General features: G+C 37.6%; 5 protein-coding genes across 7 annotated transcripts; 3 read left to right on the top strand and 2 right to left on the bottom strand.

Moving 5' to 3' along the window:
- The first annotated feature begins 6,414 nt into the window (after positions 1-6,414).
- On the top strand, positions 6,415-12,480 carry asb6 (ankyrin repeat and SOCS box containing 6). 2 transcript variants are annotated; one of them, XM_036578914.1, is made up of 7 exons: positions 6,415-6,496; positions 6,991-7,128; positions 7,323-7,498; positions 8,729-8,835; positions 8,945-9,053; positions 10,038-10,124; positions 11,576-12,479. In XM_036578914.1, the coding sequence occupies exons 2-7, from the start codon at positions 7,022-7,024 to the stop codon at positions 12,304-12,306; spliced, it is 1,317 nt and encodes a 438-aa protein (XP_036434807.1). In that variant the 5' UTR covers positions 6,415-6,496; positions 6,991-7,021; the 3' UTR covers positions 12,307-12,479. The 2 variants fall into 2 exon arrangements, with proteins under 2 accessions (XP_036434807.1, XP_036434808.1); XM_036578915.1 differs by lacking the exon at positions 10,038-10,124 and having other exon boundaries at positions 11,576-12,480.
- A 1,184-nt stretch (positions 12,481-13,664) lies between these two features.
- On the top strand, positions 13,665-16,310 carry neflb (neurofilament, light polypeptide b). The gene is given in 9 exon segments (XM_036578911.1): positions 13,665-14,052; positions 14,055-14,599; positions 14,602-14,789; positions 14,791-14,812; positions 14,918-15,039; positions 15,213-15,319; positions 15,322-15,546; positions 15,936-16,053; positions 16,055-16,310. Coding segments are annotated over 9 exon segments (1,470 nt in total). The 5' UTR covers positions 13,665-13,982; the 3' UTR covers positions 16,128-16,310.
- Positions 16,311-18,878: 2,568 nt separating this feature from the next.
- Positions 18,879-22,304, bottom strand: nefmb (neurofilament, medium polypeptide b). The gene is made up of 3 exons (XM_036578910.1): positions 21,256-22,304; positions 20,691-20,815; positions 18,879-20,576 (listed from the first exon to the last, which is right to left on the bottom strand). Exons 1-3 carry the CDS (start codon positions 22,270-22,272, stop codon positions 19,466-19,468), a joined length of 2,253 nt encoding a protein of 750 aa, XP_036434803.1. The 5' UTR covers positions 22,273-22,304; the 3' UTR covers positions 18,879-19,465.
- A 15,361-nt stretch (positions 22,305-37,665) lies between these two features.
- dock5 (dedicator of cytokinesis 5) lies at positions 37,666-116,041 on the top strand. Of its 2 annotated transcripts, XM_036578909.1 has the most exons (51): positions 37,666-37,820; positions 40,910-40,993; positions 45,857-45,897; positions 46,017-46,072; positions 46,305-46,401; positions 46,582-46,730; positions 49,148-49,283; positions 50,129-50,286; positions 50,928-51,009; positions 51,263-51,392; positions 52,371-52,443; positions 52,648-52,790; positions 53,019-53,144; positions 57,629-57,753; positions 58,627-58,725; positions 59,197-59,269; positions 59,469-59,572; positions 59,813-59,993; positions 60,119-60,216; positions 60,311-60,400; positions 64,766-64,866; positions 65,021-65,155; positions 65,486-65,597; positions 65,890-65,960; positions 70,059-70,165; positions 72,892-73,028; positions 73,350-73,445; positions 73,631-73,729; positions 75,490-75,660; positions 77,720-77,820; positions 78,020-78,078; positions 82,474-82,628; positions 85,591-85,676; positions 90,284-90,440; positions 90,540-90,580; positions 90,664-90,754; positions 92,501-92,620; positions 93,232-93,321; positions 95,505-95,609; positions 97,210-97,351; positions 97,727-97,808; positions 97,927-98,011; positions 98,990-99,076; positions 100,216-100,392; positions 101,210-101,293; positions 101,457-101,594; positions 101,921-102,096; positions 112,369-112,513; positions 113,393-113,543; positions 113,629-113,747; positions 114,137-116,041. In XM_036578909.1, the coding sequence occupies exons 1-51, from the start codon at positions 37,778-37,780 to the stop codon at positions 114,236-114,238; spliced, it is 5,610 nt and encodes a 1,869-aa protein (XP_036434802.1). In that variant the 5' UTR covers positions 37,666-37,777; the 3' UTR covers positions 114,239-116,041. The 2 variants fall into 2 exon arrangements, 1 of the variants encoding a protein (XP_036434802.1); XR_005007649.1 differs by lacking the exons at positions 85,591-85,676; positions 90,664-90,754; positions 92,501-92,620; ... (12 more) ...; positions 113,629-113,747; positions 114,137-116,041 and having other exon boundaries at positions 90,540-90,553.
- Positions 116,042-117,059: 1,018 nt separating this feature from the next.
- Positions 117,060-118,211, bottom strand: LOC118814070. Its single transcript, XM_036579733.1, has 2 exons — positions 118,160-118,211; positions 117,060-118,058 (listed from the first exon to the last, which is right to left on the bottom strand). The coding sequence occupies exon 2, from the start codon at positions 118,032-118,034 to the stop codon at positions 117,060-117,062; it is 975 nt and encodes a 324-aa protein (XP_036435626.1). The 5' UTR covers positions 118,035-118,058; positions 118,160-118,211.
- Between the last annotated feature and the right edge of the window lie 25,968 nt (positions 118,212-144,179).

Here is a 144,179-nt window from a genome sequence, read left to right as displayed (position 1 = left end):
ATGGAGTTAAGTTGCGTTTTAGTCAATTACAGCCGCAGTGGCTAGCTAACTTTTGTTAGCTAAACCTTGTCTGCGAGATAGCTAGTTAGGTTAGCCAGATAAAAGTTACACGTTGAGATCACGTTGATATCTAACCTAGCTAGGTTACAAAGAATGCGCGCAACTGCAATCGAACTCGTGTCTCGTAGGCTCCTAGCTACAATAATGAATAAATATGGTTCTTTTTTGATAACAGCCAGCTAGTTTAATTCCTTCATTAGACGTGGTAGCTACAATGCTATTGCTAACAAAACTTCAGTTACACGCTAACAGGATAACGGTACTTGCAGAAAGAAAATTTCAAGGCTACCTACCTCGATTTCTCGTTCTTGAACTACGTAAACTCCTGTGAATATACCGGAATTTTTGGTTAGGTGTGTTAATAAACACTGGTTGCTCTCCCAGGTTTGGTACTCATGAGACATCCTTTCCCTCGTCTGTTTGTGTTAAACCAAAGATTATAAGGTAAACCAAGATGGTGCATGCCTATACAAGGGAAAGGGGCGAAAGGCGGTTCAGTTCCTGTCTGCTTCAACCGCTTCGCCCCGCCCCCGTCTCCTGGGGCCTTTGCAGAAAGAAAGGGCAGCGGGCTGAACAATCTCGAAACACTAAATTTCTTTTCTTAAAATCTGTTCATCAAAAAGCGTATTTAGGCTTCAAATACTCACAATGCTCACCACTTCACAGTAATCTTAAAAAAGGGGGAATATAGTCGCAAAAATTTGGTCAAATGTGCAGACTTTTCCTGCTTGTGTGTATGGGTCTCGAGTCTCTGTTGTCTGCTTAAGGGGGCGGGGGCGATCCAAAACCACGTGACTGCGTTCTCGGCTCTCGACTTTGCGTGTCCTCTCTGGTTAAACTCACCTCTTATTCTTGTGTTGGCAGCGTACAGGGCTTCACCGCTTTTGCACCTCAAAAAGTCTCGATTGAGGCCCAGCGCCCCCAGTTTCGTGACGTCAGCACAACTGATAAAACGGCTCATTCTGAGTATGCATATATTAATTCATTTGATTAGTTAATTAATTAATTTAAAAGAGTAAATCAATATCGGTGAATAAATTAGTATTCATCATCTGTACAACAAGGACTTAGCGGAAAACAGGTAATGTTAAATAAACGCATGCATTGTTTGGATCTCAAGAGTTACAGTTTTAGAATATTACACTGCATGTAAAATCAGCATTAGTCAACTTTCAGATGATACTACTCTTTCCCCCTAAAATATTGGAGGTGCCCAAAGCGTTACAGATGTTAGACCTTTCCTTGAAATCCTCAGGCTTCATTTGAATTTGAAGAAATGTGCTTTATTGCCTGTAGGCTACATAATTGCCATAGTGGCTGAAAAATTGTGTATTATTTTGTTTAAAAATATTACTAATTTTTAAATACTTTGTTTTCTCATTTGCATGGTGTAATCAACATGCAGAAATCTGTATTCTAACATACAAGATAACCTAGGGCTATGACCTTATATCATAAAACAGACGCCTGGAGATCTGCATAGTTGTGTGTGAAGTTCTGTAAGTGTTAATTACAGAAAACAAATATCTTTTTATTCAAGTTTCCTTTGGATTTCTGTGTCAAATAGTGTAACCTCAGGAAAAGTCTACTATTCAAACTTGAGTTTCAGGTCAAAGGTAAGAATAACTATCCATGATAATATCTGTCATATCTGAAATGGAAAAGTCAAGAGGTGTAATTAGTTACTATTTTTAGACTGTTCTAATTTCATGCCTCCATAGAGTCCTATTCATCCATTCATCCATCAATCATCCATTTTTCTGTCTCTCTGTTTTTCTCTATTTTAACACAAAATAGCCACCACCAGATATCTATATGGCTTCTCTAGCAAAAACTCTTTAAAGCATATATAGACTGTTGTTTAAAGTTTTTCAACACATACCTTATTTAAACAGTGTGGCAGTACTGTAAAAAGTTGTTTTTTTTGAAGGCCAAGTGGACACATAACTGTAAAAAATCCCAAAATCCCTGTACCACTCACAGTGCATGGCAATTATTACTTGCAATATGTCTTTGCACACTACACAAACACAGGTGGCTTTACAAAATTGAGCCTGAGTAACTTGCTGTTGTAGTTAATCTGCACTCATCTGTACATAAAAAAGGGCATGCTGTGATCATTTTTGGAGGTTGCATCGAAATGCATATTTGTACTCTTGGCAGAACTCTACTCGCCTCCCCACCATTTACTGGGGCCAAACTGTATGCAGGGTTAACTTCCCCATGTTTGTTGTTCTGGTTGTTTATATGTCACTCACTGAGAATTTCCTCTTGCAGTCCCACTGGCTGTTGTTCATTGCTGATAGTGCTTAGCGCTCACCACACAAGTACACATGCTACAGGATTTTCTGCTGATTCTTTTAAACATCAGGTGATACCTAGATTTCTTGAATTGGTATAACAAGAATTCCCCGCGACCTAGAAGTATAAGCGGCTTAGAAAATGTGTGTGTATGTGTGTGTGTAACAAGAATTTGTATTCAATACCACATATGAATGCGTCTCAAATCGGAATTGATGTGTTTTTTTGCTTTTCACACTGCCACACAGACGACACTTTTTACCTACTGTGTGAACGCCTTAGTCCACTGTCAGTTTTCAGCGTATGTGGGCTGACATCTTTGATGTTTTCAGGCACATAACACTCTCTCAGTAATGAATATAAGCCAAAATTCTGACAAGATTTTAGTAAACTCGATGAATAAAAATAAAAAAGCTAACATTAATTCCATGTGTATTTATCTCCTTAACAGCTCATAACGGTCATGTTTGGCTTAACGGTTATGTCTAATGCTGAGAGACAGCTCATGAAGCTAGCCAATAGCTGACTTCAGCTTCATGTCACCAAAAACTTGGGGTGGGCGAAAATTAATAACTGTCGATTCCCTTCTCTTTGAAGTCACATGATGCCCTAAATTTAACTAAAAACCATCAGCGAGGTTGCTGAACTTTACTGTTCCTCTGCTATCACTGCAGACTGGCAGGGTTGCCTACAGAGCACCGCTAGCAGTCTGTCAATGAAATAATGTTGTCATTTATTTGAAGGTTGTCCCGTTTCGTAGGGTAAGATTTTAGCCAATACAGCTTGTAACTCAGTTCCAAGGGGCAAGATGACACTCGAAAACAAGGGGCAGGGGTAAAATAAGAAATAGGACTGTGCCCACGGCTTTGAGGCGTTAAAGGGCCTCAGTGACATAGAATCTTCCTTTTGCTGTATTCATTGTTGTAACAAAATGCTGATACAGTGCAAAGATGACACAGAACTGCTTCAAATAGGCTCCTGAGTTGCGTTGGCCCTATCATCAGGAGATCACGAGTTTAAACTCTGGTGATGCTACAGCTGTCTGTGGCCAAGAGTCCAAGAGAACACAACTAGCCTTGCTTTCTCTGGGTGGGTAGGACGGCCCTGTCCCCTCATCACTCAGTGCGATGCTAGCCAGCACAGGCGTCTGTTAGCTGTCTGTTAACATACGTTGCCTTTTTTGTTACCCAACGCACTTTTCCCTATGCATCTTTGTAAACGGACGCCCTTGTTTCACTCACCACTTCTCCGAACTCCTGCAAGGCGGGACTAGACTGGACCCGGACATGCCTTCACTGACGACTCATCTTAAAGATACAGTGATTTTGTGTTTTTAACATTTTTCTGTCAACAGTCATCAGTGTATACGGTGCAATATATGTGAGAAATATTATATCGAAATTAATTTAGTATACACCTACATATCTAGTGTGACGTGAGGATGACTGCAATTCTACCGTTTTGATTGTGAATCTCAATTCTTGACGTTTGTCCCACAGAGTACGTAACTAAATGCCAACACCTCGATGAATGTAGTTAAAACTCCACCTAGCGCCAACAAAGCGTGAAAAGAAACTAACCACTAGCTTGAAACATGGTAAATTCACTAACAATCATTGGGGAACAAAGAGGAAAAACAGTTAATTAGTGGTGTGTAATTTGATCTGATTATTGAAAAAGATCAGGTCTAGTGCTGTAATGTATTATTGCTGTATTCAGTCATGTTCCTGGTTTCGTGTTTGTGATATGTCAGGAGAGATTGGGTGAATCTTGCTGTTCAGACCAAGACTCAAAAGGGGAACTCATCGTCCTCTGGTCAACACCAGATAGCAAAGCAATAATGCAACAGGAGTAATATGAATAAAGAAAAACCTGGCAATTGATATACAACAGTGAATATAGAAAAAAGAAAATAAATGAGACAGTTAGTGGACAGAGGTATTTAGGTTAATCAATGATAACCAGTGTCCACTGTGAGAGGCCTGTAAGTGTAACAAATAATAATAGATCTAACAAAAAACAGTGAGTACTTTTAGAAGCACATCACAGTGAAAATGAAAATTTAAGCCATGAAAACCAATTCCTATTGTTGGAAGAAAATCACAGCCTGTTAGAAGCCTGCCATGTCAACATATTAGTATGGATATATGAAGAACTCTGTATAGTATGAAGCAGGTGAACAATGTCTTTAATTGAATAGTTCCGGTTTCAGTCTGTTTAAATGTCATTATGAGGGTGAGTGGAGCAGTGGGACTTCAACACAAACTTAGGTGTTTTAAACTTCTATTTATTGGCCCAATAATTGGTATTTGTAGGTGTGAATTGACCAATTAAAGGGGCAATAGCACTGAAAACCAAAATTTCCTTGTTTTTTTAAAGAGTTATATATGATGTATAGAGTAAATATGTACTATAAAAATGTTAAAGTCTGAAATTGTACCTTCCACTGCTCCATCCATACAGTCCATATATAGAAACAAATCTGCATGGTTTTGATGTCACAACCATGAACAAATTTACACACAGCTGATTCAGTCCATTGCACTTCAGCCTGCACATTTACACTGAAACGAAGTGTTCCAGAGAGTTTGTAGCAGAGACATTGGTGTGTATCTCATGGGAAAAAAACAATAAAATGTGCTGTTCCTGGCTTTTGGGAAACAAATGTATCATTACAGCCTTTCAAAGGATCTAGACATCTGATATATGTGGCTGAAGTTTTTTTTTTCTCTTTTTTTTTCTTATATCTCGTAGGATTTCAGCATCTTAGCTTTTCAGTCTGAGGTTTTGTCTGTACATTTCAGCCTGGTCTGAACAAAAGTTTGGAAAATTGTTATGTAATAATAATTACAAGTGCTTTTACCACAATTTAGGTGAAGAAAGTAATAAAATACAAGAAATGTTTAGAATATAGCCATTTAAGAGTTCCTCAGGACTTATGAATGAGAATATATAAGCAAGAATACATGTCTTATCTTTTAATACGAATTTCAATTTACTTCACTGAAAGGCTCATATTGCCAATGTAAGATACAAGCTGATTTTTTTAGTTTGTATTATGTCTGTATTTTTCGAGGTTATTATATTACAGTAGGCATTGCTGATTGGAAAAAGGATTGACATATGAACAATAGATTAATAATCTGGATCAACTGAAATATAATAGGTTAAATTGACACACACTTGGGTTCTTTCCAGTTTCTGTGTCCTAGTGCAAATTTGTCTTTTTATTTTTGTCTATTACCATTTCTTAGTAATGGCTTCTTGACAGATACACATCCTTTCTGAGGATGTCCATAGTGTTGAGCTATCTCACAGTGGAAGAATGAACAGAAACACCTGTGAATTCTCTCAGTGCTGAAGCAAGAGTGGAGTGTCCTTGTGTAAATGGATTATTTTATGTATAATCTCCTCGGAAACATCTCCTTTTGCCATTTTAAGTGAACAAGACAAAGAAATGTGAAGGCAGCTAAGGTGTGTTTGGGTACTTGCTTTTGTTATCAGTGTTAAGTGATAATATAGTGTAAGCATTTGTTTATGGTAATATCTTTACTAATATCTAATAGTTATGTGACTGAGATTTAAAATCATGTTTCTTCCAATTGTTTTATATTCCAATATAAAACAAATCGAATAAATAAATCATTGCTTTGCATTATTAAAGAATGCAAATAGATTTAAGTACCATTTTGCCACCATTATTCCATAATCATAAACATTAATATGCAGTTCTGGAAGTACATTTTACTTTAAATAAAGCTACTTGGAAAGTGTCTAAATCTCTGTGTAAATGAAATGTCAATACTTGTGTACCAAATGGTAAAGGTAAAATTGAATTTGAAATTTTGAGTACAAAATTGTAAAAATGAATGGAAAATTTTAAACATACATTGCCATTTTACATAAAACAAGTTTTCATTATAATTTTGCTACTGACACGCTTCCATATGCAGCATGGTGGATCTGCAATGTTGAGTCGGTGTTTTGTTGGAGGTTACTTTGTGATAAAGGTATGTAGTTATTGTGACACAAGGTGGCACTATGCGCTTACAGCTAACCACCCGCCATATCCACGGAGGAAGAACTCGTCTGAAGAAGAAATGTGAGAAGACCTACTTCCGGTGTCCTGTTGTCTGTACGTTATTTCCAAAATTCTACAAATATTTGTTTTTTAATAAATGATGAGTATACTAACGAGGATGATATGATGGTAGTACTCAATTTAACAACGTGGAAGTCGTTTACGCTGTGTTTCTAGGACCGACTGTTTTTTAAAAGTACGCTTGCAATGCTTTGAAATAGCGAGCCTTGCTAACATTAAAGCTAACTTAGCACTGAATGATTAAAAACATAACGTTAGCTAGCAAGCAGTCTTCAACAATCTGAAACATGAATAGTTTGTTTTCATTCCCAAAGTTCGGTTAGCTGCGACAAAAGTGAATGTAATACAGTGACTCACCAATTTATCAGCTTGTAGTGCTAACCAACCAGGGCATTCACCGGCGTCTAGAGCGTTATAAAATAGCAACGTTAGTTTTATTTTGGAGGCACAACTGAAACGGCCTCATGAAGTAACTGAGGGAATGTAATGTTTCATTGTCATGTGGTTTATCGGATATAATATTTCAGGGTGAAGAAGAGGCTCCGTAGAGAAGAGAGTATGCCTTTCTTACACGGCTTCAGAAGAATAGTTTACGAATACCAGCCACTTGTGGATGCAGTGATGTGTGTTGTAGAGATGGAGAAAGGGGAAACTAAACCTCACAGGTAAGCATACGTTGGTAAGGACACTAGCTAATGTTTTGCAAGCATTTTGTATACAACTAAATTAGCTTACATTCAATATGCTCTCTCCAGTAAATCTTGTTGACTGAACTTCTCTTTTGGCTGGTTCCGTCAAGTTGTTAGCTACGTTCTTATAGTGCAGCAGAGTTTGCTATGTTTGTTTTAACCTTGTATAGGCCTGACATGGATGATGATGATATCTGTAAATCTCTCATGGAGCTACTTGAAAAAGAGTCCCAGTCGCCGGTGTTTATTGAGGGAATCAGCTACTCTTTGTTTAAAGTGGCAGAACTTGGGAAAATCAGTGCTGCCCAAGTGCTCTTACGCTATGGAGCTGACCTAAACTTTGAAGGTTAGTATTCTTCCAAAAGGTTTTTTTATTCTTCTAAGAGCTCTGCTATGTATATAAATTCAATACAATGGTCTACCAAGTTTTAATTTGTGTCCTGACAAGGCACATTAACCATATTATAACTAAGAATAAAGACTACTTTACTGCATTTTGATTAAAAGTGCATTGCATTGCTTTCTATAGGCACACATAAATTGTGCTAAAAAAGAAATGTATAAAATGTAAATTATAAAAATGTAAATTATTTTGCCTTTTTGTTTTCATTTTGTTTTAGTACAATTCGTGTGTGTCTGTGGAAAGCAATGCAATGCACTTCATGCAGACTCTAATCAAAATGCAGTTGGCAGCCTTTGTTTTTAGTCATGCTATGTTCAATGTGCCATGTCAGGACACACATTGAAATTCACTAAACCTTTGTTTACGTTAAATTGTGCTAAAGTGAAATTAAAATAAAATGGCCAAAATATTTAACACTTGTATGGCGTTTCATTTCAGCGTAGATTAAATCTGTAGCAGCGTTATCAAGTTCAGATGCAGAGTTAACAGAATTCAACTCATAAAAGCCTTGGCCATTAACCTGGCTGAATTAAATTTGGTGTGTCTAAGGTAGAATTCTGCAGCACTGTAGAGTCTGTCACCCCTGTTGGCTCCCTGGCTTATCCAGCAGAAACATTTTGTAAACTTGCATTGTGTAGATGTTTACATTTGTAGTTTAGTTTCCTTGGTGCGGACCAAAGCAGAAAGACTAATGCTAATTCTGGTTTGCTTAGCGTTTGCACAGACGTTTGACATCAAACAAAAACATATAAACAAAAAAAAAACTTGATTGGTTGATAGGTAGATTTTATGGGATTTGGTGACAATAAGTGGGGAATATCCAGTGAACCTTCTGGAATTTGCTGTACTTTGACTTAACTGAGCTTGTGGGTCTATCTATGTCTTGTGACGTTCTAGAGCAGTATGACAAAAGACCAAGTGTTACCACGTTTTTTCTGATGCTAATATAGATGAAATAAGTGAAAACACACAACCTTGAGTGTGTTAGTGCTTTTATAAAATGCAGCATAAATGCAGTATATTAAGACTGATGTGTGTGTATATCAAATGTCTTTGGAATGTGATTCATCCACATTTTAAAACTAGAACTATTCTATGATAACCCATTCAGATCACCAAGTCTGAACACGCTAAAGCATTTTTCAGCTTTATATTCTGATTCCTTCCTAATAGACCCAGTGTCCTACTACAACGCCTTGCACATTGCAGTGCTTAGGAATAAACCACAAATGGTACAATTGCTAGCTGGACATGGGGCAAAAATTGACAAGAGGGATAGGGTGAGTCTATTATTATATGTCAGAAGCTATCACTCATTGAAAAAAAATCTGACTGCTTTGATGTAAAGTGCCTTTCAGTCTGTGTTTTTTAAATGTTTTTTGCATGTAGATTCATGAGAGTAGCCCTCTGGACCTTGCCAGTGAGGAAGCAGATAGACTCTCCTGCCTCCGCATGCTTTTGGATCTTGGAGCCGATGTCAATGCCAAAGACAAGAATGGTGATGTATCTGCAGGAATATTATCTAACTGCAATATGTCATAAATGGCCAGCCATAGTTAGTTTCATCACATAGACCTCTCTAGGAAAAGTAGAATATGATCTTTCGATTGTGTGTCATAAAACACAAATCCATAAAAAAGACCTAAAGATCCATGTATCTTTTACCATACCTGGGGCCATATGTATGAAAGTATATGCAGAATTCACATTTAAGTCTTGTATACATGTATTTATAATGTTGTTTGTGAAGATGGTGTTCATTAGACATGAAAATTTGGCTAGACGAATGAAAAATGTGCATGTATGCACTCCCATATTTACTTAAAATAAAAAAAACAAGTTATTAGCCAATTAAAACATTAGCCAATTTAAAAAGCAAAATACAAAATCTATTTTGTACAAAAATAATTAAGAATTTGCCAATTAAAAAAATAAAATGAGCTATTTGTCCATTTTGCAAAAATAATACATGTGAAAGCATTCTCACATCAGATTAGATTTCTGTGCAGTAGCTGAAAAGCAGCCAATTATGCACAGTTATGAATGGCTGTAAACAGTAATTGAACTTTTAAGAAAGGTTTGATCATTTGGGAAAGTGGTCATATTGATGCATGTGAGAATTTTCATGTGAACTCAATTATATTTTGATTTGTGCTAGTGGCAAAAAAAACCTTGTAGATCTTTTTTTTTCAATGCACTATCATTCTATGTTTTGTATGTTTTGTTAATTCTGCTGTACCTATAATCAACACTTGTAAGTAATTTCCTTTCCCAATTCCCATCCCATGTGGAGGAGTACACATCATCTTGCATCAAGTTTCACTTTCATAAAAAAATTCTGTAGATAGTTGCTCAGAATTTTTATGTGTACACTGTTCATATATATATATATATATATATATATATATATATATATATATATATATATATCTGTGGCCTCTGGAATGCACAGCACACTAGCAAATGTTTATCCTTTTTTCAGGCAAGACTGCCTTGCTGCATGCTTTTGCCAGCAGTGATGGATTGACAGTCAATAACGCATGCAATATTCAGCTGCTCCTGGAGAGAGGTATTTAACTGGACAACTTATTGTCATTAAAAATTATGAATCCCTTTGAACATACAGGTCATTCCACCCCAACTCATGACAGGTCACATTATTTCCATTAAAAGTTTGAAGCACTGCAAGTTCAAGCAGTTTATTTCATATAACCTTGCAAATTTTGAAAACATTTTAGTCAACCCAAATCAGAAATCATAATGCATTTTCTATGTGTACTGTGACCAAAAATCTGCAGACGGCCAAAAAAATCATTTTGTGTGATGTGTCTTTTAAGTAATACATTGATTATGCTTAATATGACCTGGGACATTTAAGAAGGTGAAAAAAGGTCCATTTCAATTTCAGGTTGACTTTAAACATTGAGTTTTTTTGTTTGTAGAATGACTGAACTGAGCTGAACTATTAAGAAAGGATAAATATGACACTAAGAATAATTGGTTACTTTTCTATGTCTGAACATGAAATAATATATCTTTTATTTATTTATTTTTTTTTAAGAATTGATGAATTCTGTTATATAGTATCTACACACTTTTATCAAACACTCACCTATATTTTTCTCAAAAAAAAACTTAATCAGTTGTGTATTCAGGAAAAAAATCTTAGTGTAATCGTATTTGCTTCTTTTTCCTGAACACACAGTTGTAAGAATCTTTTAACTCACGTTTCCAGAGTTAAATCAAGCTATCATTTCCCAATTTGTTGACAGTCATTGTGCTCCCCTGGGAAGCACTGCTTCAAACTGATTTTTTGCGTCAGTAAATGCACCTGATTGAACTCATCAGCTAATTAGCAAAGCCTTAATAAACTGAATTCAGAGGATTGGAACAGGGAAACCTCAGATCTTTCCAGAGCTGTGGTTTTACATGCCTCAAGTATAGGGTTAAAAATACTTATAAAATGGATTTTTAGTTGTGCAAGCACATAGCATGTATAAATTAATAATTCATAGGCTTAGTAAATGCAGGAAAACAAAAGATTTCTTTTTAACTATGAAACATTTCTTGCACTCATGTAAAACTATATCTTCCAATAAATCAGTGTATTTCTCAATTATATTAAGTAAATATTCCTATTGTGGCATGTATTCTTGGTAGGTATTTCAGCTTTGTACAGCAGTTAAACTTAAAGATGCAGTTTAGAATCGACTGAGGCAAACTTTAAACATTCATAAAAACTATTTATTCAGTTTTGAAATTTTGCATGATTGGGTGAATTTAAGTTTTAGTTTGATTTTTGGTTCGAAATTCATCACCTGCTTAGCCTGGCTAGTGTTAGGCAGTATACCCTAGTGTTGAGGAGGGTTCAGTGGTTCAATCTTTTGCCATCTGTCTAGTTTGCTTTACATGGTTACCAAATTTACCAAATGGTTGTCAAGTAAAAGTATGTGTGCATTTTTGTGTGATCATATGGTACATTCCATTAATTTTCTCAATGTCTGTCTGCATACTCTGTAGGTGCTGATGTGAATGCCACAACTCATGATGGTGAGACCCCCATGTCTTCACTCATCTTCCTAGTTAAAGAGGTCCTGGATAGCAGCATAGAAGATGCAGAAGTGATTGGGTGCTTCTGTACCCGAGTTGCTGCCCTCCTCTTGGACCACGGTGCTGATCCTAGCTGTTGTTTGAGCACAATTGATGGAGAGGGGTGGGAGCCTTCTTTAACTTACACCAGCTTGGAGCACTTTGACATCCTTTACCCTATGGCTACTCTTCTCCTCCAGCGAGGTGCCTCATTTTTTTGCTCTTGTCATGGCACATCATGCTGGACTGGTTATAACCTGATTTTCACTCGGCTGAAAGAAGCTCTGCAAGAACCTCTAGATGCTGCTGAGGTGACTGACTTGCTGGCTAAAGCTGAGGTAATAGTAGAGCTTGCTCAGGTGTGCTCTCCAAACTTCCCCCCTTTGCCTGCTCATTCTGTGCTGTCTGTACAAGGGCATGAGCCAATTCCCCAGGCCCTACTGGAGCTTCAGAACCGGCTTAGAGAACAAGAAGCTCAGCCACTCCCCTTGCGTTGCCTCTGTCGCGCCTTTATCCGCGACTGTCTGCAGCCCTGGCCTCTGGAGGACAAGGTTAAGGCCTTGCCTCTACCAGACAGATTAAAGGACTATTTGATGCCAGAGCACAGTTTAACACATAGACCTGGGTGGGACAGCTTTAAGCCCCTCTCTACCATTCATTAGGAATGAGACAGAGAGCAGTGGTTTTAATGCTGTCCCTTCTACTTCTGATTACTTTACTTCCACAGGAATTTATCCTTAAGGAAGCAAGGTCAAAGTATTATTTTATTTATTTTTTATTTTTTATTTTTTTTTGGGGGTGGGGGACATGCTCAATACATAGTGAGATGCATGGTAAGTTTTGTGTGTGTGTGTTTGAACTATGCTTATATGATAATCATTTCAGCAGATGATCACAGTAGTGTGTCTATATTGTCACTTTTGATTTAAAAGAAGAAGAGTTTGTTCCTAGCATCTAAACAAGTCAGTGGAGATTTGGGGTGCATATTTTGCAAATGCTCATGAGTTGGTTAACTCACTATTTTTTTTATTTAATAATAGCTTAATACTTTTCCCGGTGTGTTTATTTGGGATTGCATACAAATGAAGGAATGAATATTGTGTGATATAGTGTTCAAATGTAACTGAAACTGTGGTTATTAATATTGTGAGGTAGACACCAGGTGAAACAGTGAGAAAGACAGAATATACAATGTGTATGTAAGAGCATTTGTGTTAACGTAATGTGTAACTCAACTCTGGTTTTTTGCCAAAATTGTGGTAATTGTGGTATGTCAAATCATCTGTACTTCACAAGACATGCATAAGCTGCAAAGTGATCAATTTTATGTACAAGAATATTCTAACACTTCCACAAGTGTATTGTACTACTTGGAATTTTTTTCATCTAAACAATTATGTTTTGCTATTGACAGAATATAGATAAATAAGCAGTGCCTTTGAAAGAACATATAATAAAAAAATTGGTGTAGTTGAGGGGGAAACATCTAAATAGGTAATTTCATGTGACCTTTCTGTTGTAAATAAGTAGAAATGCTCATATTTAAATATCTCATTGTGAATATATTTCAGTGTGATTGTTTTAAAAGTTGTTATATCAGGATTTTTATGTTTGAAACCAATCCACATACCCTTGGTAGTGCAGAATTACAGTCAAAGATTTGAAAAAGTGTCAGTAAGATATTTATATTGTGCACGTGAAGGAAATGTGATTGTGTATTTGGTGCCAAAGTCATAAAACAAATTAATTAAATCATAACACTTGCTAGTCTGAAATTTGATTTTTACATGAACTATAAAGTGCTTAGCTAAATTTATTTTACTGTAAAGTTACGGTATCTTTTATCACCACCAAACAGTCTGTGTAGCCCGTTGTAACACACAAGGCATTCCAGAGGACCTTTTTTGATATTTAGGAAATAAAATCAGCACTGCAGGTAAAGGCAATGCAGAAACATCCTTATATGAGTCATCCAGTACTATAAATCTTGCACTGGCACTCAGCAGCAGTGTCCCATAAGGTAGAAGTCTGCCCAAATGAAAAAGAAGCCTTACTGATGTTGGAAAATTATATTAATTAATTACTCCCTCTGCCCATTTTAGTGTGCCAGAGAAAAGCCTGGTTAGATAGTGTCTTAAATCACATGTCCTCATTGACCCTCCCTTCCGTTTTGCTTTTTCTCTTGCTGTATGCCAATGCTAGCCTGGTCTGGGGTGATATTGATTGGTGTACTCAGAAAAAATCCATGTGTCAGAGTCCTTCCTGATGCTATAAAAAGCCCTGTTTTGTAGAATTTCCATCCCACTGCACAAGTCTTCAGCTGTCCTTTGCAGCAACCATGAGCTCTATCGGTTACGAGTCATACTTCTCCACCCCCCGGCGACAGGCGGTGGTCCGTAGCAGCACTTCCACTCCATATACCCCATCTACTCATTCCCTCTGCCATCGTGGAGCCGTGGTCTCTCCTCCTCTGCAGTGATACAGATTTCTTTCAGCCAAGAGCTGGACCTAAGCCAGGCCTCACAGGTAAGCTCTGAGTTCATGACTGTTCGTACACAAGAGAAGGCTCAACTGCAAGAGCTGAACAACCGCTTCGCCAGCTTAATTGAGCGTGTGCATGGGCTGGAGCTTCAGAACCGAGCCCTGCAGACGGAACTGCTGCTGCTGCGCCAGAGACACAGTGAACCCTCCTGTCTTTAAGCACTGTACGAGCAGGAGGTCATGGAGCTCCATGCCACGGTGGACCAAGCCCGCAGTGAGCGCCAGGCTACCCAGGAGCAAAGTGACCAGTTAGAGGAGGTGTTGAGAGCCCTGCAGAGTCGCTATGAGGAGGAAATTGTCCAGCGTGAGATGGCAGAAGTGCAGGTGGGAGATGCAAGGAAAGAGGCAGATAAGGTGGGCATGGCCTGTGCCAAGCTGCATAAGAGGGCCGAGAATCTGCTGGATGAGGTGACATTTTTTTGAAGAGACTCCATGAGAGGGAGATTGCTGAACTGCAGGCCCATCTTCAGTACAACGCCCAAGTTTCTAAAGATAAGGCTGGAGAGTATAGACGCTTGCTGAAATCTCGAGACCTAGAGATTGAAGCATGCCAAGGGCTGAATAAAGCTCTTGAGAGACAACTACAAGAAGCTGAGCAGAAACAGTGCAGAGATAGCTGCCCATCAGGTGAGCATTTTAAATAAGAGCTATACTAATTAATTTGAAGACTTTATATTTTGAGCATTGCTTGTGCAATTAATTTTAATATAATGGTTTTAAATCTATGAGCAGGACACTATCGGGGCACTAGAGAAAGAACTCAGAACCATGAAGAATGAAATGGCTCGTGGTCTTAAGGAATATCAGGACCTCTTTAATGTTAAGATGGCTTTGGACATTGAGATAGCTGCTTATAGATTAGTGATGACCACAGTTTGAGAGAAAATTACCTTGGTTTTTTGGTTTTGCATTTATACCTTGTTCAGCATATGTGTATTACTGCCTGCGAACAACTTCATCACCAAACTGAACTGCATCTGGAATTATTTTCTATAGCATGATGTCTCTTATTTCCATTCTGCCTCTTTAGAAAACTTCTTGAGGGTGAAGAAATGCGATTCAGTGTAGGAGGGTTTGGTGGCATTTCCAATGTATTCTCTCCCTCAGTGGGTGCCACTCCATCTTTAGGCTATCCACTGTGCAATCAAGCCTGAGCTCTGCTGCACCCTATGTGCTGGCCACCAGATACTCCAGCTCCACTTATGAGGCCATAACAGCAAGCAAGGCTGAACAGACTGAGACCAGCCCTCCACAAAAAGAAGAAGAGGAAGAAGTTGAAGAAGACAAGGATGATGAGGAGGAGGAGGAAAAAGAGGGAGGAGAGAAGGAAGAGGAGGAGCTAAAAGGTCAGGAACATCAAAACCTCACAATTCTGAGAGTGGATAACTGATGAAAGAATAGTCATAACTTACACCTGATCAAGCTAATAAAGGACTTCATAGATTGATCAAAATTACTGCATAATTTAATCCATGAGACAAACTCATTCAGAAGGGTTTGATATTATTAAATGCTTGAGAAGATTGGTCCTATCACCTCCACCACGAACAATTCTGACTTGCATCTTAATGACTTAATTATACAGAAAATTTGAAAAATCAATGGAATTCTGCTTTAGTAATCAGTTGATGAGCTGGATTAGGTGTGTTGAAGCAGAGAATAGTTGTGTAGAGCAGTGGGTCACCAGGAACAGAATAAAGAAACATTACATGACAATTCCTGTGATCTTTGCTGCTTTCTGTGTTCTTATGTAAAGAAAATGGAGAAGAAGGTGAGGAAGCTGGAGAAAAAGATGCAGTGGGAGATGGCGGAGAAGAGGATGAAGAGGGAGGAGAGGAGTTTGAACCTGAAGAAACTGAGGAGGGACGGAGAAGGATAAGAGGAGGATGATGATGAAAGGAATGGAGATGAGGCAGAGGAAGCCAAGCCAAAAGACAAGTAATATCTCAGTATAACTAAGAATGATGAACTCAATTCGAATGCAGACGTGTGCTAGCAAATTATCTGTGTCATGGGATCTTAATTCATCCAAATAAAGTTAAATGAAATCAGCAATGTGGACATAAAATGTGATAATTGCAAATGTTACAGTATGCATGGCTACATGACTGATCTTTGGTCATTACTAATTTTAGCATATCCTGCCAGCCTTGGACATATATGGCACCTGTAGATGGCAACTTGTAGAACAGGAGAAGGGAGCAAACAGGGGCTCCACAGTTTTCAAATAGAGCATCTACACCTGTTACAACGGTGCTGAAAGGCATGTTAAAACAGTAATGAAATGGGGAATATGTGCCTAACAAGGGAGGTGTGATTGCAAGTATAATTTGACTGCTTATATATCTGTTAATATGCCTAAATGAACGTTTCACTGTGCCATCTAGCTTTTAGTGTTTATTTGTTTGATACTACAGACTGCCTATGATAACACGTGCTTTGTATATTAATGAAAATTCTTTAAACATGATTTTTGAGTTGAAATAAAAATTTGATAACCTTCCCTTCTGTATTATGATAGTGTATGTGTCACTTTGGAGCTTAAGATTTTGAATGGCACCAATACAGTAAGGCAGCTTAATGCGGTTGATTGTAATGTGGTACAGTATGGGCTTATGCTGCTTTCAAAAGGTCCTGTTTCAGAGTGAAAATTGATATAGTATGTCTTACATTGAAATGCTCTTGCTCAAACAAAGCTCAGACAAAATGTTTTTTCCTTTCAAAAAGCAACAAGCTGTTATGCAAATGTTTTTATTAAAGAGCCCATATTTTTTTTTACATGATTGTGATATATAAGTGTATGTGTGTGTGTGTGTGTGGTGCGCGTGTTTAGCCGACTGTGCTGCCATTCACATATTCACATTGAAATTATGAGTACGGCTGTTTGAATGTGGTAACACAGAGCAGCCAGTAACTGAAGGCCCCCTACCCTTAACATTTTCGTGCTTTCCATACTTTAATTTAACTCAGCAAGGGCTTATTAATTAGTTGGGTCAAGGGTGTTACGAGCAGGAAAAGCACTAAAATGTGAATTGTAGTGGGCCTACAGAACAATAACTGGGAAATGCTAACAAAATAGACTGTTTAATATTAAATGTGCCATAGAATGGAAAACTGTATTTACATTGGCATAGTTAAATAAGCAGAATTTGGTACATGGAACTGACATAATGTGAACTTTAAATGCTGTTGTCTCCTTCAAATACAAATCCTGCATTTGCAAAAGAGGGCGGTAAAATGGGCTAATACCAAAATTCTAAACTGTTATGTAACAGTCTTGAGTCATTACTAACAAATTTACATACACTAGCGCACATTCTAGTCATGCTGAAACAACAACAACAGCACAACAGCAATAAAAAAGGAAGCTATGTGCAGAAACACACCATTGCAGGCTGTGGAAGGGGATATTGTCAAGGAACCGAACTGTCAACAAGCATGGTCAACGAGCATGCCTTCCGCCCAATGGCTGCTGGGAAAGGCTCAAGTCCCCCGTGACCCAGAAGGATAAGCGGTTTAGAAAATTTGTGTGTGTGTGTATGTGTTACACCTTAAATGCTACAGCCTGTACAGGTGCCAGAATGTGGCACCATTTAAAGAGGAACAGAAATTTCTCAAAACAAGCTGGTGAACAGAAGGGCAAGTTCAGCTCCCACATCTTTGACAGAATCCTGGACAACTTTAATTCAAAGTTACTGGTTTGCTCTGCGCATTTCACTCTGGACAGTTTCTCAAACCTCAAACAATATAGATCAGGCTTCGTCCAGTGTTTGACGTTGAAAGGAGGGGCAGTTCCAATGTTATTAGCATCACAGTCCCAACAGCAATCTGTAAGAGTTATATAAAGAATAAAAAGAAAATAAAAGAAAAAAAGGAGTCCATGTATAGACGTAAGGAACTAAATCCGGGTCCAAGTCCCCCATGAGCAAGCCAGAGGTGACAGTGGCGAATAAAAACTCCCTAGGAGTGAGAGGAAAAAACCTCGAAAGGAACCTAGGCTCAAGGGAGGAACCCATCCTCCTCTGGTCGACCCCGGATGAAGAGAGAACGAGATCATTTACTTTCCTGCCTGTGTCTAGACCTCTAATGTATAAAACTATCAAAACACATATACTCTCTGCTATCACTTCAAATTTTACCAATTTTCCAAGGTCACAGTAAAAATGCTTGTTCAGGTACAATGGTGTCTTGCACTATTCTGAAGTGTTACAACTTTTTGTCTATTCAACAGTTTCAAGCAATTATTGCAAATTAGTTCACCAGAAAATAACAGTTTGAGTGTGAGTTTGCACTAACCAGGTTTTATTGCCATGACCACATTAAGCTGCCATTCATCAGTGTGTAACAAGTCACTGACATCAGCTTAAATAAAGTACATTGCATATCTAGACAGAATCATAGCAACCATCTCTCTGTTTAATTTCATAGTTAACAGTACGTCATACAGTGTCAGAAACCACAATAGCAAGCCTATTTGAGAATGCCAAATTTGAGGTGTGTATTGAAATGCAGTTATCACAGTGCTTGTGGCTATAAGCATTTATTCTTTGTTAGCCACAATGGCCTTATGGATTCAGTGCAAAACTAAAGAAGCAAATACAGACACCAAACATGTCTTGGCTGATTGAGCATTTTTAAAGAAAAATAAAAAATTACATATTGTAAAGAAAAATAAAACACATCCATCCATTTTGGTTACAGCGTTTCATGAAATTTTATTACTTCATTTTTTCATCAGGACGAAACAAAATGGTGAAGACTTGAACAGCTTTTATTGACTTTAGTCATTGTGAGAAAGCAAAGTGCACCACCTTAGTATGAATGAATTTAGATTACAGTTTCACAGTATTCTTGTATGTATGTAGATGCTGTGGCCATTTTTGTGGCATTGTTTCAAACAAAAACATTAAGTGGTTAGTGAATTGTGACATAAGGCAAGGTATTATCAGGATCATACTGTAAGGTTTTTCAGATTTGGCTTGAATGACATCTGCAGATATTATTAATGTAGTAGCACCAAACAACTGTTGAAAAACCTCACATCATTAGTCCAAATTTCCAATCAACAGTTTCAAAAGCAGTTTCATTTAAGCAAGCCAGGTGTGTTGTCTGGCTTGGTTATGCTTCTGGATTTTTACCTCACATGCAAACCTTTCATACAACACACATGCAAGAATTTTATCTAGCTGTATCTGCTGGCTTTTCACATTTTGCTGTATTATTATTTTGCTTAAGTTATTATGATTTGTGAGGCTGACTAGAATATATTTTCACCAATAATCAGTCTTTCACTTTAGCTTCCTTTGTTGCTTTCTCTACTTTTTTGATGGCTTTCTTATTTTCCTGAGGCTCTTTTTCTGCCTTGCTCTCTTGCTTGTTGGCTGGTTTTGTGGTCTCTTTGTCTCCATTGGTGATGGTCTCTACAGTTCTAGTAAGAATCTCTTCTTTGGGGCTGGGTTCCTCTTTGGAAGGGCTTATCTGGCTCTCATTTTCTGCCTTCTCTTCTTCTCCTCTTCCTGAAGCAGGACTCTTCTGTTTTTTTTCTCCCTCCTCCTCTCCATTACTCTTCTTATCGGCCTGGACTGACTCTTGTTTTTCCTTCTCCTTTACTTCTGAGTCATTTGTCTTCTCTCCTTCTCCCATTGATTGGTCATCCTCCCCTGTCTCTTTTTGTGCGTCTTCTTTTTCTTCTTCGTCTCGTTCAGACTGCTCTTCATTCTTCTCCTCTCCCTTTTCTTCATCATATTCTTTCCCTTCCTCTTCCTCCTCATTTCCCTCTTCTTCTGCTTTATCACTGTGCTTATCCTCTTCTTTTCCTTCTTTTTCTGGCTCACTTTTTGTTGTTTCAGCTTTTCTACTGCTCAGTTCTGTTTCCTCAATCACTTCAGCCTCCTCTACCTCCTCTTCACCCTCTGCCTCTTGCTCGTCTCCCTCTTCTTCTCGTCCCTCCTCTTCTTCTGCACCGTCTTCATCTCCACCTTCTTCTTCTCCTACCTCCTCTTCTTTCTCCATACCTTCCTCCTCCTCCTTTTCCTTTTCTGCCTCTACTGCCTCTTCCTTCTCACTCCCTTGCTCACCTTCATCTCCCACTTTCTCACCTTTGTCATCTCCCTGCTCAGCACCAAGTTTTGCTTCACTGGATAACACAATATCCCCCTCAACTGCTTCACCTTTATCCTCAGGTCCTTCTTCTCCACCTGCCTCAACTGACAGCTCTTTTGCTACATCTGCCAAATCGTCATCTAGGTCACTCTCCCCTTTAATTTCCTCAATGATTTCCACAACTTTATGCTGGACTTTTGGGGCCTTGGAATGGCTGTATGTAAATGCAGCACTTGGAACACTTCCAGAGAACGTTTTGAAGCGAGTTTCTTCACCCTCTAGGAGTTTCCTGCAGTGAAAATGAACAAGACAGAGGTAATTCTACAAGCTCTTATTGAAATATTTGATACAGTAAAGTTGATCAAATTGCTCTAGAAAATAAGTAATACAGGTCCTGACATACCTGTAGGCAGCAATTTCAGCATCTAGCGCCATCTTAACATTAAGCAGATCCTGATATTCCCGGAGATGGCGAGTCATCTCCCACTTTGTTGCCTTGAGATCATTTTCTAGCTGGTAAATCATCTCCTGATGATACAAGAAATTTTGCATTAGGCGTGTCCAAAACTGAGTTTGGCAGGGCGGGGATTGGGGGATTGTGGGGGTGAGAGTAAAACTCTCAATAATCTCACAGTGTATCTTATTTTCCTCCCTCAACCATGGTATAACACGTGGAAATATGTCACATAGCTACAACAACTTAATACATCCAAGTGATATATTGTAGTCACTGAATTGTAGATGACTACAGTGCATACTTAGGTGTGTGCAAAATGTAGTGATATTTTTCAAACATAGATTAAAGCTCAACATTCAAAGATAAAAGTTTGTAGCCTCTTTGTTGAAAAATCTCAAATAAATTACTCTGGGTGCATATGTAGTTTCAACACATAAAGAGAGATATCTTTCTGCCATTAAATGACAATGTTCAGCATGCATATGTAATGAAGAAAAGTGAGTGCATGAACCTGATAGCTGCCTATATCGTTACTGTGTCGGTCCTCGATATCGCTCAGCTGCCTCTCCAGTGACTCTTTGGTGCCTCGCAGCGCCTCTAGCTCAACGTTCTTGGCTTGCAGCTGGCGACGATAATCAGCGATCTCGTCCCGCACGGACTTTATCGCGTCCTTGTTCTGCTCGGCCGCATCGGTCAGCATGGCGTAGCGACACTTGAAGACGTCTTCAGCCTGCTTTAGGTTCTTCGTGGAGAGGCCGTCCAGCTGCGCGCGGATCTCTCTCAGCGCGGAGGTGATGTCAGTCTTCTGGAACTCTCTTCTCTCCAAAGGCACCTGGGCGGCTTGCAGCTGTGTCAGAAGCTCGTTGACCTCCTCTTCGTGGTTGTCGCGCAGGAAGTCCATCTCGTCCAAGAGAGTTTGGACTTTCTTCTCCAACTCCATCTTCGTCACCATAGAGCCGTCTTTGTCTTTTTTCATGCTGCGTATGGTGGATTCCAATTGCTCTCTTAAGCGCGCCTCTTCTTCGTATCGCTCCCTCAGCCGCTGAAGATCCTCATCGACGTGGTCTGTTTCCAGGAGAATCTGCGCCTTCTCCCTGCTCAGCTGCTCCAGCGTGGAGCGCAGCTCGCGGATTTCTTGCTCATACGTATCGCTCAGCTGAGACTGCGACAGCTTTTGCTGCCGTAGCGCCTGAATCTCCGCTTCCAGCTGTTTGTTCTGCTCCTCCAGGTAGCGCACCTTATCGATGTAACTGGCAAAGCGGTCGTTAAGCCCTTGCAGTTGCTCCTTCTCGTTGCTGCGCACATGGTCTCCGTTCAGCGCGGAGCTGAGCTCCAAACTGTCCGGAGGCGAGAGCGCAGCGAAGTTGTAAGCCCTGCTTACAGGCGCGTTTGTTGTTCTCTTGTATGAGATGGAGATAGCCGGCTTGGATTTAGACCACGAGTGCGATCTCATGGCAGTGGATGGAGAGGAGCGGACAGTGCGCGTTTCCAGCACTTTTCTGCGGGAAGGAGCCCCTATCATGTCCATTGCGGGGAGCGTGAGGGTGTCCCTGTGGCTCTGCTGAGTGTTGAGGCAATGGTGCATACGACTCGGTTGTATTTATAGGCAGGCTTACTTTGTCAACGAGGCAGCAGCAACCCGCGCCACTCCCCTCCATGCAGAATATCGATTTGTCCGAGGGAAGTCGAGAATGGCCAGAATGGAGACATTTACACAGCAGTAGTCACGCTTAGACGGAATACCTTAACATTTTGGTGTTCCCTGCACATTCACGTATGATTAAGTTTGTGCAATAAACGAAAAATTAATTAATGTAATTAATTGCAAGCTAAGTTTGATGACATTAAACATATGCATACCTTAAAAAACAATGGTCTTTCTACTATTCTTCAAGTAGTATACGTATTTACTGCCAAAGATACTGACCGGGCCAGTTGGGCCCGTTCAGGGCCTCTGACTTTTATGGGTATGGGGGTTCTCAGACTCCATGAGGCCGTTCAAACGCTCAAGATAATCCATTGCAGATGTAAAAGTTGGATGAATGAAAAGCACTTGAATATGTGCAAATAACTAAAAATATCGGTTCCCAGGTCCCTCAGCCCATACACTGGCCCCTGACCTCTGGACCAGAAGGTGCAGATGAACAGCAAGCCTCTCTGCCCCCTGACCTCCAGAGCCACTGGACCAGAAGATAAAATGAACAGCAAGCCTCTCTGTCTTCCAGAAATGTCTATACACAGGCACATATGCACATGTTCTTTGCATAAACTACACTGTAAAAAGTGGCTTGTCAGATCTACTTTAAAAAATTACTTCATGTGGTAACAAGTAAATGAACTAATTTTATTCAATTAAAAAAGTACTTTGATTGAAAGAATTGTTCATTCAAAGTATTTATTCAGGTTGAATAAAACTAGTTAATTTACTTGTTACCATATGAAGTAATTTTTTAAGTAGATCTGACGATCCACTTTTTACAGTGTATTTTGTATTAGTACGAATATTTAAAATTATTGTTATGATTATTTAAAAGCCTTCTAACACCAGACTATACAGAAATACAACTGTGCAGGAACATAAGCCAGTGGCTTGTGTAATTATATTTTTCAAGTAGCCAATAAAATAGCTAATGAGATTAAAGTGTAACGAAAATCAAAGAAAATTATTTGTGTTTGATATCCAGTCTTGTGTGCCAGTGCATGGCAGTGGTGAAGTCTAGTCTGAAATAATGAGAATACACTTAGGAAGACTAGCTTAACTAATACATAAAACATAATTAAAGCATTAAGCTAACTGCATAGGTACTTATCATATAAATTAAATCTTAAATCAAGGATGCTGAAAGGCCAGTTTTATAGGGACTTTTCAACTATGCCTCAAAATTTACAATATATGAAAATTGAAGAGCACCAGGACCTGGAGGAGGCTGCTGTTGCTCTGAGCCAGCATTCTGCTTTCGAGAGTAAAGCCTGTAAGGACAGTTGGCCCCTGAAGTTGTAACAGGATGTTCGGATGTTTGCTAAAAGGCTGAAAGCCTACAAAGATAATACAGCTATTAATCATAATTTTTTTATATTGTTAACCGACTGGTTAGCTAGCTAGCTAACCTAGCTAACATAACCCTAGCTAACTTTAGGTTTACATGAGGTAAAGAAAGTGGGATAGGATACATAACACTAACTTTAGCTAGCTTACAAGGACATATTTTAGTTCAAGCGGGACTTTTTAAGGAACTTTACAGATGGTACAAATGTGAACAAGGAAAAGAGAGATAAATTTATTGACAGCTTATTTGGTATTCTTTGATTTTGACATATCTCTTCACTTAAATAGTAGACATAGATTGGTGTTTACAATAAGTTAATGTCAGTGAAAACTTCATATAGTGTAGAGAATGCATTTTTTATTCCTCAGTTCCTCAATGTGTAGAGCAATGTATGGAATTTCTTTAAGATTTCTTTAAGGTTTTTCCAATTCAACTGATGATCAAACTGATTGAGGCCAAGGGGAAGGAGAGACATAAGCTGAAGGAGAAGGGCTAATGGAGCAGGTCTCATTGAGGTCAGTAATAAAAAAGAAAGTGAAAGCTTTCAGTTAAAATGAATACTGAATATATAGAAATATAGAAAACATCACTCTCTTCATATATCCGCATAGAGAAATTTACTAGAAAAAGTAAATATTTATGATGGCATATGATACTATGACCTTGAACTTGTCACATAGTGTACTAAACAAGTGAACACAACTACAGAACAAAACCACACTTCGTAATTAGCCATTCTGCTTTCATAATGTGCCTGCCAAAGGATATTTCATGCTATATTTTAACCTGCATGCACCAGATTAAAATTTTCTGTTATTAAATATTACTCATACACATGTTATGTCAGTTGCTCATATCATAATTTTTTCTCTCGCTTAAGCTTCAAAAAGGCTCTAGTGATAAGAGCTGCTTTAAAGTGCTGTTTGATAGCGTTATTAACATCAGTAAAAATAAGGATTCTTAGCCATCAAGTTTATGTACTAGATTGACAAACAACAAAATCCTCAATCTTGAATTAGCACCTACACAGTTGTATGCAAAAGCTAGGGTACCCCTGTCCAGTTACATATTTTATTGTTCTTAGTAAAACCAAGTTAGCACATTGTTTACAGGCAACACACACAAATTTAATTGTACATTTACTATTTATTTGCTGATTTTGACATACATATTGGGGATAAAAATGAAACTATAATAAAATGTAACATATGCAAGAATTGAGGCACATGCCACATTTAATGTTTTATAATAAATTAATCAAATACACGGAATGTGTGCACTAACAGTGGCAGAAAAATGTGTTACTTGATTGCTGTAGATGATTTGTTAGCATATTTGTAATTGCAAACTTTTGCATAAAACTGAAGTGTTAATTTATGTACAGCAACATACAAAACAACACTGTAATGACACTGCAGTCACGTCCACACAGGGCTGTCAAGTGTGTTTGCAGTGAACAATTGTGGACAATTGAGCTAGATGAAAGCTTCCAGAATAAATCTTTAATAAAAGTTCAAAGATGAAATGAAAAAGCCAAATATAAAAGGTAAAATTGTAAAACTTATAGGCAGCTATCAGGTTCATGCACTCACTTTTCTTCATTACATATGCATGCTGAACATTGTCATTTAATGGCAGAAAGATATCTCTCTTTATGTGTTGAAACTACATATGCACCCAGAGTAATTTATTTGAGATTTTTCAACAAAGAGGCTACAAACTTTTATCTTTGAAAGCTAGCTTTCTAAGTATGTGTATATTTCCAGCTTTGCCTCTGTTCTTCATGATGAAGTTTGGCCTCATTTCCTTCAACCTGTTAAACTCATCTCGGTGCATGCTGATTAGTTCCTTTGTCCAACTTGCATCAGTGCCACCAGCTCGTCTTCATGACATAGAGGTGGGAAATACGGCAAAAATATAATATCATGATACTTATCACAATATTTTGACAAAGAGACACAATGCAACAGTAGTGCCACATTTACAAACAGCAATCAAAAAGTGTGGGTACAATGTTGAGAGACAGATTGGTGACAACAGAGCTTAATCATCATTGGCTGGAAGCTAACTGTAGACACACATATCCTCCTAAATATATTATGTTTGTGGTTATTATTTTCATATGTGAAATTCAAATTATTATTTTTCAAAGAAATCTTATATCTGATAAGTGAGCTCTTGGCTCACATGGGGTGTTTCTGGTAAAACTGTCTGAGCGGTATAACAGCTCTCTTCTCGACACCTCTCCCAACTGCAACTGGCTACTCGAGTCATTTGCCAATGCCAGTCTCAGTTCTCGAACAAGGCCTTTGTCTCCTCCCTTTTCCTCTTCTGTTTGGTAAGAGGGAAGGAGCTGTGTCCAAAGCACAAGTCGGCCAGAACATTAGGCTTTTTCACTCCTTTGGTTAATTCCCTGCAATCACTATTCATACTTCAACTGACCTTTGAAAGTGTTGTCTGCGTTTGCAAACTGACAGTTATGCTTGTTATGGGGAAGGCAGTATTATAGATGGTAGATGCCTGGACTTAAAATAGGCTGCTCCTGGATAGACCACATCAGCAGGCAGTCTTAATATATAGAAGATAAAATCAGACTAAAAGAATCTGGGGTAATGTGGTGACAGGATAGAAATTGATGCATGGGTGACCTTAAAGTTACAGTCATATTTCAATGCCACATGTGAAGAGAGTGCCATAGGGTGGGGTTTCTGGTGGGTTCAGGCAAAATGCATACAAATGTATATCTTGATGTTCTTCAGCCTTTTGACAACAAACAATATGTACCTCTACTTATGGATTCTCTTTGAAATGTCTTAAAAGAGTGATTTTTAAATTAGAAGAACCATAATTTGCACTAAAAAGCCTTAGGTCTATTTTCTGTTGAGATCTTTTTTTCGCTAAATCAGAGGTCACCAATATTATCTAAATAGGGCCAGTGCAGATTTTCATTTCAGTCAAGCAACAAGTTGAGTCAGCTGTGCTTCTGCTTGATTGAGTTGAAAACCTGCAGTTCTAAACTAAACGAACGGAAGGAAGAATGGTGTGTTATCATGTTTGTTTTGTACGGCCCTTCCTCTTGAGACCGTCTTCCACAGTCTTCAAGAAATTGGCCTGTCTGCATAAAATATGCATTAACTTGAAAGGAATCAAATATTTCACAAATAGTTGATGCATGTCCTAGTCCTAGTTTCTGGGCACGGGTTAAACCTAATCTTGGACAAATGTAGTTTCTTAAAGACAGTTTACCAATTTTAAAGTGCTCCATAGTTTAGAGCTAGGCTTAATTTATTACAACGTCTTTGGTCAGTTAAACAACATACTTGTTTACCATGACACTCAATGAGAGTAATTCAAGAGTCTGGCAGTGTTTATTGCATAAATGTTAGTTTGCATTATTAATATTTTTTAAGGTCATATTTGACTGCTGCAGTATAAAACAGGACAGTGCGATGTACTTGTACAGCTCACACAGCATTACATTTAAGCATCAACTAAAACGTACACTTGTGTACTTTGCTGCTTAGACATTGTGTATCCAGCAGTGTGTGAGCTTGAGATGCAAGCCAATAAATCTACAGAACAGCAGAACTGCTGAGTCAGGCCCAGAGAGACTGACTATGGACACCCTTCAAGGTGTAAAGGCTCAGAACATAATCAACTCATTTGGTCTTAACTGACTCATCAGAACTGGTTAGAAACACAAAATTAATTCAATTTTTATGACAGAAATGTCCATTTTCACTTTTCCATTTGTTATAATGTTCTCTGTCCAGGGCTTGATAAAACTCTATGAGCATCATCTCCCTGTGCTTACTTCTCATTGCTGCAGAGCACTCAATTATTTTAAATAGTAATTCAGTTGAAGTTTCGGCAAATGGATCTGCAAGTCTGAGTGTAGCCTGTTCATTCCTGAACTGCCCAAATCTTGTAGTAAACGCCTGTTTCATGTCTTCAAGCACATAGCTGTGTCGACTCCAGTTATAGTCCTTATGAGTAAAGGCCTCTTGGCACATTGGGAAATGTGGCAAATTCCCTTTCTTTAACTGAGTTGCAAAAAGATTTAGTTTCAAATGCACAGGTAGCTCAAACAAGTGTCAAATCTGTCTTTCCCCTGCAGTTTAAAATCAGGATAATTTAGGTGTTGTTAGGTCTGTCATAAAAGCCAGATCAGCAATCAAGTCAGTGTTTTCCATGACTGAAGTGCCCTTTTCCTTCTGCTGTATGAACAGCTTAATTTCACCTTTGTGTGATGATACAGCCATTTCACCTTTTTGTGTTGAACAAAATCCCTATAGACTGCACTGATGTTTTTCAGAAAAGACTGAATTTTTTAGTTAAAGAGATTAAATAATTTTAACTAAAAATTAAAATGAACAGCAGATACAACAAAGTCCATTATATCTTTACATTGAAAATGTTTTCCACACAATGCCTCTTGGTGAATTATACAGTGATTAGTGTTTAGGTTGCACTGCAAAGTCTGGTTTTAGGTGCCTCTTCGATATGCAATGAAGCCATTCGTCTCACCAATCATGGAGGGAGTGCCATTGATTGCTACGGCTGATAGCTTGCTCCATGGGAATGTTGGTATTGATGAATTTTTATGAGGTAGGGTACGAGCAAACGAGCATGATATCTGACCGATAACCGATACCAGTATGGGTATTGATGCATCCCTATCCAGAACATGTCTAAAAATCCACCATGAAATAACACAAGAAATACAAATTGAAGTTAAAAATCTGGTTCTGCATGGAAGAGTTGGTGAAAGTTCCTAAAACAAGATGAAAAGATAGAAAGCTGTTTACAAATGTTGTTTGCAAGTTGTGATATCTGCCAAAGGGGGTCCTACTAAGTACTGACTCGGTAAAGTGTCCAGACTTTTGCATATGTAACAATTACTGTTGTATTTATACTCTTGTATATTTATTTTTCATATATAAAGTGCAAATAATTGTGCATTAATATTTGCATAAAAATGTTTTTTTCTGAAATAGTTTGCTGCAGAAGTTGTGTTTACATCTAAAATCTAAAAACATTTTTATGTGCTTTTACACAATTTCACACACTGTCCTTTTCACACATCTTAATAAAACATGGCTCCACCAGGCTGTCAGCATCTTCCCTTATAGGTCAGCATTTAGTCGTCCGAGCTTTAGTTCTGGCTGACATCCCTGTTTTTTCCTGCAGACTCACTGCTCCTCCCCACCCCTAATGTAAATCGAGGCCAGCAGAATCGTTTTACAACTCAGTCTTCTGCCAGCCTCTGCAGCAGAGGCACTTGGCTAAACGCTTAGTGATGGCACACAATGCAGGGCGATATCTCATTTAACGGCCAGCCTTGGCAGAGTGAACATACTGCATGCTCATGCTTCACTGCAGTTTGTGGTCAATAGGTATTTGATGTAGCAAGGTAGCAGATATCAGTTTGGTAACAGAGAAAAAAAAAGATTTCAGATAATGAACACAAATAGCTACTTTTACTTGAGGTTACCTGAGATACACACTTCAGCATATGTACACAACTGCTGAAAGGGAATAATTATTAGTAGTTTATCTAAACCGATGTCCCATGTATTTATAAGGATGACAAGATATTCACTTTTTTTACTTTCTAATCGAGCCCATGCACATCTCATTCATTTTAATGCAGTGCTGCAGTGTAATATTGTCATGTCAGAATTTTTCTTGGCATAAGTTCCTAGTGATGGACAGCATGTGGCTATATCTACTGGTAAAGAAGATGTCTCTTCGTTTTAAAAATGTTCTGGAGAAGAATCTAGAAGATTTATTATCTGAAACCACTCACTGTTGCAAGAATATAATAAATTAAATGTCTTCTAAATGGTCAAACACTTTCATTCAAATAGAAGAAACATGTACACTATGTCCAATTGTACCCAGACATCCCTTCTTATTAATGAATTCATCTACTAATTCACTTCCACACACATACAGCTTGTATGATCACTATGCCCACTGGTCCAGTAGCCAGCCCTTCACTGGCTAGAGTGCCAAAAGGTTTCTTTGAAGTGAACCTTGGATGGTTCTTTAATGGAATGTTACAGCATTTTAAACAAAATCTCTGTCTACCACATCTGTAGCATATGGCCACTTAACAAGAACAATCATTTTGCCATGCTGTACTTAAACAACAGAAAATGTACTGATTAAAAACACTACCCAATGGCTTTTATTGTAGTTACTAGAATGTTTTAAGTCAGCAGTTTTTCTGCTCAAAGAAAAGTACCTAAATTATTGTCTGGGGTAATTAATCTGTACACATATGGTGAAGAGAGATTAGGTTTAAAAAAAAACTGAAGTATTCCTTTACTGAACCATCCATTGAAGTGTTCCCAAGAGAACTAAATGTGATTCTTTTCTATAGCATCGTTTCAAAAAACTTTTGGTAGTGGAGCCTCATGCAGCTGGAGACTAGCCTGGAAATCAGGGCTACAGAGAGATGCTGTGCTACTTTCAAAATAACACATGGCTCAAAAAAATCTATACAAAGAACAATTATCAAAGTTTTGATTAAAAAGAAAGAGGTGATAGAGATGATAACAAATAAGGGAAAATGTAGATCTAGCTCATGCTGCAGTTCTCTCTTGGGGTGTTTTTTTAACATTACTGCCAAGAGCACGGGCAGTGTAATTACTGCAGTGGACATGAATCTTCTGAGGGAGTCGATGCACACTGTTCAAACTGTAGGTTGGTCTTTTGGCCTGAAAAGATGAATAACCTTCACATTAGTGCCAGTCTGTACTGCTGCCATACATTAGATATTATAAGACTTGGACATTTCATCTCTCTCTCTCTCTCTCTCTCTCTCTCTCTCTCTCTCTCTCTGAGGAGAGGTGGGCCTATCAGTGACGTGTGTCATTGCACCACTGCATTGCACCTAGATCACTTCAGCCTGGCTCCAAACCCAGGCTGCCATTATTCATCTGATTGCAATAGTGACAGAGAGTAATGAATTGGGTTACATACTCAAATATGCACTAATCAGACTGCAGTAATCGTAGCCAAACAAAGCTCATGAAGATTCTGCAGATTTTGTGGGGTAATGTTGCCTGCTAAGGGATAGTGTTTGGACTTTAGAAATGTATTAGAGTTAATATGCCCTATTTTTCAAAGTTCCACTTGTATTTTCCTTGTTGCAATATATTGTCCTGTCTCATTTGTCTTTAAATAATCTGTCATTCTACATGGAATACACAATTTTTAACAATTAAATTAATTACATAGCAATAGGCACTATGTGATATGAATATAATTCAATAAAAATAGATGTAACTTAAAATTCTAGCTGTTTTTGTATTCAATACTAGATGGTTGCCAGAGGTCCATTTAAAAAATGAGACAAAGGTGGTGGAACGTATAGATCTGTGTCACCTCCATCAGCAGTTCAGCCAGAGGAGTTCTGCATTTCTTTGACAAGATTTAAGGCTTGGCTGCTGAGCTTTTGGCTTCAGCAAAGATGTTTTAGCAAAAAAATGCTGTGCTCCAGCTAAGTGTGCTGGTCCAGGTTAGCTTAGCACTTACTGATTGGATGCAGTCTTGACTGCTGATTCTTCTGTTAAATGGTTCAAGAGGAAACAGCCTTCAGAAAGGAGTTTGTGGGACAGGCAAAAGCCACTTGTGCCTAAGGGCCTCATAAGAACACGATCTGTTCCTGAGTGCTGACCATGTCTGTTACAGGCTATAAAGATCTTCTCTACTTGGCTTGGCCTTCCTATCATACAAAGAGCATACCTTAACATTACATTGTATTCTCTTCTGTTTCTGTTCCCCCTTCCTACGCAGTGGACAATGGGTCAGCAGGAGGAGAACAGTTTTAAATGGACACTCAATTAACCATAGAAACTGAATTAAGTGGAATTAGATTTGAAACTAAACTTTGTAGGAGGGAAAATCACCAGGAATAGACACTACAACATGGCTGACATGCTATGGGCTGGTATTATGGACAGGGATTTAAGCCTAGTCCTGGACTAGCCTGCATTCTAAATGGAGATTCTCCTTTTAAAAGAAAGTGTAGTCCATGTGTAGGCTTAAGCCCTGTCCAGATACCCTACAGTGCACTGTTTCTGTTATATAGAGCAGTTTAGAATGTAGTGCTAGGGTAAATGTTTACATAAAGCAATGAACATATCACAGTAAAATATCATTTTTATTCCATGTCACATTTAATGTGGTATCAAATTAATCATCTTTTAAGATTTACCAGAATAGTAACATTAGTTGATTGACTGCTTGATTGATTGATTCGTTGATTGATCGGTGGGTTGATTAATCAGTGGGTTGATTAATTGGTGGGTTGATTGACTGACTGATTTATTGATTGACTGATACTCAGACACTTTCCACATATTTCTAATAGATCTTGTTATCATGAATTTGGTGACCATTCTAGGGTTTGGATTAACATGTCTTTTTCTAAACTCATCACTTGGGTTTAGCAGATTCTATGCTAGATAAGGCCTATTTAGTAAGCAGAGTGTTTAAGCTCATGTGTGTTCTTTTCACCCACTACTGCTGCAGTGCTGACATGGCAGTAGAGGACCTAGCTATGGTAATCTTGCTCTGCCTCCCCCCACTTCAGAAACTACTTGAATCCTCCATTTCCAAGGACCATCAACCATCACAAGATCCCACTTACAAAAACCTAGGTCTGTGGCAGTTCAGCTCCAGTCATTTACTTTGCAGACTGCTTTGAAGTGCAACACAGGGCAGCCAATCAGAACAGTGGTCATTTACATATATCAGTCTTAAAGGCACAGTAACAAGAACAGCCTGTTTTATTCCAAGTGATAAAAGGAGGTTGTAAAATGGTCATGTAAAAATGATTTACAGCTATTTTTGGTACCATCACCTACCATTATGGTCAGAAATTAATTTGTTTTTTTGTTTTATTAAAATTCATTTGTAAAAGTGCAATAATGGCAATGGAGATAGGACTACATCGGTATAGAAGTAAGGCTTGGATAGCAAAGAAAAAGGTGGACAAATACTGTCCTTCACAGATATTGGCAAACATTAGCACAATGAGCTGTAAAAAACATCGTTGATTCTTATCCTTTTGACCATTAACTCAAAATCTTAACAAAAAATCTAATCTTTATTTGAAGTACAATGACTGAAAAAAACCCTAAATCCTGCTATGAAATAAATACTTTTCTGAAATGTTTGTACCATAATTTTTGGCAGCCCTGGAAATTCTCATGAGCCAAATCCAACTGAAGTGTATTCCCATTCATATTTGATGTTTTAAAACAACAAGGAACACTTTTATTTCAGCCATGACTTTCTGTTTCACTGGGGTATTAATATGAGGTGTCACACAGCACAAATTCCCTTTGTCATCTCTCACTACAAAAAAGACCAGAGAAAATAGCAATGATGTGTGACAAAGGTTGTTGAGCTGTACAAATCAGGAAATGGCTACAAGTAATTGCACGCACTAGTTAGATCTTATGGTCAGAATGTTTCCCTAACTACAATAAGATTCAGTGTGGATCAGAGTGGATATGATATTTTAATATAAATAAGAGAAGGTTGATTACCTATATTGTATTTTTTTCAGTAAGGTCATTAGCTGTTATGCCAAAAATTATATGCCTGATATTTAGTTTAATCTAGTGTAAGTCTAGTGTAAGTATAGAAGTCTGCTTTGTGTGTATAAAGTCATTCAAGTCATTCTAGAAAATTAGTTTGTATTTACATTTTTAAAAAGATGTGGTAAAATTTATTATTTTCATATGATTATCGTTCATATTCTGCTGAATATTATAAATATTCACATAAACATACACATAACAACTGGTTATTTTGAGGTTGTATGGAGAGTATATTACAATTTTTCCACTTAGGACAGGGAATAGGAATCATCTAGCACCATTTGATATTTTAGCAAAGACAATAGAATTTTTTTTTAAAAAAAGCAAATGTATAGGTATTAAGAAATGATTTATCTTAATTTACCCCCATTATTAAGTAATTGACTAAATAATAGAAATTAATTATCAAACCATCTTTGTTTTTTCAAAGCTGTATTTTCATTTTATTTTTTCTCTGTTGTTCCAAATAAAATACTTGCTTGGAGAGAAATTGTGTTTATATAATAGTGATTGGTTTAATAACATTTTTTGTGAAAAAGAGAAAGTTTCAGTGATAGCTTGGATATGTCATAATTTAATCTTAGTAAAAAAAGGTAATCCACCTATACAGCTAAATATGTAAAGTGCTGTGCAATGGTCAGAGACACTCATTTGTTTATTTGTTTTGACACTCATTTGTTCATTTGTTTAATTTCCAGGTAAAATGGTCATTAAAGATGCACACTAGCATAGAACATGCAGACAAGATGGTAGCAGAATGTTTAGTTCTCAGTAATTTCTCACCATTACTGAGAACTGATTTATTTAGGTAACTAGCTCAGTCCAAGCTACCTGGGCTTCCAATGAAATCCCTAAAAAGCTTCTAAATTACGCCCAAACACCTGACAAAGTCGTATCTACATTACAACTGGTAAACTCAGGATCCTTTAGATGCATCAGTATAAGAGATGTGACGTATACTGCAACCATTAATCAGTTTTTAGTTGCAGCTTTACACTGGCGACAGTTGTACATCAAGCTTACTGCCTCTGGCCTCTGTGTGGATTGTACCTAGTGAACACTTGTGTCTGCACTTCAAGAAAAGGACGCTTATATAAATAATTCATAGGTTCATGTAGTCTTGTGAGGCTTAACCTGATCTAATAACACAGATGTCAGGACAACTATGAGAAATTTTATGGGATGGATGTACACTTATTAAGTTGAGAACAAACTAATCCAACACTTTGTGAAGCTGGAGCTCAAAGTAGGGGGTGATGGTGCACTCGTCAACATTGTCCAATGAACAACAAGCCTGGCAGTAGCCCAAGGAGATAACATAAGATAGATTGGCTGAAAATTTCCCTCCAAAACTACAATCAACCACTTAAAATCCCTTTGCTTATTATTCAATAACTACAGGGACTTCAGTGCAAACTGCTGTACTGGTTTACATAAAAAGCTGCATGGACAATGTCACAACAAAACAAATTTGTGTCTTTCCCAACAATAAGCCAAGGATGACAAGGAATGTTCGACTCCTGTTAGCCCGCAACAAGGCTTTTCATCTGGGTAACAAACAGCGATATAGTGCAGCCAGGTTGGACCTGAAGAGGGACATCAAAGATGCCAAAGCAGCCTACAAGCGGAAAATTGAGAGCCACTTTGACAACTCAGGCCCCGCTGTGCAAGGTATACGTCACATCACCAAACAAAACAATAATACCAACCCAGCCACCAAAAGCAGCAGTTTCTTACTGGTGGAGCAGCTTAACAGTTTCTTTGGTCAGAGTGGGACCAGAGGATGACAGAATAATTTGGTACATTTTCCCGCCTTGCTCAAGTGCCCTCTAGGCGATTGCCTAGTTCGCCTTTATGGTTGCACCAGCCCTCATTTGAATTCTTTACGCTGTGATGTCAACTCATCAGGAAAACACAAAATACCATTACTGACTATCAATTATATATATAATGTTTAATGCAGTTTGCTTTATGAGCTGCCTTACATTGTGTGATTAGCACATTATGGTGACAGTTTTGGTTTTTGGTTAAATATTATTTTCAACACCAGTTTTGGAAACACCTGTTTTTTCACTTATTTTCATTTGACTCTCCCCTTCTTTCTGCAGTTGGTTATCTTATATCTAATATCTTCAGAAATAATTCCTGAAAATGAATACATTGTAATTAATGACTGTTTTGACTAGTAATTAATTAAATAAGCACAATACTGTATGCGAGGATCCATGTAGAAGAAGGATTTTTGAGAATAGCTTTTATCCATTGAATGTGTGGTGTTCAGTGTAGAAATGTGTGACATTCTTCATAATATAATGTATTTTGTTCTTCCAGATCAACTGAAATAAAAGTTTGTCCATTTTATTTTAGCATTCTTCAGGAACATCTAAATGCAGTCCTTCCACTTTTGATATAAGGATTCATTCAGTTACAGAAAGTTCTCTGTTTAGCCAAAGGTTAAGTCTCTGTTCCACTGAAGTAATTATACCAAAAACCTTGCTCTAAGGTTTTACTTAGAACAAGGATGTTACATATCATGTGTCTGTTTAAGTTTTGGTTGATAGGGTTCACACTTTCAAATGTTGATGCCAAGAACGTTTATGCTGCATCATATTCATATTGATAGTTTGTTTCTTATATTATGCTGATGTGCTAATACTGGTCACGAACATTGATATTTCTATATGTCGTCCATTATGCATCGATATTTCCTCTGTATTATGCACTTGTTTATTTTCATCTTATCTAAATAAAGTGGAATATGAACTAACATGAAGCATGTCATCAACAAAATCAAGGGGAAAAACTAGCAACTCTCTTGGTAGAAAAAGGTCAGAGACCCATGATGTAAGGTAAAAACAAGCTAAAATCAAGTAAGGTAAAATGAAAAATATAAATAAAAACAAAAAAAAACAACACAGACAAGACCTTGAATCTTCTGTATATTTTAGTGCATGAAATTGAGTAGATCCAAGCAGTTTTGGTTCATTAAAAGTCTATAGATTTTTAAACCAACTCTGAATATTTATGTTACATTTCAATGTGAAAATACAACAGAAACATTTCACAAACAAAAAAAATGCCTAGACCAAAAAAAGCCTAGATTTATTTCAGGATTTAAAGCTAAAGGTGATTATAATCTTGTAAATGATTAACTCAAACAATTTGTGCTTCACTATATCGGGGAAGATGAAGGCCACTTCATATGATGTGACGTATACAGGATTTCAATTGCTACATACTTTTGTAGTCTATTGAATCATTCAAGTTTAATGACTGGACTTGAACACATGATGGCACTATAGGGGTACTGTAAACTCTGTACAGATAGAATCAGCAAGGAACCACCCATAAAAACAGGCATGGATAGTACAATTACCAATATGAATGACACCTTTTACATACTATCGCAAATGTAACCCCTTATATAATACATTTATCGTGTGATTTTACATATCCTGTACTTTCACCCCTGGAATAGTAACAGCCATTAAAGCATATTATAGCTACATATGTTTACCGCAACACATTTTTGGTGATTCCTGCTTAGGACTTCAGTGCAGTGTAGGACATATCTTATCTGCCTCAGAGCACATTATCCTGTTGTATTGGTCAAGAAATGCAATTTATAACCTAATCCAGATATCAATGTCATATGCCTGTAGCTTGAGATCAATATTTCATATTAATTTTTCAAGGCCATTGGCCAAACATTAAAAAAATGTTTATGGGGATGTAGCAATCCAATTATTTAAACTCAACAAGCCTTTTAGCTACAATTTAGAGAACTGTGTAGTGCCAGGCATTGCATCTTCTCGTTTCTGGTTTTAGGGCCCAGTTCTCTGGGTTCCTGGTTAGTAGTAGTGGTCCACGCTTTTGAAAGGCAAACAAATTGCAGCTGTGCACTGGGACAGTTGTTTTGTTTAAATATACTTCCACCATAAATAAGTGGCAAAAGGCTGAGATGGGTAATGCATGAACTCATTTTTGCATCTTTCTGGGCGTGGACAATCAGTCAATCAATAAATTAATAAATAACTGCTTCATATTGGAAAGAGATCAAATGTTTTACATGACACCTTTTGACTGTCTTTCAAGGTTTACCTTTTCTGTAATACCTTAGAATATGTTTTAGCAACCAGCCCATGATTTGATCCTAGTAAAAGTAAAACTATGAAAACAGTTTGATTACGAATGTAGCCTGTTAGCATGAAGGACGTAGACTAGGCCTGCGCCTGCACGCTTACACACTTTTCCCAGCAAACAGTTCTTCGTATAACACCGGAACTGTGATGTCCAGACAGGGAAAACCGTGCTATCTGCTCCTGGTGTATATATTTATTTATTTTGTTCCACAAAGTTCTCCGCAATGTCTCGCTGGATTCCAACCAAAAAGGAGAAATATGGAGTTGGTAAGTCTTGGTAAAACTGTTATTCTGTTGTTGTGTTGAGGTATGTTTGTGTTTTACACACCCCTCGCCAATTCGCACGGGACCTGCTCAACAGTTAAGCAAGAAAGTCTAACTACATATTAAGTCACTTCTCTCGTGTTTTCACCCCGTTGTGACACCTTGTTGAATTAGTTGGCGGCAACACAAATAAAAATACGGCGAAATTTGTAGCAGTGAAAGGACAGATGATTATAAAACAAAGTCTTGGCTGACAGAAGCTTTCCATTGGTCACCGGTCAGCATTTTAGACCATTATTGCTTTTGATCGATACAACCGCTGAAAGGATTTTAAAATTCTATAGGGTTTAGCTGAAGATAGAAACCGTTTGTCCGCTGTTGTCAATTATGGATCCAGGTCTACATAGGCTTAAATTATGTGACACAGAGACTACACTGACTATTACTTTTGATTTGTCCTGCACTTGTGTAAATCACCGTTATATAAAAAGCCTAAAAAGCAGTGGCATGCTAACGTGTGGCGGTATGCAAATAAAATGGCCAGCCTGTGTTGTACAGTTTAAACACCAAGAGTTATTAATCAAATCTTTAACTGATCTCGTTTGAAGAGTAATATTAAACACCCATTGGCCTGTAGGTCTAATTAAACTTGCTTGCTACACTGCAAGAACAACTCTGGGCAGTATAATCAGGTTGTGTCTTGTATATCATAAACATTAACATTTACAATACATTAAACTCCATCTGACAAAAATGCAGCTTCAATGATCATTCAGATGGTCAGTTTAAGCATTCAATAATCGTTCAATCGTTCAAATGGCCAGTTTAATCTCTCGCGTGTATGTTCTTTGCTGGAACGTCCTTAAAGGCATTGTAATCTGTTTATTTAAGTATCAAACATTATTCAGCCTTAGCTATTTCTGACGCCAAGTGTTAATACTATTTGAAGGTCTTTTGTTGTTGATGAGGTAATGTTGGGAAAAGTTTTCACATTTGAGTGTCAGTTTTAACATGTAGTGCCTCAAATATGTCGTGTGCACAATCTAGCAAAACACAGAACAAAACTTTGTTATACCTATGAAAGTTGCTCATTGTCTGTTGTTACAAAGTAGTCTAGGTGGCATGTCAGTGTTTGACAAATTATGTTGAACTAGCTCCAGATTTTTAAGTACAGTTATCTGTTTTTGGAAGCTGTCTGGAGCTTTTTGTTAATATTGAAGAAGAATAGGTGTTTGGTTTGTAATGCTTGCATGCAGTAAGAAAACAGGCAGTCAAGCCTGTAATAAAGACTGCAGGCCAAATGTATCATCATGGACCCCAGGTTTCATATTACACACTACCTTATTAACACCCAGAAGGCTGACAGAGAAGGCTCTGCGTGAGAGCATTCTGGATTTGCTCAGTCTGTCAAGATTCTGGAAGGGGAGCTACACTTGTGTACCTTACCTGCCAGTGCTTTTGTAGTTAACAGATGGATCCTTCTGCCACCATGGCCCATTTGGCACACACAGAATCACACACTTTTGTCTAGTTTGTGAAGGTTGTAGTCTAGACATAGACACTTTACTTCACAGTCTGGGTGGACAGACCGTAGTCATTTCTCTCTCGGTTTGCTTCTAACAGTTTGCTTCTGATGATATTTCTGGAGTAAGTGATTGACAGAAGCATGACAGCATTTTGCAGCTTATATAGGCTGCTTCATCTCTGAATGAGCAAACTGTCAGTCAGAAGATGAGGAGGTTTTTTTTCTCCTTAATGGTTGGGTGTTTTAGAAGGAGCTTTGCACAGCATAGCCTGAGGTGTCTGAATCTGTTTCTCCTTCTTTTGCCACTCCTCTTGAAGACCTAGATTTGCATGGGTGTGGATACCGGAAAGGTAGCCATTTTGTCCACCTTCTGTGTAAATGATTAAGCTGAACCTGGTCAATATGGCCAGGTTTATAAGGCAACTCAAACCCTTTAAATGATGGCTAATAAAGTGACAAAGAAAAAATGTTTGTGATTTGGTCTGTGTATTTTCAGTTTTTTTATTACCTATAACATATATGTGTGTGTGACCAGAGGCGTGAAGTTCATTGGTATTAAGGAGGAGTGCAACAGCCTAATGAGTGAAAGCTTCCTGCCAGGAGTAGGGATCAGAGTGGAGCATGCCTGGACAAAGCCTCAATTATTTCTGGTTTAGGTAAAGGAGATGTGGAGTTAATGTAGTTCACTCAATTGTAATGTTGTATTATGTTTGTTTTATGTTTATATTAAATGTCTTTCGTACGGTATAGAAGATATTCTAATGTACACTTATCTGGGGTCTGTTATTTTTTGGTGTGTTTTTGTGTGCTTTTTTTCTGTTTAGGTTTTGTGTGTGTGTGTGTGTGTTGTGTTTCTATGCAAGTGTGCTCACATATTTTATATTTTACATTGTGGAGAGATCAGCATTCTATGATTCTACTTTAGAGTGAGAATGAGAAGAAAGGTTAATCTCTTTAACCACTAAGTGCCGAAATAGAACATACTCTTCAGTAAAATGAAGGGAACAGTAAACAAAGCACTTAGTTTGTTCTTGAGTTAGATAACACCTCTTGCCTATAGCCTCTAGTAGTAACATAGATATGAACTGGTGATAGAAACTGGAATGAATCAAATTGAAAGTAGGAGTGGGTGTTATGACTAAACATAATATCGCCATATTTGAACACATGTTTACAATACACTATGTATTACATTTACAATGATTTTCATTCTATGTTTCACATACTGTGCTCCACTAAAATGAAGAATATCTTTTTCATGAAACATGCAGTTGATCTGTGTTCTTTACATACTAACAGTCACTATATGTTTAGAAAAGTTATCATATTGTAATTTGTTGTGATAACAGTGTCATGTTGTCACATCACTTATCCATTTATTGTAAGCATTTCACTGAGTTCAGCACATGTTGCACCCAGATAAGAATGTGGAATGTAGGTGTAGGCACGTTCTCTTTGCTTTGCTCTCATATTCCCATGTTTAGTCAATAACAAATTAATGGTTGCAAAAAAACTTTTTTTTATTGTACTGCTTGCTCACTGTGTCTTTCTGGGTTTTTCCATCTAGCTATCTATAACTATGATGCAAAGGGGGAGAAGGAGCTGTGCCTACAGGTGGGGGACTCTGTGCACATACTTGAGATGTTTGAAGGTGAGTGTCAAGCTTGAACATGTCCTGATGGATCTGTTTGCATCCATGTTAAATGTGATACCGCAGTCTAAAGTACTGAGTAATATCCTGGATTTCAACTGTAGATTTACAACATGGAGCTTTCATATAAGTTGAATGTGACCATAAGGTTTAAAGTCTGCATTGTTCATGTTATTAGATGGTGTTTTTTCTTTTTTATTTTTTACTGCTACGATTGCTCATTCAAGTGTTATTTTGGGCTCATATACTGATAAACATTTAATCTCACTTGGAAATGGTGACTTGTAGCAATGATTTTTAGAGTTCTTTAAAGTCATTATTCTTTACTGGTTGTGCTAAAACCTCAGCTGAGCATATAATTTGATTTCTTACTTGCTTGATTGATTTTTTTTTTTTCATTTATCCCAATGGGTAAATTTGAATGCATGTGGTCATATTGATATATTATTATAATATTGTTAAAGGAAAGGTAATCTGTTATCCATAAAGTCAGATGTCTTATTTAAGAGTAGTAGTTGTCCTTTTTTCCTTTTACAGTAGTAATACAGTAATTCACTGTATTTCTGAGTAGCTGGCTGATGAGTTGAATCATGTGTGATGGAGCAGGGAAACAGGCAAATGCTGAAAATTGCAAGGGTGTTCCTGCACCTGACATCATGTTCTCTTACTGTTAATATTCTCTTACGGAGAAATGATAATGTGCACTTGTCTTTTTTGGGGTATGGACAAGGAGTTGAAAAGGTTTCACAGTGATGTTGAGACTGTGGCAGTCAGTGCTGCTACCTGTTTACGAAGTTAACCCACGCCATGAAGGATGCCTGTAATTGCGGTTTTCCAAACCTTGTTTTTCTATGCTTGTGCTCCACCCAGCGTGAAGTAAGAACTGGAATGCACAATACTAAGCAGTGTTTTCCTCCATTCTCCATTGTATTCGTTCATTATCAACAATTTCGGTACTCACTTTTGGTTGCCAGGCCTTTGAACTCAGACGTCTTAGTTTCAGGCGTTATTTCTCTTTTTTCCGCCAAAAAATTTTCACACAAGTCCCTAGAGTAGTAACCTGACTTTAGTTTGATAAGGTAATACAGCTAATGTTTCCAGTAAAGCCAGCAATAGTAACTCCAAAACCTGTACATCCATTATATACATATTTATATACATATATAATGGCCAAAAGTCACCTACACATTACACAGCTTTTATGACATCCGGTTCTAAATTCATAGGCATTAATATAGAGTTAGTAACAGCTTCTGAGCCTCAGGACCAGGCAACCCTGCTCTGTAACTTTACATGGTCTGCCACTTTGTGGTCTGAGTTGCCGTGGTTCCTAAACCTTTCCACTTTTCAGTGGTACGGTGGCATCCATACAGTACCATGCTTGAATTCATCCTGCCCTATATAAATACATACATACACACACACACAAACATACATATATATATATATATATATATATATATATATATATATATATATATATATATATATATATATATCTCACACACAGTGGTGGATGAAGTACACAAATCATGTACTTGAGTTAAAGTAGAGATACCCAAGGTAAAATATTACTCCAGTAAAAGCAGAAGTCCTCCCTTAAGACCTCCACTTGAGTAAAAGTACAAAAGTATTCTCCTTCAAATGTACTTAAGTATCAAAATTAAAAGTACTAAAAGATTAATTATGACTTTAATTTTTTGGATTTACATTTTTGTAAGAAGACCCTTGCCTTATTAACTCATTATTGGTGAAAATACTCTAGTGTCACTCTTGGCAAACCAATCTTTTAATAGAATAGCATTAATTAGTCTGTCACTGATATCTATTAAAATAATCATAAACACAAAACACTAAAGGCAAACAATTTCCATTAGGTAGAACCAAGTGGCTATGAAATAACTTTTTGCAAGCAAGCAAAGTTTCAGTTTAAGATTTATTTGCAACTTAGTTACAAGTTTAAGTTTAATAAAAACTTGCTTTAAACACAGGTTCACAACTGTGTTTTCCTTTACTATATTGCATCTGTAAGTTCATAAACATAAACTAACAAAAACAAATTTACTATAACATGAAAAAGTGTTTGTATAAATTCAGATAAAAGAAGCATGCCAGTGACAAGTGCATATGTGTACATATTTCTATATTGTGGTCTATTTACACAAAGTTAGGTTAGTTCCATCATTTATGTTGGCATAGGCACTCCCAAAATTTTACGCTGCTGCACTGACGTTGAAACATACAACGGCGTTTTAGGGCCACTGTTAATAAAAATAAAAATAGTAGACTCTGAGAATATAGTTGTAATATTTAGAGAAAAAAAGTCGTAAAATTACGACATTAAAGTGGCATTAATACCAGGAAAGGTCGCAATATTGTGGCCAAATCTCCATACCATCCAAAGAGGGCATGAAGTTTCACAGACAATGAGAATGATAATCAAAATGATCGATCCACAAAGAGACAAGAGTGTGTGGAACTCTGGCGCCAGTACAGCAACCCAGAGACCCCAACGCATTATGGCAGCCCCCCAGTTAGCCCGCTTTATCCTCCAAATATTACGACTTTATTCTCAAAATTTTACAAATTATTTCTCTAAATATTACGACTTCTTTCTCAAAATAGTATGATTTTTTTCTCTAAATATTGCGACTTTGTTCTCGAAGTCTACTATTTTTATTTTTATCAACAGTGGCCCTAAAACGCCATCGTGGAACCGTATGCTTGCACTAGGTAGGTATGTCCAACAGGTCAAAACAAGCTCAAAACAAAGTGTGCGCTGTACCCCGATTGGTGTGCTTGCTTCACGCTTCTTTCGTTTTGAGTTTGAAAAATGTTAACATAACACATAAGCCTAAAGGAACGACAGATTTTGCATAATGTAGTGGTGTAAAAAGTAAGATATTTGACTTTGAAATGTAGTGGAGTGAAGGTAAAAAGTCACCAAAAATGGAAATACTTCAGTACAGATACATGGAAGAATTACATTTACTTCGTTACTGTCCACCACAGTGTGTGTGTGTGTGTGTGTGTGTATATGTGTGTATGTATGTAACGATAATAATAACGATAATTATCGCGATATAACTTTTCCTCGATAGAGCGATAAGAAAGGTTCGATAAAGTTTCGATATAATACTCCATTCTCACACTTCCACCTTCTAGCGAAAACCCTGGTGGCGTTTTCTACTGCAAAGAAAGCAACACCACTCTGCTGTCGCCAGGAGAGGGCGCACTTCCGAGTTTTTCGACATGATTAGAGAGGGAGGGGCGACGAGTGAGTCTTTAGTAACGTCTGAAACGCGGAGTTATAAATTCCATGTTTGAGTGGAGCGACCGGCAATCTGTTTTCCTGTGACCAAGTGTGAGTGACGAGATCAGTGGTGTAACTGTACTGTCCTACAGTGAACTCACCTCTTTACTAACATTCTAACAAGCTTTAGCAGCGTTAAATCACATCTGCTCCTCTCAACTAAAGCGCTGTTACAGCGCTCAAAAAGTCATATTTTAGTATTAGTGCATTTCCAAGCAACGAAAGTGAAAGGAAGAAGTGGGTTCATGCAAGTTACAGCCCTGATTTAACGAAAATAAACTGAGGAAGATGTGAGGCATTGGAAAGCAGGAGAGCGCTGTCTTTCCAGGCTAGCTGTTTTTTAGCAGATGGTTAACTTGAAGCAGCGCTCCGTCACTCACACAACACGGCGAATGGATGATACTGTACATCAAACAAGACACAGAAGCACCGCTTTCAGTTTAAACATACTTAAAAGGACGACTCCGTTTGTCTGGTGTTAGAATAGAGAAACCCAGTCGTCGCTAGCTGGTATTTGAATACTGTGATGTGCTCTGACATGGATGTGGCAGGAGTGCCTGCAGTAAGGCGGTGTGATCCATGTACCGAGTCAGCTAATGTTCGCTGTTCGTACTAAACTGACATTGTTGAGAAACTAAACAGTTGTTTAGCATTTGTAATGGGATAGCCGAGCATCTGTTTTCTTTCTTAAATTATGAATATTACAAAAACTGCGGCTGTGCTTTTCCAGCTGATAAAAACAGCTGGCCAGACACTTCCTCCCACTGTCCCATGACAGATTTGTGAAATATCCCACTGTTTGCCGAGTGTTTGTCATGTTCCGACCATAACGGATAGTTTAAAACAGCAATTAACCAGCCAGGAGCAAAAATCAGCCTTCAAACTTGAAAGAAATAATGATTTGACATTTATCGCGATATGTATCGATATCGAACGATATGAAATTTTGTTTATCGTGATAACATTTTTGGCCATATATATATATATATATACATATATATATATATATATAAATAAATGTGTGTATGTATAGATCTATATCTGTGTGTGTGTGTGTGTGTGTGTGTATATATGTATATATATATATATATATATATATATATATATATATATATATATATATATATATATATATATATATATGAAATGAACTGGCTTAAAGCAGCAATATACATTTCTCAGAATTGACAGTGGCATTAACGTGACTTATAAGGCATTCACTTGAATTTACTGATACCTACAGATACTGCTCTCTCGGAGTATGAAACGCAACCTGATTTACACAGTTTTTATTGTTAAATAAATACAAAAACAAATAAAAGATTACTCAATCATCAAAATAATCCACAGATTTCTCAGTTACTAATATAATCAATAGCAACAGCCATAAAATTAATCATAGTAGTGAAATAAATCTCTGTGAACTATTTACAGTGAACGTCCTTTAGTGCAACAGAGTAATGACATCTTTTTAGAGTCGTTTTCTAATAACACCCCCCACCCACCCCCCCCAATCTCTGTCTGTCTTTCTCTTTCTCACATTTTGTCAGGGTGGTACCGAGGATACACTCTACGGCAGAAATCACAAAAGGTGTTGTGTTTAATTATATTTTTGTGATAAACATAAGATCAATAAATATTAGATAAGCGATTAATAACAATGGTGAAGTGTAGGTGTTTAGTGCTTATGTGTTCTGTTTCATGTCAAAGGGCATTTTCCCAGCCACCTATATCCACTTGAAAGAAGCTAAAGTTGAAGGGACAGGGTAAGACATAATGACATAAAGTTTCCTTTTGGACAACAGTGCATTTGGTGCTGCTTAACTGTTTCTTGTTTCACACTGACTTGTTCTTCAGCTAAATAAGGTTCACTGAGAGAAATTATTTCTGCTAGTCATTGCTAACCTGTTTTAAAAATCCAGTTTGTCTTTACATTTAACATTATGTCTATATCATTTATACCATATCTGAACCATATCCATTTCTTTCTCTATATAGAAAAAAGGAGACAGTAATACCTACGGATTTGCCCCTGGTACAGGAACTGGGTGCTACCCTAAGAGAATGGGCACAATTATGGCACAGTCTTTATGTGGTAATGTGGATATGTCTTCATTTTGTTGTAACTTGTTTTCCGTAACATTTTCCTCAGTTTTAACACTGATTTTAACCATGAATTCTTGACCTATGTTTGGTATAACAATCAACAAAGACAAACACCATTGGCAATGTTTTGTAAAATGTGCTATCATTTTCACACTTGTTTCTACAACAGAACAATAAGACCACACTGTTCCGGAGTGTTCAGCAGATGGCCTACAGTCTGATTGAATATCGCTCACAGATTGTGTCAGGAACACTTCCCAAGGATGACCTCGTAGAGCTCAAGAAAAAAGTCACAGCAAAAATTGATTATGGAAACAGGTATTATGTCACTTCTCCAAAAGTCTTTGAGCACCCCTCCAAAGACTTCACAGTGGTGTTTCCAGCCTGTCATGACTTTCAGATTTACAATCATTGTTATGTTTCAGCTGGTTTTTTACATTTTTTTATTTTAACCCAATTTTCTCCCCAATTTAGTCGTCTCCAATTCCACCCGCTAGTTAGGACTCCCCCGATCACACGATACTATCAATGCTAGGAGGGCGAGGCTTGCGTTGAATAGCATCACGTTAAGTGATGGGGGGAGAAGGAGGGGCCATCCTACCTACCCAGAGAGAGCGAGGCCAATTGTGCTCTCTTGGACTCCTGGCTACTGGTGGCTGTAGCATCACCAGGGATCGAACTCGCGATCTCCTGATGATAGGGCCAATGCTTAGACAGTTGCGCCACTCGGGAGCCCATTTCAGCAGTTCTTGACATGAGATAAACAATGTAGTATGCAGTACATAAATTGCTGAATGTTAGCTTTAATTCAAAAGTGTTTACGTTCAAATTAGATGAACCATGCAGGAATATCCATTTTTATACCTTTAGTATTTGGTTGTAAATCCTTTGCATTTGATGACTCAGTCTGCAACCATAGACCCTGTATCTCCCCTGGTGATACCAAATCTATTATGTAAACATTTTCACTTCTTTTAGGGCGTTTTCACACCCGAAAGTCCGGGTCAAGGTTCGAACCGAGGTTCATATTTTTGTTACATAAAATTTGATAAATTTGATCCATGTAGTTTTGGGTTCACATTGCAATTTATCGAGCATACTAAAGAACTTTGCATGACACACCACGCATCTGACGCTGGCGTATTTCCAATTCAGCAGGTAGCCTTTTCCGTTTCAATGGAGAAAAATTAATATCGTCTCTCTCACCACTCAGAAAATAGGAATAGAATTCGATATTTTTATGCATTTTTTATTTTTTTTTTCTTTTAAGCAAAATACTTTTGGACCCAATGAAATGATTTTAAATATACACTTTAATATTTCATCTCCTCCTCTGCCCATGTGCTACCCCTGCTCATTTTACTTCTCTCCCGGTTCTTTTTCTTCTTCTATTGTTTAACGGGTGATGATAACTTGCCTCAACTTTCTGTAATTGGTGCAAAAGACTGAACCATCCAAAAAAGTGTTTTCACACTGCAGATGAACCAAATCTGGTTTAGTTTGATCTGGACTGAGACCACCTCTTTTGGTCGGACCAAATTGTGGACCTTTGGTCTGGGCCATGGTCCTAGACACCTCTCACACCTCTTTTTTTGGTTCGGACCAAACAAGGTAGGTATGAAAGCATCCTTAATGTATCTGTGTTTACATCCTGTAGTGTTTTTGGTTTGTTCAACAGTAGGAGTCAACCCACTAAGTATATCCTTTGGTCATCAGATAAGTTGGCCTGCCAGATATTTGCTATTGTACTTTTGCATTCTTACTTCTTAACAAAATACCAGATCATAGTTTTTGTCAAACCTAATATTTTAACTACATTACCATTCAGAATTCATTTGTTGTTTCAGTAATTGCTATTTTGTTCATTAATACCTTACAGAGTGTAGATTGAAATAGGCACCAGAAAGTATTTTTAGATGTTTTATTCAGTGTTTCAAGATTTTAGGAAAAACAAATTAGATATGTGAATGATAATGTGATTACCCGCCTTAAGATTGCCAGTTCTCAAATATAAAGTATTCTGGATATTAATTTTATTCTGACTTGAATCTCAGTCTTATATACAGCTTTCTTTATTATCATTCATGTATCAGCTTTATTTTGGACACATCTAAAATTTCTTCTTACAAATTATTTGAAACCTATGAAGTTGTAGAGTAGTAGCATGATATTAGAATTTTATCGGCAACAAAATTAGTTTTATATGATTAAATCAATGAATCAAAATGTTTGTTTGATGATTCCAAACCTTTGAATGGTAGTTTCTCTGAAAGATTTATTATTTATGATCAGCCTCATGGAGGCCTTCTTTATTGGTGCTCACACTCTTTTAGTTGTGTTAAGAGATATTGGCAATAATGACAGTAGGATCAGCTGTAGGCCTTTTGTTATTCATCTTGCGCATATACTAACAATGCATCCACACACAACTGGCCAAGAGACAATGGAGCAAATTATATTACTATTCACCCCCCAAACCAAGAGGACTACATATGAAAAGTAACACCACACAAAAAGTTACACACTGTCTAGTATTTTTGTACTTCTTTGCATTGTTTCACCTCTGTTCACATAGAAAAGAAGTATAAAACAAAGGCTGAATGATGTATACACTTTTAGAATAAGGCTAATTTTTCTTAAAATTCACATGCTTCAATATTGTTACTTTTTGCTATTGTAGTTTTTTAATGCTTAACTAGTATTAAATATGTTTCTGCTGTTCTGCTGTTGTACAGGATCCTGGGGCTGGACTTGGTGGTTCGTGATGAGGCTGGGAACACATTAGAGCCAGAATGCACCAGTACAGTCAGTTTATTCAGAGCCCATGAGTCTGCTTCCCGCAGTATTGATGAGCGGATACAGGAAGAGAAGGTTTTTTTTAGTTATTTTTATTCTAGATTTTTTTCTGTTGTTATTTTTCAAGCTTTACAGAAAGAAAATCTTAGACCTTATGCCAGCTTATTGAGTTCTTTTGCAGTGCAGAGCATCCAAAAACATTCTGTTTTAGACTGATGTGATAGAAAAGAGAAAGATGTTATTCCAGAATATGAAATGTATATACATAATATACACTATATCCACTTGATGGAGACAAATGTAAACAATTTCACAGCAGACCTGTAGTACATCAAGATATTTTTGTGAACACCTATAATACTAGCCATGACTCAGTAGACCTTTGTTTACACATGATTATTTTCAAGATGTTTAAAGTGTGATTATGCATGTTTAAAGGTTTACAAGAGTCACAAACAGCATTTTAGTAAAGCTTTTGGGGTGGGCAATATTACAAAATTTTATTTTTATTGTGATAAATTATGTGACAATACACTGTAGACTGTTTCATTCATCGGTTTAATTATTATTATTATCATTATTATTATTATAGTATTTTTACATGTGGCATTACAGGTTCTATTATGTCTATTGCAACTTACTAAATCTTGAATTGAAATTATCTTGCTTTAATGTTTTTGCCATATCGCCCATCACCCAGTAAAGCTTAAGTCAGGATTGAGTTTCTTCTCTACAACACTAGTATGTTTTAACTCTTAAATCTTACTTAAATACAATTTACTTGCTGTTTAGACCTTAAGGTAAGGTATTTCAGAAATGTGAATAAAAATCAGATTTGCATTTCTAAATGAAACTTTACTTGAGCAATCTCTATGAACAAAAGTGCTGAACACAATTGTGCCTTCTCTGGTCCTCTCCAGACACGTCTCCAGAACCTTGCCATGCGTCGACAGTCTCTCTTTAGTACAGCACACACCTATAGCCTCCTTATGAACCTCAAGAACTTTGTCTGCAACATTGGTGAAGATGCAGAGCTGCTTGTGTCCCTCTATGACCCAGACCAGTCTGAGTTCATCAGGTCAGAACCATTCTGAGCAAAAATTCTGTGCTTTTACAGGAATAACTTTTAGAATGGGGAATTCTTAGAGTACTGCCTCAACTAACGGCTGCAGTTAAGGAATTCTTGGCTGATTTATTAATTTTCTCTTCATAAAAAAAATATTTAAGCCTATATATGTTGTGCACCATCTCTGCACCACATATCCATAAATATTGTTGCTATGTTTGCACAGTGCTGATGATAATACTAGATATTGAGAGAAATTGCCTTGAGTGATAATTGACTTGTATGCTAATGCATGAAAAGAAGTTTTTTCTTTTATGGTGTGTGGTTGGGGGCTGTTTGTGTTTATTGTATTTTTTGTGTGAACTGGTTCATTGTGTCTTGTGTCCTTTGTTATCATTGCTTCTTCTGTTCTTTCTGTTGTTGTCTGCATAGCTGTTTTGTGTGAAATAGCCTTGTAATGTCACAGTTACTTGTGATATTTGCCCTTGTTACATAAAAGGATACTCTGTTCTGAGAAAGGTTCTAGAAGGGGCAAATTCCAGGCTTCTGAGTGGACTAAATAGCATATGCAATGTGCGGTCATGCTTCAAACTTGATTTAAAAATACAAGAACATTGTAGGTTTTATGGTCTTTTTCTGCTTGACTTTCTCAGTGAAAATTTCCTGGTACGGTGGGACAGTAAAGGCATGCCTAAAGAGATTGAAAAACTCAACAACCTGCCAGCACTTTTTACGGTAATGCATATTCTTCTAATCTCATGTACCCTCTATATAGAAAAATTGTGGTACATGACAGACTTTGCGTCATAGGTTCAGATGGTATAGTTTCATTTGCACATAACTATAAGAGAAAAAAAGTTTATGCATATGAATAGAGTCAGACAAAGTGTCTTATGAATATTGTGCACAGTTTTAGGTTAATTTAGGTTATTTTGTGTTATTCTGTGTCATGAGTTGAGTTGTTCCTCTGTTATCTCCTTTTGTGAAGGACCTTAGCAGCAGCGATCTGATCAGGCCCCATCTGTTCCTGGTGTGTCAGATCATCCGAGTTGGCTGCATGGAGCTAAAAGAAGGCAAGAAGCACACTGGTGGTCTGCGGAGGCCTTTTGGAGTAGCAGGTCATACATTCACTTTTCTAACTGCACAATGATCTAAATGTACAAAATGCTCTTTAAGTTCCAACTGTTTTCATTCTACCTGAGAAGTCAACCACAAAGGACATGTTCAAGTCATGTGGATGTTACATACCAAGCTAAACATTACAAAATATTAGTTTACCTTTAGGACATGTTTTTTGCATATTGGTCATGCATTGGTTTTTTGCATATTAGTTGTGTCTGTTTGGTGACCAAATTGGCACGAATTGTAATTACTAATGCAACTTTAAATTGCCAGCCCATGGAAGGTTCTAAAGCATATAGTGGACATGTTTGTTAATTTGAATTCAGGAGTGCTTGTTGAAGTGAAATTATTTTTTTTTCTGTGGTGATAAGTGCTGTGTCTTTTTAAGAAAAATAAACAGCCCCACCTCCTATGCTTGAAAGGCTAATGGACCATAGCACAGTTTAGAGAACCTTTTTGAGGCTTCAGGTCTTCCATCATTGCCAGGTCACTTTCGGTCTACTTTGAGCAAAGCTTTTGTGGAAACTTACTGTTAGTTTTGTGTTTGTGGTTTTAGTAGTAAACAGGTTGCACACTTATGTAAAGTGCCTTGTATTTTCTGTCTTTGAATCATTTTAACTGAAGGTTTAGCTTGAGCCTGGCTTGATGCAGCATTTTTTGCTTTCTTCTAACGAAAAAAAATAGAGGAATATTTCAATACATCATTGTCAGCAGCATCAGTTTCTTGATACACAGGGCTAGTCATGGACTACTAGGCATTTTTAACAGATGATTCTGTAATACTGTTTTTCCTGTTTCTGTATGTGTCATTATGTTGCTTGTGGTATTCATCAGTCCTGTGTCAGCAAAATAGCTTAAGCATTTTGCTAACATCCATAATTATTAGTAAATGTTTTTTTAGGGCTTTTGTTATAAAATATTATTTATACCTCAAATGTGGTTAATTGGCTCTTATGTGAGTATTATGCCCACAGTGATGGATATCACAGACATTTCTCATGGGAAAGTAGATGATGAAGAGAAGCAGCATTTCATCCCCTTTCAGCAGTGAGTGTCTGCACTACCTTCAACCACATTTGTTAACATATTGTCATTTAAGATTGAGACTAAACCTTTCTGAACTCAGAGAATTGTTCTTTGCTTTATGCATGTTCACTCCTTAGGTTATAAAGTGTTTGCTCTAAATTAGTCCATTTCCCTGGTATTGCTAATTCTATCAAAGCCATTGTCCTTGCCTTTCCTTTACTTCAGGATTGCCATGGAAACGTACGTCCGCCAAAGGCAGTTGATCATGTCCCCTCTCATCCCTTCTCGTGTTATTGGAGAAAATGAGCCTCTTACAGCTGTTTTTAACAAAGTCATTGCTACACGAGAGGTCAACCACAAAGGACAGGGTAAAGACAGTGGGCAGATGTTTTAGTAGCTGCATCTATTTTTGTGACTCCCGACAGGTGTGTAATTTGAAGAGATCTAACGGTTCACAACATAAGCACAAATAGTGTGTCTAAGAAAGACTGAGGATAGTCACCAAATGAAAAATGGAAAAACAAGATTACTCTGTTTTAAGGCTGTAGTACCATATAGTACCATATATATGCTTCTTTTTTTGTCTGGACTTTCAGGTCTATTTGTGACCCTAAAGCTCCTCCCGGGAGATCTGTCCCAGGTTCAGAAGGACTATCCTCACTTTGTGGATCGCGCAACAGCCATAGTGAGGAAAATGGGCTTCCCTGAAATCATCCTCCCAGGTTGGTAGGCTCATTTTTAAGTGCTTGAAACAACATGGTTGCTTATCTGTGAGTAACTCACTATTTTTCAGACACCTAAACATCCAACTTTTAATGAACTAGTGTAATGTCATTTGTGTCCACGTCATTCTTCTCGTGTGTCCAGTATAGCTCTTGTGGGTGATACACAATGTGCAATGAATCATATGACTGGAACCAGGTTCTATGTTTTTTTTGACAACAAACACTCAAGATGGATTTGACATTAAAAGAAGGATCGTTATGCAAAAAAGAACCTAATTTTTTGAGGTTTTGGGCTGTTTTTCCTCCCAAATGAATGAAATGAAATGAGCTGAATAGGACAGTCCAAAAGATAGGACCTAGGACCATAGAGGATCTGGAGAGATTTCTGTATTGAGTAGTTGTCTAAAATGTATGTGTGTGTGTGTGTATACATGTGTGGATTTTCCTTAACTAAATTTATTTTAATTAAAGGTTGTTATGATATATATATATATATATATATATATATATATATATATATATACAGGGAGATTCAAAAAAGAGAAAGAAAGAGGCCCTGAATTTTCTGTAATAACTCTCGCTAGGATGAAGCAATGTGAACGAAACAGTGTGCAATGTGCTCCTCAGTATATGGAGCTTCGAAAAAGCCGGGATGCCCCTGCGTCGGAGCAATGAGGTAGGCGCCGTTGTTCAGGCAAGGAACGTTCAGGAACATGGAGCGCTGCATTGAAATGTGTCTGGCAGAAATTGGAGATCACTTCCAGCATCGCATGTAATGCAATTGATTACACATACGTCAAGTTATGTAGCGTATTTATTTGGTTCAGGTTGCTTCATCCTAACGGGAGTTACAACAGAATATTCGGGGCCTTTTTCGAGTTAATCTCCCTATATATATATATATATATATATATATATATATATATATATATACCCACCACAGTATCTTGGGCTGCGGGACTAATTTTCAATGTTGCACGCAGGAGCGGGCAGGAAACCAGCTCACTGTAGGTGGAAGCAGGCCCGGGGATGCATGATGACATATTCCGCAAATTAATGAATAGCCTAAATAAACTAAAAAGATCACCAAATAATATATGTAAACAATATAACATGATAATAGTAAAACAGTTAAAATTAATGAAGTCATTCTAAAGAGTTGTGATGCAACCGATCACGTGAACAACGCGCATCAGTCCAACAGCCACAGCTGCTGAGCCCAGGAAAACACAAAAAATAACCGTTGTGGTTTAACTGCTTTGTGTTTATCAGAAACAAATGGCGTATGGTGAAGTTACTTCACGTTTACATGCAGCCCAATAATCCGTTAATAATCCGACTAATAGCTCAGTCGGAATAGAATACGTCCATGTATACACTTCAATTGGAATAGACGATTGAGGCCATTCAGAATACAGTTTCTATCCGATTGAAAGAGGTGGGTAATCCTGTAAATAATCTGTTACATAGAATAACAATAGCCATGTAAACGCCTGTATCTGATTGCATTTCCAATCGGAACGTGTAAGTACGTTCGCATGTGCGTTCGCGTCATAGCAAAAGCAGACAACTCATAAATCGGCTCTGGCAAAGGTTTATAACGCTCAACATGGCGGGAGCAGAAACTGGTCTGCAGAGGAGATGAAGTTTATGCTTTGAGCTTTAAAAGACGGCGGTGGGACGGGCGTCCAGCTTATGTGTCTCAGAACACAATGTCTTCCTCTCGGCCTTCTTTAATAAGTACATGTGAGGTACATTTTTGAGTCTGACATATTTTTAAAGTAATTAAGAACACAAGCGCGCCAACTGAAAACTCCTCTCACGCTGACTGGACTCACGTGATGTTCGCTGTCATGGTAACGTTTACTCTAAGTGGTACTCCACGCATGCGCGTCATTTTGGATCAGATTACTTGTGCACATGTAAACGAAGACTTTCCATCAGATTGTTTAATAGAGTGTGCATATAAACACCTCAGTCTTAATCTGTAATCGGAATGTATTCAATCGGATTGGCAAAAATCTTTGCATGTGAACATAGTGAGCCTGATGACCATGACTGCTATGTTATTTAAGCAGAGGATAATGTATCTGTGAATAGACTGTCACATATTGGATGTCAGTTCGCCTTGACAGAACTGTGCGGGCAGGAGCGGGCCAAAACATTTTGGTTGCGTGCGGGAGTAGGGAAAAATGGTTTCGGTTTTTCTACGTCAGCAGGATGAAATCTTGCGGGAGTGGGGCTAAAAAAAACAGTCCCATGCAGACCTCTAATTCGAACAAGAATCTCTTGTGTGGGACAGGGAGGTTATCTGCTATGTTATCAAAGTACTTACAAGGCACACCCACATGAACAGCTAAACAACTGTTATCATTAACTATTGTAAAATGTGCTGAGCACTGAACAGTGCTGGCTACTGTGACGGCAAACACAACAAACTTAAATCATCACGTAGCTTTTGAGAACACCGTGTAAAATATTATAAATGTTTGTGACACTGAAGTTCAGTGTTCCGTTAAAGCTGTACTATGTAAGTTTTGTGGATTTGGAGCACTCTCTGGTGTGTAATTGTATGCAACGTGCAACAAAAGCATTTAATGAGGTTGGCCCCTTAACATAAGTCAGATCATTGTGAGCATGTTGAAAGAGTGTTTAAAGAGAACTCTGCCAAAACAATTGATGTGAACGATGTGCCTTCAGAGGATGTAGGTGAATTCTTTTATTGTCATCGTGTCTTCATCAGTAGAATGTTGGTTTTGCATTTGCAGGGCTTTACAGTGCAATGGTATTGTCAACTGTGCTTTGAGAAAATAATGCATGCAATAGACCATTGTGTGTGTTGTGTATGTGCATGTGTGCATCTTCATTCAAATATTTTGTCAAGTCAAAATGCTCATGGAAGCTGTAGTCAGTTATTCCTGTTCATTTATTCAAAAGCTATTTTAAGCATGTGGCGTGTGCAGTATTCAACAATATTTCCCCACTGCCCAAGGGAGGATACCACATTTATTGAAGGCTGAAAAAAGTGAGGTGCACAATGGTGTTTTTCTTTCTTGGCTTGCTAAATAACCAAATGTCTTTCTTGCTAATTATACATAACATAACGAAACAAGGAAAAACGTCAGGCACTGCACTGATAAGACCCCAGCTATGCTAGCAAGCTATCATTTTGAGATATAAAGACAAAAAACTTGCTGTTAGCAAAATCAAGCTAAACTAAAAATGCTTGGTGGTTTATGTTATGAGTTAGATCTGTGAAGGGCTGCAGACACTAGTCCTTCCTCAGTTACACCTGTAAAGGCACACCTTACCTTTGAGCTGACTGGTCAGCACCGAAAAAACCCTCATGACGGGTTCTTTTAGTTGAACTTTTTTGCATAAAAGGTGAGTGCTTATATTCCCCTTGAGGAAATCTGAAGTATTCAGGATGGAATCCCTGTACTTTTTACAACATGAACATTAAATAAATTATTATTTTATGTTCTCAGTGCTAAAAAAATGTTTTGCTACAACACTTGCAATTTACATGCATTTTATGTACAGCTTTGATTTCAAGCCCAAACATTGAGCTGGACTTTGAACTTGTGTGTGTTACTTGAAGCAGCACACAGACATATCTCAGCATGTTTTTTTTTCTTTTCTGACTCACTAGTGGTACTTTTTAACAAAAAATCTTATGTAGTGCAGCTTTTAGCATCCTGCGAAGTTTGAATAAAAAATGGAAAAATTGTAAAAGCTTAAACACTGCTAATTAGAGTTGTCTGAGAACTGTTTGAGTGTGACTTAATATTCTAATGAGACTGCTTGATGACGTCCCTCTGTACAACACTGCAGTTTATAGAGAAGTAGGAGATGGGGTGGAGTATAAAAGAATGTAGCAGCTATGGTATTGCACGTGAGGGTACTGCACATATGTGAATGGCAGTGTTTCTATTTACAAATAGTGCAGTTTAATAATAAATATAAAGTGCAAATCAATATAAATATCTTTTAATATCCCTTGAATATGTTTCGGATGGGTGCGGGTAGACACTCTATTCCTGTGTTGTTAGTGCCTGGGTGGTAATGTCAGCGTTGGGCAGGGTTCAATTCTTTTATTGAACTGGGGTAGAAGCTGTTTTTAGGTCTGTTTTTCCATGATGTGATGGACCTGTGACATCTGCCTGAGGGTAACAGGTCGTACAGATGACGACCAGGCTGAGTAGGTTGAGGATGGGTCTTTCAATATGTTAGCTGCCTTGCTGAGGCAGCGGTATCTGATGACCTCCTCCAAGGAGGGCAGCGAGCAGCCGATTATATTTTTGCGCTGTGCTGATGACTCTCTGAAGGACTCTCCTGTCCACTGCTGAGCTGCTGGTACATGAATATTATGTACCCACAAAAGCAAGATTAATGTAATTAAGTTTCTTGGGATTTGTGAAATGATTGTTTTGTGCAGGCCTGGTGTTACACATGTGCAGCCAGTGTTTGTCTCCACACAGGAAATGTGAGAAATGACATCTACGTGACACTGCTACAGGGAGAGTTTGACCGTGGCAAGAAAAAGACACCTAAAAACGTAGAGGTTGTGATGAGTGTACTTGATGATGAAGGGAATCCAATAGAGGTAAACAAACAGTACATTATTGAGTTTTCATGAGAATTCCCCCAATTTTTCAAAATTCCTGCATAATTCAGTCGCTAAAGTTTAACAAAGTCATTCAGTCTGGTTTGATGTGAAAGTCTATCTCATCTATCTGACTTCTGATTTTCTGATCTGATTTCTTTACAGTGGTGGTGATGGGAAGCAGGATTTGCAAATACAGCCCTTTTATTTGCTATCCCAAACTACCAGTATGCCTAAATTTAATGTTGATAATGTTAAAATAGTAGTAAATCTGAAAAAATATTAAGCCAAAACCTTACCTCAAAGCTATTGTAAGCCATCAGGCGATTAGTAATCATTTTATGTAGTAGCTTTCTGTGAGGTAGCTTTCAGAGGCATGAAACTCTTCAGAATTTTGGTTCCTATCACCACCACTGTGAACAATTCTGTATCCGTAAGTTTCTCTAGAATGGAGCATTTTGCATCAAACCACTCTGAATGACTTTATCTACTTTGTTAATCTTAATGATTGAATTATGCAGAAGTTTTGAAAAATTACTGGAATTCCACTTTGAGAAGCCATAATGGATTGAAAAATGCGTTACTGTCATGTAATGATTAAAATACACCTCCACTCACCCATTTATTGTCAGATTTAAAAAAATCTAAATGTACACTACCCTTACTAATTTTATATACAATAAAAAAATTACAAACTGTTTGACAAAAAGAACAATAATATATTATTGGCAATTGGAAAGAAAGTGTACATGTGTGACAAAGTTTTGTGATAAACACATGTTCTTTCCATTTAAAGCTAATAAGGTACTAAACCCACAGGCACACAAATTTAGAACTTTGTTTCATAACCAAATCGATTCTGTCTATGATTAGAAAGCCATATTCCCAGGGGCGGGCTATGAGGGGATCACTGAATACAAGTCAGTCATTTACTACCAGGTGAAGCAGCCATGCTGGAATGAGACAGTGAAGGTAAGGGCAGCTAGCTTGGTTCTTTTCATTTCAAGTAGTACAGTTGGCAGTATTTCAGCTGCCGTTACTTTTTATGTAATGTGTAAGGCCTCCGTAAAAATGTGTATTTGTCAGACACGTTTTCTCCTAGCTTGCTGTCTGACCATTTTTTTTGTTCCTGGTCTTAAGCAAATTACAGACTATGATTACACAGCCTTTAAAATAATGCTAAGTTCTTAAAGTTGCTATAATAGATAAATTAAAAGTTCTACATGGAGTCAGTTCAGTAGCTCTGTAATTGGTTTGACTTTATAGTGCAATGTTATGTTAATTTTTTGTTAGTGTAAGTTTAATTTTCTAAGATGTGTCATCAGATAAATACTGTGTGCCTAATGGATTTTGTCAGGGGACGATTGTTGGTTATGACTAACTTGAAGGTGAATGTGCTTTGTGGGGAAACCTGGTTTACGTCCATGCTTTTATTTCCTTTAGGTGGCCATCCCCATAGAGGATGTGTGCCGCTGTCATCTCAGCATGACTTTCAGACACAGATCCTCTCAAGATTGTAGGCTATTTTAAAATTTCTTTCAAATAATATTGAAAGAAAACACTATAGAATAGTGTGATCTTGTTTTTTAACATCCCTCACTTTATTTATTCATTTCCTATATATATTTATTTTAATTCATCCATATTTCATACTTGTGCTATCGGTGTGATGTGTTTTAATCAGTTAAATTATATGCTGCATTTTTGTCTTGCAGCTAGAGATAAGTCTGAAAAGCCATTTGGAATGGCTTTTGTTCGCCTGATGAAGTCAGATGGTACCACTCTGCGAGATGGAAAACATGACCTAATTGTCTACAAGGTGGACCTGCACCCCCTGCTTTTCAAACTTTTTCTTTTTTCTGCTCTTTTTATGTTCTAACAGCTTTGTTGCCCACGCAGAAGAAATATTTAGCAGCAGAAGTGTGCTTACCTGCAAGGCTTAGCAGTAAAGACACACACACCAACTAAACAATGTTACTTTATAAGAGTTATCATAAGAGTGTTTTGTTTGTTTTTACAAGTTTGTATACAGGGTAAATTATTGTCTCTCTTTACATAGGTGGATGTGAAAAAAGCAGAAGATGCCAAGACCTATCTGACTCTGCCAGGCTGCTGGGCTGAGGTGGAGGAGTATGAGAGACAGAGTGGAAAACCTTTCCAGAATTTAAGTCTCATCCCAGTCACTAGGGACAGCTTCCAGATCAGCACACTCACCTGTTCCACAAAGCTCACACAGAATGGTACTGTTCTCATGGATTTACCAGAGATGTAACAGTACAGGTCAAGCAGGCTTCCAAAACTTAAGGAAAGATTACAATTTTAAGTGGACCTTATATATATTCAGACTCTTCTCTTTGTGTTTTAGTGGATCTTCTGGGACTTCTCAACTGGAGATCAAATCCTGACAAATTAGAGGAGAATCTTCAGAGACTGATGGAGGTTGATGGAGGAGAGATTGTAAAGGTAGACCTTCATACCCTTGCAAGTTCATAAAAGTGCAAAAGTTTGACTTTCTGAATAGCCATTTCATATCAACTATTTTTTCTTTTACCTATAGTTTCTTCAGGACACACTGGATGCTCTCTTTAACATCATGATGGAGACTTCTGAGAAGGATACTTATGATTCCTTAGTGTTCAATGCATTGGTAAGCATAGATTTGTTTTTTAACTGAGATAGTGAAGACGAAGTATGGTATGAGAGCTTAAGGCTCAGCTTTGACTCGATGGCACCCCATAACCATTGCCTATGGACCTCAACACCAAATAACTACTGCAGAAGTGATATCAAGATGTTATTGTAGCATATCATAATGCTCAAACACTAAACTACAACAATCTGTTACACTTACTAATGCTAATGTAGCAGAACATAGTCTTTGTTGCAAAATCCTTAGTTACTGAGGTCAATCTAGTTAATTTGGATAAATTCTACAGACTGAAGAGTCTTTTGCCAAAAAAGCTTCCCAGCATCCTTAGCAGTTTCATTGGTTTCTGTTAATTAACTCTTAACGTTTCATTAGTTCTCGTCACATAATATTATTATTATTATTATTATTATTATTATTATTGTTATTGTTATTGTTATTGTTATTTATTTATTTTTTATCCTCATGCTGAAGTGTTTTGTTTGGGTGCATTCTACATGTCTTAGTCATTTTCACAGTGATGGTGTTTGGTGTTTAGGTTTATCACTTCAGCATGTAGCCAGTTTCTAAACAGAATATCATAGATGCATGAAGCCATTTTAGTCATAATAAATGGGAAAATTGTATCTGTTTCTTCATTACTGTAAGAAGAAATGGATAAAAAATGGTCTTGGTTCGCTTCAAAACCAACTCTGGTGCTGTTTGTATGAAGTATGAACACCATACAGACCAAAGATTTTGCACTTTTCTGTGCAAAATTTCTTTGATTTGTGGAAAAGACGAGTTCCTGTTGCTGTTTTGACAGCTGCATGTGTTTTATCATCTCTTTATAAGCTTTGAATTAGTAATAATAGAATGGATAGTTCTAAAACAAAAATAAGGCACATTTTAAGTCATTATAAAGTACTCCATATAGACACTTGACTGCACACATATATTATGTACTAATGTGCTGACGTTTCTCTTTTCTGTAAAAACAGTGAGCTATTTGAGGCAGTTCTAGGGATTTCATCCTGCTTTGTGTCGTGCAAAATCATGGTAACACGGAGTCTTGTAGCTTATTACTCTAATATCACCGCCAAGCCCAGATAGAACGGAGAACTGCATGATTCAGAAAGTTCGATGGACATTATCACAGGTATCGTGCTTCATAAAATCTGCCCAGTCAGCTATGAACTTTTATTCACAGAATTTTTGTATACATCTTGGTTCAATGCTAAATATGACTGTGTGAATGCTAAATGAACCAGAACTAAAAACACAACAATGTAACTCTTCCTTGATCTGGACCAAACCAGAAACTGAGCTACAAGTATAAATGAACTATAAATGAGAGCTTAATCTAACTAGGCTGATTTAAGTTAACCTAACTAAATTGGGAGTAAACTGAATTTGCCAGCCCAGTTGAAACTATTTAAAATGATTGGGCTTTTTGAGGTAACCTTACTGGCTGAAGTGTGGACTACTGAAAAATAAAGAGTAAATGTAACTCATACAATAACAATACTGTTATTTAAGCGTGAACCTGTTTAGTAACTTTATTTTTTTTATTATATTTTTTTTGAGGCAGTAAGTTTGCATGATTTTTTTAAGTAAAGAATAAGTTTACAGTATGTGCTTACATTAGACCTATACAAAACAACAATACACTATTGATGTAGAAATTTATTTAGGTGCCTTTACTGTACTCTAATGTGTCCAGTGTTAACTCCTTCTTTAACCCCTTAACATTCCAGGCTTAATACATACAAAGCTAATTATTCAGTAACTACAGGACTTCAGTGCAAACTAATAGAGCTTTTCTTTATAGGTTATAGAAGTGTGTTATAAAACTTTGGGCCTGCTGGCGGGCCCATGGCTTGTTAAGGGTTAGGTAAAGTGAACAAGGTTTATGTTAGGGTTTTATTAGCGTTCATTCATCGTTTTGCTCAGCAAAGTAGCCTGTCTGAACAATGACAGGTTGATTACTGAGTGCAGCATTATCTGACTCCTAATAACATGTTGGTAAATATCTTCATGGCAGATTTTACAGTAAAATGTAAACATTCACACAACAGGTAGAACATTTTTATTGTGACTGCCTTGTTCTATCAGATTGAGGTCAGGACTCTGTGCAGGCCAGTCAAGTTCTTCCACGCCAAACTCGCTCATCCATGTCTTTATGGACCTTGCTTTGTGCACTGGTGCGCAGTCATGTTGGAACAGGAAGGGGCCATCCCCAAACTGTTCCCACAAAGATGGGAGCATGAAATTGTCCAAAATCTCTTGGTATGCTGAAGCATTAAAAGTTCCTTTCACTGGACCTAAGGGGCTGAGCCCAACTCCTGAAAAACAACCCCACACCACAATCCCCCCTCCACTAAACTTTACACTTGGCACAATGCAGTCAGACAAGTACCGTTCTCCTGGCAACCGCCAAACCCAGACTCGTCCATCGGATTGCCAGACGGAGAAGTGTGATTCGTCACTCCAGAGAACGTCTCCACTGCTCTAGGGTCCAGTGGTGGCGTGCTTTACACCACTGCCTTCGACATTTTGCATTGCACATGCAGCTGCTCGGCCATGGAAACCCATTCCATGAAGCTCTCTACGCACTGTTCTTGACCTAATCTGAAGGCCACATGAAGTTTGGAGGTCTGTAGCGACTCTGCAGAAAGCTGGCGACCTCTGCGCACCATGCGCGTCTGCATCTGCTGACCCCGCTCTGTCATTTTACGTGGCCTACCACTTCGTGGCTGAGTTGCTGTCATTCCCAATCACTTCCGTTTGCTATAATACCACTGACAGTTGACTGTGGAATATTTAGTAGAGAGGAAATTTTACGACTGGACAAAGGTGGCATCCTATCGTGGTACCACACTGGAATTCACTGAGCTCCTGAGAGCGACCCATTCTTTCACAAATGTTTGTAGAAGCAATCTTGGCCCCAGGATGGACCAAGCAAACATGTAACCTTTTAATTCTTACCGCTCACATTCTGTTTAGAATTGTAAGGTATCTGTGAATATACCTAAAGAGGAATGGATACTTCAGCAGACTGTTTCAGATAAATCTTCTTTCGTATATATCTAAAACAAATTAAATGTAGATAAATACAAAGGTAATACACTGTTTTAATACACTGGTAGTACACTGTTTTACATTCACTTTACTTTCAAATATTTGTCTGTTTCATGAACCATGCCAATATTAAAAGGTTAATCATACTACAAATATATTGTACTAAATGTACTGTATGTCCAAATTTATGTGGTGGACACCTGGATATCACACCTATATGAGCTTGTTAGACATGTCTTTCCAAAACCATGGTCATTAATATGTCGGGTATGTATATGGAAAAATAGTCAAAAGAGCATCAGCCTTCTGTGGAGCTTAGGGATAGGGGTAAAACATTAATTCTTATTCCATACTGATTGGCAGTTGCAGATAGAATCTTATAATACCAACTTAGTATTTCCAGAAGGAACCTTTAACATTTTTTAAAATCGAGGCTCCACAATGCTTGCCAAGTTACTTCGGTTTTTCTTCAACTCCTGCCCTAACTTGAAAATGGCCTATGCTCTAATTACAACAAGAGCGCTTTTATCCACTTCTGAATGCTGAATGTTCATCCAGTATCCCCATGAAACACAAAGGCTTGTTTTCTTTCAGAGTTTTTATTTTGATTAACTTTCTTCCAACACTCAGTCTGTGGCTTCACTGTTCAGTTAACAGGTTGATAACCAGTGCCATTATCAGCATCTCTCTTCACAACACGGTTTCCCCTTTTTTAATCCTTCAGCAGCTATTTTTGCCACAAACTACTACACAGCTTCGTACTGCTTTGGAACTGCACTTCAACAGAGGGGAAAGAGTTCTTTGGCTCTCGGCTTTGGTTTGCTTAAGTATTTCCAATGCAGAAACGGCTCGTTCTTCTCTTTTCCTCTTTTTTCTCTTTTTCTCAGCAATCAGTTGCGAGAGTTACGTTTTTCAGGTAGGTCACCTGATCACGTTATTTTCTTTTCTCCTAGCAGGCGAACTCGATGAAACAACTAAATATGAAACTCAACTTTAACAGAAAAATACCGTTGGGAACTTGTTCTTGGCGCGTTGCTAAGTTTCAGTTTCACTTCAGCGAAGGTTGTTCATTTTTGGTTTTGACTTGACGGTGCTTTTAAACTTACCGCTGCAACTATAATCAGCATTACATGATTAACTATATGCATACCTTCTATAATCTACATCTATATTTTGTAAGTGTATATTCTATATTCTAAATCCACAAAATGACTGACAGCAGCTTGTATCCTTTTCTTGTACTGGTGAATGATGCACTCTCAGTAACTTTAACAAATTAATTCTCATTTCACCTTCTTTGGCCAGGTGTTTATAATCTCACTGATTGGGGACATAAAATTTCAGCACTTCAACCCAGTTCTCGAGACTTACATAAACAAGCACTTCAGTGCCACACTAGCTTACACGTAAGAACTTTTCTTCATTTTTTCATTCTTTTTCTGTGTTTCACAATCCATTTTTTCTTTTTTTTTGTCTTAGCATTTTGTCTTGTCTCACAAGCAAGCATCTGTTGTGTATACACACCATCACAATTTCACCTTGATCTTTTTATACATACAGGAAATTGACCAAGGTGTTGAATTATTATGTTAGTTACACGGAGGACCCAGCTCACATAGAGAGGCTCTATGCTGCCCTAAAAGCCTTCAAGTACCTTTTCCGTTTCATTGTACAGTCTCGCATCCTTTATCTCAGGTAGGTCACATACAGGTTTTTGTTCTGTTATTTAGTCAGTATAGTTTGAGATTATATTGTGTGTGTATACACATTGCATATTGTAAACTAATTCAAGGGACAGTATGAATGCTTCAAGGAAGATTGCTTTCATCCTGAATATTCCTTGTTTTAGGACACAGAAACATTATTCATTACTATGAAATGTAATGAAATGCAGGAACACAGTTATAAAGTCTTTCTTATACTCTGATGTGTTTGTGTATAGAGGACATCTTGCTGGAAAGGAACTACCAGCAAATTTATAAGATTGACATATGATGAATTTTTGCTGTGTCTCATGTGTCTTAGATTTTATGGGAACAGTAAGGAAGGGGACGAGTTTTTCGACTCCATTCGTACACTTTTCCTGTCCATCAACACTCTGATGGACAGGCCTCTGGATGAAGCTGTGAAGATAAAGGTGAGTGGGGAGCTATGGAGAGAAATGTGGAACATTTTTCAAATCCATGACAACTTTGAATATAAGGGGTTATTATATTATTTTGAAAACAGAGCTATTTGAACTATGTAGATAACTAAGCCACAGAAGCCACTTCTTGTAACTATGGAAACTTGCATTTTTGAAAGGTGCAAGAGTTTGTTTCATAATAAAAAATATATATATATATATGCATGTCTTTCATCTGTATTTCTTTCATCAACCTAGAGTGATCCAAAGCTGGTATATTTCGCTCTGCATCTTTTTTTCACAGGGAGCAATTTTAAAATACCTTCCAACCATCATCAATGACATCCAGCATGTTTTTGATCCAGTGGAGCTCAGGTAAACGGACCGTCACTATAGTCTGCCAAATATGAGTGCTATATGTCATACCAGAGTCTTTTGTCAGATAGTTAGTTTTGTGTGTGTGTGTGTGTGTGTGTGTGTGTGTGTGTGTTGGGCAACATACTTTAAAACAGTAGTGATGGCTGAATACTGAATACACTGTCCTAAATGTATTCAGTAATGTATTCTGTTATAGTACATAAAGTAACATATTCACAATACATTTAGATACATTTAGAATACTTTTTGGTAAGGCTGTTGGGGGGAAAAAATTTTCGCTGTTATTTTTTGGCAGTTTTCTTCATGTAATTATTCTGTTAATATGTTTCATAAAAATTCCTTATTAAAAAAAATATGTAACTTTTTTGCTACATGTTGTGTGCTGATTCTGAAATATGAGAGGCCGTTTAGGTAAACATTCTGACTAACCTCTCACGCTCATCATCAAACGTCTCATGTTCACTATCAAACATCTCACGTTCACTATCAAACGTCTCACGCTCACTATCAAACCCTCTCACACTCGCCATCAAACCCTCTCACACTCGCCATCAAACCCTCTCACGCTCACTATCAAACTCTATCAAAAAGGCGTTCTTGATAGTGAGTGTGAGAGAGCTTGATAGAGTGTATGAGAGAACTTGGTCACGTTTTCTGATTGGTTTAGAAAGTTATCATTTAAATGAGCAGTTTCTGATTCGCTCATAGTCAAATATGCCCGTCCCCCACGTGCAGTAGTTCACTCTTAAAAACAGATAGTTCTTCAAAGGTCTTTTAGTAAAGACAATGGTTCTATATAGAACTAGGAACACAAAAAGAACCATTTGCATAATTAAAGAGCTCTTTGCATGGTACTGGTTCTTCAGATTGATAGACAATGTGCTGTAGATGGTTATACATATGACTGAAGTCTTTTTGGTGCTATATCGGTCTGTGTATTCTCATCTTTTATTCTGTTATAGTCAGTGGAAAAATCACAAAATAGCTTTGTTTCACAAACTAAGCATAAAATAAAAAAACAGAAGTAAAATAAAGGGTTGTATTTTATTTATTCAAAAGTATTCAAGTTCTATCACTTTAACCGGAAATACACCTGCAGAGGGCATGTATGGTTGCAGAAGCTCAAATCAGGCGATCGCGGTTAAAAATGATAGACAGAAAAGATCCGGCATGAGTATTGAGAGGGTAGGCCTAGTCCGGCATTTGGGGAGGCAACATTACGTTTTATAGGTGTCTGTATATTTGATGCAGCTATTCTAGCAGCAAAAAACTGCGATATGAGACTCTACAGGACTCCTGCCATTTAACAGCGAAATCAAAGAGAAACGAAAGTCGATTTGCCCAATAATGATGAGAAAAATTAATTGTAATGTCACATTGTCAGATGTGAACTTATTGAGAGCATTCCAGGCTCTCAGCTGGTGAGACAAAAGCTGGGCTGTATGATGAAGATTGTGGAGAGTGACCTTTTCAAATTGCCAGGTGAGAAAACCCTTAAGCAGTATGTGAAATTTATTGGGCAGTACTGTTACTGGTAGAAGCACAGCAGAAAGTTCAGAAGATGGCAGCGTGATAACGTTGGAAGCCACTGCTCTATGGAAAATTTTTGCTTGATTTGCATTTTTTTTCTTTGATTTCTTGGTGCACTTGTCCCACAAGATAAATAGTACCACATTCTGGAAACACTGATTGCAAAGTGGAAGAATAAACATGCCAAGGCTGAACACAAAATCCATGCTGGCGAAAAGTAGCAAGGACTTTGATGGGACTGTGCTGCCAACACTACACCTGAGCAAACAGATGACATTAGACAGCTACTTGGCAGCAAGTCGGAAGTATCTGTGCTTAGAGCCAAGTCTTGCTGAATTAAGCTTGTAGATTTTAAGTCTAAAAGCTGATATACAGGTGCAGGAACAAAAGCAAAACGGACACCCATGTCACTACTCAATGAAATGTGTTCTTCGCCTGTGAAATGAAAACGAAAACATTTGTCAAGAAATAACATCGTTATTAGTACTGCTTCTCAGGAGGAGCAGAGGCTGTTAAAGACGTGTCATGAATTTTATGAATTTGGTGATAAGGCTAGTAAGCTTTTGGCCTTACAGACCCACCAGTCCACTGCTTCTAAAATGACGACACAGGTATGATCCACAGCAGGTACCAGTTTACTTAACCATGAAGACGTTTTTTCTCATCTTTGTATACCTCAGAATATCTGTGATTCAAATCAAATGCATTCTTTTTTTTTTTCAAACTTAAACTCGTTATAGTGATTTGTGTTACAGCTCCAGACTTAAGAATTATAGCTGTGAGCTCCTCGCTGTCCTGTGTTCATATTGTTCATATAATACTGTGGCAGCTCTGGTTTTGGGATGGAGCTTTAGAGGCGCGTAATCCAGAGCTGTGCCGTGGCACCGCCCCTTAAGGGACAGATTTGTTGTGGTTTAATGATGTTAGTGTTGTTGTGCTGTTAGTGTAAAATGCATGTGTGTGTGTTATTTGTCTTATTCTGTAGCCACTCCCGTGTCTCTTTCTTCACCAACACACTCGTCACTCATCTCCGAGTGTGGCACCAACCAGCGCTTTCGGTACATTAAACTAAACTCTCACTGCGAGACACTGTGTTTGGCTTTAGGTCCTGATGTGCTGTTTGTTGTGAAGGAGAAGCAAGGATTAACCGTTATTTACACACAGAAACAAGCAAAATTGCGAGTATAATCTCAAGTGCCCGTATACCTGCGAGAGGCATGTGCACACGAAGAGGAGTCAGGATTCTGCACAACCCTGACGAACAGGCCTGATTTCCGTGATTTCTGAGTTTCTGAGACCATGCATGCACTCTGCATGTCTACTTAAGGTTAAGGTGATAGATATTTTTATTTGGATAAGTAATTTACGACCCTTTATTCCATTGTTGTTGTTTGTTTGTTTGTTTGTTGTTTAATTTTATGCTTAGTTTGTGAAACTGTGAAACAAAGGTATTTCGTGATTTTCACTGAGAATAACAGAATAAAAGATGAGAATACATGAACCACTATAGCACCAAAAAGACTTCAGTCATACATGTAACCATCTATAGCACATTGTCTATCAATCTGAAGAACCATTACCATGCAAAGAGCTCTTTAATCATGCAAATTGTTCTTTTTGTGTTCCTAGTTCTATATAGAACCACTGTCTTTACTATAGGACCTTTGAAGAACTCTGTTTTTAAGAGTGAACTACTGCATGTGATACTGCATGTCTCTAGACCAATCAGAAAACGTGACCAAGTTCTCTCATACACTTTATCAAGCTCTCTCACACTGACTATCAAGAATGCCTAGAGTTTGATAGTGAGTGTGAGGGAATTTGATAGTGAGTGTGAGAGGGTTTGATGGCGAGTGTGAGGGAATTTGATGGCGTGTGTGAGAGGTTTGATGGCGAGTGTGAGAGGTTTGATGGCGAGTGTGAGAGGTTAGTTAGAATTTTGGCCTAAATGGCTTCTCATACTAAAATGTTTTTATTTTAGTCTTTTTTAATGGGTAAATATTCTAAATGTTTTCTTCTGAAAATGTAAAAAGTAACTAAATTCTGAATACTGCCTTTATAAAACATTTATAAAAAGATAATTAATTCTTTGGGTTCTGAATATGTGCTCCCAATACTTGTATTCCGTTACATCCCAGCCCTGTGTGTGTGTGTGCATGCATGTGTGTGTGCATGCATGCGTGCGTGTGTGCGTGTGTGTCTGTGTATGCAGTACTATGCAAACATCCTAGACACCTAAGCACATTATTTAAATAATTTATCTTGGTAATAAGTGTGCAAATAATACAGTAAAAAGTTACAAAAAAAAAGTTTGAGCTATCTGAAATCTGAAACCACATTTCTCCTGGATGCTCCCAGCTATTGTATAGTCTTGCTAAATTCTATCATAATACTGGTCTTCCACGAGGAGAGGTTCAGAAATGGCTAAATGAACACACTGACAAGTAAAATGTGGGATTGGATTGTTTTGATATTATTTTTATTTATTTTAACATGCATTAATTAATATATCTAAAAAAATATTGAAAATACTGTTTCTCTACAAATTTCTTTCTGCTGTGGAAGTGTTCTGCTGGCTAAGTTTATTGAGAGCATTCCAGACTCTCAGCTGGTGAGACAAAAGCTGGGCTGTATGATGAAGATTGTGGAGAGTGACCTTTTCAAATTGCCAGGTGAGAAAACCCCTTAAGCAGTATGTGAAATTTATTGGGCAGTACTGTTACTGGTAGAAGCACAGCAGAAAGTTCAGAAGATGGCAGCGTGATAACGTTGGAAGCCACTGCTCTATGGAAAATTTTTGCTTAATTTGCATTTTTTTTCTTTGATTTCTTGGTGCACTTGTCCCACAAGATAAATAGTACCACATTCTGGAAACACTGATTGCAAAGTGGGAGAATAAACATGCCAAGGGTGAACACAAAATGCATACTGGCGAAAAGTAGCAAGGACTTTGATGAGACTGTGCTGCCAACACTGCACCTGAGCAAATGGATGACATTAGGCAGCTACTTGGCAGCATCAAGTCTGAAGTATCTGTGCTCAGAGCCAAGTCTTGCTAAATTAAGCTAGTAAATTTTAAGTCTAAAAGCTGATATACAGGCGCAGGAGCAAAAGCTGCAGGTGGTTCTGGACTGTCTGTGCAAAACGGACACCCATGTCACTACTTAATGAAATGTGTTCTTCGCTTGTGAAATAAAAACGAAAACATTTGTGAAGAAATAACATCGTTATCGAAATTTTGAAGCATCTGTAGCAGGGGTGCCTAACCAAATTAAAAGGATCATCGCATTCCTTTATCATTGGAAGCTTTTGGCCTTACAGACCCACCAGTCCACTGCTTCTAAAATGACGACACAGGTACGATCCACAGCAGGTACCGGTTTACTTAACCATGAAGACAGATAGTTTTTGTAGTTTTTTCTAGTCTTTGTATACCTCAGAATATCTGTGATCCAAATCAAATGCATTCTTTTTTTTTCCTCAAACTTGAATGTACCCATAGTAAGCAACCAATCTGATCCTGATTTGGGAGCCCTGCTTGATCTGTCTGAAATTGTGAATGGCAAATCTCCAGGCACAGATAGCATCTCTCTGGAGTTTTATAGGATGTTCTTGTCTCAGCTGGCTCTGTTACTTCTCTTTGTATTTAATGATGATGTATTTAATGAATATCTTTTTATAGCAGTTGTCTGCCCCCTACTCCAACACAAGCTTCAATGTCTCTCTTGGCCAAAGAAAACAGGGACCCTTTGTGATTCGTATAGAGCCATCTCACTATTAAATGTAGATTTTAAAATATTGGCTAAAGCTCTTACTCTTGCCGTGGATGCATCTCTTTTAATAATTTGGGGTGTTTATTTGATATATTTTATAGCAATTCTCCCACAGACACCCAAGAATTAAAAGGATACAGAAAATGCTTTTGATAAAGTAGAATGGTCTGAGACAAGGGTGCCCTATCTGCCTTATTGTTCACTATGGCTGTAGAACCATATCACTACAACAGTGCCCTGACATCAAAGGTATTTTCCATAAAGATATTGATAACAAAGTCTGGTTGTATGCAGATGACCTCCTTCTCTATGTTTCTAATTCCCTTTTAAGCCGCCACATTCTCTCTATCTTAGAGTATTTTGGGAAAACCTCTGGCTACAAAGAAAAGTGAATATTTTCCTATAAATCTATTAAACAATGTATTATCCCCTCAATCATACTTTTCAGACTAAAGCACAGAGAATTTCAATATTTGGGCATAACAGTTGCACACTCTCTCAATGCTTTGTTTGGGATCTTTGTCCCTCTTTATGGTCACACCAGGGAAGATTTTAATAGATGGTCCACATTGCCGCTGTCTTTAGCAGGGTGTATTGGTCTAGTCAAAATGACAATTTTACCTGACGTTCTATACTTATTCTCGAATATACCTGTTTTTTTAATTAAAAACTTTATTTAACAGTTTACAATTTTGTGGGAAAAAAAGGTTCATATTAGGAAAACTTTCTTACAGAGACCAAAGTGGCAGGGTAGGCATTCCCTTTTTTTATTTTACTATTGGGCCTCGCAAAATGCAAAACATAGTTTTTTAGATCTCTCGACAACACTGTCTTTCTATCCCAGTATGGGTGCAAGCAAATTGCTGCCAGTTTTCCCTAAGCTCTCTGTTATGCTTTTCTTTCCCTATAACTGGAAAGAAAAAAAAAAACAAACAAAAAAAACTTTTCTTTGTCCTAATCCTGTAGTCACACTCCTAATCCTGTAGTACAAACTATAAAGGTTTGGTACCAATTCCAAAAACACTTTGGGTTACAGCTGGTCTCAGTTTTGAGCCCTATTATATCAAACATCTCACAGTCATATTCGGATTCAGCTTTTCACATGTGGTACAAGAATGAAATTAGATGCCTATTTGTTTTTAGATAACACGTTCCTAAGTGACCTCATATTAATGGTTTCCATACTAGGTATAGGCTATTTATTTATTTGTTCATTTTATTTATTTATTTATTTATTTATTTGTATTTTTAAATTGAAAATATCTGAAAATGTAAGTACATGTCTCTCCTAGAAATTTTATTATTATTATTATTATTATTATTATTATTATTACTATTATTATTGTTATGTTGTTTTTATGGATTTAATTTTTTTATTGTTAGTTGTCTTTTATTTTTTTATGTGTTTTATTTAATTTTTTATATTCATTTGAAATGATATCTATGCTTATTATCAGTGCTTTATAATGTACTTATGTCTTTGGGGGGAGAGGGTGTGGGAAAACTAAACAAAAATTGTATTAGTTCACATTGAGCTATGCTGATATTGGTGAATTTGGCAAAATTAATAGGCAGAATTAAAAAAATACATATACAGCAGCTGAATAGCGTTTCTCTTTTTCCAGACTGCCGTAATGTGCTGTTGCCCCTGCTCACAGACCAGCTTAGTGGCCAGCTGGATGATCACTCCAATAAGACTGACCATGAGGCCTGTGTGCAACTTCTGAGTACTGTACTGGACATGCTAGACCGCAAAGACATGGTTTGTCTCTCATCATGGTCATAGGGCTTTACATAATTATGTGGATTATAATTGACCACAGTGATGGCTGCGGGTTCAATAGGGATACATGCAAGCAAGAAATACGTGCCAGTTTTGTTCAGCCATGCGGTCCATGAGAAATATTGTACAATTAAGAGACATAATTTCAGGTCATTCAGGTTACCTCACCCGAAACTCTGTAATCTCACTGTAAAGTACTGTCTGCACAAATTGTTTAGCTATTTCTAGTGTCAGTCCAGTCTCATTCTTTCGTTTGTTTATTCATCCTTTTTTCCGTGTTGTCTCCACTAATTTCCCCAGGGTCCCATGGGGGGTCATGTACAATTAATTATGGAGCGTCTCTTGCGGAGGGTCAACCGCACAGTCATCGGCATGAGCAGAGACTCTCCTCTAATTGTAAGGAGCCTTAAATGTAACTCAGAATCCGTCAAGTAAAACTTTTATTGCAATTTAGTTTTTAACTATTAAGAAAGAAATGTTAATGTGAATCTTTGCTCTGATCCTGTAGCAATGATTTTTTTCCAGGGTGTTGTAATATAAAACAAACTTCATATATTCTCCCTGTTTTGCTCTGGGCATAGGGACATTACCTGGCTTGCATGATTGCTGTCCTGAATCAGATGGAAGATGCACACTATGCCCACTACATAAGCACCTTTAAAACCAGGCAGGACATCATTGTAAGTCCGGTTCTCCTTTTGTTATAATCAATAACACAAAGGCAATTCAAAAGGTCCCTAGCTTTTTGTTCGTCATGTATGTTCGTAAATGACTCAACTGCTTTTTAAATGAATCTTGAAAGGCCAAAGGAGTGGATCGAATAGGGAGTCTGTTTGGTTTCTTGAAAAATATCATCTTGTTCTTGCTCCTATTTCTGATTTTTGCACAAATGTATTTCACTGTTCTTAATTGTTTCTTTTACTTTTATTTTATTTTTATTACTTACAGTCCAAAAATTAAGATTTATCACATGCAGGCTGGTTTCTATTTACACTATATGTCCTAAAGCATCCAGACATCCCTTCAAATTAGTGAACTCGTCTCAACTGTAGTCATGCTTGATAAGTGTTCCTTATTGACTGTTGTGGTTGAAACTCAAAGCTAGATCACCAGTTCCTGCTAACAGCTAGCTCCTACCCTAGGCAACCATTCTTTTCACATCTGTCTGTAGAAATAAATTACAAGGGCAAGTGTGGCTAAAATGTAAAAGAACATTTTCACTGTGTATTTTTAAAACCGCAACATGAAAGTACAGGTTGGTTTTAGGAAGCATGTTTTTTGGGCATGTCTTGCCCTATTTATTCTCTTATTCCTTGAGTCTGTTCATTTATATGCTCGTATTTTATGTGACTTCACATAAAATGTGACTTCACTTGAGACACACTTAAACACAGTTAATAGAACCTGTTGGTAAGTTGCTGAGCTTTCTTAGAAAATGTTTATGCAAGTATTTTTGCAGAAAACCACAGATATTTATTTATTAAGCTGTAAACCTGCATAATTTGTTCAGAGATCAGATTTCTTGCTAGTTTATTACCAAAACAACCTGCTAACACTGTTAGCCTACTGCATTTCCACTCCCAAGTAAACATGGAAGCGCCTTGCATGTTCCTGCTTGATCACACATGAATTTGTTTTTATTACTATGTTGCTCCAGTTGTTTGATAAAACGTAATTAAAACAGCTTCGGTAACCATGTGTAGTTAGAGTGTAGTGACAGTAGTTTGCATTATGTAGTGACATGTTGCAGACATCTTTTTCCACAAAATTCAGCAATTTTGTACCTGGGCAGAAAGATTGTGCACTTCACCCTTCAGTCATATTACGTTATTTCTTCAGGCTAGTCAGTGCCTTGATTTTCATCCATTAATGGAAGACGTAAATGCTAGCAAATTTGAAGCCATATTCTGCAAATTCTTTTTCAGCTAAAATGGCTGGTTCCACATGGCCACATAGTACCATTAAAAACACTTAATCCCATTATTTATTTGTAACCCTTAAGATTAGGATTAATTTCCACACTTAATTTAATTTTCATTTCTTTTTCTCTATAATATCTCATTTTGCCATTTCTGAACCATGCCAAAGCTTAGACTTTTTTAATTCTGAGAAATCATGCATTTACAGCACTTTTTGTGGATTAATGTAAAGTCCTGATGATTGGACTTCCTAAAAGTGTATGTGAAAGGTACAGTATAACTAAAGATATTAAAAATAAAAAAGGTACACATATCCAGTTGCATCATCACAGGCTTCATCTGTGGTGTTTTTTTTTTTATTATAGTTTTTGCTTATCTTTCTTTTCGCTTATCGCTTTCTATTTGTATTTTAATTCATTTTATTTTGTGCTTGGCTTATGGTTGTAAAGCAACAGGAAAATGTGCTTTATGAATAAAAATAATAATAATCATACATTTTATCCATGTATTTACCTTACCAGGACTTCCTTATGGAGACATTCATCATGTTTAGGGACATGATGGGAAATGTATTCCCCTCTGATTGGATGACCATGAACCTCCTACAAATGCAAGTGTTTCTGCGGGCCATAAACCTGTACTCTGATGTCCTCAACCAGTACTTCTTGGACCCTGCTTATTTTCATTTGCAGGTTAGTCTTGGGACATTTTTTTTTAAATCTTTTCATCTTCCAAATGGCTAATAGTTTCCACCAGATGTGGAATCTGTTCTCTCATATCATATGACACCAGCATGTGTGAAAGTGTGAAGCAAGTTATTCTTCTGATATGCTAGAGGAAATTATTTTTTTCTGAACTGCTGATTATGTAGTGTCATAAAGCAATTAAACATGCTTGCAGGAGAGTGATGACTCCTCAGTAATACGCCAGTGTAGTTGAATCACAAGAGCATTTTGTTGGACTAGAATACAACCCCCTTAACCAATTGCACCTGCTTCAATGCTTTTGCGTTTACAGTAGTTTAAAGAAACATACTTTTGAGATACAGTAGGTGTGGCATGTAATATTTAAAATAGCAAACAACGTACAGCTTTGACTTTCATATAAGAGATGTATTTAAGTAATTTGTGTGTGTCTTTGTTTATTTATTATTTATTTGCTTATTATATATACACTAACCGGTCACTTTATTAAGTGCACCTACTTATGTCTACATTCTTGTCCATTTTATCAGGCCCACTCACCACATAGGTGCACTTTGTTCTACAATTGCAGACTATAGTCTGTAGTTTCTTTGCATATTTTCTTAGCCCCCATTTACCCTGCTCCTCAATGATCAGGACCCCCACAGGACCAGCGCAGAGCAGGTATTATTTGGGTGGTGGACCATTCTCAGCACTGCAGTGATACTGACATGGTAGTGATGGGTTAGTGTGCGTTGCACTGGTAAGAGTGAATCAGATGTAGCAGTGCTGCTGGGGTTTTTAAAACACTCTGTCCACTTTATTAGACACACCTACCATGTTGGTCCACCTTGTAAATGTAAAGTCAGAGAAAATAGCTCATCTATTGCTGCATAGTTTGTCATCCAGTCTCTATCCCTTTGCTAGTGGCCTTTTTATCACTGGCGCTTGTATCTGGATATTTGTGTTTGGTGGACTATTCACAGTGTTTAAAAATTCCAGCAGCACAGTAGATTATGCAAACTTGCAGAGCGAGACTGCTGTTAGCATGTAAAAAAATAAATAAATAAATAACCTTAAATAAATAACTCATCTGTTGCAAGAGAGGTCACTATGGAGTTCCAAATTGCCTTTGGAAGCACCATCAGCACAGTGTCTCAGGAGCTTAATGAAATCAGTTTCCATGGCCAAGCAGCTGCACATAGGTCTAAGATCATAATGTACAGTAGCAAGCCTTGACTGGAGTGGTGTAATGCCAACAAAAATACATACATAAAGTACACATTTTAATATTGTTAAAATGAAGATCAAATGTCCATATTTTTAAATATGTTAAAACAAGACAGAGGTTTTATAGGGTGTCCTAATTTTTCACATGACTGTACCTGTTAGCAGTGAATTGGGAGGATTACTGTAATGCAATGTGTACTTCCTGTATGTATTTTTATTGGCTATTGCTAAACATTACACCACTCCAGTCAACACTTGGCATTGTGCATAATGATCTTAGGCCTATGTGGTGCACCTGCTTCTAATTTTGTGCTAATTTTCTAATTTGCTCATTTTTGTGGTGCACCTGCATTTTAAGTAGTAATAAATGTGGGGTGTCCTAGCATTTTCCCCACAAGAAAATTACATTTCTATTAATTACATTTTACAAATAATTTTTCAGACATTTCTTTAGTTTATTTGTTTAGTTATATTACCTCAATCTCTCAGTATTGTTAAAATGAAGATCAAATGTCCATTATGTTTAAATATGTTAAAACAGACAAGGTTTCATAGGGGGTCCTAATTTTTCACATGACTGTACCCTGCATGGGGTCTAGCTGGAACATCTAAACTCAATAACTAGGAAGGGTGTCCGCATGCTTTTGAGCATATAGTGTTTGTGTGTGTGTGTGTGTGTGTGTGTGTGTGTGTGTGTGTACTCTTAACAAAGTTGGAAGGATTACTGTAGTAAATGTATACTTTTTATATTTATTTTTATTGGCTGTTGCTAAATATTCTTTGGGTGTAAGCTTTCAGCCTTATAAAGAAAACTTCTTCTTCTCTTATTGCTGCATAGCTTTGGAACAATTACTTTCACCTCACTGTTGCATTCATTACCCACAAATCACTGCAACTGGAGACCTTCTCTCCTGAGAAACGCAATAAAATTCTCAACAAGTGAGTTCATTCAGTTTTCAAAGCTACAGCACAACTATCACTTTGTCATATAAAGCTTAAAATTTAATTGAATGCTAAGGAGACAAATGTTAATAACAAATAATCTTTCCATTTACTGTCATCCATTGCGTTGTTCTGTTTGGATTGTATACTCCTATGTACTAATTCACAAATTTATTTCTAAAACTTTAATTTGCAGGTATGGGGACATGAGGAAGACCATTGGCTTTAAGCTACGAGACACGTGGTACAATCTTGGTAGGGGCATTTTTTTGTTTGCTTTAATTAGAGAAATGACAAAGTAATAAACAAGGTATACTGAGGGAGGGGTCGACTGATAAATTGGTCAGCTGATTAATCAAACTGATTAAATGCCATTTTGAGAAAATCAGCTGTGCTCATGAGGCCGATAAACAGAAAAAGCCTGCAGACTGCAATCAGCCTTGTCAGTGTGCCTGCTGTGCAACAATGTTAGCCATCCCTCCTGTGTCAATTTCACCATTCTACGGGGAGACGTCAGTGGGTGCTGTGAAACAGTAAGAAAAGTGCCACTACTGGATATAATATAAAGAAAAAATGGTAAGACTTAAATTCTTAGCTTTCAATGCTCAATATATTTAATTGGCCATTCTTAATAACATATATAGTATTTTATGTCTGTATTGATTGATTCTGGTAGTGAGAATGTGAATGTGAATAATGTTAGTTAGGAATTGTAACAGAAGCAAGACTTCAACCAGCTACACTAGCTTACAGGGCTCAAAAAACTATTGTTCTTATCTCAAGTCAACAATTTGCTATCGACAGCAATTGATTTGATAGTTATAAGATGTCGGTTGCATTTGCTAATGGGCTAGAGATAGCCTCGGTTCAACAAGTTGGCTTACATTAACATTCTCAACTTGCCAACAACATTATGGGCTTCTAACTAACATGTGGAGTTTCTGTGTGTTTCTCTCCCCCCTTGTGTGTGTGATGATATGTGTGAATTTAATTAAGGATGGCAGAGGATTCATGGGGCAGAGTCTCTGCTCTAACACACTGATGAAACCTGTAGTCGCTTGGTAGAAGATATGAGCATGCTGTGCAGTGCGAGTCCCTCATTTACAGTGTAGCAGAGCCAATACGGAGAACATGTATTGAGAAGTTAAATAGTAAAACACAACAAATACTAAAAAATAATAATAATCATAGTAGTAAATAAAAAATAAAACAATAAACCATTAAAATTACAACAAAATAAGATAGGAATAAATTACAAATATTATTCTGAAATAAATAAAGAAATAAAAGATGTAAAACAGCAGCTTGACAATATTAAAATAAATAAGAACAGAATAATAAAAAATGAAACAAGACCTAAAAAAACATACCTAAAATCGCTTTTTAGTTGACTTTCTAAGTTAGCTAAAATCAAGTAAAACATTTGCAGGCTGATTGGAGGTGGTTAGAGACTAAAAGGTTAAAATGTTCATGTGACACTAGTGAGTGAAGCTTCAGAGATTCCTGTAATAAATTCCAGCTCACTGGTGCACTGTAGCTAAAAGCAGATTTTCCTAGTACAGTAAAAGCTCTCGGATTGGGTAATCCAGTCACTGGAACAAGTCTGGTAAAATGCGTTACTTACTCTGAGCAGTAAGTGCTTTATAGATATAAAGAAGCCAAAGTATCTCCCAAGCCGTAGACAGAGATGACCAGCCAACCTTTTCATACAGTACACAGTGATGGGTGTTGTATGGGTCACCAGTAATGAATCTTAAAGCAGAGTGGTATACAGAGTCTAGAGATTTTAGAGTAGATGCAGATGCATTTCTGAACAATAGTGTTGCTTCAACAGTCTTTTTCCTTGTGTGCATTGGAAAACATACTTTGTTTCCATACATGAAGCCAAGTTTTTGCCTCAGTTTACATGTGACCATGTTCATATGGTGTTTAAAAGTGCATTTATAGTCTAGCCATATGCCAAGGTATTTGTACTCACTAAATCTTTAAATGTCAGATCTCTTCAGGGTTGCAATTTTAAAAGCATTAAAATCGATGTTGGAGGCTCTGGAAAACAGCTTAAATGTAGTTTTCACAACATTTAAGACTAGTTTATGATTGTAAAAAGCTGATTGTAAGGCATTAAAAGACTGGTGCAGTTTATCCACTGCAGTGTAAATATAGTCAGCCAAGCAGTACAAGTTGGTGTCATATAATATGGCATATAAATGTACCTTGCAATCAGCTATTAAAGTGGCAGTGTCATTTTACACACACACACACACACACACACGCACACACACACACACACACACACACACATACACAAACACACATCATCTAAATGGGTCACGGTGGGGTGCTGGAGCCTATCCCAACTGTGATCGGGCGGAAGGCAGGATACATCCTGAACAGGTCGCCAGTCCGTCGTAGGACAGACAGACATACACACACAATCACACACACATCCACACCTAGGGGCAGTCGTCCTGACTGCATGTCTTTGGACCGTAGGAGGAAACCGGCGTACCCGATTTTGGCTAAACATGACAATTTTGAGGTGGGTCTAAAGATATTGAAGTCTGAGACATCACCTCCTTTGTGAAATGGTATTACATATGCTGTTTTACAGATACTGGAAATGCTGTTAGATAAAATAGATAAATGAAGAAATGTATGTAATGTGTTCTAAAATAAACGAGGTTTTACGCCTCAGAAAGAACGGTCCAAGCTATCCTCTCCTGCACTTTTGTTTTTTAGTATTGATGGTGCGAGGAGAGAAAAGATGAATTGTAAAGTGGCCATGGCTTACAGAAGGGGGTGCTTCTGTATTAGTATTATCAAATAAAGAAATAAATGCCATTTATTGACAGCAAATCAAATCTGAAACCAATTAAATACCAGTCATGTTCTGGCTGGTAATAAATTGTTGTGACATGATATTGACGTTATACGTTGCTCACTGGTCACCCTGCTTTCTAAATGTCAGCATTGGCCGTTGAAAACCCATATCGGAAGACCACTATACTGAGGTCATCTTCATTCTGCTGCCTATTTGTGCTGTCGAATAGGAGTTGAATTTTCTGTATTATATTTTTGTTTGTGTTTCCTGTAGCATACGGCTTGCAGTACCATTATATTATGGTGTACAAAGTGGAGATGTTTACAAGCGTGTCAGGTTTGACATGGCTTGAAATGCTTGAAAAGCATAAAACATTTGTTTCATTGTAGAAAAACTGTCAGTCTGAAAAGCAGAAATGCAACACTACACGCATACGTAGTATTATAGTTATATTGGTATATATGATATAGTATAATATCTGTGTAATAATTATATATATCAAGCTGAAACTTGCTAAAACTTCAGGTGCGTTAGCTAGAGTGCTAACCAGCATACTTGCTTTCCAAACTACATGCTAGCCAACAATTGTTTTTTCTCTTTTCTTTTAAACACCACACAATCAAAATCACACAAGTAAGTTTGGGGAAAAAAGGTATTATTCATTGACCACATTAATGTTTGACAGTTCTAATTTAAATAGTTTTGTTCAGGCTAAAATTTCATGAGCTGCAAGTCTTGAGTTGAATTGAGTTGAGGCGCAAGTCATTTAAGGGTGAGTCTGAGACAAGTTATAAGCCAGTGTACATGCAACTTGAGTGGTGTCTAGAGTCCTTATCTTATTTAGAAAGGCTCGTTTGAACATATGTTTGGGAACTGAAGAGGCCAACTGCTTTAGTTTTGAAAGTAAAATGTTTTCTTTTTCTTGTTTGATATAGGATTTCAGATAGGATTACCTGGACTCTTTTAGTACAGAGCTGTGCTTTTGTAATACGTGCAGAATGTGGTTTGGCATTGTCCTGCTGAAATAAGCAAGACCTTCCCTGAAAAGAAACGTCATCTACATCGCAGCTCCAAAACCTGTATATATCATTCATCATTAATGGTGCCTTCACAGATGTGCAATTCACCCTTGCCGTATGCACTAATGCACCACATACTATCATGGTGGTTGGCTATTGAATTGTGCGCTGATAGCAAGTGGGATGGTCCCACTCCACTTTAGCCTGGAAGATGCAGTGTCTTTCGAAAAGAATTTCAAATTTTAATTCATCGGACTGCAGGACACTTTTCCACTTCACCTAAATGATAAAATCCACAAGTTTCTTGTTCTCTTCTGTTCTGTTGCCAGTTACCCTTAGTTGTAAGCTTGTTTTTTTTTTTATTTATTATAATTTATTTTAAATAAAGCATTACATAACTTTACCAGTCTTTTGTGACCCCTGTCCCAACTTTTTTGAAAAATGTTGCTGGCATGGGCATATGTTTTTGCAAAAAGTACATTTTCTCAGTTTCAACATTTGATATGTTGTCTTTTGTACTATTTTCAATAAAATATAGGGTTTAGATTTGCACATCATTCTGTTTTTATTTACATTTTGCACAGCGCCTCAACAGCGTTTAAAAAGGTATGTAAAGTCATCACCAGTATTAGTTACCTGCTTTTTAAACATTGTTCTCTGCAGGTGTTACAATCCTTTTAATAAGAAGATGAGTAAAGAAGTGTGCCATCAGCCTACAGTCATCCATTTTTGTCAGCTTATCAAGTGGGAATATGATCCCACTTACATCATTTGTGAAAATTTTTTAACCCTGCAGTTCTGTGACTGTAGGTCCTCATAAGATGAAGTTCATCCCTGCCATGGTGGGCCCGATCTTGGAGGTCACACTAGTTCCAGAACCAGATCTAAGGAAAGCCACCATTCCCATCTTCTTTGACATGATGCAGTGTGAACACCACTTCAGTCCCAACCACACCTTCCAAATGGTGAGTCTTTTGAGGGCTGTAATCAATGGTCTAAATTTAAACAAGCTGGAACATGATGCTTGCTGTATTAGGTTTGTATTAGGTCTAGCTGACAATGAGATAAGAATATTAAAAGAGTGTGGCAGCATAACGATTGTAGGCATATACAGTCCTTGCTTATGTTTTCCATTCCATTTTTTCCTAATATCTAATTTTATATATGATGCCTAGCATTATAATATAAAAATTTGGAAATTATGAGAGCCTGTTGGTTTAATAATCAAGAAGCAAATTCTTAATTTTGACACTTATTCCTTGTCATCTCATCGCAAAAAATCAGAAAGTTGCCATAGAAGGAAAGCCACTTTGAGGCCCGGCAATTTTAAAAATGTATTGGTAATGATAAAACTGCTTTCTGTTTACTACAGTGTGGCAGTCACAGCAGCATCGTAGCTGGGATGGGTATTCTTTGCATGCACTGAGGAACTATTCATGATTGAAAACTAGGGATGCATCAATATCGATACTGGTATCAGATATCGGTCTGATACCACGATCATGTACTCGTACTTACGTAATGCACCAATACCAATGTCCCGACACCAGCTTTGACGTATGCTGATTAATAAACAAACACGGTGAAGGAGTCTCTGCTCACACAGAGAAGTGTTACTGACTCCGTGACAGTTGGACACAAACCTGTCGGTCATTTCAAACATTCCGCCTTTTTCTTGCCAGGAATACACTGTGTCATTTTAGCACATTTTGAACACACACACACAAACACAATCACAAATGCATCCCCAAAACGGGTGAAGACAAGGTCCCTCTATGCTGACTTTATTCTGTTTGACTGAACAGAATAGCCAGGTACAAACGTTAATATGATTAATTTTTTGTAAAGCAGTCTGTAGAGAGCCCATAATATCCTACGTTGTACGTCACCGCCTGGCTTTTAGCTTCAATGCACAGTGTCGGTGGCGCGGCTCAGTTTTTCATTCAGTTTGCTCAGTACTCTGCGCACATCGTGTTGGTTTGAATAATTTAGCTTTATTTGAAGCTGGCCATAGACAGAACTGTCTGCAGAGGCTGTGTTTCTTGTATAAATCTTAGACTTTGTCTGTATACGATGGTCTATTCAAACGTACAATGCGAGTAACCAAAGAACAAAATTTCTAGAATCATACGGTGTATGTCACAGTGTATTAACTTGAAGGCAGCTTTAGACAGTATTCAATACAGCTCAACCAGCCAAACACAATACTCCCAGCAAGACATAAAATTTTAAACATTAGATCCTCAGATGCATTAGACTAAGACGTGATTCCTGCTGTTGCTACAGAGACAGATGTTGAACGAGAGAGGCTAGCAGCAAAATTATGATCTTTATTTACATCTGTACGGAAGCGGTTTTCTGCCCACTCTTCTCCATTGTAGCACTGCTCTATCCAAAGTTACTAATGTAGCATAACTAGCTAATGCACTTCATTTAAAATCAGCTAGATTTTATTGATTTAATTTTTAAGCTATGTTGCACTCAATTACACTAACAGCTACTTGAATGGTATGGTATCGGACTTGTATCGTACTAAAAATTATGTACTCTCACTCGCACTGAAAAACTGGTATTGATGCATCCCTATTGAAAACGAAAGCAGAGAGCAAACTAGAGGCAAGCACATCACAATGCCTCTTTTAATTCAGTAAGCAATTTTAATTAGGTATGAGCAATGGGCTCAGGACAAAATCTTCATTGAGTAACTTGAAAAAATACCAAGTCTCCACCTTTTTAATACTGTCTTGCAAAAGTAGTGTCCTGACAGTAGCTGCAAAGTAAAATTAAGCTCTCATGAAATATGCCAGTGTCACGTTCACCCAGCATATCAGGCATGTACAGACAGCAGCATTTTACTGTTTATAAAAAGAAAAAAATGAACATGAGACTAATTCCACTTAAAAATGACTAATGCAGAATTACAGTGTGTAAGTATATGCACTCACCAAGCACTTCCTTAGGAGCACCATACTATACTCAGTAGGGCCTCCCTTTGCTCTCAATACAGCCTTAATTTTTGTGGCATGGATTCCATAAAATGTTGGAAACATTCATTGAGATTGTGGTCCATGGTAACTAGATGACATCTTGTAATTCCTGCAGATTTTTCCAAAGCACTTTCGTTCTATGAATCTTCCATTCCACCACACACCAAAGGTGTTCTGTTGGATTCAGATCCGGTAACTGGTAAGGCCACTGAAGAACACTGAACTCATTGTAACATCATGAGACGACTTTTGCTTTGTGACATGATGCATTATCATGTTGGAAGTAGCCATTAGGAGATCGGTAAATTCTGGCAAGAAAAGGATGCAGATGATCAGCAACAATACTCAAACAGGTTGTGGCATTCAAGCATTGATTGATTGGTATTTACAGACCCAAAGCCTGCCAAGGAAACATTCCCCACACCATTATACCACCTCCACCAGCCTGAACTGTTGATGCAATGCAGTTTGGATCAATGGATTCATGCTCTTGACTCCAAATTCTGAGCCTACCATCTGTGTGCCTCTGATGAGATTCATCAAACCAGACTATATATTTCCAACTGTCCAGTTTTGGGCAGGCTCAGCTTTCTGTTATTGGCTGATAGAAGTGGAACCCAAAGTGGTCTTCTGCTGTTGTAGCCCACCTGTCTCAAGGTTTGACATGTTGTGCATTTTGAGATGCTTTTCTGCTCACCACAGTTGTAAAAGTGATGTGATGTGAACGATACCTGAAGCAGCTGGCCTGTATCGGCATGATTTTATGCACTGCACTGCTGCCACATGATTAGCTAATTGCATGAATGAGCAGGTGTACAGGTGTTCTTCATAGTGCTTGGTGAGTGTAAGTGTCATGTGTAATATAGCAAAATATGAAACATGCCTGAATGTTTCAGTGTGTGACCGTGAATGACTGTGTGTGTGTGTGTGTGTGTTGCAGTTTGAGCATGAATTAATCACTAAGCTGGACCAAGAGGTTGAAGGAGGTCGTGGTGACAAGCAGTACAAAATATTACTAGAGAAAACGTAAGTTTTTTTTATGCTTTCTGCCATTGACAAAAGAGTCCCATCAATTCAATGTTATTAAACTGTGCCCGTGTAGTCTTTGAAGGAATTAAAAGAAACAGGAAACAGAATTAAAAAAAAAAGGAAACTGTGGCCATTAGAACTAGAGGAAATCTGTATGTGTAGCTACAAGTTGTTTGTTTGGTTGATGTTTCTCTTTGAGTGGCATGGTTATCTGGCTAAAACTCTTATGTCTGTAGTGCAGAGGTGAGCTATACTTGTGGAACCATGCTGGACATTTTTGTCCCAGTCTTATTGCTTGCCGTCTTTGGCTGAGTTGTAGTTAGCTTTCTTTGCATGGGAAAGATGAAAGTCCCTTGCTTACTGCCAAGATAAATAGATTTTAAATCTAATTTTATTTTGCAGTGCTGTGTGTGTTTATATTTATGGACAATTTCACCAAGTAGGTTTAAACTGCATAAGTATTCAAACTTTAGATATTTACAAGGATTCTGTAATGATCTGTTTAAATCCAAGGCGTGAATTGGGATGATGATAATATAATATTGGGAAGTGGCTGTCCCAAACTCTAACTCCTAAATTTCAACTTGTGAAAATGTATTTATTTATAACTAAATGTCTTTTTAAGCTCTCTTTTCAAAGTGAAGCTGGAAGATTTCGATTTATCATGAGTTTAAAGATGCCATAAAATGGAAAACTGTATTTACATTGACATAATTGAACAAGGAGAGTTCGGTACATGGAACTGACAGACACTGTTGTCTCCTCCTTCGGGTTAAAATCCCACATTTGCAAAAGAGGGCGGTAAAACAGGCCAATTCTGAAATCCTAAACTGTTACATAGTAGTCTTGTCTCATTAATATTTACGCCCCAAAAATTGACATACACCAACCCACGTTCTAACCCAGCGGGAAACAACAACAACAGAGGAACAGCAGTAAAAAATGGAGGCTATGTGCAGAAATGTACTGTTATAGACTGTGAAGAGGATGTCAGCAAGGAACCAGACTGTCAATGGGCATAGTTGATGCTCATCTTTAAACAAGGCACATGTTGTCTTTCTAATTGCTAGCTTCTTTATTGAATGTTCCATTCCACCTTAAATGCTACTGCTTGTACAAACTCCAGAATGTACAGCACCAGAATGTAACTACGGCACCATATAGGGTGGAAGGGAAAATTCTCAAAACAACCTGGCAAATAGGAGGCCAGCTTCAGCTCCTACATGTGTAACATGATTCATGGTGTTGGTTTGCTCTGCACATTTCACTCCAGACAGTCAAACCTTGGACAAGATCTGAATTTTCTGATTCAGAATCTGTGTGACAAAAGCATTTGAATGCCTTTGACTAACTTAACAGTTTTGAATGCTGAGCGTCATTCTGTGCTCTTCATCATGGCTGAAATGGTGAGATGTTAATAAGTGTGGGCTCAGTTTACTTAATGATAATGCAACTGCATGCAGGATATTGTGACCTTTGGGTTCTCTCCAAAAAGCTTGGTGGATTTAGGGGTCTGGGGGCTATATTACTGACACTTCTGAAACCTTATGTATTCAGTAACCATGTCATCTTCATTAGGACTGACTTTAAGACAGAAGCTAATACAGAACAACAGTTCTTAAGTTCATAATCTTATACTAACTCAAAAGAAAACAGGACTACATACGCATCCTAACTAGAGAATACCTAAAAGTAATAACTTTAAGACAACATCATTTTATGCAGTGACAGGCAACATAGTTCACTATAACTAGCATAATGATGTTACATTTATCTACATTGAAAATGGTGCTTTGAGTTGTGAAGTTTTGTTTTAAACAGCGTTTTTAAAAAACGACACTGCAGACATGATCTCCACCCTCCCCTCTTTGTACCTGTGTTAATGTTGATGAAAACTGGTCCGATAAAATAATATAGTGATGGTTTGAATAATGAGGAAACAGAGTGAATGTGTGGCTGTTTATTAGGAGGAATAACATTTGCCTGGTGAGCTAAAGCGTTTTGGGAAACTGATACTGGAGAGCGGCGATGCTCCAAAAAACAGCACGAAGCACTGTCACAATATTCTTAACTTCAGGTTTATCGCACTTTAGTTTTGTTTGACCTTTTTTTACATCAGTAACGGTAGATAGCTGTCTAGCTAACTAACTTAATAATTTTGATTGTGTTAGGTGGCAGACATAACAGTTGAATGTCGATTTCAGTTGAGTTAGTTAAGATCTTCTAACTTGAAATAAGATACAGTAAAATAAGATTCCTAAATTAAGATAAGGTTTGCTTCTGTAATACGAATTTGTGAAAAATCTTATCTTGACCTGTCAGATCTTAAGACAAAAAGATAGGAAGTTTCTGTAATATAGCCAACGGTCCATAACTGAGGCTTTTTATTCCAACTCTACAAATGAGTTCGTACAGCAAGAAAAACTAGCCGATTTGGACTACGCATGCGCAGCAAAGGTATGCCTTTTCAGCTATCGTTTTACCATGTTCCTGTGCATGCATAGTCCAGATTGGGTTGGTTGACGTACACTTTCGCACATCCATAATTCAATCAGGTTTCCAGTTCAATTCGAGTAGTAACAAAAGCTAAAAACAAAGCACTCGCTAGCTTTTTTCCTTCCCCCAAACTCCAACACCCCACCTGTATTCAGGCTCTTCAACCTGAAAGTCCCGGTAAAGACAGCAAAAATGAAACTTTTCCAACTGAACTACTTATGCTACAGTGTGGTTACACCATAATATGTAAAGCAGTAGCTGCGTGTAAACAGGGAAACACCAGCAACCTCATGGAACATGCACAGATATAACATTCTGAAGCAGTGCAGCATGTTTGCTTTAGCAAGGCGGCCTAAGTGCAACCTCATGGCATTGTGACAGATTGTGATGCCTTGTCAAAATGTCCTACCTTCGTGCATATTTATAGGTAGCTTTCTACACAAAACTCTAGGTAGGATATTTTAATAGCTTAAATTACCTCATCAAAATGCTAGCAGTATTAAAGTCATGAAGCTGAAGTCAGCTTCCTATACTCTTATTAGAATTTTCCTATTCCACCATAATAACTGCTGCACCATTTAAGGTGGAGCCGGAAAATTTGAACAAGAAGCTGGCAGATATAAAAGCCAATTTCAGCCTTTTGTTACAACTACAGGTAGGATAGTTTGATATCTAAATGTCCTTATCAGAAAATGTTTCCTGTATTTAAAGGATAGGATATTTTGATAGCCTAAATCAGCTTATCACTTCGTTTTTTGCTCCAAATTATGGAGAGTAGTATCAATAGGAGTATCAATAAGTACCCATCCCTATTTATGGCACCATGTACAATTTGCACAAGAATTTGTTTTTTTTTTTCACCTTTGCATGTATGTGTATTTTAATGCAGTGTTGGAGTACTTTTTCCCTGTTAATTTCATTTTAATCATATCTTTTTAAACATAAATTTTGTTGTTTATTTAAGTACAAAGTAAAAAAGCATGTCAGTTTGAATTATTTAATTAAAGCACTGGATGTATATTAAATGATAAAAAAAGGTCTGAATACTTGTTTCCCCTCTCTGTATTTGGTAAAATAAAATGTTGTAATCACAACACAAAAAGATACATTTTTAATTTAGTCAAAAATAAATAAATAAATAAATAAATAAACCCTTTCCGTACTGCTTCTCTCTGGCCTTTCTTTTGTACAGTTTCAAGTACTCAAGTATTACCAACCATTTTTTACTTTTACCGATTGTGATAAAGCGTGTCCCTCGACCCGGCAGTGTGCTGTAGTAGTGGGGCACACTTTATGGGTAATGTCGGGTAAATGGTCTGAGGAACTGGAAAAGAGTTGGGCTTTCACAAGAGTTCTTCTTCTCCCTGTCACCTTTATTTACACTCACAGCTATATACATATTTACATGTGCACACACTCAAAACGAAAAACAAAATGAAAATAACAGTCTCTACAACTAGATGACATAGATCAATGACTGCAAAGTCGTACAGATCACAAACACCCGTCATCATTCAGTCAGTTACTAAGCTGAAAGAATTCCCTTGTATCCCCGGTGATGCTGCTTATGTATGGGCTGCTCCTCCCCTGGAATAAACCATTACTGATCTGGGTAAAACAAGAGCTTTGAATATTTAAATATGTACATGCAAGAGTAAATATAATTCATATTCTTCACTTACTGCTCATTTTCACATTCACGACGTCATTAATATACCTTTTCAATTCAGTGTACACTTATTAAACACAATTTCCTCTCTTATGGGTTGTGTTCCTCCCACCTCTTCTACAGAGGATGGACTCGCCCAGGTAAGTAAAACTCAGGTGAACCCCCTCAGTTCTCTTTTGGTCCTTAAAGTCCACAGGTGAGTACAGGTAAGTATATACAATCAATCTTTACTCTGTGATGTATAAGGAGTGCCTTACACCATCACACCGATTATCACTATTATTATTTTTGTTATTACAACAATATGGTACTGAGAACACAACTACCATGTGGTGAATTAAGCAGACTTGTCTCTCTTTGACTGTATTTATTACATAAGCCTCTCCCAGGCAAAGTAGGCATAGCAAATCAGCTTTTTCATATGTTTTTGTATGTGCAGGCTGTTGGAGCACTGCAGGCGTCATCGATACCTGTCTCAGTCTGGTGAAGAGCTGGCTGTGCTGTTAAGCTCTCTGCTGGAGAATCTGCTGGCATACCGCACTATCACCCATGATGAGAGCCCTGAACTGCGTATGAGCTGCACAGTCAATGTGTTGGTAAGACCATCACTTAAATTTCTTTATCCACACTGCCTTTGAGGCCTAATAGTGACATGTTATCAGGACATTACCAACATATTTTAACTCTGCTTCCAGAACTTTTACAAGGAGAAAAAAAGAGAAGACATCTATATTCGGTATGTGCAAATGGAAATAGAATAGTAATAAGGAGGTGATAGTATGATGCTTGATATTTTGATGCTCTGCCTCCTTTCCTCAGGTACTTGTATAAACTACGTGACCTGCACTTAGACTGTGAGAACTACACTGAAGCTGCTTTCACACTGCTGCTACATGCTGAGCTGCTAGAGGTCTGCATTTCCTTTCATGCATTGTGCTGTTGCTACTTTGATCTTATTTTGTGAATAAAAAGAATTAAAATATGTAGAAGATGGCTATCATCATCTAAAGCTCAATAGACTGAAATGTTACCAAAAAAAAAAAAACATAAAACCTCTAGCTCTTATTTGTATTGTTATGTATTTTGTATTGGGATAATGGTCTGTGTCGTTTTGTTTCCAGCACGATACTTCTTTCAAAACTTTTTCTTTCAAAACAGTAGTTTTGAGAGATACTTCTCTCAAAACTACTGGGATGGCCAAGCTGTTTATGGAAGTGATTTTGTTCTTTTAATTGAGCCCAAATTTGAGCCTAAATCACAAACACACAGGATAGTACTCTTGGCATAGTGCTTATACTTGATTTCATCGTTTTAATATACGTGAAAATACTTGTACACATCACACTGTTCTAAGCTCTTGTTGGTCTCCTTGTTCAGGATTACCTCCATAGCTTTGTTGTTGTTGTTGTTGTTGTTGTTGCTTTGCTGTTGTTGTTGTTATTATTATTATTATTATTATTATTATTATTATTGGTGTTGGTGTTGTTGTTGTTGTTGAGAGTAGTAGTAATAATTAAAGGGTTTTGTTCCAATATGTGTTACAGAGCAAAAGTGTTACACATGGATATACAGCATTTTGGAATAAAACTCTTTAGTTTCTATTTTTGTTTATTATTATTATTATTATTAGTAGTAGTAGTAGTAGTAGTAGTATTACTATTATTATTATTATTATTACTATTACTACTACTACTACTACTACTATCTGTGCTACTAGTAGTAGCAGCAGTAGTAGTGGTGGTGGTGGTGGTTGTTTTTAGTGGTAGTAGTCAGTTTGCCACCCAGTACGTTTATATATATATGTGTGTGTGTGTGTGTGTGTGTGTGTGTGTGTGTGTGTGTGTGTGTATGCACTGACCAACCATTCATTAGGTACACCTACTTGTAGTCCTTGTAACTCCTTGTAACTTTGTCCATTTTATCAGCTTCTCTTACCACAGAGGAGCACTTTCTGACTATCTGTTTCTCTGCATAATTTGTTAGCCCGCTTTTACCTTGTTCTTTAATGGTGAAGACCCTCACAGGACCACCACAGAGCAGGCATTATTTGGGGGGGTTGGATCATCTCAGCACTGCAGTGACACTGACGTGGTGGTGATGTGTTAGTGTTTTTTCTGCTGATATGAGTGGATCAGACGCAGCAGTGCCGCTGGAGTTTTAAAACCTCTTTGTCACTGCTGGACTGAGAATAGTCCACCAACAAAATATCCAGCCAGCTGCATTCTGTAGGCAGCATCCTGTGACCACTGATGAAGTACTGGAGGATGACCAACACAAACTATGCAGAAAAAGATGAGTTATCATCTCTGACTTTACATATACAAGGTGGACCAACAAGGTAGGTGTTTCTGATAGAATGGACAGTAAGTGGACACATTGTTTTAAAAGCTCCAGCTTTACTGCTGTTTCTGATGCACATGTATCAGCACAACACACACTAACACACCACCATGTCAATGTCACTGCAGTGCTAAGAATGATCTATCACCCAAGTAATCCCTGCTCTGTGGTCATCCTGTGGGGGCTGGCCTGGTCTTGTTTAAATATGCGTAACATTGGCATAATCAGGCACGATATACGCAAATTCACAAACTAGTAATTGTGAAGCAGAAAACTGATTTTAATATATCTCTCTCTGTCTTTTATCTTTTTTCAGTGGTCAGATAAGCCCTGTGCACCCCACCTGATCCCACGTGAGGGGGCTCCTGCGTGTACCCAACAAGAGCTGAAAGAAAGGCTATTCCAGGAGATTATATGCTACCTAGACAAGGGCCAAGTGAGATCTTAAAACACGTGTCTACAGCAATACTTCACTGTGTACCTAACAAAGCGCTAATGTTGTTACTTCTCAAATAACTGTTTCAGCTGTTTTAATTGTTTAAACTCAGTGGACTAGCTAGGCTGTAGGGCTGTCAAAATAAGAAGACATTTGAGTATTTATTGAATCCATTGAAAAAAATGCATATTTCGAATGTAGAAAATGTCCAGTTGAATGTTTAAGGCTACCTCTGCTGCAGCTTCAAGTATGTTCCAGTTGTGACTCCCAGATTGAGCAGCAGTGGTTTAAGCACCCTGTGCTGTTGGGGACACTTGATAATTTATGCTGAGTGGCCCCTTATGGATTTAGGAGACATTACATTGACTTAGAAATCTGGTGTTTACTGCAGTTCTGTATGCCTCTTATTTTCCTTCTTGTTAAATAATATATTTAGAATATATTCGAACATTTAACAAACAAGGGAAAAATTCTGATTTGATCTCTGATTATATTTGACAGTCATACTGGGCTAGTTGGGATTGTTGATGCAACAGATGGCTCTACAAACCATTAAATATTCTCACTTAATGTACATTAAATAATTTATTTGTTTCTTTATTTATGTACAGATGTGGGAAAAGGCCATTGAGATGAGCAAACAGCTTGCCAAGATGCATGAGAACCAGATGTTTGATTTTTTGGAGCTCAGTCAGCTCCTGGTGAGATATACTACACATTGGGAAAGCCGCTTGACTTTCTTGTTAACACTAGCCTTTAAGTTACGCAGACATGCAACACTGATAACTCATATCTAAAGTGTCATTTCTATATCATCCATATTGGAATATTAGGTTTAATACACAAGACTAGCATGAATGTGCACATTAAACTGGGTGAAGTCCTGACTGGGGTTACAAACATTCTCCTTCTGAGTAGCTGTGTGTTTGAGGGGCAAATATCACTTTTAAATGACTCCTTTTCACATTGGCTTTCTACATTTGGGCGGAACTTTGGGGGGAAAAAAAAGTATTAAATTTTAACATCTTACGGTTTTCACACATAGCTCTTTTTAAATGAATTCAATTCAGATCTGTTAAAGTGAACCTGAAAGGGAATCTGCTGCAAATGACCTCAGTGCTTTTTGTGTTCAGAACATAGCAAACTTTAAAGGGGACTCTGGTCTTTTTCTTGTCCTCTTTAGCATTGAGGATATCTCAGACCACTTTAGGTCATAGTTCATCATATATGTTTGACCCCATCATAAAATCCTCCAATTCCAATAGTGCTGAGCTATTAACAAACATTGAATGGTCACCATTGTTAATGAAATCATTTTTGATTGAAATCTTTTTTTAAAAAATTGAACATACTATTTATTATACTGTATATTTTGTCATCATTTAATTAAAACAATAAGCTTCTCGAATCTGCATTTTAATTGGGGTGGGGGCGGGTTTAAGCTGCTTTCATGCCACTCGAAGTATGCGCAGCACTTGCTGGTTGCGTGAGAGAGTGGGCAGTGCTCTCAGATCAAACTAATCTTTTGAGTAGAGAAAGGAACTACAAGACATGCCTACTGCTTACTTACTAGTCAAGCTGAGACTTGGCCAAAACATTTGAACTCTGTATGACCCTGCACATCTGCTGTGCATGGTATTGAAAATATGCATGCATGGTATTGAAAATATGTTTGAAAGCACCACGGTGCAGTAGTAACGTTAGCCAAAAGAGAGCCATTTCAGCTCGGCTAGTTACAAGTTATCTTGTAATGTCTCTTTCAAACAGATAATTGCCAGATAGCTCTATTGTTGTCTACATAAACGTTATTAACAACTGGTAACACATGTAACTACAGAATTTGATGGTCAGTGAAGGCATCTGCACATTACATTTACTCGTTCCCTTCAAGAAAGCACCTAAATGCGGACTGGCAACTGCTGTCTGCTTGCCATTTGTGCCACAAATGAATTAAACTTGAATTCAACTTGAATGAATAAAACTTCCTTTCCTATCTGCTTCCCTTGATTTTGCCTGATCTGTAGCTCATTGTGCCAGCGGATCCAAAAGACTACAGAACAGGCAAACCCAAGGCAGAAAAGACTCAACAGACAAGACCAACATTTATTGTTTCTCTGCCAGTTTATTGTAAAAACCATCACAAAACTATATGTAATAGTTAGAAGAAAATCATGAAAATGAGGGGCTTTAATAGTATTATCTTCATTGTCCTTCAACTGAAAATCACACCTGAAAGCTGCACAATGTGGCATTGTATGTTGTATTTTCCTATTTTGAGCCACTTATGCTGGCCAAAACAACTGCATTTACCTCCAATACAACCATTTGAGATCACCCACTAAACATGCGTTGTGCATCTAAATTACTGGCTCTCATGCCAAATATCTCAAATAAACCAGTGGATTTTTTAGTTAATAAAATATTTCTCAGCATCTTTCTCGCCACAGTTAACCTCTCCTAGGCCAGCTTGTGTTGTGGTTTATCGAAAGTGAGCAAAAAGGCTGTTAAACAATCAGATATGATCTTTGGGGCAAAAAGGCAGTTAAACAATCAGATATGATTTTTTTGTCTGTTAATATGTATTATGCTGTCTGTTATGTTTTACAATAGGTGATCATCTTCTTTATGTTCATTAACGTTTTTCTACCTAAACTTCTTACATGAGTGCCAGAATAGCGTAGACATGAGATAACACATGAACAGTGGGCATGTAAAGTGTGAAAACAGCATATCTGGTTAAGGAAAAGTGGAACTTATGCACTCACAATTTTGGTAGCAATAAGCTCTAACTCCATTTATAGGATATAAGTTATTCAGGAAGTAAGCATGGCAGTCTCCATTTGGAATTTGATTTTTTGTCTTGTGTGCCTGAATTTGTTCACAGAAACAACAAGCACAGTTTTATGAGAACATCATGCATGCTATGAGACCTCAGCCTGAATACTTTGCAGTGGGCTACTACGGCCAGGGCTTCCCATCTTTTCTCAGGGTAAGTGGCACAAGTACAGGCTAAAAAAATATTAATGTTAATTATCATATTAATCCCTGCATTGATCAGGTGGTGCTTCCTGGGTCAGTTATCTGTACTCTCTGTGGTCCTCATCTGTAATGAGTCTGATGATTGCTGATTAATCAGAGAACTTCTGTAGATGGCAGTTTGGTGAGCTGTACATGAAGTTTGCAGTGTACAGGGTGAAAAGGAACAGTGCCAGAACTGTTCCCTGTAGGGGCCCCTGTGCTACTGACCACCATGTCAGACACAGTCCCGTGCCCTCACATACTGTGGTTGGTTGGTGAGGTAGTCCAGAATCCAATTCGATAGGTGGTGATCCACCCCAGTGTTCTCCAGCTTGCTTTTCGTGAGCCTAGGCTGCATGGTGTTAAAGGCACTGGAGAATTTAAAGAACATGATTATCAACAGTGCTCCCAGGCTTCTCCAGGTGAGAAAGATAGATGACTGTGTCATCCACTCCAATGCCAGGTTTATATGCGAACTGAACTGGGTCCATAGATGAACTCACCAAAGTTCTATAGTCAAGTGAGGTTGGTATAAAAAAAAAAAAATATGTGCAGATACAGTGAGATACAGTAGTGGATCTGCAATTTTAGACTTTAGATTTAGACTTTCAGAGGCACTGAGCATCTTGTTAGGATACGTGGTGCCATTGACCAATACATTTTAGGTTCAGTCCTGACTGTGTCTGCCAAACTTGCCATGACTGGATCTTCCAGCAAGACCATGAAGCATTCCTTCAAACCCACACAATGTTTAATTAACTGCAAAATCAAGCTATTTCTGTGGACATCCCAGTCCCCTGATCCAAATCCCACTGAAAACCTGTGGGCATGGCTGATCAGGAGAGTTCATAAGACCAGAGTCTGTAGTCTGGGGACTTTGGATGATATAATAGCCCACCTTTACATTTGTTCTCATTACAAGCATTAGAAGAGACAGTGCTGTTATTTTATTGTTAAGTAGAGTGTACACAAAGTGCTAACTTGTTGAAAAAGACCCTGTTGAATGTTTACACGGTTTTGAATGTTTCAGAACAGAGGTTCGTTCCTCTTTTTTGTGGTGTTTTTTGAAACAATGTATGTGTACATTCCTGGATGCATATGCATATGATTCGTTCATTGTACTTTCACAAGCATGCGAATAGCAAGAGAATAGTATACAAATGATACAAAATATTTGTGTGGCATCTACGGTACAAAACTATGAAGTAACAGCATTCCTAAAAAACCGTACGCACTTAATGTATTTGTTGTTGTAAAATAAGATTCAATTATTTTATTACTATTTACTATTACTATTTAACTTGTTAATTTATTTCTGTAAAATAAATGCGCCAAAGGTAACTAGTAGTTAATGAGAGTTATGAGCCGCTTGTAGATGACACTGATTAAGCACTATCTCGTTAGGTTGATTATAATTTTATGTAACCTGACAACATATTAAGAACCTATTAGTTTAATATTTTTTGCTCTGTGATCTTAGAGGGAATAATAGGCATATTGTTTGCTAACTTATGTCTAACTTACAGTTTCCTGGTATGACTGACAACCTGTTCCGGGTTTGTCCATTATAGAACAAAGTGTTCATCTACCGTGGTAAAGAGTATGAATGGCTGGAGGACTTCAGTCTGAAGTTGCTGTCTCAGTTCCCCAGTGCAGTCAGAATGACCAGCACAGCGCCCCCTGGTGACACCATCTGCAGCTCACCTGGCCAGCGTATCCTCAAACATCACTGAATGCTTTTCATGTTATGAGCTGCTTGTTATACTGTTACAGTTTTACCATCAATACATATTGTGTGGAAGCTTATTGTCATTTATATTGTAATTTATCTCTGATTTGGTATGGAAAATGAAATGCTTCAATGTGCATATTAAATACTTGAGATATATATATATATATATATATATATATATATATATATATATATATATATATATATTTTTTACTAGTGTTAAGGATTACTGACTGAACATTGTGTTTTGTGAGGTCACCATCAAATGCACGGTGTAAATAAGTGTATTTAACGCTAAAATCATTAAAATTGAGTGATGTCTTTGTTCTGTTAAACCCTTTACATAAGCATCTTAGATATTCGGTGCTTTACTGTCAAGCCTGTCCTCAGTTTGCCTCTGCAGTTTAAGGATAAAGGTGTTCCAGAACAGATTCTAAAGTATGAGATGCTACATAACAAATGTCATGCTAAAAATATATTTATGATGAAAAAATTATGAATTGAAAATTTGATCTACTCTGTTTACATCTTTCTCTTTACTCGTTGTTCCTCCCAGTTACTACAGAACAAATCAGGTGGACCAATTCCAATACTCAAGACCATTCAGGAAAGGTGAAAAAGATCCAGACAACGAGTTTGCTGTGAGTTAGTAAACCCTATGTTTGTGTTTCACAATTTCCTAAATTTTAATGTTTTACCTGCTCTCAGCACACCTGTTCCAAATAATTAGCACATTAACAACCCTTACCGGGTTAAAGTGAGTGTGTTAAAGCAGGGAAAACACTAAAATGTGCAGAGCAGGGTGCCTCCAAGACCAGGGTTGGGAAACACTGCCACAGACACTGCAAGTGTCAGTGTCTGTGTCAGCTAAATGCAGTCAGCCATGTAAATCTTTTAGAAGGTTTTAGAATGTCACATGGTTATCATTCCTGATTTCATGGGTTTACAAGCAAGAGATGTTTTTAATCTGTGTAGCACTGATCAGATAACTTGGAGTGCTCGATGTTATTTGCTGCTATTGTAATAGGGATTGATTGGTGTTAAGATTTAAGGACCTCTGTATGGGTCAATCCACAGATAAGAGTTGAGGGCTCATTCTGATGCTAATTCTCATTCTATTAGCAGCATTCTAAAGGGTAATAGCACATCAGTTAAAAAGTATAAATATAGAACAAGAATATTCTGACAAAATGTATTGCCACACGGTGTTGTAAGTAGTTCAGTTCTTTTTAAAGAGAAGAAATGTTTATGTTGGGCTGTTCTAGGTTTACTTGTTCAAGGACCTTTATGTTGAAGAGTCTGAATGGAGGTGGAGTGGTGGGATTTATGTTGTAGAGCAGAGGGCAGAGAGTTTTTAGCTGTTAGTGAAACATCAAGCTATGTTATGGACTGTAACCTCAAGGTTCTCCTAGCAGTCCTGAACATTACAATAATTTGTAGGTTGTCTTTATTGATGGCCTACATTTATATCTGAATCCCAAAATTAAAAACCGAATACCTGCCCAACGAACAAATACCCGAATAGTTAAATGCTCGGGTCCAGCCCTAGTAGAGTTGTAGGTAGCTCTACTAGTAATTGCTTTGTTCAAGTATACTTTGTCTTTTTACTTGTCTTACAGACCATGTGGATTGAAAGGACCACATTCATCACACAATACCACTTCCCAGGAATCCTCAAGTGGTTTGAAGTGAAATCTACATCTGTGGTGAGTGCAAAGAATGTGATTCATAAGTGCACCCTTTATTGACAGCTACCTTTCTCTTTTTCTCTCATTCACATGGACCTGTGATAGACGAGGCTTACAAGGGAGTAAAAGATTAAAATTTAATTGCATTGTAAATTAATAGAAAACTGAAAATCCAGGTGGGTATTGAAGGCTTTAATCACATTGGGCTAATGAAGTTACATAACCCTGAAAGAGAAACAGTCTCCCACTGTAAGGAAAACCTGTTTTTAGTGTGGCCCAAGCTGATTTAGTACATAAAAGATAACTTGCAACATGGCACATAGAGTACACAGAGCAAATGAAAGCTGAAATTCCGGGTGGATATAAAAGGCCTTATTCACTTCGATCCAGAGGAATTACATATCACAGATAGAGAACTTGTCTCTTACTGTAAGAAAAATCTGTTTTTAGTCTGGCCCAAAATGAATTAATACATAAATGGCAACTGGCAACATGGCACATAGAGCAGTGGTGCCCACAGGAAAATAAATAGGAAACTGAAATTCCAGAGGGGTATTGAAGGCCTTATTCACATTGGGCCAGAAAAATTACATGCATATTGTTCTGTTCCATGTTATTCTTCTTAGGTAATGGTAATGTGAGCTCACTTTTGCACATTAGCAAAAGTTTGATTTATAGTCAAACTGTAGAATTTCATGTAGCAACAAATGAGAATAAAAGAGCTTACGAAGTCTGAATTAAATATCGTGAGGTAAACACTGTAGGTCTTAATTCTGCCAATTAAAACACCAAACTTCCCAAAATGAAAATCTCTACAAATCTAATCTGCAAAATTGATGTGACGGTTATCATGCAAAACAGCAGATTTCTACAAAAAAAGATGGGTTTATGTATATGTATATAGTATATAGTTTAAATCCTGCTTGTAATGACCTTATTTCTATAATGTACCTGTAATTCAATTACTGCCTTTTTCTTGTAACTGTCACGTAATTCAGTTAATTTTTTTTTGCATTTTAATTACGTAACACATTTACATGTATTCTGTTACTATGTTACACCTTTACATGTATTCTGTTACTACCTTACCTTGGTGGTATTGATGTAAAAAAGACCTTATTGTAAAGTGTGACTGTTAATTCCATTGCTGTTATCAGGATGAGATCAGCCCATTAGAGAATGCGATAGAAACCATGGAGCTGGCTAATGAGAAGCTGAGTAATCTTGTACAGCATCATGCATGTGACCGCTCTCTTCCTGTCCATCCTCTGTCCATGATGCTCAATGGCATTGTGGACCCAGCGGTCATGGGTGGCTTTGCAAACTACGAAAAGGTCGGTCTTAGTCTTCCGATTTAAATTCCTTACTTTGTTTCTTAGAAAAGATCAAAAATGTTTTTCCTTTCTTGTGTCAAAATAAAATTTGGTAATCGAGCTACACTATATGGACAAAAGTATTGGGGCATGTACACATTACACCTACAGGAGCTTTTATGACATCCCATTCTAAATCCATAGGCCTTAATATGATGTTCGTTCCCCCTTTGCACTGTTACAGCTTTTACTCTTTTGGGAAGCTTTCTACAAGATTTTGGGGTGTGTCTGTGGAATTATTTTTGCCTGTTCATTCAGAAGAGCATTTGTGAGGTCAGACACTGATGTTGGACGAGAGGGCCTGGCTTGCAGTCTCCGTTCTAGTTTATCCCAAAGGTGTTCAATGGGCTTGTGGGCCAGTTAAGTTCTTCCACACCAAACTCACCCAACCAGGCCTTGTTTTGTGCACTTGGACACAGTCAAACATTTCCCTTCACTAAAACTAAGGGGCGTAGCTCACTGAGCTCTTCAGTATGACGCATATTACTGCCAGTGTTTGTTCGAGACTGCATGGGAATGTGCTTAATTTTATCCACTTGTTAGCAACGGGTGTGGCTGAAACACCTGAACTCAATAATTAGAAGGGGTGTCCCAATACTTTTGTCCTTGTAGTGTATATAACTCATGTTTCACTTCTTGAACCCAGTAAATCATTCTTTACATATTAATAGCTTTCTTCATGTGATCATTGTTTTGCTCCTAGATCACCAGTCCTTAGGCATTACCTCTGTATTTGGGCTTACTGAATATACTGATTGCAATTTTTGTTGACATGCAGGCGTTCTTCACTGAGGCTTACATGCAGCAGCACCCAGACGATATAGAACGTATTGAAGTCCTTAAGCACCTTATTGCTCTACAGGTGGCACTTTGGACTTACTCATTAATTAAATTTACAAAATAAACATCCTCATGTTTTACATAAATGCATATGTTACATTTTATTCCAGCACTGCAATTATCAGTGCTGCAGCTATGTTGGCATGTCAAATGTAAAATACTAAGATGGAAGTTCTTATGCTCAGATCCCACTGTTGGATGAGGGCATACGGATCCATGGGGAAAAATCAACAGAACAGCTGAAGCCCCTTCACAACCATCTGGTCACATGCTTCCAGGAGCTGAGAGAGAAAGTTGAAAGACAGTATGGAGTTATCACTCTGGTCAGTGTAGCTTTCAGTCTCTTTTACAGCCTTAAGGAAATCCACTTTATTAGCTCCTCATTGCTTTTATCTGACTTTCAGTCTGCTGCTGATTGACATGTCACTGTTACTTTGATTTGCTTTGTCTTAACTGTAATACTTCTGTAGACTCTTTTTGTATGGTGGACAGATATGGGTAATTATGTACAACATGTTTCCATATGATACATATAAAAACATAAATGCATAATTTTGAATGTAGTTTTCATCCATAAGAAAAGAAGTATAATTCAGATGTATCCCTTTGTTTACCTCCCATATATGCATGCCTGCCTTTGTGTCTCCAGCCATGCTCCCTGACAAAGAAGAAAAAAAGTCGTGTGGGATCAGTAGTGGTACCTTACATAATGTCCTCTACACTGAGACGCATGTCAACCATCTCCACACAGTCCAATGCAACTTCAGGCCTCTCCAGTGGTTCTGGCTCTTCTGAGGGAAACCCTTCCAGACCTGCTTCCCAAAAGTATGCTTCTGAAACCCTATGCTTCTCACCAACTGTTCCTGCCTTCCTCCCCAAGGATGAAATTTTACAATAATGCACTGTAATAATTAATCCTCTGGGAGGAAGGCAGGAATAGTTGGTGGAAAGTGCAGATTTCAATTTTCAACATTTCAGCAACAAGTGAGGTTATAGGGCCCATATTCTACATATCCTTCTATCCATACCCTATTTTTGTGTTTTATTAATTTTTTTTTATTTTTTTGTGATTTTATGTCATAATTAATTTTTACATGACCATTTTCCAACCCTTCTTTATCACTTAAAATGAAAAAGGATGTTTTTGTCAACTGTGCCTCAGTTCTGGCTGCCCTGTATTGTGCTTCATTGAAAAAGCAGTCCAAGCTAAAACGCTGCATTCTTCAGTGTAAATGGGTGGAAATACAATGCTGTAGACTAAATGGGAGGATATATAAATGTGTTGTTTTTCATGAGATCACAGAAACAATTAATTCAAGATGGGCTTCTGGGAAGAGAAAGGGACAGTTTCTGTCCAGAGCAGTTTTCAAAATGTGCCAAAGACAAAATTGCCAAAGACAATCTGTACAAGATATACTTGATTTTCAGTAATAGCGCCCCCCAGTGGCCAAATATTTTGAAACTTCACAGGTTGTTAGAAGGTGGTGAGATAGAGATAGATATGAAGTATCATAAGGATTGGCCAATGGTAAGCCTGTCAAATGGCTGCTGAAAGAATGTAGAAGCCAAAGCAGCACAAATTTGAGCATGGCATAGCTTGATCTAGCAAAATAAACTGTAGAGAAGAATTGAGTAAGTGCATTTATTTAATTAAAGCAGTAAACGAAGAGGAAAAGTGCAGAGGATCAAAGAGAAATGGCACATGTGGTGCATGAAGTGCAGTACATTGTTAACCTATGTTTTGCAATCTGTGAGGTCTTGGGGCACATGTTTTGTGATCTAAGAAACTAAGTTGATCATCCAGGATCACCCCTTCAGCCCTGTGTGATGGATGGAAGGTAATGGAATCAGTAGTGAGAATGAGGTGTACGAGAGTGCTTTGCAAGTGAGCTCTGTCTTTTGCAGATTCAATTTCAGTTGGTGTGTCTCCATCCATGAGGAAATGTCAGAAAGTCAGTCAGATATGTCCTGTAAAATGGTTGGTGGAAATGAGAAGTACAGCTCAGTGTCATCAGCGCAGGTGTGATAAGAGCGGCCATTTGAGCTTATCATGATTCCAGTGATGTAATATACAAGGTAAACAGAAGTGGACCAAGGACTGACCCCTGGGGAGTTTTAGTAGTGAGGCTTTCCTGGTAGGATTAATCCTGAAGATCCTGAAGATGCCCAAGTCCAAAAGTGTTGAGAGTTCGCAACAACTGTAGTTCACAGTGTCAAAGCCAGGAGACAGGTCAAGGGGGATGAGGACCGAAGACATGCAGATTAAGAAGTTTGTTCTACACAAGATGGAAAAATAGCTGTGCATAGAGGTGGGCAATGTGAAGGTATTTTATTGTTATCGTGATAAATTATATCACAATACACTTTTCTGAGCATATTGTGGATATCAGTGTCTAAAGAACACTGAAAAACTACATTCTACTACCCCTAGCTGTGCCAGGACAGGCCATTCTGGAGTTAAGGACGAAAATGAAAGGAGTGAAATGGGTCGATAGTTCATAACGTTTGCATGATCTAGCGAGGACTTCCTGAGTAGCAGTCGGATTTGAAAGCGGAGGAAACCTGACCAGAGATTAATGATAAGTAAATCACTGAAGTCAGAAGTGGAGCAAGGTTAGTGGAGGTAGTTTGGAGAAGTGTGGTAGGAGCTGGGTTGCTTGAGTCACAATTAGTAGTAATTAGTTTCATTGCAAGGCGGCACGGTGGCGCAGTGGGTAGCGCTGTCGCCTCACAGCAAGAATGGCCTGGGTTAGATTCCCGGCCGGGTGACCAGGGTCGTTTCTGTGTGGAGTTTGCCTGTTCTCCCCGTGTCTGCGTGGGTTTCCTCCGGGTACTCCGGTTTCCTCCCACAGTCCAAAAACATGCAGTCAGGCTGATTGGACATGCTAAATTGCCCCTAGGTGTGAGTGTGTGTGTGGATGTATATGTCTGTTTGTCTGCCCTGCGATGGACTGGCGACCTGTCCAGGGTGTATCCTGCCTTCCGCCCGATGACAGCTGGGATAGGCTCCAGCACCCCACCGCGACCCAGAAGGATAAGCGGTTTAGATGATGGATGGATGGATAGTTTCATTGCTTTATGATTGGTTTTTTCCATCTCTGTTTGTTTGAAGAGTGATTTGATGTCAGTTTTTATGTTTTTTAAGTAAGACATGAAGCCCTCTAAAGTAAGAGAAGAGATTGGAAGTGGAGGAAAGGACTGAATAGAGAGGAGAAGGTGCAGAAAAAATTATGTGAGTTAGAAATGCAGCTATTTAACTTGTGTGTTGTAGTGTTGCTTCCACAAAAAATAGCACCACTCTAATTGTTACTACTTGTGGAAGCTGATAATTGGGTGAAAGCTTCACCCTGCCCCTAGCACTATTGATAGGAGGAGCTGGATGAAGGCAGATAGCTGACTAAGAGCCCAGGCTACTAACTAATCTTCGCCACTGTGTGAAGGAACTGCCAGACAATAAGAGCCAAAAAAGCAGTAACACGCCAAAGCTACAAAATGCTAAGACTAAGCTTTAATCAGAGGCAACAAGCTTGCAACTAGGCTATGAATTAACCTTGAACTAACCTTGAATATACGAAACAGCAACCCTGTGTACTTCAACCCTGTGTACTTCATTGCATGCTTGAACCCTAATAATAATAAGAAAAATCTTGACAAAAACAATAGGGTTCAATGCATTGCATGCTTGAACCCTAAATATAGCCGCAAGCAGCAATGAGCGGGTTCAAGCACGCAACGGCCGTACGGGCCCTTCTGCAGGTTTAGCCCATTAGGCCTAAAAAGGCCTCAAGCTTCTGGTTTAGGCCTTTAGGCCTAAAAAGGCCTCAAGCTTTTCGTTTAGCCCATTAGGCCTAAAAAGGCCTCAAGCTTTTCGTTTAGCCCATTAGGCCTAAAAGGCCTCAAGCTGTGGGTTTTATTTATAGGCAGAGTGAATAGAACTGAAAGGAAGTCAGTTCATCAATAGGCCTTCAGTTGCCATAAACAACGATCAGAGGTCTTTAAACACAGTATAGGTTCATATTCATATGTACTGATCTACACTGGTTTGTAGAACATCCAAGAGGTTGTCAAAATAGATGTCTAAACTACATGACTAATGGCAGCATTTCTCACATAGTAGCACTTGCACAGTGGATTGGTTCTATATTTAAGCCATTGATTTGATGTAGGCCATAATGAGGCCCAATGCACACATAAGAGGCCCTATTGGTGTGAGGAGCTTAGTGAAAGTGGGTCAGAATTAGTGAAAAGACCACAATATGGTATCTTTCTTGATTAGGGACCATATACAAGGCAGTATACCAAGTTTTGGGTAGACTGACCTTTTGACCTTTATATAATACATCTTTGTATAATGTAGCCTTTGAATCAATTAGCCAAAATAAAAGACAAACAGTACAAATTTTCAAATAACATGTAATTAGAAAGTTGTTCAGGTCAGCGAACTAACTCACATGGCACCAATCATTTATCTGCAGACATTGTAATAACATTGTAATAGCATTTTAATTGATTTTTCAATGTTTTTGAGTGCTGAAGTGCCCACTAAAGGCCAATCTGGACCACAATTGGCATACTCCATTTGAGTCTTAATCTGAAGAAAACTTCAAAGTTTGGACAGGATCTGACCAATGAATGTTGAGTTATAGCAATTCAAGCTAGCAATGCAATGGCCACAGCAATTAATTGATTGTTACACACCATAATGAGTAAAAAACTCCAGATGTTTTTGATAATTATTTACCTAGAGATGCCACAGAATTGTTCTAGACCAGTTTCGAAAAGATGGGATCAAAATCCAGAGACTAGTTCGAAAAGTATGGTTTTCAAACAGTTAGCGATCACAAAAAAACTATACAGTTTTGTAGAAAAGATGCATTGGCAAAATTGTTTGGCATAATGTACTACAATGGATCAATTTTCATCTACAATTACATCCAAACTGTAATAATATAGTAATAACATGTAATAATAGGTTTATTTTTATGAATAGCGCCCCCCAGTGGTCAAATATTTTGAAACTCGACTCGTTGTTAGGAAGTATATATATATAGACACCAGTCAAGTTTCATCATGATTGGTCAATGATAAGCCTGTCAAAAGGCCTGCTGAATGCTTATTGGCCGATGGCGACCACAAATTTTGATATATCCAATTGTCCTTAAACGAGCACTTGTGGACTGTTTTGGCTGGATCGGATGTACGGCTGCAGAGAAAATGCCATGTTTCTATTGCTCCGCCCCCTAATTACGTATGCGCACAAAAATCGAATGGCCACCTCAGAATAGGCTACTGACATGGCCTGTGAAGTTTGAAATTTTTTGGCTGAAGGATTCTTGAGTTACAGATTTTTCAATTAATTCTGAATTATTTTGAATTTATTCAGAAGGGTTCATTTGCATATGGCAGCCATGCTGTATGGAAAACTCAAAATGTTTTTGATAATTATTGACCGTCAGGCTCTTATTAATTTTTTGACACCAAAGAGATGAGGATTTATAGTCACTTATAGTCTGTCTAGTAGATGCTACATGCCAAGTTTCAGCTCAATCGGATGCACGGATGCTGAGAAGCAGTTAATTGGCATTTGCCCCGCCCACTAATGACGTATGCCCACCAAAATTGATATGCTACCACAGAATCTTGTCTTAAATGTGCATGTCAAGTTTCAATGTTGAAGGCAGAAGCATTCTCCACTTATAGAGTTTTAAATGAATTATGAGCTATTTCAGAAGGGTTCATTAGCATATGGCAGCCATATTGTTTATAATTTTTTGATAATTATTGAGGATAAGACTCTTCTGAATTTTCTGATACCAGACACATGAGGATTGAGTGAAAACCCTAGAACTAGTTCGCAAAAGTAGGTTTTGCATATTATGCAAATTAGCACAAAATCTAAGTGGGCGGAGCTAAATGGTTCAAATTGCAAAGTTGTTTGGCTTGACCCAAGGAATCAGGCAGAAAAAGAATTTTGTCTCTACACATCATGGTGTAGAAGTTATGAAGCAAAACGTGTTTTGATGCTCTATAGCGCCCCCCTTTGGCCAATCGGGGTCATTTTTGTTGCCTGGCGAGATGCACACAAACTACATCTAGCCACCAAGTTTGGTGTCTCTAGGCCTTATGGTCTGTTCTCCACAACACGTTTTTCAGGAGAAAAAGAATAATAATAAATATAGCCGCAAGCGGCAATGAGCGGGTCCAAGCACGCATAAGCCCAAGAAACTCTCATGCACTTTAAGCCTAATAGGCCTAATAAGGCCTAACGCACTTTGGGCCTTCAAGGCAGAGAGGCCGAAAAGAAATCAGAGTTTATCAACAGGCCTTCATTTGTCAAGAACAATGAGCACGGGCTTTAAAACCTAATAGATGTTTATATTTCAATTTACTGATCTAAAAAGGTTTGTAGAAATACATGAGTAATGGTAACATTTCTGACTTTGTTGTGTTTGCAAAGTATTTAGTTTCTCCATGTTAAAGGCTTTGACAAGCAGGACATAAACAGAACCAATGGACCCATAAGGGCCTTTTAAGCATAAAGGACCTCAGTGAAAGTGGGTCAAATCGGTCCACAGGTCTTCAAATGTTATGAATATTGATCAGGGACCTTTGTCAAAGATTTTCATTGAGCTTTGTTCAGATTGACCTTTTGACCTTGGTATTACAAGCTGTAGTCTTTACATGAATAATTCAAAATACCAGAAAAGGAGCACAATTTATGATATAACATGTAATTACAAAGTCATTCAGATCAGTGAACTGAATCAAATGACACCTCTTATTTATCTGTAGACTTTGTAGTATTGTTGTAACAACATTTTTAAGGATTTTAGGTGTTTTTGAGTGCTAAAGCGCCCCCTATTGGCCAATCAGGATCAAATTTTGCAAGCCACATCAGAGTCTCAATTTATAAACATATTTACAATTTTGAGATGATCGGACCAAGGACTGATGAGTTATAGCAATTTAAGCTAGCAACGCTATGGCTGCAATGATTTAGTGATGGAGGGAAGCCACAATTAGCAAAAAATGGAAAATGTGCTGGATAATTATTTACCTAGAGAGGCTACAGAGTATTTCTAGACCAGATTTGAGAAGGTAGCTTCAAATTCCACGGACTAGTTCGAAAAGTGCTAATTTCAAACATTTGACGATTGAAAAAAAACTAAGCACTTTCTTAATAGACTTCAAATGACAAAAGTGTTTGGAACACTGCACTGCATGAGGTCATCTAAGTTATTTGACCAAAAATAACAATCTGTACAAGATATACTTGATTTTCTGTTATAACACCCCCCCAGTGGCCAAATGTTTTGAAACTTCGCAGGTTGTTAGAAGGTGGTGAGATAGAGATAGTTGTCAAGTATCATGAGGATTGGCTAAGGCTAAGCCTGTCAAATGGCTGCTGAAAGCTTATTGGCCGATGGCGGCCATAAATTTCAATATATCAAAGTGTCCTTAAAGAATCACTTAAAGTCTTACTAGTAGATGGTACTTGCAAAGTTTCAACTTGATCGGATGTACAGATGCTGAGAAACAGCTATTAAGGCACATTAAGCATTTACAGCGCCCCCTAATGACCAATGTGCACAAAAATGGATAGGCTACCTCAGAGTCTCATTAGGAATAAGCCTGTCAAGTTTCAAATTTTTTGGGTGAAGGATTCTTGAGTTACAGATTTTTCAATTAAATAAGAATTATTTTGATTTTTCCAGAAGGATTAATTTGCATATGGCAGCCATTTTGAGTAAAGAATTAAAAATGTGCTGGATAATTATTGAGGTTCAGGCTCTTCTGAATTTTTTGACACCAAAAACATGAGGATTGGATGAAAACTGTAGGACTAGTTCGCAAAAGTAGGTTTCGCATATTATGCAAATTAGCTCAAAATCTAAGTGGGCGGAGCTTAATGGTCCAAATTACAAAGTGGTTTTGTTGGACCCAAGGAATCAGGAAAAAAATATGTCATGTCTGGCAAAAATCTGGGGAAGGAATTATAGAGCCAAACGCGTTGTGTTGCGCAATAGCGCCACCTTTAGGCCGGTTGGGCTCGTTTCGCGAACCTGAGTAGCGGGAGGGACTACTACCTATTGACCAAGTTTCATGTCTCTAGGACTTACGGTTTGGTCTGGGCGATTCGTTTTATCGGAGAAAAAGAATAATAATAATAATAATAAATATAGCCGCAAGCGGCAATGAGCGGGTTCAAGCACGCAACAGCAGTACGGGCTCTTCTGCAGGTTTAGCCCATTAAGCTTAAAAAGGCCTCAAGCTTCTGGTTTAGGCCATTAGGCCTAAAAAGGCCTCAAGCTTTTGGTTTCGCCCATTAGGCCTAAAAAGGCCTCAAGCCTTTTATTATATTAGGCCTAGAAAGGCCTCAAGCCTTTGTATAGTAAGTCTTTGTATAGTGAAATCTTTGAATGAATAATCCAAAATAAAAGACAAGCAGTGCAATTTTTGACATAACATGTAATTAGAAAGTTGTTCATCTTAGTGGACTGAGTCACATGGCACCATTTGTTTATATGTGGGCCTTGTAATAACATTGTAATAGCATTTTTATTGATTTTTCAGTGTTTTTGAGTGCTGAAGCACCCCCAAAGGCCAATCTGGACCAAACTTGGCATACTCCATTAGAATCTCAATTTGTATAAATACTCAAAGTTTGAACATGATCTGACCAATGACTGGTGAGTTATAGCTAATCGAGCTAACAATGCCACATATGCAGGAATTTGGTGATGAATCCACATGACCCTTAGTAGAAAAGTCAAAATGTTTTTGATAATTATTTACCTAAAGATGCCACAGAATTGTTCTAGACAAACTTTGACAAGATTGGATCAAAATCCAGAGACTAGTTCGAAAAGTAGGGTTTTAAAACATTTATCGATTACGGAAAAACTATGCAGATTTTTAATAAACATGTATTGGCAAAATTGTTTGTCCCAATGTACTACAATAGGCTCTAGGCGAAAATTGTAATAATATTGTAATAACATGTAATAATATGTAAATTTTTGAAATAGCGCCCCCCAGTGGTCAAATCTTTTGAAACTCGACTGGTTGTTAGAAAGTGGCTACATATAGACACCAGTCAAGTTTCGTCATGATTGGTCAATGTTAAGCCTGTCAAATGGCCTGCTGAATGCTTATTGGCCGATGGCGACCACAAATTTCAATGTATCCAAATGTCCTTATAGTCGCACTTGTAGACTGGCCCGAGAGGATGCAGCATGCAAAGTTTGAGCTGATCGGATGTACGGCTGCAGAGAAAATGCCCTGTTTTTGTTGCTCCGCCCCCTAATTACTTATGCGCACAAAAATCGAATGGCTACCTCAGAATGGGCTACTGACATGGCCTGTGAAGTTTGAAATTTTTTGACTGAAGGATTCTTGAGTTAGAGATTTTTAAATTAATTCTGAATTATTTTGAATTTATCCAGAAGGGTTCATTTGCATATGGCAGCCATGCTGTATGGAAAACTATGGAATTTTTTTACACCAAATGGATGAGGATCGGGCCAAAATTGGAGGACTAGTTCGCAAAAGTAGGTTTCGCACATTTTGCAGTATTGCGAAAAATCTAAGTGGGCGGAGCTAAATAATCAAAATAGCCAAAAGGTTTATTTGGACCCATAGAACCAGGAAAAAAATATGGCTTGTCTGGCAAAAATCTGGTTTAGGAGATATAGACCCAAACGCGTTGGCCTTCGCTGTAGCGCCCCCTTGTGGTCGACTGGGCTGATTTCTTGCGCCTGAGTAGCGGGAGGGACTACTACCTATTGACCAAGTTTGGTGTCTCTAGGACTTACGGTTTGGGCTGTGCGTTCCGTTTCAGGGCGGAAAAATAATAATAATAATAAATATAGCCGCAAGCGGCAATGAGCGGGTTCAAGCACGCAACAGCAGTACGGGCCCTTCTGCAGGTTTAGCCCATTAGGCCTAAAAAGGCCTCAAGCATCTGGTTTAGGCCATTAGGCCTAAAAAGGCCTCAAGCCTTCTCTTATATTAGGCCTAGAAAGGCCTCAAGCTTTTGTATAGTAAGCCAAAATAAAAGACAAGCAGTGCAATTTTTGACATAACATGCAATTAGACAGTTGTTCCTCTTAGTGGACTGAGTCACATGACACCAATTGTTTATATGTGGACCTTGTAATAACATTGTAATATCATTTTTATTGATTTTTCAGTGTTTTTGAGTGCTGAAGCACCCCCAAAGGCCAATCTGGACCAAACTTGGCATACTCCATTATATATATTTATATTTTTTTTTAGGAAAAAAATATGGCTTGTCTGCCAAAAATCTAGTTTAGGAGATATAGACCCTAACGCGTTGGCCTTCGCTGTAGCGCCCCCTTGTGGCCGACAGGGCTGGTTTCTTGCGCCTGAGTAGCGGGAGGGACTACTACCTATTGACCAAGTTTGGTGTCTCTAGGACTTACGGTTTGGGCTGTGCGTTCCGTTTCAGGGCAGAAAAATAATAATAATAAGAAGAAGAAAAATTCTCACAATTCCAATAGGGTTCAATGCATTGCATGCTTGAACCCTAATAATAATAAGAAAAATCCGCACAATTCCAATAGGGTTCTACGCACTTCGTGCTTGAACCCTAATAAGAAAAATCTTGACAATTTCAATAGGGTTCAATGCATTGCATGCTTGAACCCTAATAATAAGAAAAACTCTAACAAAAACAATAGGGTCCTACGCACTGCGTGCTTGGACCCTAATAATAATAAGAAAAACTCTAACAAAAACAATAGGGTCCTACGCACTTGCGTGCTTGGACCCTAATAATAATAAGAAAAACTCTAACAAAAACAATAGGGTCCTACGCACTGCGTGCTTGGACCCTAATAAGAAAAATCTTGACAATTCCAATAGGGTTCAATGCATTGCATGCTTGAACCCTAATAAGAAAAATCTTGACAATTCCAATAGGGTTCAAAGCATTGCATGCTTGAACCCTAATAATAATAAGAAAAATCTTGACAATTTCAATAGGGTTCTACGCACTGCGTGCTTAAACCCTAATAAATCCTGATGATACATTTGGCCTCCACCCTGTCTTTCTATCTGTTTTTTTTCCCATAGTTCTCTCCTGTCCCATTTAAGTGATAGGAGAATGTCATATTTGTCATGCTCTGAGGAGGATAACCGAATCAGCAAAAAGAACAGGAAAGAATGGAGCGTAAGCAAGTCTCAGGTCCTCTTGGAAAGGCTGGCTGACACAGATGAGGTATTTGCTGCTTACCTAACACAGAATTTATTTCATAAAGTATTTATAAAATATGCCTTAATAGTTTTGTTATGAATAATTTTTGCATATTCTATTTTATATCAGTTATTATTAAATATATGCATTGTTAAATATTATAAATTCTATTATATATTATTTGCAAATACAGTAGTGCAATTGTTGAGTTGCTTGGAGTAATAATGCCAATCAATGTTTAATTAAGAATATAAAAACTGTTACAAGCAATATTATTTATGTTCCATTGTGTATTATTTGCAAGAACTCCAGTGCAATCACTGAGCTGCTTGGATAATAACAGTTTCTAAATCTAAACCCAATGCTAGATTTCTTGATAGCAGCTCTGGCATAAATGCATGAGTGATGAGTGTGAGAGATGACATCCAGCACATGACAAATGGCTGCTCTTTTTTTGTTATTATTTGAAGGTAGTTTCTGTAGAGGGTAATTTCTCAAGAAATAAATGTTCAAAAATGATCAGATCTACATATTCTCACTTCTGAGAATTTCTTCTTAAGAACTGTTGGTGAATGAGGCCCGTTATTTATTCAATACTATTTAGTATATTTGGTGTGAGGTGTCATTGGATCGTAAACATGTTTGATAATTTAAAGGAGACTTGATTAAAGCTAAATGTCTTGCATCATGGCTGTATGTATTTGTGTATGTAAAAGAAGTGAGAAGGGGTATGCAGCAGGTGGTCAAATGACTAAAGGGGTACAGGACTATAAAAAGTTGAACCACTGCTGTAATGTATGTCTTTGTGTGTGTGTCTGTGTGTGTATGTGTCTGTCTGTGTGTGTCTGTGTCTGTATGTCTGTGTGTGTGTGTGTGTGTGTGTGTGTGTGTGTGTATGTACAGACCCCTCCAGAAAAGCAACAGAGGCCTAAAAGTCTCACCATTGGGGATCGGAGGCTTGCACTATCGCTGTTTCATGGAGATTCAAGCAGTCTCAGCTTAAAGAACCCTCTTAGCCCTCTGCCAGCCTCTCCACACACACCTCGAAGCTCTAGTGAGTGGAACCACCCTTTCCTACACACATTATTCATGGTATGTTATATATAAAAGCTTCGGCACTTGCATAATGTTTTCTTTAGGTTATTCATCTCTCCTAAGTGACACTAGCGTCAACACTGCTGAGACCCCAAATACACCTCCACCCATGCCCCCTAAGAAGCACCTGAACGAGAGTGACTACACTACCAATTCATTTGAGGTAGGAGGACACTTTAACCTCTGTTTGGCCTCCTCCCTCACACACTGTTCTTTCATATTTATTTCTAGGGCTATCAATATGTTAACATGAAAACGTATTATTGGCGCTACTGTTTTGTGTTGTTTTTTTAATGCTGTTATACACACACATATATATATATATATATATATATATATATATATATATATATATATATATGTATATGTGTATATGTGTGTGTGTGTGTGTGTATGTATGTATAGTGATTAACTACACGAAATAATGTGATGTCATGATTCATTATTCATCATTTGACCTGTTTGTTTCATATTAACACTGAAAACAGAATAAATTTTAAATTGTTACCCTGACATTCTTTTTTTTTTCTTTTTTACCTCTTTAATCTGTAGTTTACACCTGTGTTGCCAATGAAAGTGGACAGCAAGCCGCCCCCTCCCCCTCCCAAAACTCGCAAGTCCATGTTCCCTGCTCAAGAATACCATCCACAATGAAAAGACTTCCTTCAAGAGTGCGCATGCTTGCATGTGTGTGTATACAAGAATGGGACTCTAGCCTACTGTTAATGGTTTTGAATGATATTTACACTCCTGCTTACAAATGCTATGTGGGTATTTTATCTTAACTAAATTTTTCTCAGTTGAGTCACAATGATGATTAATGGTGGCTTTGAGTTAAGAATTCTTTTTCCTGGTTGTTATTCCAGTTGTCCTGTGTCCTGTGTCAGTGTACTGATCAGTTTAGCTGATTCCACATGTGGATGTGAGGCACAGTATCAGACCAATAGTCCCGTTCTATAACAGTTTAAACAGGGGAAAAAAGTAAAAGTAAAACAGTTATGGGACATTTTGTCTTATATTTTTATTCCATCATCAGCAAATAAATAAAAGTGATGCACTGATAGTACTGCCAAAGAAAGGGCATGAATGTCAGAAGTAATTACCAAGGGCTCCACGAATTTTGAATTACTTGTGAATAGACTTTTAGATTTAGCCTCAGTTTGTGACATTCTACAAAAAAAAAAATACCTCATGAAAAATTTTTCAAATTAGTCATTCAATAATGTAGAATTATTTCAACTCTACAGGAAAAAACATGAAAACGTGAAAAGCATGAAAACGGGACCATTTTTGAAGCGACTTATATCTTAATTAAAAGCATTATTTCAAAAACAACCCTTTTTGGAATTGTGAAGCAGTTTAGGACATCTAAGAAATGAGTAGGTATGAATAGTTAGGTAACCAAGCCGCTAAAGCAGTGGTGCCCAATCTTATCCGCAGAGGGCCGATGTGGCTGCAGGCTTTCACTCTACCAAAGCAGGAGGTCACCTGATGAAATGTTTGAAGACTAAGACTGATTAAACAAGTAGAATCAGGTGTGCTTTAGCTTTTTTGGAGTGAAAACCTGCAGGCACACTGGCCCTTTGCAGATAAGATTGGATACCCCTGCGCTAAAGAGTCTTTTACTGTTGACACTGCTGTGTGTGCACAATTGAGCAAATGTAGACTAGAATTAGAATAGAATAAGTGTCTGGATACTTTTAGGCATATATTATACCATTTAAGTGTTCTTACTGACAGCTCCAGTTTTTAATCTTTGGGGTACTGATGTGTTGAAAATATTGATCATTCAAGGTTCAAGTATATCACGCAAAAATTTGAGGGCGGTAGCCTTTTAGAAGCAGTGTAATAAAGGAGAGTGTAATACAATGTCATGAGGGGAAAGTGTTTATGGTTTAAATGCTGTGAGCACATATTCTACCCATTTAAATCATGATTTAGTCAACAGTTGTACAGTTCACTCTGAATCTGAAGCGTAAAATGTAGTATACAGTGATATTTGGGCATTAAACACTAAAACATTCTGACCCTTCTTACCACAGTCTGTTTATCCTATTATTGAGCAATGCACTGGATAGAATTATACATATAGGATAAAGAATAATACATAATACATATTCATGTCAGCTCTGTGCTCCCTCTTACGGATCTGCTTCTATAATTATGTTATACAAAACATTCAAAAGGTTGGTACATTTTGCTTTTTGTTAAGTTCCTGGACTTGTACTTTTGAGCAGTAGTGGCATACTAAAACAACAAAATTTAATTATGTGTAGACTACATTATCTTGAAATGCAAAGAAAGGCTTTTAAACAATTGTGTAAATAGTTTTTCATTGAGAGATAATTTAAACTGGTTGTAAATTATGTGGTCTGATTAAGTTGTGATATTACTTTTCTTAAAAATGAAACTGTACTACAAACCAAACAAAATTAAAGATCTTGATTTATTACTTGATTTGTGTGAATGTCTGCATAATGGTGGATATGTTGTTTCTAATGTGCATATGCAGGGAGCGTCTGATATACTCTTTATAAACTGATTTATAGCAATAATAGTTATTTTTAAAGGTCGTTGTGATGAGCTCTGACTTCATTGCTCTGTTGGAGATTTGAAGTGCATACTAAGTGCAAGTTGAAGTCTGGAGATCTTCAACCTAGAGGTAGGTAATATGGCAAAAACATAATGGTATAGATTGACAACCACTGCATCTTTTTAATGTAGATACATGTAAATACGATTTCTACCTAGAAGTACATAAAATCAATAGAGTCAACCAGTTTTTAATTTTAGTTTAGTAAGGCAAAGAATTTTCCCCTAAAATGCAGGGAAACAGACAAGCATAACGGAAAATGTACATGTAGCCTATTACAGTATAGTTTGAGTTGAATAAATGTAGACTATTTAAAAAAAATACCCTTTTGTACAGTCTACATGGACAGTATGAAAATCAACTGAACAGACTGAATATACAAACAGTGTACATACACATACCTGAAGTAGTCAGGAGACATTTTATTAGCTACTACAGGATTTATAGATGATTTCTTATCAGTCTGAAACCTTGGTAATATTCTTTTCTCCTGAAAGCAATCTAAACCAATTTTAAGATGTTATAGCTTTGAATAAATTACATAATGCTAAATGGATTGTGGTCTGAATTAAAGAATATATAAAATAGCCTGGGTCTGCAGTTGGTAGAGAAGTACACTCAAAAAACTAATGGTTCAGACAGGGTATGGCTTTCTTATTAAGAATATCTTTAGGAATTAGGAACAATTCTGTTTTGGTCACAGCTAAATGTTATATGATGAATTAAGTTGCATCAGGAAATACATACTGTATACTGTTTTTGATCTTGCCAAAGAATTTAGATTTGACTTGTATCTTATACATTATTATACATTCAATGTCACGCTACAGCCTCATACACTAATAATAGGTCATTTGACAGCAAATATATATTGAACAAAACTTAGTGCTTGGGAACACTCTGCTTTGTGTTCTTACTCTCTGGTATTTTCATACAGTTTAAACAAAAGTACTCATCTAAGAAGGAGTTATACCACTGAAGAAATTCTTTCCAGAAGCTCTTCTTTCCATAGATAAGCACAAATCCGCTGGCTGTGGTATAAAGTGTGGAGAAAAGAGTTGTCAAACCAATAGTGTTCTCACTTTGTAACACTAATTTGGATTGGGTGTAAAGGTCTACGAGCAAAAAGCAAAGGAACACCACCACTAGGGTGAGGTTCATCCTGATGACCCGCATCTGAGTGCCCAGCTTTGGAGCGTGAGCACCGTTAGTACTTTCCTTCATGTGACGAAGATGGATGGCCAGATGGTATGAAATGGAGACACTGCATTTGATCATCAGTATACCTGGAACAATATCTGCAATGACCACAAGATAGATAATGTAGCTTAGACCGAAGACCCCCTCTGGTGTGATTGAGCCACAGTTGATGCTTCCTGTGCTGCTGTTCTGGTATGTTAGGACCTTCAGTAGTGGTAAACAGTTGGTGAAACCACAAAGGAAAATAACAATCACTACAGTGAGAACATGCTTGAGGATAGCCTCCTGGATGCGTGTGTAGCAGTGGATGGGCTCAATCACGAGTTTGGTGCTGTAGAAGAAAGTTAGGAAGGCAGTGGTCCACATAATTGAGAACTTCAGAGAAACAACTAACACTAGCAGAATGGATTCCACCATGTCATATACACAGTTTATATCTATCTCAACCATGGTCATCCAGAAGTAGGAGAGGACTTGATGGCCAATGCTAGCCAGAGATATTCCAGTCATTATGGTGTCGCCTGGACAAATATGTAAATGGTTCTTTCTGCAGTTCCGCTGATTCACCAGTAAGATATAGACATTGAAAAAGACAGTAAGGATGGCTAGGAAGCCAGTCATAAGCCAGATCCCTATCCTGTGCCCAGGACTCAGCATGATTGATGACTGTGCTGTATGTATCTGTTACATAAATAATATGCTTTTTATTAGACATTTTCTTGAGTATTTTTATTGAGTATATCTATCTCTACAAGAAATAAGATGAAAAAGGTTTACATTACCTTGGTTTGGTGTATTCAATTTTTGATACTTCCAGCTCCTCTTTAATATCTGAGAAGAAAATAAGCAATGGAAAATGTTCTACTTGGTTCTACACAAAGGAACATGCGGCATTCCAAGATTTCCAGTGATATTCTGCAAATCTGCTTGTAAAGGCTGTAGGCATAGATATTTAATTAGTATCAGAACCGGTCCTTAAATTTATACCAAGGCTGTGTAGCACTGGAAGCAAATTTTCATATACTGTGGTCATGTGGCATATTTACATGATCCACCAACTTAACCACCCTCAGATGTTGTGGTAGAGAAAGTTCATGCCTTTTGTAGGGGCTTTTTTACAACAGATCTAAAGCATTTACAGGTGATACAGAGAGAGAATTGGGGTTTTGTATTGGTCAAAAAAATATATATATACCCTCATATAAATATATTAACACATTGCCATAATTTTGAACACTTATAGTTAAGCAGATTGCAGTATTGTTCAACCTATGGATTGTGATGATGGAATTAGGGTTTTGTAAATAGGGCACAGGTTGGTAACCGGTTACACCTAAAGTTTGTAAGATTTGTAAAACATTAGTCCTAGTATTTCTAATAGGTTAGACCTAGTGTTCACAATAAGATAGACCTAGGTTTAGAAACAGTTTAGATACTGGGTTTTTACTAGTTAGAACAAGGGTTTGCAGGCTTTGTAATAGGTCAGTAATAGGTAAGTTCGTAATTAATAGGTTTGTAATAGGTTTTAAGTGTTTAAGGGTTTGTGATAGGTTAGACTGAGGGTTTGGAGGGTGTGTAAGACTTCAGATTGATTGTTTAGACTTGGGGCTTGTAATAGGAGACATCTTGATTGTAGAGTTTGTGATAGGTTAGACCAGGGGTGTCCAATCTTATCTGCAAAGGGCAGGTGTGGCTGCAGGTTTTAATGCCAATTGAGCTGGATTCCACTTGTTTAATCAGTTGGTCTTCATCTTCAGCAATTGATCGCATGTGCTCATGCCTGTTGGAATGAAAACCTGCAACCACATTGGACCTTTGAGGATAAGTTTGGACACCCCTGGGACCTGCGATTCTTAGATGCATCGCGATGCGAACGTGAACGATTCTGAATCGATTCACAAATGTCAAAAATCAATTTTCTAAATATTTAATTTTGATATTTAATGTTGACGGAATGCAAAAGGCGGAACTTGGAAGTGCGGAAGTGCAGCGCCCGGACAGTCTGTGGCGGCACATAACAAAAACACACACGGATGAGCGAGAAATCCGACCAGCACCCTCTGCATTAAAGCCAGGTCAGGTCAGGAGTCACAACACAAATGTTAAGAAGAGACATGTTGTCCTTTCAACAAAAATAACATTTAATGTTAAATGCTGTAACATTTAATGACCAGTATGTCTCAGTATGTGATAATGTCCTAGTATAGGCTAAACAATATAAACGAAAATGCAGATTTATTTTGCTCTGCTTTAAGCTTTGGCTCAGCTATAGCCGCTTTCCTCCCATCTCCACCAGGACACTTTTCCTCAAAACTAGAGCAGTTTCTTGTGAAATGTCTCTCTACGTTCGACTGTTTTATGAGGCTGAAGTCGCTTCTCATTCTCGTTCGAATTTACCCGTTCCACCTTACATTCTAACTGAGGCGCCGAATGTAAATGTGGCACCATTTAAGGTGGAACGGGAGAATTCGAAAGAGAAGTTAACTTAAGCTTTGCCACTTTTTAGTGTGTGACAGTCTTTCGTTGCAGATTTAATGTACCAGGAAACCAACTGCGCTGCTTATAAATGCGAATAATGCATCATTGCTAGGTGACCTGATCTCTACAACGAGACCAAAACCAAAGTTATAAAATCACTAAAGAAAACGGGTAGAATAGCCTTAACATGTGCTGCGTGGACATCCACTGCCACCGTAACTGTGCATTTTATCGCAAATGAGTAGCAGCAGCTTCTCGTGCTCTAAACAAGAGCACTGAATGAGAGCCTTCTAGTGCACTTGCCACATCACTTCCATTTGTTTTATAAAAAAAGATATTGGAAGTAAATTCATTATGGATCATTACAAATACTTTGCTTTAAATGTTCCAAGTCACTTTAAATAACAATAACGCCGAGTCACTTTAAAATGTATATCATCTCTATATTCTGTGTATATTTTGTGTGTATTTAATATATTTCAGTTGGTTTTTCTTGTATTTTTATTTTTTACTCATTTACTTTCTGTAGAGTGATCACCCGTGCCTCACCACAAGCATTTCAATACATAAATGTCCTGACATGTTGTACAAATAAACTTGAAACTTGAACTCAAAACTTGTGCTCACATAGTGAGAAAATATAAATGCTATATAGAAAATATAAATGCTAAAAAAAGATGCATCGAGATGCATCGATAAGTTTTATAATCGCATCGCAGCCCTCTGAATCATAATTGAATCAAATCGTGAGATGCCTAGAGATTCCCACCCCTAAGACCTATGGTTTGTAATTGGTTTTCCTGAGAGTTTACTAACAGAGTTTGAGTTTGTAACTCTAAACCCTAACGTTTTGTAAAACGCCAACATACTACAGGCACTAAGCCTACTCTATCTAAGCTTTTTAAAACCTTTGCATCTAATCTATCACAAGCCCTACAAACCCTAGGTCTAAACTAAGACAAAAACCATTACAATCCTACAAACCTTAGTTCTAACCTATTTCAAACTCTACAAACCCAAGGTCAACCATATTGCAAACAATATGTCTAAATTATTGCTCCACATAACTCCATAAAACCTATGTATGTAAACCTATAAGAAATCCTAGGGCTAACCTATTAGAAACCTTAATTGCAACCTACTAAAAACCTGCAAACCAAGTATACTCTATGACAAAACCATAAGTCTAATGTATTGCAAACCCTAGGACCCATCATTTAAAAAACCCAAAGTTTGACCTATCATAAACCGCAAGTCTAAGCAACTGCAATTTCTACAAGCCAAAGTGTAACCTATAACAAGGTCCTTCATGCCCTAGGTCTCACTTGATACAAACTCTAGGTCTAAACCATTACAAACACTACTACAAACCCCACAAAACCTAGAGTGAACCTCTAACATACCTTGGGTCTAACCTATTGCAAACCCTAGGTCTAACCTAATGCAGACTCTACACCTAACACAATTCTTGGGCCTAACCAGTTTCATACCCTAGTTCTAACCTATAGAACATTCTCAAAACCCTAGATCTCGCCTCTTACAATACCTAGGTCTAACCTGTTGCATCACTAAAAGCCGTAGGTTCAACCTGTTACAATCCGTTTGTCTAACCACTTTCAAACTCTAGGTCTAAACTATAACACTCTTCGAACCTTAAGTCTCACATTTTACAAATACTAGGTCTATGCTATGACAAACACTATTATAAACCCCACAAATGCTAGGTCTATCATACTACAAGACTAAATCTAACAGATCCCACAAAACCCTACTTCTAATCTGTTATCGACCCTGGGGCTCACAAATCCTATGGCTAACCTATTTTAAACTCAACTACTACTATTTTAAGTGTATTATAAACCGATAAATCCTACTTCTATCATATTGCAATACCCAAGTCTAAGCAGTTTCAAGCCCTACATCTGCCAAGTAACAAACTTTTCAAACCCTTAGTCTCACTTATTACAAACTCTAGGTCAAACCCATTCCATGACCACCGTCTAATTTAATTAACCCTTCAAACCCGTGGTTTTTAATCCAGTGGTTTCCAAAGCTGCACATTTTAGTGTGTTCCTTGCTCCCAACACACCTGATCCAACAGATCAGTTATTTAGCAAGACCTTCCTGAGGTGAAGTAGGTGTGTTAGAGCAGGAAAACACTAAAATGTGGAGTGCAGGGGGTCATCTAGGAACCACTTGTCTAACCTAATACAATCTCTTTGTATAACCAGTTTATAACCTTAGGGTTTTCACAAACCCTAGGTCTGCTTATTACAACCCTAGGCTAACTTATTACAAACCCTAGGTCTAAACTGTGACAAATGCTGCTGCAAACCCCACAAACCACAGATTGAACTCACTGAAAACCCTTAATAGGTCTTACCTATTACAGACCTGAGGTTTAACCCATAACAAATCCTTCAAACCATAGGGATGCATTACCTGCTCAAACACACCTGATTACACTCATCTGTTATTCACCAGGTTTAGTGGGTGTGTTAGTAGGGAAACTACCAAACTATGCTGGACACCAGCCCTCCAGAACTGCAGTTGTGCACTACTTATCTAACCTGTCGCACACCCTGCTACAAGCCCTACAAAACCAATGTCTAATCTTTTTAGGAACCCTAAAAACCCTCAGTCTAACTTTTCATACAACCTTTTATAACAGTCCTAGGTCAACCCTTACAAAGCCTAGATCTAATTTATTAGCCTTATTACCATCCCTACAAACAGTAGGTATAACCTTTTACACTCCCTGCCCTGCAAACCCTTAGTCTAACCCAGGACAAACCCTAGATCTAACATATTACACACCCTAGGTTAGGTCTAACCTATTGCAATCTCTGCAAACCCTTGGTCTAAACTACAGTAACCCTTGGTGTAAACAATAAGTCTAACCTGTTACAAACCCTACAAACCTAAGCCATCATAATCTCTGCATCTAACCAGTTTAAAACCCTATGTCTATCCTATAACAAATTCCTCAAATCCTAAGTCTCACTTGTTTAAACCTTTGGTCTACCCGACTAAAAACCTTCTAAATCCAAGGTCTAAAGAATAGACCAAATGGTCTCACCTCTAGCAAAACCTGCAAAACCTAGATCTAACTTATTTCAAACTCTACAAACCTATGGTCTAACCTACTGCATGCCCTATGAATCAGACATTTGACAGCTCTTAAGTCTACTGCTGCATTCACATGATGGTAGTAGATGGATGATGGCAAACCAGAAATGTGACTGTTTTAAATTGAGCTGCAACTGTACAATACAATACAAAATCATGGTCTAACCTGTTCCAAACATCTGACCAATGAGAAAACCCTTAAAATTCGATGTCTTACCTATGACAATCTATAAGTCTAACTCATTACAAACCCGAAGTGTAACCTATTACAAAATCTACAAACCATAGGTCCAACTTATGTTAAAACTACAAACCTTGGTCTAATCCCATGATAAACCCTACACTTATTATATTATTAACCCTAGGTCAAACCCACTGCAAACTCTAGGCAAAAACAACTGAAAATCCTAAGAACCCTGAAGCAAACATATAGCAAACCCTAGGTCTTTCTTATAATTAAAAATGTGGTCTAACCTTTTAGAAACCCGACTTCTAACTTTTTACACCCTCTAGGTCTAACCTAAAGTAGACTAAAAATCCTTGGTTTAACCTATTACAAACTGTTCAAACCCTAGGTGCAACATACTGGAAGTCCTACAAATTCTAGACTTAACATTTGGCAAACCCTATGTCTTTTCTTTTAGATATCTTAGGTCTAATCTTTTGCAAACCCTACAAAGCCTAAGTCTAACCTGTGACAAAACTTAACTTTTTACACCCTTTAGGTCTAACCTAAAATAGACAAAAAATCCTTGATCTGACCTATTACAAACCTTAGTTCTATCATTTTACAATCTCTACACACCCTTGGTCTAATCTGGTATGATACATTTGTTTTACCATTTCTATCTCTTGGTCTACTCTATAACAAACTCTTCAAACCCTAGGTTTCACCCAAGGTCTAGAACCAAACAGGCTAATCTGTTGCAAACTCTACAACTCATAGGTCTAAACTACTGCAAATCCTACAAACCCTTGATCTGACCTACAAGAAACTCTATGTCTAACCTTTTTAAAACCCTTGGTCTAACCTCTTGAAAAACCTAAGACTAACCTATTGTAACTGATGCGAACTAGTCTAATGTCCTGCAAAGCCTTCAGACCTATGTCTATCCTATTAGAAACCCTAGGTTTAACCTGCTGCAAACCCTACAAACTGTATAGGACTAACCTATTGTAATTGATCTATAAAACTACAAATCCTAGATCAATGACAATTTTTTTGCTGTAACCTTTTAGATATCCTAGGAATATCCTATTAAAAATGCAAGGTTTATTGCAAACGCTACTAATCCTAGGTCTGACCTATGACCAACTCTAGGTCTTACCTTTTTGAAACCCCCTGGTCTAAGCTATTACAAACTGTTCAAACCCTAGGTCCAACCTACTGGAAGTCCTACAAATTCTCTAGATTTAACATTTGACAAACCCTATGTCTATTCTATCAGATCTTAGGTCTAATCTTTTGCAAACCCTACAAACCCCAAGTGTAACCTATGACAATCTCTAAATGTAACTGTTGTGGAAACCCTAGGTCTATCTATGGCAAACTCTGCAAAACCTATATTTAACTTTTTACACCACCTTGGTCTAACCTACAACAAACACTACACTACCTATATCTATCTTGTTAATAACTCTAAGTCTAACCAGTTGCAAACCCTACAAAGCCTAGGTCTAACCAAACCTACTGCAAACTCTGCAAACCTTAGGTCTAACCTACTGCACACTCTTCAAACCTTAGGTCTAAACTATGTTAATCCTTTGTTCTAACCTATTATTAACTTTTTGTCTAACCTCTTACAAAACCTAGGTCTAACCTATTGCTAGCCCTAAAATTCTTGGTCTAACCTACTATAATTCCTAGGTGTTACCAGTTTCAATCCCTTAGTCAAAACTACAATAAAGTTTCCAAAACCTAGGTCTCATTTACAATACTGTTTCCAAAAAAGTGTGGACACTGCAAAATCATGTTACTGACCTGTTGCCAATGAACCTAATGTCCCAACTTTTTTGAGATGCTTTGCTGCCATCAAGTTCTAAATGAGTTAATGTTTTTCAGGAAATGGTAAAATGTCTCACTTTCAACATCTGATATGTGTTCTGTGTTCTATTGTGAATAAAATATGGTTCTATAAGATCTGCAAATCATTGCATTCTGTTTTTATTTACATTTATTTGCATTTTACACAGCGTCCCAACTTTTTTGGAATTGGGGTTGTATGAGAAATCCTACATCTAACCTATTGGAAAATCTTGGTCTAACTTACTGGAAACCCTACAAACTGTGGGTCTAACCTATGACAATCCCTAGGTCTAATCAGTCAAAAAACATTGATCTGACCTAATGCAAACCCTACAAACCCCAAGTCTAACCTGCTGTAATCTCTGGGTCTAACCTATTAGAAACTTTTCAAAAAGTACATCTAATGAAAACTATGGTCAATAAACCATATAAACCCTTGTTCTAACCTATTAGGTCTAACCTTTTGCAACCAATACAAACCTTGGGTTTAACCTTTGATAAACTCTAGGTCTAACCTATGACAAATCCTATGTCTAACATATTAGAAATCCCAGGTCTGACTTATTAGAAACCCTAGATGTAAACTCTTGGTCTAAGTTACTGAAAATGCTATAAACCCTAGGTCTAACTTATTACAAACCTTGCGTGTTAACTTTTACAAACCCTACAAATACAATCAATTGCGATCTCTACAAACCCTTGGTCTAATACATTACAAAGCCCAGGTTAAACATGATAGCCAATACAACTCAAGGTCTAACCTATTGCAAACCCAGGAAACTCAAGGTTTAACCTATGACAAAAAGGTTTAACCTGTTAGAATCCCTAGGTCTAACCTATTTAAAAACATTGGTCTAACCTACTGCAAACTCTACAAACCCTTGTTTGAAATTACTGCAAAGCCTAGGTATAAAATATTACAATTTCTAGGTCTAACACATTAGAAACCCTACTCTAACTGCTAACAAACCCTAGGTGTAACATATCGCAAATTCTAGAATTAATGTGCCTAATCTATAAAAGACTAAATATCATAGCTCTCACCTATTACAAACCCACAATCTAAGCTGTTACAATCCCTGCATCTAACCAGTTTCAAACCATGGGTTTAACCTTTAACAAACCCTATAAACACTAGGTCTAACCTATTACAAACTCTTAAGTCTAAAACATTGCAAACCCTACAAATCCTAGATCTAACCTATTACAAATCGTTCATCTATCCTATTGCATACCTTAGAAGCCCTACGTTTAACTTATTATAATCTCTGAGTCTAACTATTTTTAAACCCCAGGTCCAATCTATTACAAACCTGTGGTGTAACCTACAGCAAACCTGTAAACCTGTAATAAGTCCTAGGCCTAACCTATTCCTAGGTGTAAAATATTGCAAACTTTACAATCTCTAAGTCTAATCTGTTATAACTCCTGTGTCTAAACAGTTTCAAATCCTAGGTCTAACCTAATGTAATGAATACAATGCTTAAACTTAAGCTATTACAAACCGTAGGTTTAACTTATTAGAAACCCTAGGTCTGACAGATCAGAATACACAGGTCTAACCTATTAAAAACCCTAGGTCTAAAGTATTAGAAATTTTAGGTCTAAGCTTTTGCATAACATAACATAAGTCCTATGTCTAACCTATGACAAACCATAGTCTAAATGTTTAGAAAACCTAGGACTAACAATGCAAACTTGATACATACAAACCTGAGGTCTAATCTATTATGTCCAACCTGACAATGTAAACCACTGGAAATCCTACAAATGCTAGATATAATCTTTTACAACCCCTAGTTCTAACTCGCTGCAAATCCAACAAATGCTAGGTCTAACCCTTTAGAAAGCATAACTCAAACATATTAGACATCTACTTCTAACCTATTGCAACCTCTCCACATTTTCTGTCTAATTGACTACAAACGCTAGGTCTAATCTATTACAAATTCTACAAGCCCTAGCTCTAACCTATTAGAAATCCTACAAACTCTAGGTCTAAACTATGATGATCCTTAAGTCTAAACTATTACAAACGCTAGGTCTAACATACTGCAGTGCTTAAAAAAACCATTGGTCATACATATTAGACCTGAAGATTATAATAAGCAAGACCTAGGGGTTTTTAGGGATTGCAATGGGTTAGACCTAGCATACCTCTTAGGTCTAACCCATTGCAATCTCTACAAACCCAAGGTCTTGCCCATTAAAAACCTGAAGTCTAACTGACTGCAACCTCTACAAACCCTAGATCTAACTTTTGACAAATTCTAGGAGGTACCATTTAGAAACCACAGGTCTAACCTTTTTCAAACTCTACAAACACTTGATCCAACCCAACTCTACCACCCCTGGGTCTGACCTTTTAGAAACCCTACAAACCTTAGGTCTAACTTATCACTATCCCTAGGTCTAACCTATTGCAATCCATAAAAACCCTAGCTGTAACATATTATAATGACTGGGTCTAACCAGTTTCAAACCACAGATTTTTTACAAACCCCAATTCTAACCTATTACAAACCCATCAAATCCTAGTTAGAAATCCTAGTTCTAAACAATTGTAAACCTTACATCTAACTAATGACCATCTCTATGAACTTAAAATCTTACATATGATAAACCCAATTTACAAGTTAATACAAATACTAGGTCTAATCTGTTGCACAAAACCTATGAAAGTTTAACCTATAACGATCCCTAGGTGTATTTGAAATCCTAGGTCTGGAAAGTCTAGGTCCAATGCATTATGATAAGTAAAAACCCTAGGTCTAAACTATTGCAAACCCAACCTCTATTTTATGATAATCTCTACTAACCCTAGGTTTAACCTATTAGAAACCCTAAGTCTAGACTATTGCAAACCCTACCTCTAATTTATGACTTAACAAACCCTAAGTCTAAGCTTTTACACACCCTAGCTCTAATGTTTAATGATCTTTAGTATGTATGTCAGTATGTCTAACCAACTGTAAGCCCCCCAAACCCATTCTAATCTCTGATAAACCTTAGGTCTAAACTTTTGCAAACCCTACAATCCCTGACCTTTTATAATCTCCGGTTCAAACCCTGCATCTAACCAATGACAATCCCTAGGTCTAACGTTTTATAAATGCTAATCCATTGTAAACCCTACAAATGAACTCTAGGTCTAACCTATGACGAACTCTAGGTGTAAGCATTTAGAAATTATAGGTCTAACCTATTGCAAACTCTCCAAACCCCTGGTTTAACCCATCACAAATCCTAAGTCTAACCCATTGCACACTCTGCAAACCCTAGGTCTAACCTATTAGAAACCCTACAAACCCTAGGTACAAACTATCACAATCTCCAGGTCTATCTATTACAAACACTAGGTCTTACCCATTTCAATCCCTAAAAGCCCTAGGTTTAACATATTATAATGTCTGAATCGAACCAGTTTTAAACTTTGATCTAATTTATTACAATTCCCAAGTCAACGATCTCAACACACCCTAAACCTATGCTAAACCCTAAGTTTAAGCTTTTGTAAACCCCACAAATCCTAGCTCTATGACATAATGTACAAATACTAGGTGAAACCTGTTACAATCTCTGGGTCAAACCTATTGCACACCCTACAAACCCTAGGTCTAACCTATAACAAACACTTCAAAACCTAGGTCCCACTTATTACAAACCTTAGATCTAGATTCAAATTTTACAAACATTAGGACTAATGAATTACAAACCCATGGTCTAACCTCAAACAAACACTAGGTCTAAACTTATAGAAACCCTAAGTTTAACTTCTTATGTAAACTCTTCGAAACTCTTCGAATCATTTGTCTAACCCACTAAAATCCTTCCAAAATCAACTGATCATGTGAGCTCCTGCTTTGTTGGAATGAAAACCTGAAACCACACTGACTCTTCGTGGGTGAGATTGGACACTCCTGTGCTAGGTGTAACCTGTTGCAAACTCCACATACGTTAGCTCTAACAAAACAAAAGCTAAAACAAAAGTTCTAACCTACTGCAAACCCTACAAACCGTGGTTACAACCTATCATAATCTTTGGGTTTTACCAGGGTTAACTGGTTCTAACCTACAACAAACTCTTCAAATGCTAAGTACCATTTTTTTTTTACATACATCTATCATTACAGACATGACAAACCATAGGTCAAATGAATTACAAACCCATGGTGTAATCTGTCCTAACTAGCTAGTGAGACATCATTGAGCTGTGACGTCAGCATCAGTGAGTAATTCACCCGGAAAATCACCCAAAATCTGTGATCAACCGTCAGCCAGCAATCTAGCTCAAAAATCAAGCAAAACCGACTTGCTACTGTTATGCTGCCTTCAAGTCATGTCAGAAAAAATGTATTTACGAGATGGATGCACATGAACTGCACCACAATGTCATATTTACAAGTGGGGAGTTTCCAAGTTGGGGGCATCTCAACAAAAAACAATGATAGCCGCTGATATACTGACCGTATTTTAGTTATTTATGAGCCATAACATTAACAATACAGGTTGAAACCACCCACACATGGAAATACAGATATAATGTATATACACTGACTCTCTTTAATAACAGAAAAATAAAAGTAAACCAATAACATTATTTCCACTTAATTCCAACCAAAACCACTTAAACACAAATCAAGTCATACTTACAAAGTTGTAAGTAGGAACTTCCGAGGAGGACTTGAAAGCAGCATTATATTGTATCTCTGCTTTTAGCCTTCACACTATAAACAAAGGGTTAAAAATAGTGACATGATTCACACACCAGAACACTCAGCACATCCTGCCATCACTAGCCAGAGTGACAGAAACCAGCTCTAACATCGCACTACCCAGAAATACAGCACACACAGCCAGATCACTGTAAAACCTACTATTAGTTCTCTGCTTTTGCCTTCACATGGCAACGAAAGGGTTAAAACGGCGAATTCACACATCCTGTTGAACATCAGGACTTATCTTGTGTCCATAGTGGCTTATAGTAGTTTAGTGTTTTCTCTGATTTGTGCTGATAATCAGAAATTTGCAGGTAAATACATGTAAAAAATTATTCAAAATCACACAAATAAAAATGAGGCCAAAGGCTAGCCATGCAGTGTGTGCATGTTGCTGAGCTGAGAGAGTGGGGGATGGGCTGAAAAAGCTTGAAAAAGTCTACTACACTGAGTGGACTTTCCCTCTTTCCCTCAAAATCACAAACAGGCAATAAAACACACATTTTAACATAAATAAAATTAAATATGACAAATGTTTTTATAAAATGAATAATATTTAGGTCTGTCTTTCAGTTTACATAGATTTTGAGTATTAAAAAATCTGATATTAAATATGCAACTCAATTTGTAATTAAAAATAAAGGCTGTCTTGCTGTGTGTCAGAGTTTCAACACTGCATGAATCCAAGAGGACAGAAAATCAATAAAAACATGGCCACCTTATGCTAATTGTTTATTTTTACTCATAATAACCAGTAGAATGAATCACCATCAAAATGCTTGCACTTTTAGCTCACAGACACTCCAGACTAACAATTTCTTAAAAGGTATCTGAGGTGCCACTTGTTTTCAAGATCTCTATAAGCAAAAAATTACATAATTTTGCAGGCGCTAGGTAAATATTTGATCAACAGTTAACCAAATTCAGAAAGATATTAGATTTCTGTTTGCATCTACATGTCAAATAAGGACATATCTGAGTAGCCCAGGGTCTCCTGAAAATAACAGCATATGGCATGTGTGACTGTCTCATGTAAATACTTTATAATTGCCAAATATTCTAGGGTTCTAAGGTTTAATTTAATGATTAATGTCAGGAGTTTAATTATTTGTTTATTTGATTGTAATTTTTTACAGTTCATTGCATTAATTTTTGAGATTTACTTTTTTGTTTATTAATTTTTTTATTTTGCAAATTAGCAGACCCTTTCCTCTATAGTGTTTAGGTTTGATCTGAATGAATGGGCAAAAACCCCCACAGACACACTTTCCCTTTCCACAAAAATGAAAGCTATTATGGCTGCAAAGGGGGTACCAACTCCAGTTTACTGCTTATGGATTTATAACGAAATGTCATAAAAGCACCTGTAGGTATGATGTCTAGGTGTCCCAATACTTTTCACCATAGAGTGTATATGTCAATATATGTCAGTATATATACATTATACATTGTAATACCAGGGGGACATGTGGGGCCTGATGGTGGCGGCCCACACTAAGCCTTTAGATCTCAAGCAATCAATCAACCTTTATTTAAACTTTGAGTACATTGAGTGAGACCCTCATTTACAGTGTAGCTGAGCCAATACAGAAATCAAGGATTGAAAAAATTGGGTTGTAAAAACATATCAAATGCTGAAAAAGTAGTAATAATTATAATAGTGAATAGTAATAGTAAAGTAAAAGTTAATCAAATCAGAATAAATAATTTCTGGAAAATTTAGATTTCTCAATATTTAAGAATAGTTTATGATTGTAAGAAGCTGATTGTAGGGCAATAAGAATGCTGCAGTTTTTCCGCTACAATACCAATATAGTCAGCTGAGCAGAACAAGATGGTGTATATAAATGTACTTTGCAATCGACAACAGAGATGGCAATATCATTAATATACATATTAAATAATACCAGTCCGAGGTTTGAACCTTGAGGGACCAACTTTGTTACCGGAAGTAGCTCTGATTTACTTTCCCAGGGCCACACATCGCTGTCTATTGTAGAGATAATTACTAATCAAGGTGGTAGTACTGTGGTCAACATCAATTTTGTGACTTGACATTGTAAAGAAACCGTGTCTTACAGCAGGGGTGTATCTATTTCAGAGAGTTGCTTCTGTATTACTATTTTCAAATAAATGTCCAGCGGCTAAAAAGTGCATATTAAATCATTAATTACAATATGGGTTTAAATGGGCATTGATTTGTTGTCTTCCAGAATTTGAAGGAGTTGGGAAGCTGAATTTGTAAATATCTGAAGATAAAATTCTACTTTCGTTTTTTTTTTTTTCTAATGTAGGAAGTACATTTATTCCATTGGTCTCTGTCACCACTTCTCCTAGCGAGGCCCCATGTTTTGTTTCTTGCTTTGAGCAAGGAAGATATTTCGATATTTCGAGTTGAACCAGGGATTTGATCTATCTTTGATTCTAGTGTTTTTATAAGGGGCATGCTTGTTTAGCTAGGGTTAGCAAGGTCTACAGATTCCAGCTACCACAAAACTTTTATTGCATCATGCACACATTTTTAGGTCTAAAAACATATAACATATTTCTTTGGAAAAAGAATTGAGTTTTTACTTGAATAATAGATTTGATGTAAATTGCCACTCCACCACCCCTTGCTTTCCTATGAACTCTGTATATTCCTATGAACTCTGTATAGATTATAACCAGGGTAGGGCTACTCTACTTAGACACAGAAACCCTCAGTGTAACCAATTGCAAACTCTACAAAGCCTTGGTTCAGCCTAATGCAAACACTACACTAGGTCTAACCTATTAGAACCTTTTGGTTTAACTTTTTGCAAACTCTAGAAATCCTAGATCCAGTGTATTATAAACCCTGGGTTAAACCTATCATCAACTCTAAGTCTAACCCTACAAACTGTAGGTCTAACAAATTACAAACCCTACAACCCTATTAGTCTGTTATAAACTCTACATCTAATCTATTTCAACCCCTAGGTCTAACCTGTTACAATACCCACAAACCCTAGGTCTGTTGGTAAACCTGTTACCAACCCTAGAACTAACTTATTTCAAACCCAACAAACTCTAGGTCTAAGCTATGAAAAACATTATTACCAGTCCTACAAGCTCTAAGTTGTTAATATCACTAGGTCTAATCTTTAACAAAGCCTAGGTCTAGCCTATGATAAACTCTATAAATCCTAGGTGTACATCATACAAACCTATAATCCCTAGGTCAAACCTATTAAAATATCTGGGTCCAACCAGTTTCAAACCTTATGTCAAATTGATTATGAACCCTAATTGTAATCTGTTGCAAACCCTGGAAACCCTAGGTCTAATCAATAATAATAAATTCTAATGATAATTGTAATAATAAATTCTTTAAACTTTACAAACTATAGGTCTAACAAATTATGAACTCATGGTCTAACTTTGTACAACCCCTACAACCTTTTACAAACCTTTTACAAACCTTAATCCTTACCTATTGCAACCAGTAAAAACCCTACAAACTCTAGACTCAACCTGTGACAAATCCTAGGTCTAACCTACAGTAAGCCCTGCCAATACTAGATCTTACCTATGATAAACACTAACCTATTAGATGCTTTATAAATTCTAGGTCTAGGGTATTATAAACCCTGGGTCTAACCTATTACAAAACCCACAAACCCTAGTTCTAACCTCTTACCAACCCTAGGCCTAACCTATTACAGGTTTAATCTCTAACCTATTGCAAATACTATAAGCTGTAGTTCTAACCTATTGCAAATCTGACAGTCCTTAGGTCTAACCTAAAAGAAACTCTTTAAACCCTAGGTCTCACGTTTTACAAATACAAGGACTAATCTATTACAAACTCTACAAAACCCTAGGTCTATCCTGTTATGAAATCTAGACAAACCACAGGTCTAACCTCCAACAAACCCTACAAACCCTGGGTCTAATGTATAATCTAGTTCAATCTGTTAAAACTCTGGGTCTAATCCTTGGTCTATCCTGTTACAAACCCTGCAAATTGTATGTTCACCTGTGTGTAAATATATAAATAAACATATAAGTACAAACATACCATCATATGCAAATATATGGGTGCGAAAATACATTAACACATCCTCTACAGAGAGCACACTTCTGCACATTTTAATGCACAAGTACTGTTTTTTTTAATTTAACATATTGGAAGAGAAAAATGAAGCATTAAGTGTGGCCTATTGAAATGTAATGGCTTATAGCACATGTACATTTTGTTTTTGTTTTTGTTTTTATTTTCCTTCAGTATGTTACATTTAGCAAATAAATCGAAACTGCATGCTACAATTTACAGAAAAACTGCATTTTCAAGTGTGTTTTCTGTGGACATGTTAACTTATTTTCATTTAGCAAATAAACAAAACAATCATGTTTCTTATTATATTTAGTTTGCTATGTTTCTAAAAGCATTAGTAATCATTTAGCATTAAAAAATTGAGGCTCGTGTAAACATACAGATTTAAGACACAAGCTGTCCTGATTGTGGAACCCTTTGAATACACCCAAAATAAATGCAAGTCAAATATGAGGTGGTGCCACTGCTTTGCTTATCCTGCATCTTTACTATCTTGATAGACTTAGGCCAATTTGACTGACAAGCCACTGACCAACATGAGAATATTCCCATAACCTGAAAAAGTCAGACAATTTAAAACAGCTTACATAATATTTAAACCTGCATCTTGTTAATAATGATATTGATATTGTATTCACAGTAGATATTACTCTTTCATTACTTTTGTAAAATTCTAGACATTGACTACTCAAATAGTTTGTTAGAATCATTTTCCATTAACCATCATCACTGCTGTCTGTTTCACTCTTCTGTGGAAAACAAGAATACCATTAGTGTCATGGATTGTATTGTTTTAACGTGTGTCATGCATCTTTAACATGGATCACATAGAGGAAATATAGTCTTTCAGACAAATTGCACATTGTACAAGTTCATTAAATATAAGCAGTGACTGCAAGAACACAAGAGACCCTGAATAAAAATGAATAATTTTAAGTAGGCACATAATTCCAAAACAGCTCATGAAACTACTAATACACACACACACACACACACACACACACACACACAATTTCCTTAATGAACTACAGTTCACTAGTCTTAAAATCAGACCTAACATTAACCTGCACTACAGTATATCTTCACAAGGTCAATGTTCTGAAAGCATGATTCATATTGGAACATGAATATCACTTGTATACATACAGCTCTATTCACATTATCTGCTAGTTTGCTTTGGTGGGAAAGGCTAAATGTCAGAACTCAAGGCCATTCAGACAGTGGTGAAAGATGTTTTGCTAAAACATTTCTATTTGCATTCCTAGTGCTAGACGTCCATAAATACTGAGGTGACAGAAGAACAACCACTTAGGTCTAAAAACAGTGGCCAAGTAGGCTTTACACATTTTGTCTTTCTTTACACACTCTTTACATTCAACTGTCACTGCAGCTGGGGGGCAGTATTGTAAAATTAGATTATAACACACTTGCTTAGAGACTTATTAGGGTCCAAGCACGCAAGTGCGTAGGACCCTATTGTTTTTGTTAGAGTTTTTCTTATTATTATTATTCTTCTTCTTATTAGGGTCCAAGCACGCAGTGCGTAGGACCCTATTGTTTTTGTTAGAGTTTTTCTTATTATTATTATTAGGGTCCAAGCACGCAAGTGCGTTGGACCCTATTGTTTTTGTTAGAGTTTTTCTTCTTCTTATTATTATTAGTAGAACCCTATTGGAATTGTGCGGATTTTTCTTATTATTAGGGTTCAAGCACGAAGTGCGTAGAACCCTATTGGAATTGTGCGGATTTTTCATATTATTATTATTATTAGGGTTCAAGCATGCAATGCATTGAACCCTATTGGAATTGTGCGGATTTTTCTTATTATTAGGGTCCAAGCACGCAAGTGCGTAGGACCCTATTGTTTTTGTTAGAGTTTTTCTTCTTCTTATTATTATTAGGGTCCAAGCACGCAGTGCGTAGGACCCTATTGTTTTTGTTAGAGTTTTTCTTATTAGGGTTCAAGCACGAAGTGTGTAGAACCCTATTGGAATTGTGCGGATTTTTCTTCTTATTATTACTATTATTATTATTCTGTTTCTTCCCTGAAACGGAACGCACAGCCCAAACCGTAAGTCCTAGAGACACCAAACTTAGTCAATAGGTAGTAGTCCCTCCCGCTACTCAGGCGCAAGAAATCAGCACAGTCTGCCACAAGGGGGCGCTACAGCGAAGGCCAACGCGTTTGGGTCTATATCTCCTAAACCAGATTTTTGCCAGACAAGCCATATTTTTTCCTGGTTCTATGGGTCCAAATAAACCTTTTGGCTATTTTGATTATTTAGCTCCGCCCACTTCGATTTTTCGCAATACTGCAAAATGTGCGAAACCTACTTTTGTGTACTAGTCCTCCAATCTTTGGCCAATCCTCATGTATTTCATGTCACAAAAATTCAGAAGAGTGTCAAGGTCAATAATTATCAAAAACATTTTAAGTTTTCCATACAACATGGCGGCCATATGCAAATGAACCCCTCTGGATAAATTCAAAATAATTCAGAATTAATTGAAAAATCTGTAACTCAAGAATCCTTCAGCCAAAAAATTTCAAACTTCACAGGCCATGTCAGTAGCCCATTCTGAGGTAGCCATTCGAATTTTGTGTGCATAAGTAATTAGGGGGCGGAGCAATAAAAATAGGGCATTTTCTCTGCCTCTGAACATCCGATCAAGCTGAAACTTGGCATCCAGCATCCTCTCGCCAGTCTACAAGTGTGCATTGAAGGACGTTTGGATACATCGAAATTTGTGGTCGCCATCGGCCCATAAGCATTCAGCAGGCCATTTGACAGGCTTTACATTGACCAATCATGACGAAACTTGACTGGTGTCTATATCTAGCCACTTTCTAACAACCAGTCGAGTTTCAAAAGATTTGACCACTGGGGGGCGCTATTTCAAAAAATTACATATTATTACATGTTATTACAATATTATTACAATTTTCACCTACAGCCTATTGTAGTACATTGGGACAAACAATTTTGCCTATACATGTTTATTAAAAATCTGTATCATTTTTTTGTAATAGATAAATGTTTCAAAACCCTACTTTTTGAACTAGTCTCTGGATTTTAAACCAATCTTTTCAAAATTGGTCTAGAACATTTCTTTGGCCTCGCTATGTAAATAATTATCAAAAACATTTTGACTTTTCTACTCAGGGTCATGTGGATTAATCACCAAATTCCTGCATATGTGGCATTGTTAGCTTGGTTAGCTATAACTCATCAGTCATTGATCAGATCATGTTCAAACTTTGAGTATTTATACAAATTGAGATTCTAATGGAGCACACCAAGTTTGGTCCAGATTGGCCTTTGGGGGTGCTTCAGCACTCAAAAACACTGAAAAATCAATAAAAATGCTATTACAATGTTATTACAAGGTCCACATATAAACAAATGGTGCCATGTGACTCAGTCCACTAAGATGAACAACTTTCTAATTACATGTTATGTCAAAAATTGCACTGCTTGTCTTTTATTTTGGATTATTCATTCAAAGATTTCACTATACAAAGACTTACTATACAAAGGCTTGAGGCCTGTTTAGGCCTAATATAATAGAAGACTTGAGGCCTTTTCAGGCCTAATGGGCGAAACCAAAAGCTTGAGGCCTTTTTAGGCCTAATGGCCTAAACCAGAAGCTTGAGGCCTTTTTAGGCCTAATGGGCTAAACCTGCAGAAGGGCCCATACTGCTGTTGCGTGCTTGAACCCGCTCATTGCCGCTTGCGGCTATATTTATTATTATTATTTTTCTGCCCTGAAACGGAACGCACAGCCCAAACCGTAAGTCCTAGAGACACCAAACTTGGTCAATAGGTAGTAGTCCCTCCCGCTACTCAGGCGCAAGAAATCAGCCCAGTCGACCACAAGGGGGCGCTACAGCGAAGGCCAACGCGTTTGGGTCTATATCTCCTAAACCTGATTTTTGCCAGACAAGCCATATTTTTTTCCTGGTTCTATGGGTCCAAATAAACCTTTTGGCTATTTTGATTATTTAGCTCCGCCCACTTAGATTTTTCGCAATACTGCAAAATGTGCAAAACCTACTTTTGCGAACTAGTCCTACAATCTTTGCCCAATCCTCATGTTTTTGGTGTCAAAAAATTCAGAAGAGTGTCAAGGTCAATAATTATCAAAAACATTTTAAGTTTTCCATACAACATGGCGGCCATATGCAAATGAACCCCTCTGGATAAATTCAAAATAATTCAGAATTAATTGAAAAATCTGTAACTCAAGAATTCTTCAGCCAAAAAATTTCAAACTTCTCAGGCCATGTCAGTAGCCCATTCTGAGGTAGTCATTCGATTTTTGTGCGCATAAGTAATTAGGGGGCGGAGCAACAAAAACAGGGCTTTTTCTCTGCCTCTGAACATCCAATCAAGCTCAAACTTTGTATCCAGCATCCTCTCGCCAGTCTACAAGTGTGCATTTAAGGACGTTTGGATACATTGAAATTTGTGGTCGCCATCGGCCAATAAGCATTCAGCAGGCCATTTGACAGGCTTACCATTGACCAATCATGACGAAACTTGACTGGTGTCTATATGTAGCCACTTTCTAACAACCAGTCGAGTTTCAAAAGATTTGACCACTGGGGGGCGCTATTTCAAAAAAATTCATATTATTACATGTTATTACAATATTATTACAATTTTCACCTACAGCCTATTGTAGTACATTGGGACAAACAATTTTGCCTATACATGTTTATTAAAAATCTGTATCATTTTTTTGTAATAGATAAATGTTTCAAAACCCTACTTTTTGAACTAGTCTCTGGATTTTAAACCAATCTTTTCAAAATTGGTCTAGAACATTTCTTTGGCCTCGCTATGTAAATAATTATCAAAAACATTTTGAGTTTTCTACTCAGGGTCATGTGGATTAATCACCAAATTCCTGCATATGTGGCATTGTTAGCTTGGTTAGCTATAACTCATCAGTCATTGATCAGATCATGTTCAAACTTTGAGTATTTATACAAATTGAGATTCTAATGGAGCACACCAAGTTTGGTCCAGATTGGCCTTTGGGGGTGCTTCAGCACTCAAAAACACTGAAAAATCAATAAAAATGCTATTACAATGTTATTACAAGGTCCACATATAAACAAATGGTGCCATGTGACTCAGTCCACTAAGATGAACAACTTTCTAATTACATGTTATGTCAAAAATTGCACTGCTTGTCTTTTATTTTGGCTTATTCTTTCAAAGATTTCACTATACAAAGACTTACTATACAAAGGCTTGAGGCCTGTTTAAGCCTAATATAATAGAAGGCTTGAGGCCTTTTTAGGCCTAATGGGCGAAACCAAAAGCTTGAGGCCTTTTTGGGCCTAATGGCCTAAACCAGAAGCTTGAGGCCTTTTTAGGCCTAATGGGCTAAACCTGCAGAAGGGCCCATACTGCTGTTGCGTGCTTGAACCCGCTCATTGCCGCTTGCGGCTATATTTAGGGTTCAAGCATGCAATGCATTGAACCCTATTGGAATTGTGCGGATTTTTCTTATTATTATTATTCTTCTTTTTCCGCCCTGAAACGGAACGCACAGCCCAAACCGTAAGTCCTAGAGACACCAAACTTGGTCAATAGGTAGTAGTCCCTCCCGCTACTCAGGCGCAAGAAATCAGCCCAGTCGACCACAAGGGGGCGCTACAGCGAAGGCCAACGCGTTTGGGTCTATATCTCCTAAACCTGATTTTTGCCAGACAAGCCATATTTTTTTCCTGGTTCTATGGGTCCAAATAAACCTTTTGGCTATTTTGATTATTTAGCTCCGCCCACTTAGATTTTTCGCAATACTGCAAAATGTGCGAAACCTACTTTTGCGAACTAGTCCTCCAATTTTTGCCCAATCCTCATCTATTTGGTGTCAAAAAATTCAGAAGAGCCTCCCGGTCAATAATTATCAAAAACATTTTTAGTTTTCCATACAGCATGGCTGCCATATGCAAATGAACCCCTCTGGATAAATTCAAAATAATTCAGAATTAATTGAAAAATCTGTAACTCAAGAATCCTTCAGCCAAAAAATTTCAAACTTCACAGGCCATGTCAGTAGCCCATTCTGAGGTAGTCCTTCGATTTTTGTGCGCATATGTAATTAGGGGGCGGAGCAATAAAAACAGGGCATTTTCTCTGCATCTGTACATCCTATCAAGCTGAAACTTGGCATCCAGCATCCTCTCGACATTCTACAAGTGTGCATTTAAGGACATTTGGATGCATCGAAATTTGTGGTCGCCATCGGCCAATAAGCATTCAGCAGGCCATTTGACAGGCTTTACATTGACCAATCATGACGAAACTTGACTGGTGTCTATATGTAGCCACTTTCTAACAACCAGTCGAGTTTCAAAAGATTTGACCACTGGGGGGCGCTATTTCAAAAAATTACACATTATTACATGTTATTACAATATTATTACAATTTTCGCCTACAGCCTATTGTAATACAGTGGCACAAACAATTTTGCCAATACATGTTTATTAAAAATCTGTATCGTTTTTTTGTAATAGATAAATGTTTCAAAACCCTTCTTTTCGAACTAGTCTCTGGATTTTGATCCCATCTTGTCAAAGTTGGTCTAGAACAATTCTTTGGCATCTCTATGTACATAATTATCAAAAACGTTTTGACTTTTCTTCTCAGGGTCATGTGGATTAATCACTACATTCCTGCGTACGTGGTATTGTTAGCTTGATTAGCTATAACTCACCAGCCATTGGTCAGATCATGTTCAAACTTTGAGGATTCATACATATTTGGACTCTAATGGTGTATGCCAATTTTGGTCCACATTGGCCTTTGGGTGTGCCTTAGCACTCAAAAACACTGAAAAATCAATGAAAATGCTATTACAATGTTATTACAAGGTCCACATATAAACAATTGGTGTCATATGACTCAGTCCACTAAGATGAACAACTTTCTAATTACATGTTATGTCAAAAATTGCACTGCTTGTCTTTTATTTTGGCTTATTCATTCAAAGATTTCACTATACAAAGACTTACTATACAAAGGCTTGAGGCCTGTTTAAGCCTAATATAATAGAAGGCTTGAGGCCTTTTTAGGCCTAATGGGCGAAACCAAAAGCTTGAGGCCTTTTTGGGCCTAATGGCCTAAACCAGAAGCTTGAGGCCTTTTTAGGCCTAATGGGCTAAACCTGCAGAAGGGCCCGTACTGCTGTTGCGTGCTTGAACCCGCTCATTGCCGCTTGCGGCTATATTTAGGGTTCAAGCATGCAATGCATTGAACCCTATTGGAATTGTGCGGATTTTTCTTATTATTATTATTCTTCTTTTTCCGCCCTGAAACGGAACGCACAGCCCAAACCGTAAGTCCTAGAGACACCAAACTTGGTCAATAGGTAGTAGTCCCTCCCGCTACTCAGGCGCAAGAAACCAGCCCTGTCGGCCACAAGGGGGCGCTACAGCACAGGCCAACGCGTTTGGTTCTATATCTTCTAAACCAGATTTTTGCCAGACTAGCCATATTTTTTTCCTGATTCTATGGGTCCAAATAAACCTTTTGGCTATTTTGATTATTTAGCTCCGCCCACTTAGATTTTTCGCAATACTGCAAAATGTGCGAAACCTACTTTTGCGAACTAGTCCTCCAATTTTTGCCCAATCCTCATCTATTTGGTGTCAAAAAATTCAGAAGAGCCTCCCGGTCAATAATTATCAAAAACATTTTTAGTTTTCCATACAGCATGGCTGCCATATGCAAATGAACCCCTCTGGATAAATTCAAAATAATTCAGAATTAATTGAAAAATCTGTAACTCAAGAATCCTTCAGCCAAAAAATTTCAAACTTCACAGGCCATGTCAGTAGCCCATTCTGAGGTAGTCCTTCGATTTTTGTGCGCATATGTAATTAGGGGGCGGAGCAATAAAAACAGGGCATTTTCTCTGCATCTGTACATCCTATCAAGCTCAAACTTGGCATCCAGCATCCTCTCGACATTCTACAAGTGTGCATTTAAGGACATTTGGATGCATCGAAATTTGTGGTCGCCATCGGCCAATAAGCATTCAGTAGGCCATTTGACAGGCTTAACATTGACCAATCATGACGAAACTTGACTGATGTCTATATCTACCCACTTTCTAACAACCAGTCGAGTTTCAAAAGATTTGACCACTGGGGGGCGCAATTTCAAAAATTTACATATTATTACATGTTATTACTATATTATTACAATTTTCGCCGAAAGCCAATTGTAGTACATTGGGACAAAGAATTCTGCCTATACATGTTTATTAAAAATCTGCATAGTTTTTTTGTAATCTATAAATGTTTGAAAACCATACTTTTCGAACTAGTCTCTGGATTTTGATCCAATCTTGTCAAAGTTGGTCTAGAACAATTCTTTGGTATCTTTAGGTAAATAATTATCAAGAACATTTTGAGTTTTCTACTCAGGGTCATGTGGATTAATCACTACATTCCTGCATACGTGGCATTGTTAGCTTGATTAGGTATAACTCATCAGTTATTGGTCAGATCATGTTCAATCTTTGAGGATTTGTAGATAGTGAGATTCTAATGGAGTATGCCAAGTTTGGTCCAGATTGGCCTTTGGGGGTCCTTCAGCACTCAAAAACACTGAAAAATCAATAAAAATGCTATTACAATGTTATTACAAGGCCCACTTATAAACAATTGGTGCCATGTGACTCAGTCCACTAAGCGGAACAACTTTCTAATTGCATGTTATGTCAAAAATTGCACTGCTTGTCTTTTATTTTGGATTATTCATTCAAAGATTTCACTATACAAAGACTTGAGCCCTTTCTAGGCCTAATATAATAAAAGGCTTGAGGCCTTTTTAGGCCTAATGGGCTAAACAAAAAGCTTGAGGCCTTTTTAGGCCTAATGGGCTAAACCTGCAGAAGAGCCCGTACTGCTGTTGCGTGCTTGAACCCGCTCATTGCCGCTTGCGGCTATATTTAGGGTTCAAGCATGCAATGCATTGAACCCTATTGGAATTGTGCGGATTTTTCTTATTATTATTATTATTATTCTTTTTCCGCCCTGAAACGGAACGCACAGCCCAAACCCTAAGTCCTAGAGACACCAAACTTGGTCATTAGGTAGTAGTCCCTCCCGCTACTCAGGCGCAAGGAATCAGCCCAGTCGGCCACAAGGGGGCGCTACAGCGCAGGTCAACGCGTTTGGGTCTATATCTCCTAAACCAGATTTTTGCCAGACAAACCATATTTTTTTTCTGGTTCTATGTGTCCAAATAAACCTTTTGGCTATTTTGATTATTTAGCTCCGCCCACTTAGATTTTTCGCAATACTGCAAAATGTGCGAAACCTACTTTTGTGTACTAGTCCTCCAATCTTTGCCCGATCCTCATGTGTTTGGTGTAAAAAAATTCAGAAGAGTGTCCTGGTCAATAATTATCAAAAACATTTTAAGTTTTCCATACAACATGGCTGCCATATGCAAATGAACCCCTCTGGATAAATTCAAAATAATTCAGAATTAATTGAAAAATCTGTAACTCAAGAATCCTTCAGCCAAAAAATTTCAAACTTCACAGGCCATGTCAGTAGCCCATTCTGAGGTAGTCCTTCGATTTTTGTGCGCATATGTAATTAGGGGGCGGAGCAATAAAAACAGGGCATTTTCTCTGCATCTGTACATCCTATCAAGCTGAAACTTGGCATCCAGCATCCTCTCGACATTCTACAAGTGTGCATTTAAGGACATTTGGATGCATCGAAATTTGTGGTCGCCATCGGCCAATAAGCATTCAGTAGGCCATTTGACAGGCTTAACATTGACCAATCATGACGAAACTTGACTGATGTCTATATCTACCCACTTTCTAACAACCAGTCGAGTTTCAAAAGATTTGACCACTGGGGGGCGCAATTTCAAAAATTTACATATTATTACATGTTATTACTATATTATTACAATTTTCGCCGAAAGCCAATTGTAGTACATTGGGACAAAGAATTCTGCCTATACATGTTTATTAAAAATCTGCATAGTTTTTTTGTAATCTATAAATGTTTGAAAACCATACTTTTCGAACTAGTCTCTGGATTTTGATCCAATCTTGTCAAAGTTGGTCTAGAACAATTCTTTGGTATCTTTAGGTAAATAATTATCAAGAACATTTTGAGTTTTCTACTCAGGGTCATGTGGATTAATCACTACATTCCTGCATACGTGGCATTGTTAGCTTGATTAGGTATAACTCATCAGTTATTGGTCAGATCATGTTCAATCTTTGAGGATTTGTAGATAGTGAGATTCTAATGGAGTATGCCAAGTTTGGTCCAGATTGGCCTTTGGGGGTCCTTCAGCACTCAAAAACACTGAAAAATCAA

The sequence above is a fragment of the Colossoma macropomum genome, unplaced genomic scaffold (assembly GCF_904425465.1).
Source record: "Colossoma macropomum unplaced genomic scaffold, Colossoma_macropomum, whole genome shotgun sequence".
NCBI lineage: Eukaryota > Metazoa > Chordata > Actinopteri > Characiformes > Serrasalmidae > Colossoma > Colossoma macropomum.
This window is presented reverse-complemented; position numbering and strand designations above follow the sequence as displayed.

Excerpts from the sequence above, each read along its gene's own strand:
- asb6 (XM_036578914.1), top strand. The coding sequence starts at position 7,022 with ATGCCTTTCTTACACGGCTTCAGAAGAATAGTTTACGAATACCAGCCA. Across the intron at positions 7,129-7,322 it reads GGGGAAACTAAACCTCACAG|GCCTGACATGGATGATGATG; the intron begins GTAAGCATACGT and ends AACCTTGTATAG. Across the intron at positions 7,499-8,728 it reads AGCTGACCTAAACTTTGAAG|ACCCAGTGTCCTACTACAAC; the intron begins GTTAGTATTCTT and ends CCTTCCTAATAG.
- nefmb (XM_036578910.1), bottom strand. The coding sequence starts at position 22,272 with ATGGACATGATAGGGGCTCCTTCCCGCAGAAAAGTGCTGGAAACGCGC. Across the intron at positions 20,816-21,255 it reads ACGATATAGGCAGCTATCAG|GAGATGATTTACCAGCTAGA; the intron begins GTTCATGCACTC and ends TTGTATCATCAG. Across the intron at positions 20,577-20,690 it reads GCTGAAATTGCTGCCTACAG|GAAACTCCTAGAGGGTGAAG; the intron begins GTATGTCAGGAC and ends TTTTCACTGCAG.
- dock5 (XM_036578909.1), top strand. The coding sequence starts at position 37,778 with ATGTCTCGCTGGATTCCAACCAAAAAGGAGAAATATGGAGTTG. Across the intron at positions 60,401-64,765 it reads CCTTAGTGTTCAATGCATTG|GTGTTTATAATCTCACTGAT; the intron begins GTAAGCATAGAT and ends TTCTTTGGCCAG. Across the intron at positions 97,809-97,926 it reads GTTCCAGAACAGATTCTAAA|TTACTACAGAACAAATCAGG; the intron begins GTATGAGATGCT and ends TGTTCCTCCCAG.
- LOC118814070 (XM_036579733.1), bottom strand. The coding sequence starts at position 118,034 with ATGCTGAGTCCTGGGCACAGGATAGGGATCTGGCTTATGACTGGCTTC.